The sequence below is a fragment of the Macaca thibetana genome, chromosome 20 (assembly GCF_024542745.1).
Source record: "Macaca thibetana thibetana isolate TM-01 chromosome 20, ASM2454274v1, whole genome shotgun sequence".
Lineage (NCBI taxonomy): Eukaryota > Metazoa > Chordata > Mammalia > Primates > Cercopithecidae > Macaca > Macaca thibetana.
In genome coordinates, this window is record NC_065597.1 from 23468198 (window position 1) to 23612376 (window position 144179).

The window sequence follows — 144179 nt, forward strand, 5'->3', positions numbered from 1 at the left end:
GCAGTGTCTCAGATAATATAGGACTGTATATACATGTACATATATATATTCAAATTATGAAAAAAATTATATAATTAGATATACTTTATATGAAATATATGTTTGAGCCAGGCTTGGTGGCTTATGCCTGTAATCCCAGCACTTTGGGAGGCCGAGGCAGGTGGATCACCTGAGGTCGAGAGTTCTAGACCAGCCTGAACAACATGTAGAAACCCTGTCTATACTAAAAATGTATAAAATTAGCCAGGTGTGGTGGCACATGCCTGTAATCCCAGCTACTCAGGAAGGCTGAGGCAGGAGAATCACTTGAACCTGGCAGACAGAGGTTGCAGTGAGCTGAGATCACACCATTGCACTCCAGCCTGGGCAAGAGCAAAACTCCATCTCCAAAAAAAAAAAAAACAGAAAAGAAATATATGCTTAGATATACAGATTATAATTAGACATATTTTATATAAATATACACACACAGCCATAGTGTCACTTATATTCAGATTACGGATTATATTCCCTTCCTGGAGCTTCAGTTGAGGTACATAAGATGGATTTACAGTCTAAAATTGATGCCCACTTCAGCATTAGGTTAGGAAAGGGGAGTTCTCAAATTAGCCAACCTTTCCCATTCAAGGGTGGGCATGCCTAGGAAGGATATCATGAAGCCTCCGGATATATAGACAAGATCCCTTCTCCTCTGAATGATGCCTTGGCATTCCTTGCCCTCTGAGACTCTGCTTCTGTGTTTCCTCTTTTCTATCCTCTCAAAGCTGACTAGCCCCATTCTAGAGACTCATTTTACCTTCGGGTATTAAAAATATTCTCACTCAGCTACAGATCTAACCTGTGGACTTGGGAGCCATTCCCAACCTGTAAAATTGATATAGTTACATCAACCTCACAGGGTCTTCTTAAGGATTTTCCAAAACAGTAAGTAGATAATAGATGATGGATGGATGGATAGATGGATGGATGGATGAATGAATGGACAGACGGATGGATGGAGAGACAAATGGATGGACAGACAAATGAATGGACAGACGGATGAATGAACAGATGGATGGATGAATAGATCGATGGACAGATAGATGGACAGATGGATAGATGGTCAGATAGATAGATGGATGGATAGATGAGTGGCTCAGCAAATGCTCAAAAACTTTAGCTATTGTTTTTACTGTGATTAAGACAACAGTAGAGGGAAGGTGGGTATGGTTAGTGGGTGCAAAAAGAAACAGAAATAATAAATAAGACCTAGTATATGATAGCACAACAGTGTGGCTCTAAAAACACTGAGATTTTGTGACTCACATGACAGAAAGCCCACTCCTCTGTGAGGCAGCCTTTATTCTTCCACAAAGATTTTCAGAGCTCAATTTTTTCCTTCCACTGGTTTTGAGTTCACATCTTGAGATCATGTCAATCCCACTTCTCAGTGGCAATCTTTTGGATATTTGAACAATGACCACAGCACTGAAAGCGAGTCTAGTGCATGGAAAATCTACATCGGTGAGATGAAGAGGCAGTAACCTGTTAAACACTCCCTCTAGGCTCAACACAGAACTTCTGGTCAATGTGTTCACATTGTAGAGTTAAGCTACCATCAGCAGAGACATCCCTTTCTTTGTGTTCTCCCAAATTTCTGCTTTCTTGATCTGAATCATGTGATATGAGATGTCTTCAGTTTCATTCTCCTGCTATCATCTAAATCAGGCCTTGGTTTTCTGTCCTGTGTCAGTACTTGCAAGTAGACAACACAGCACAGTGTCACCATATGTATCATAACAAATAGAAGACAAGGCAGGACCAAATAGAGGCGGGCAGACTGCAGACCAGACAAGTCTGTCTCTCAGGTCTCAGCTCTAAGCAAAAACTTCAAATCCATCTTTGGGAAAACTGACCTGCAAATGAAAGCTGAAGACTGCCGACCAATAGCCAAAACTGCAGATGTTAACTACCTGAAAGACAAAGAAACCTGTGTATTAAGTGAGGTGTACAACTCAGCGAGGTATAAATCAGAAGCATCTATGTTCTTCGCCAGTCACCACCCTGGACTATAGTCTGTTGATTTTCTACCTTTATTCTCTTACTAAACTTTTGGATAGATTCCAAAGCATCATGGTCACTTCTAGTTATGAAAGGATGTTTAAAAGCCCAGGCCACCTGAAAACTCCAAACCCATATTCCCTTTGAAACCTTCCCCTTCCTCATCACCAGCTGGGCTCACGGCTCAGAGAACTGGAGGGGAGTTGCTTTCATTTTCACTTCTCCTCCCTTTCTAGAACTTTCAAAGGACAGAATCCCAATGGCTGGCTCTAAGAAACCTCTTCCCTGGCACTGAAGATTACGAGGGAAAATAGTGACTTGCCTGGCAGTGGGGAAGCCACACAAGTCTCACTTTGTCACTATCTGAGGATTCTGTTGGCTGCCAACTGCCTTTTCCATTATGGCACGTGGTCTCTTCGCCAAGGATCCTTTCTGAGGCAGCAGACAACTTTCCCCAGATCCTGCTGATCATTGAGGACTCTGTAGATGGGGAAAGCTTTGTCCCTTCAGCCACACTAATGACCCATGCCCCTATCCGGCACACCCAAGCACAGGCAACATCAAAAGACTGCTTCTCCTCCAACTCCATGCTGTTCCACCTGGAGCTGAGGAGCTGAAGTCCCTTTCCTGTGCTTCCTGGGGGTCACAAAAACCTGGGGTGGGGTAGTCTTCTCAGTTCTGTTCCCAGGCACATCCTGACTTCAGAAATCTCTAAGGGAGAAGCATCAGCCCCTAGTCCCTAAGTTCAGATACACTCCCATGTTCCAGGGGACATATACCAATGTCTCCCAAGAATGTACCAGTACACCATCCCTCATTCAGTTCAAATGGCACCACCAGGCTGGACTGAAGGCTACCGACTCAGCTAGCATCCCATTAGGTATGACATGCCTATACCTATATTTTTTATTCTTTAAAGCATTCCTAGTCTTCAAAGGTGATGTCCCTGAAGTTATTCCCTTACATGGCTTAGAGGAAGAGAAAAATTTTAAACTCCACTGCACTTGAAGTCAATAATTCCCAACACTGATAAGTTCCCCCCACTACCATGCTTCCAATTGGGGTGAGAGTGGGGCTAGTGGTGCAAACCCTCAGCAAACTGGCATGGGGTTGGGATCCAGGAAAGCATCAAATCCAACTATTGACAGCTCTCTGAAATGGGTGGGATCCTTAGCACTGGTGTTTTTAACTCCAAGGCAACAGGGAAACTCTCCCTTATAGACTCCCTGCAATGTCCTATGACAGGAGTGTGTCCAGTGCTGCTTCTCATCAGCGTACATACGGATTACCTGGGCGCCGTGTTTAAATGTGAATGCACTTTCAGCAGGTCCAGGGTGGAGCCTGAGATTCTCACAAGCTTCTCGGTGGTGGTGCAGCTGCTGCAGGTCTGCAAACCACACGTTAGCAAGTACCTTTCATTTTTTTCTCCCACTGCTTTTAAGTCCCAGTAAATTTTTATTCTGAAACTAATAATTAACATTTATGAAGTGACTCACACAGGGCAAACCTTGTGCTAAGGGTGTCATATGCATTATATCATTTAATTCTCAACAACTTTTTGAAACAGTGAAAAGTTATTGTGTTCACTTGAAAGTCTAACCCGTCTTTAAAAGGGCTATGCAGCTAGACTCAGGCTTCAAGCTTAGCAAGTGGCATCACCGAGATTTGAGCCCAGGGTACATGTTCCTAACCACTTCAGTCAGAAGAATGCAGACCAAAAGTGAAGATTATAGCAAAAAAACTAAGACAAATGATTGAAGGGTACAAGAAAACTTCATTAAGTGGTGCTTAGATCAGATTCAGATGTCCCTGAGCTGGTTGTGTCTCATAGGAAAATTGCAATATTGAGCTCTCGAAATGGCCCCAGACACATTTAAGCACGGGTTTACATTGCGAACTCCATTACTTTTCCTTTTTTTTCATCTACATTTCATTTTTCAAGTAGCCTCTTCTATGTCAGGAGGACCACATGAATAATAGATATGTCATTTTTAACCGTCAACAACATACCTTGTAAATGGTGTATGCGAGCTTTTAAATAACCCAGCAAACCATTCCTCTGACATCATTTTTATACCACACTTTGCAATGAAACTAGAAACGATTTGAAAAAAAAAGTACATGGATTAAACTACACACAATTCACCCACACATTTTTGTCTGCATTTAATATTTCATTGGGTTCTGCATTCCCTCCTCCACTCTGATAACAACTGTCTGCCATTGAGGGAAGACAATTAAACTATTTCAGCATTTTCCTGCAGTTAAATAGGCTCATCTTTCCCTGTGACAGTTAGTTTATGGAGTCGAGAGGGGATCCCTGTTGCTCATGCCTTCTCGTAAGTGACATCAGGATGATTAAGAAAAACAAACTGTTTCCTTCTAACAAGATCCTGGCTAGTCATAGGTTTTAACTGCTCTGGGTTTGGACAAGGTGACATGAATTTCCCACCTGCCTGTGATGAAAGGGCATTTATCCTACGACAAAATCTTGTCACAGATGTGTGTGCCTACACACAAAGTAAATCTTTTGGCCTATTTGTCAGGTGATACAAGGGTGTCATACCCCTGAGGTGGCAGGGGTGGAAATCTGTGGCTACTCCACAATTTATTAACATGCAGCATTTGGCATTTCTGCAAATGCCAGGCACATCATGAGCACTTAACCAAAATAGAAATTGAATTAGTAAGTCATTCACCTAAGGAAATGACATATTCTCAATTATCTTCTTTTTGACATGTTTTTATTTTAGAAAATTTCAAACACATACAGAAGTAAAGAGGGTAGCATTATGACATTCATATTACCCATCAGTTTCAATAATTTGTTGACTCGGGGAAATCTTGTTTCATTTATATCTCCCCGCCCATGCCCTCCACACTTTTTTTTTGTGAAGCAAATATCACACATTTGTATCATTTTATGCATAAATCTCAATTATCATCTAAATATTGTTGGAATATATTCTCTCGTCTCCATCCTCACTATCCTTTCTTTAGACTCTTTTCGTTTGTAGAAATGGGGGTCTCACTATGTTGCCCAGGCTGGTCTCAAACTCCAGGCCTCAAGTGATCCTCCCACCCCGGCCTCCCAAAGTGCTATGGTTACAGGTGTGAGCCACCACACCTGGCCTCTTTAGACTCTCATCACCTGTTATAGTGAGTTAAATCGTCATGCCCAGAAAGATACATCCAAGTCCTAATGCCTGGAAATTGTGAATGTGGTATCCTTATATTTGGAAAAAACCCTTTACAGATGTAACTAATTAAGTTAAGGAACTCAAGATGAGATCATCTTGGATTTGGGGTTGTCCTTAAATCCAATGCCAAATGTCCTTATAAGAGAAAGGCAGAGTGGGATTCAAGACTTACAGCCACACAGGGAGAAGGCCCTGTGAAGACAGAGGCAGAAACTGGACAGATGTAACCCCAAGCCAACGAATGCCTGGAGCCACCAGAAGCTGGAAGAGGCAAAGAAGAATTCTGCTCTAGTGCCTCCAGAGAGACCACAGTCCTACTGACACCCTGATTTTGAACTTCTGGGCTCCAGAACCCTAAGAGAATAAATTCCTGTTGTTTACTAAGCTACCAAGTTTGTGGCAATTTCTTACAGCAGCCACGAGAAACAAATAGACCATCCTGGACAATGACCATCCCAATGTCTTCTACCAACATGGCTTCTCCTACCTCCTTCACCAGTCACCCCGAAGATGAATAACACAAACCCATCTGTGCCGCCCCGACACTTGAACTCTTCAGTGACTCCCCAGTGCTGTCAGGGCATCACCCAAGTGTCTTTGGATGACTTGATCTGCATCAACCTTTCAGCCATAATTCCTGACACCTCCCCACAACCCCGCACATTTGAAGCCTTCATGTTCCAATGGAGTCAGCAGTTACCTGCACTCACTCATGCTTTTCCTACCCCTGTCCGTTTTCATACTGTTTCATTTGCCTGGAACAGGGCTGTCCAAGAGAAACATAACTGAAATAAGCCACAAATAGAAGAGACACATGTAATTTTAAATGTTCTAATAGTCACATCAAAACAAAATCAACTTCAATAGTATATTTTTGTTAACCCAACATACCCAAAATATTGGCATTTTAACATGTAATCGATCAACATAAAAGCATTATTAAGGAAACACTTTGTATTCCTTTTTCTGGCACTAAGTCTTCGAAATCTAGTGTGTATCGTCTACTTACAGCACATCTCCATTCAGACTGCTAGCCACATTTGAGGTGGCTACTTCAGTAATCACAGGTGGCTAGTGCTACTGTATTGGACAGTGCAGAATATTCTCAATCCTTTCTTCAGCTTCATGAAATACTATTCATTCTTCAAAATCCAGCTGAAATACTATCTTCTGTGAAACTTTCTCTAACTATCTCCTACCAACAGGATCAATTACTCCCTCCTCCATCCTAGATATGGACCCTTGACATGGATCCAGTATAGCCACTGTTTACACTGTGTTGTATTTAATTGTTGCATGTGTCTCTTCTATTAGACAAAGAGCTCCTCAGAGACCAAGACTGACTTTATTCATCTGTGTATCCTCACACCACTGGAGTACCATGCACAATGAAAGTCAGAGTGATGCAAATAAATGTTCTCTGAACTAAATTCTGTCCCTTCCCATGGTGAGCACAGAAATCCTTTCCAATTATTTGTGTTCCTGCAAAGCTGGCAGTCAAATATAACCACACAACTCAAAAGTGCACAGGACTCTGTGTTTTACTTGCTGCTTTCACATTTGTTATCTACTTTTATCCTCGTAGAACAAATCTTTGTAGCCCCCTTTGTTGGATGAGGCAAGTAAAGTCCAGAGAAGTGATGGCACTTGAATAATGTCACAGAGCTATTTGAAGGTCGAGCCGGGACTTGAGCCTGGGACTCTGGATGACCAGCCCAGTGCTCTTCCACATCCTGGAACCATGCTCACCTCCTGGCCCCTCCACCCAAATCAGGAGAGTCAGTATCAGACCTCACATTCATTTGCACCCTCTGGACGGGAACTATCTTCCATCTCTTCTGTCTTTCCAGACCCTCACCATGCTTCAAGGCCTAACTTTATCCTTCTTTCTCTTTGAAGTTTTCATTTTCTACCAGTCTCTTGGCCCACAAGGATATATGGCCCATCTAGAAAACCCTGCCCTTAAATGAGACACCATCTTGTCTTGTTTCATATTGCTTTCCCTTATTTTTCTTATTAGATCATGAGCCCTTAGAGGTCAAGAATAATGGCTTATTTCCCTTTTGCTCCCCTACCATGATAGCAAGAGAAAAAACAATCTCTTATTAGTAAGTATCTACTATAAGCCAGGCACTCTATTAAATGCTTTCATATGGATGTTTTTCATTTACTCCTCAAAAATCCTACAAATCAAGTTCAACTGCTCATTTTTTAAAAGAATAAACAAAGCAACAGAGATAGTAAATAAATCACCTAAGATCATCCGGAGCTGCACACACAGAGGAACTCGCAAGGAAGATACATTTCTAGGTCAAATGGCCTGAGTCCAACCAACCTGCACATGGAGTAGAATCAGGGATAAGGAATCCCAACAAACCTAATCAAATGGCTGCACCCTTCACCCCTCTCGCCAGAAGGGGATGATGTTTCTGGTTCTTGTATCAAGGAAAAATGAGTGGCTCTGTTGAGACAGGGCTAAGACCAACATGACTTCTTTCTCTGAATATTCAAAATCTACCACCTTTTAACCATTATGGATATTCCTACATTGATCAGAAAGAGACCCAGTAGAAGAGGGTGCTCTGGTGGGGCTCCTCTTCATCACAGTATCTCCCTTGTCTTCCCTTCCTTTCCATCCCTTGAGAAGACATCATCAATGTCTTCTCAACACCAAGACAATTTTGACTGCCTTCCAGCTGATTGTCCTACCTCTAGTTTCACACCTTCATCACCCTGCCTGCCACACTGCTGCCACAATGATCTTTTCCAAATGGATAGATGAACATGGTACTCTGATGCTCAAAATATTCAAAGGATTCAGTCACTGGGAACATATTGAAATTCCCTTGTCCCTCTGCCATCTGGCCACTATCTCTCAATCTTATCTCTTAACCATTACTCAACATGCTCCAACGTTTAAACAACATTCAACTGCTGACTACTATGGAGTCCCTGGCTCTCCAAGGGCCCCAACCCTCATTTACTCTCCTCGCCCCAGCCAGCCCTTTTAAATATGGTTGGTGAGACTTTGGTTGTAGCATAGAGAGCATACTGGCTTCACCATGGAAACAGAAAAGATGCTCTGGTCCAGGAAGAGGAAATGACGGGTCCTCAGTGGTAGGGAGGGAAAGTAGTCAGAATAGAGGATGAATGAGCAGAGACAGTCTTAGATCCCTAGGAAGAGTGAATAATGCTAGGAAAAAAAGTACATGTGAATGAGCCAAGACAACTTTCTAACCTACTGAGAAAGAAAATAAAAGGCAAGGCCCATTATATGGGCACACCAGAGATTGTTATAATGTAAGGCCCCCATACAAATTAAAGGGATATCAATGAAAGAAATCAGTACGTATAGCCAGTGTTCTGTTCCTTTATATCGGGCCAAGCTAGCTTAGATGGGCTTTGTTCCCATGTCTTGATGAGCTGATGAACAGACCATTAAATGCAGTAAACTCTAAGTGAACTCTAATGATTACCTAATCCTTCAGCACATCACTATGACCTCGTTACTGGACTTACTGCTACCAATACAGACCCGGCTCATGGTATCGGGGCAATGAGTTGTATCCAACCCCCTTGCCCTTGGAAGAGAACATAGAAGTATGACTCATACTTCCTGGTGGCTTGGCTCATGCTTTTCACTTTCTTATAACATTCTAACTACACACATGGAAATCTCGCCTGTTCAACATCTGTTTCCTAAAACCATTCATTTTGTCCTTCTTTTTAAACCCCTCTCCCTCCTCTGAGCCTCTACAGTATTTTACTTCATCTCTCTTACAGTGCACAACACTTTCCCTATTCTATCAATATTATTTGTGCTTTAATTTCTTCCCTTCTTGCACGGAAGGCTCTGATCTATTCGTGTCTGGATCCAACTCAGCATCTGGCACTGAGTAGTCACTCCATAAACACTTATGGAACAAATGAATAAATGAAACATGATGTGTTACATAGTTAAAACACTCTTTATTTTTAAGACTTCTCCAATATCAACAGGATAGTTAATTTTAGGTCTATTCACTCAGCATAAGTGTTCAGGGATCTTAGGGTGCCCTTTCTAAGTGAGCACAGCCTGATAGGTCTTGACCCCAAAATAGCCACCCTAGCTCTTTCCTGGACACAGAAAATAATGATAGGTAATGTACGTTGAGTGTTTGAGTTTCAGTCATTGTTTCAAATACTTTATATGCATCATCTCACATCCTCACAACTATCCTGAGATAGACAAATTATTTATAATCTCCATCGTGCAGATGAAAAAGTCCAGATACAGGAAAGTTAGTTTCCTATAAATGACACATAGCTAAGAAGTGTTAAGAAAAAGATTCAAAGCCAGACAGTCTGACTTCAATGCTTCACTTTCTTTCCACAGAAAATGGACCTGCAATGTTTATAAGATAGAACTTGCCTTATAGTGCCACCCTTACCAACGGCCTGCCCTTGGGTATTATTACCTAATCTCCCCAAGTGTCAGATTTTCTCATGCCTAAATGAGGACATGAGAAGTGCCTACTTTACAAGGTTGTTGTGAGGGTAAATGGCCTAATGGATATACAGTTTCTAGCACATAGCAGACACTCAAAAGTGGAGCTATTTGTATTGATCAGGAATCACTGTGTTGCAAAATCTATTTAATCATCTATAGGGAGAAGAAGAATGTATTCGTTTGTTTAATGGAAAAGTCCAGAAAGTTGGGTGTTCAAACATAGCTGATTGGAGGCTCCAATAATTTCATTAGGACTGGAACGCCTCTTCTCTCCATTTCTTACCTCTACATGTCTCTCCCAGTTGGTTCATTCTCTAACTTGTTTCACACAGTGGTTACTAGAAATTCCACATTTACAGCCACAGCCAGCCACAGCTTGTTGATTGCAGGAAAAAAGGGTACCTCTTACCCAATAATTATGGCACAAGTCACAGTTTAGTGTCCTTGAGTCGCTTGGGTCACCTACCCTTCCCTGAACCAACTGCTGTGATATAGGGGATGGGGTTTATTGGCTGATCCCTGGAACCAGGAAGCCAGGGATGGTCCCGACAAAATGAGAAGAGAGATGGGGTGACTTGCTAAAGAAAAAACAAGGTACCATTACCAGGACAAGAATTGTTTCTGGAGAGGCAAAATATCCACTCACCATGAACACATTCAATGTTCTCATGTTCTAAACAAACAATGTTTCCTGGCCTTTGCCCACCAACAATGGGTTCCTCCAGCCTGTGTCCACTGCCAGCCTGTCTTACAGACTTCTCCAAGCCCTCAGCATGCATGGGCCCTGCACTTCCTCCCAGCTACTGCAAAACTCAAATTAGTCACACTGTGGGCCCCTTCAGAGGCATATCAGAGACCAGCTGTGCAAGGACCTGTCACCTTCTTGTCAGCGAAAGTTTTCTGTCCAAAGAACTTTTGTCATCACTCCTTTCTCAAGTAGCTAGATGTCACTTGAAGAGACAGCTGAAGTCACTCACAATGGCTGGTCTCAAATCAGCGCTCACTGGCCTTGTCAGTAAAAGCCTCACCCCGCAGCGAAAACTGTCACTGATCATGTTTAGATATGTACGCAGAAGTATTAGATTAGAAGAGAGAATGCACAAGATGGGAGTTTAAAAGAGGCCAAGTTGCAAGGGAAATCTTAATGGGAAGAAGGGAAGGCTTAAGGTTGGAAGTAGTGGGAGGGCGTTTTTTTCCCAAAACCCAGGTTATACTTCCCATCAAAACCAGCAAGAGCACACACATACGCACAAACACATGCACACACACGTGCACACACAGACAGCAACAGCCGGTATGTATACACAACCTACCACATGCTGAGGATACACAGACCTCTTGCCAACACACTTTATAAATAACTAAGCCTTGACAGGAGATCAGTAGATAGTTAATTTACCCAGATTATTACAAATAGCTAGTTTTCATATCAAAGCACTGCTAAATAAGATCAGAAAACATATATTCACTCAAAAAACTCAATGATCTTTTGGAGGAAAAAAGAATAAAGAGTCCACATATTAATCAAGTTGCATTTGTTGCCTTTCTCTCCATATACTCTTTATTTAGGGGAAGACTTCTTTACCTCAGTTTTACCAACACTCTGGGCTAGACAGTTTTTTTGTGTGGGGATCGGGGCTGTCTTGTGCATTGCATGTTTGACAGCATCTTTGATCTCCATCCACTAGGTGCCAGGAGTCCTCCAGTCATTGCCAAATGTTCTGTTGGGGCAAAATCTCCCCCAGTTGAGAACCACTGATCTCAAGACTGTAATAAATGCTATCTTCAGTATTATTATAGTGGAATAATTGACTAATCATTAATTTATATACATCAGCTAGGATTGTGAATTGTGCTTTAATTTTGGGTAGCTTTGGTTTCTATTTATGTCATTATTAATCAATATTTATTACTAAAATGCTGATTATTCCTATACTACTTAAGTGGCTGACAGTCATTTCTGTAACTGTTTTGTCCAAACCTTGGGAAAGAGCACAGCATAGGTAGAAGAAAATAGGGGTTTTCAAGGCATGCAGACTGGGTTTGAATCCAGATGTGCTATTAAGTGGCTGCACAATTTGGGTCCAGTTTCTTATCTTCTCTATATTTTAGTTGTTATTGCTGTAAAACAGAAAATAGTTCCATTTTTCCCCTGTAAAATGGAAAATAGTTATCATAGAGGGGAGAGGTGAGTATTTCATAAAAGACGATTATGTTCAAGAAGGCACTGACACACAATGGATGCTCAAAACATGTTGGTTTACCCTGAGAACACACTTTGCTCTAAAAGGATCTTGCTGTATGATCAAAAACAAGGCTTTCTCTGTGACAGTGATTAATCAAGCTAAGTAGAGCATAATAATAACATTGCTCTGCCTGTATAGCTTTTTGTTTTTCATGGAGTTTTTAATTGCCTTTCTATTCTCCTCCAACTATCTGTCTTTATAAAATCCTTAAGTATTTCTAGTGTCTCAAACATATATCAAAGCCTTTCTCCCCAGATTATCTCCCTATGGGAACTTTTCATCCTTCTGTTTCCATGTAAGCAAATGGTGTGGTAGTAACATAACCCAGCTCCATCTCAGGACTTCTCCTCATTACTCTTCTAGGTTGGATACATTATTTCCTGGATCCCTTGGCTTCTGCCCTCTTTTGTTGATGGGTATTCTATATGAGAGGCTAAAATTTTAATGCACATACGAATGTGAAAATTGTGAGGATAAGTGAAGCTATACTAAATGTAAGTATGGAGTCCTGAAACTGTATTTTTAACAAATGAATCCCAAAAATCACACATCCAAGGAGTACTGTCACTATAGGGAACCACACATTTATTATAAGGGTACTGCCATGGCCCATACCATGTTAATTCGTTCCTTGGAATATTCTTTCAGAATCTATGTTGTGTTAGAAATGTCATAAGGAAGAAAGATTTTATTTGAGAAACAATCAAAAGTTCTACAGTCAAGTGAGATGAAAAAAATGAAAAGTGTTAACCCAGGACTTTCTTCCGCTATGGGGAATGAATGAGTTCACATCCCTAATGTTCCACCTTAGTACTCCTAACCTACAAGCTTTGACCAACTTATAGAGGTTAGAGGAATCCTTAAAAAAAGCATAAATTTTCTTTAAAATATTGTCTTTTCCCTTTAAAAAAAAAATAGACTTGCATGCTACTCTGTAAGAATTAATTTTAAAATAAACATTTTTTTCTGAGTTTTTAAAATCACATACAAGCTTCAGAAAGATACAGAGCATGCAGCATCATATAATCTTCCCTGTAACTCTTGGCAGGAGTCAGAACCCAGATTAAACAGCACAGAGCCAGCAAGTCAAGGAACGGGTGAAAGAATTAGTAGTCTGCACGTAGAATCCAACTGATATCAGAGCACAGTCATTTGAGGAGAAGCTGGTCATTCTCTAGCTGCACTCACTCCCTTGGGATCTCATATACTCTGATGTCTTTAAATGCTATCTATCCTGGTGTCCTCCCAACTTTGTATTTCTAGCCCAGACCTTCCTCTTGAAACTCACCCGACACTGCTTACTCAACATCCATGCCTAAAACCCTAACTAGACATCTCACAAACAGTGTGTCCAAAAGCAACTCCCAAACTTTAACCCCAAAGCCTGCTACTCCCATAATCCTCTCCATCTCAGTTGGTGACAGCCTCATCCCACCAATTGTTCATGTCAAAAACCTTGGAATCATTCTTGATTTCTCCCTTTCTCTAAGAACTTATATCCAGTCTAGCAGCAGATCCAGTTGGCTATACCTTCAAAATGTATCTACGATCTGATCATATCTCCCCACCTTCACTCCTGAGCCACCACCCTGAACCAAGCTACCCTCAACTCCACACCAGTGCTTCAATAGTTGTACAACTTCTATCTGTGTGCCTCTACAGAATCTCCTCACTATAGCAGCCTGAGTGGTCCTTTTAAAACCTGAGTTAAATCAAGCCATTCCCCTATCCAAGATGCTGTGATCACTCTCATCCCTCCTGCTTCACACAGAGTAAAATTCACACTTTTTGGAATAACATTACATGGTCTAGATTCTTTCATAACCTCTTGGCCTTTATCTTCTATCATCTTTCCTCACTATTGCTGCACTCTAGCCACTGGCCTGCTGACCCTTGGACACACCAGATACAGCCCCCCTTAAGACCAGCATAGGGCCATTTTCTTCATCTGAAATGCTCTTCCTCTAGTTATCACACAACTATTCCCTTTATCAGCCTTAAGTCTTTGCTCAAATTTCACTTTTTCACTGAAAGTGAACCTGACTGGGCCACTGAATACTGCAAACACTGTTCCACTACCTTTTGCTCAATTTTTTCTTTGCTTTTTCTTTTTTTACAGCACTTACAATTAATGTACTGATTTATTATGTTTACTGATTACTGTGTCTCTCCATAGAATGCAAGCTCTATGAGAGCAGTGGTCTTTTTTATGGGTATAAACCAAACTCTTGGAATGGTGCCAGCCACATAGTAATGCTCAAAGAGTATGTGTCATATAAGTGCACTGAATGATTGCATTTTCAAGACTCTTTCTAGAAGTGTTCTGACACCTAAAACATTAGATGGGTTTGTTGGAGATTTGAGATTGACCAGAGAGAAGCAATGAAAGGTCAAGGCAGTAAGACTGTTAAGGTGATGTTGAAGTAGCTACACACAGAGTCATGGTTAAGCAATAACAACATCCATATACACAGTGCTTTGCAGTTTGCATAGGAACTTACTAGCCCAAGAGAGCAGCATTGAGATGAGGAAATCAGATCATTACAATGGCAAAATCACACTTATATGAGGGTGAATGAACTGGATGGGATGGAGTTGAGGGTTATGGTCAGAAAGGACAATTTCAACCCAATTTTAAAACATTAATAGGCAGAGCTCAGTGGCTCATGCCTGTAATCCCAGCACTTTGGGAGGCCGAGGCAGGCGGATCACCTGAGGTCAGGAGTTTGAAACCAGCCTGGCCAACACGGTGAAACCCTGTCTCTACAAAAAATACAAAAATTAATGAAGTGTGGTGGTGCAGGCCTGTAATCCCAGCTACTTGGGAGGCTGAGGCGGGAGAATCACCTGAACCCAGGAGGTAGAAGTTGCAATGAGGTGGGATCATGCCACTGCACTCCAGCCTGGGCAACAGAGCAAGACACCATCTAAAAAAATAAATAAATAACAAATGAAAATAGTAGAACTGATCAACAAAACTACTTAATAAGTAGATCAAGGGAAGTTCTAACAGTATTTTCAATTCTCAACAAAAGGGCACATAATTAGAATGGAGTCTTTTCAGAAAATAAAATGCAAATCATCTCATATGAAAAAAATTCACCTTGAAATGGTGATAAACACAGATTAAAACAAAAATAAAATATTTCATATTGTCATAGGAAAGACTTAAAATATAACAACATACTTCAGAGAGTATAGTAAGACAAATATCTTCCTTCTCAAGGCAGAATATAAATTAGACAATCCTTTTGAAAAGATATTTATAAAATAAATCAAGACCATTAAAGTATTCTATGCTTTGGCCAGGAATTCTACTTCTAGGAATCTATGCCAAGAAAAAAATATAGAAATGTAGACAGATTTATATATAAAGATTCAGTATAATGGAAAACAAAAATCTAAAAATATTATAATAATTATATAAATCATGGCATTTTTATAGAGCACAATGTTATGCAACCATCAGTAATTACATTTATGAAAAATGTTAATGACATGGGAAATGCTCATGATATAAGGACAAATGAACTGAAATAGGGACGATGCCATAAATGGCATATGGTCCCAACTAATATTAGTAGAATTCATTGCAAACCAATTCAGAAGTGGATTTTTAAAAAATTTTAATCTCTCTTAGGGTTATTGAAAAATAATATATTAACTTTGAGAAAAACACAAACACTTTCTTCATGCAGAAAGAAGTTAAAATTATATAATTTTTATCCATAGCTTTGCATGAAAGTGATTCTCTATTTTAATACATGTGCACTTCTCTGGGTCTCAGTTTCCTAATTTTTCAAATGAAGCATAGTCTAAATCAGGGGTCAGCAAACCTTTTCTGCAAAGGGTCAGATAGCAAATACCTTAGGTTTTGTGGGCCAGATAGTCTCTGCTGCAACTGTTCAACTCCTCTGTAGGAGCGCAAAAGCAGCCATAGACAACAGGGAAATGAATGGCTATGTGCCAATAAAACTTTATTCATAAATGCAGGCAGCAGACTGGATTTGGGCCACAGGCCATAGATTTCCAACCCTTGGACTAGATGATTGACAGTCTTTGATTAGCTGATAGCTGACAGCCTAATGCAGAGGTCTAAGCACCAGCACACACCTGAGAAGAGGAAAAAAGCAGTGTACCATCGTGAGAACCCTGTGAGGTTTTGAGTTCGAAGAATCTGAGCTTGAGACCTATATATATTTATATATTTAGATAATTACCTATATATAGAGAGAGAGACCTATATATATTTCTGTTGTTTAAACCACCTACTCCGTGGTATTTTGTTATAGCAGCCCAAGCCCACTAACACAAAGATGTAAAGCATACAGGCATTCTCACTGGATTTGATTTTCCAAATACAAACTCAGCTTGTTCAAAATGACATAACGTTCAAACACAGGTCTATGGAAATCCAAAGCTAAGGCTGGGTTGCTAAGACAAAGATGCAGCCTTTAAAATCAGAAGTAAAGAAAACATTCAAAATTCAGCTCTGCTATCCACGTGGCATTGAGCACATTGTGTAAGCTCGCTGAATCTCACTTTCCTCATCTATAAATCTCTCATGGGTTCTAAATGAGGTCACGTGTAGTGACATGGAGAACGGACGGACCACAGGTTTTGTTTTCTCTCCCTTCCCTCCCCTATCATAGTCTTTGGCATTGAAGCTCAAGGTCGAAAGAGAGAGAAAGTTCTCTGAACACAAGCACTTATGCCAAGTGTGCTAAGAGGAGGTTAATTGTGACACGCTCCTCCCACCTTGCCCACCCAACAGCCAAGTGCCTCACTGGCAACCCATGCCAAAGGCTGAGCTGAACTGGGAGCAGGTGGACATGAGCAAAGGGGTTAAAGCACACAGGGAAACCTAAGTCTTTCCAATCTCCAGCCGAGGGACGAGACAGCCAGTTGAGCAGCCACTCCTTTCATCTTCACTGTCCTGGACTTGGTTAGGGCTGGAATATATAATTTGAACCAAATTCAAGATCTGTTTTAACATTCTCATGGCCTCTCTTTGTGTACATGATTAGCCAAACATAAGAGCTATTAGAGAAAGATTTTACTACTCCTTCCTTCTCCTCTGAAGAACACCCCAGGGTTAATTACAAGATGATTCCAAAAGCATATGATCTAGCACACAGTAGATGCTCAATATATATCCCCTTTCCCCTTTTTCTGTCTTACTGTAACCACCCCATGGATTCTTGCCTGCCACACAGATAAAGCCAATTCACTGAGATAATAGTGTTGCAGTCAAGAAAGAGCTTCATTGTTGCAAGGCAGCTGAGCAACAGGATGAGAAATATTTCTCAGATCCACCTCTCCAAGAGCTCAGAGGCTATGGTTTTTTTAAGGATAATTTCATGGGCAGGGGAGTAGGGAATGGGTGCTTCTGGTTGGTTGAGGATGGAATCATAGGAGTGTCAGAGCTGTCTTTGTGTGCTGACTCAGTTCCTGGGTAGGGATCACTGGTCAGGATGACATTGCTTTTTTCTACCAGAAGGCAAGGTCTGAAAAATATCTCAAGCACCAGTCTTTGGTTTTACAATAGCAATGTTATCTACAGGGGCAATTAGGGAAGTTACAAATCTTGTGACCACCAGCCATGTGACACCTGAGCAGTCAACAAGTTGGAAGCATTAGTTATCATTTAACCATGCAGATGTCTTAGCTGAATTCAGGCCCCTCCCATAATTCTAATCTTGTGGCTTTCCATTGGTTTTACAAAAGTGGGTCCACAAACAAGAAGTAGGTAGTTCTGGGAAGAGCTATTATTATCCTTAAGGTTAAACTATAAACTAAATTTCTCCCATAGTTAAATCGGCCCACGCCTAGGAGTGGGCAAAAGCAGTTAGCTTGTGAGGTTAGAAGCAAGGCAGAGTCTACTATGTCAGATTTCTCTTGTTGCCATAATTTTTGCAAAGGCAGTTTCCTTATTACACTCCCAAGGTTTCAGAAATCTCAGAATTGGAAGAGAGGCAGCCAACATGTATGGAGCAAGCACAATGGTGCCAAGCATTTCCCAAATTCTCTAATTTATGCCTTACAACTCTCCCACCAGGAAGGTACACATGAGAAAACCAAGATGTCAGAAAGGGAAGTGACCTGACCTAGTCTCATCGTCCTTGTTGTTGCTCACGCCAAAGTCTTCCCTGGTCCAAACTCCAGACTCTTTTGCGCAGCCTCTTGTGATGTACCTGGAACTTGGAGTCTGGCTTGGGTTGTTTCATTCCATGCCCTGACACAAAAATTAGCCAGAAAAGGACAAAATTCCCCAGAATACTTGTACCCTGGAGTCCCAACTCACCAAGTCAGACAGACCTGAAGGGAAAATGTTTGCAAGAGTGATACAAGGACCCATGGAGAAAGGAAGGGGCCAGGAACAGACTTGGAAATAGAGGCCAAGCTTCTAATATAGAATAGACTAGCAATTTTCTGTGAGCTGCAGATTAAATACCTACATGCCTTGGAGCCTCAGTATCCCCATCTGTAACATGACAAGGTGGTTGATTAAAGTGGTTGCAAGCCTCTAGCCTGAACACTTTATTATTGGCTCCGTTTTCTAGACACACAGGGCTGAAAGCTTGGGAGCCTACATTTTTCAGATAATCAGTTCAATTCACAACTCTGCCCATACACACAGCCAAAACAACAGAAGCAATGGGCTTTCTTAAGGAAGTTGAATGGAGATCTGCAGAATACAGTCCCCAGTAAAGAGAAACACTCCAGCCAAATGCAGATTAGATTCTCAAATGAAAAACTACATTCCGCAGGTTCCTGGAGGAGGAGGATAGGGGAGGAAGCTGCTGCTTCCAATAAGAACTTCATTCCAGAAATCCCACATAATGGCCTCACAAGCGCCCTGGTGTGATAAAGAGATGACTATTCCGGTTGAGAGAATCAAGTCCTCAGGGAAAGGTGGGTGGAGGACCAGGGAGAGCTCTTCCAAGAGAGGTTGAGCTCAACTCTTTAAACTGGAATATTGACTCTTCTGTTTCCAGTGTGATGATTTGAACCTGGTGAATACCTCATCCCTGCCAAAAGCCTGTCGCAATTAAGTATGTTTTCAATTGGGAAATGGAAGCATATCAGCCCTGGCAGGAAAACCAGGGAGCAAATCTTTATTAGGGCCTTGGGGCTCACACCGATATCTTGGTCTGTCACCATCCCCACTGCCAACACAAGGGAACATTCTCCCGCCTCTGAAACTCAGAATTTGGAATCAGAAGACACCAAGACTATTTTTATTTCTCAGTAAACTTGCAGGTGAAAAAAAAAAATAACACAACACACTCTGCTTTTTCATTTTCAATTGGAAATTAAAAGTATAAGGAATTCCTCCATGTTTGTTTTACTCCTTCTCTGAAGGTTTTCCTGCTCTTTCCCATCTCTGAGCACTATGCCCCCGACTCACGGCCCTGCTGGGCAGAGCTGAACACTTCTCAATGTCACCAACACCGTCCCTAACACATCCTCCTAGCACAACACATGACCACATAAATTGGTGTGTCTTCACGTGCCTGGTTCCTCCTGAATTATTCTCCTTCAGCCTTCCTTATTCCTCCCTCCCTCTGTTAAGTACCAGAAACAAGTGTGACCTAATAAGAAGGCCATGAGCCTGGAAGTCAGGTAGAGATTGTTCTAACCTCAGCCGTACTGAGAATCACTCTGGACTAAATGGTTTTACATCACTATGACTTTCTCCATCAGTAAGACAGAGGAATAAATACTTCATCACAGGCTTCTTTGGTTAGTTCAATAGAAAAAAAAAAAGTATCACAAGTTGTTCTTTCTCTTTCTTCTTTCTCGTTCTCCCACCTCTTCCAGGCACACAGTTTCCATGGAAAGATTATCATTACAGCCCAGAACTGTGGTGGGGCATAGAGAGGAACCCATGAGAGCACATCATGGAGGGAAATCATGATTTCCATTTTCAGCTGTGCCTGACTCAGTGTTCATGCAGCAAAGAACAGAGTTTAAGGGTCCTTGTCTGGTCTCCAGGAAATTCCTGGGAGAAAGCAAACCTGGTCTGTACTTTCTGTAGCTGCTGACTTATGAATGAATGCATGCTCTTCAAAAAGTATTTTTTAAAGGTTTCATTTTTTTCCCGAAACTATTGACTTACAACTGGTATCTGGCTTTGACCCCAGAATAGGTGGCTTTAGGGACGATTCCTGGAAGACAAAGACGTGACACCCAAACCTAGAACTTGGTTTTGAATAATTAGAAATAAGGTCAGAGAAGGGATGGCATCCTCCAGTAGAGGAAAGGGCATTATTTGACAAAAGTGTAGAGGAACAGAATAAACCTGGGGACCCAAATGTGGGGTTAGGAAGTGGTCAGGGACAAAAAGGTCCCATCTATCACCAAAGCTGGCATAGAGAGGGTGCTCAGAATAAAGGGAATCTATTAGAAAACGAACTAATCAATATAAAAGGGCATCATTTGGGTTGCTTAAAACCTTCTACATCCACTACTCTGATCCTCTTCAACTCTTGCCAGAATGCAGAGAGAGAAAGAGAGAGAGCAAGAGAGAGAGGACACCCTAGCTCTGATTCCTGCCAGTATGTCTGTTAAACCAGGGCCTCTGCCAGGTGCAGTCTCCCTGCTGTGGAATGATGTACTGGGATGGAGAATCGCCAGCGTGTACCTATTCGTTTGCACCAAGAGAGAGGCACACCTCATCTCAGGACCCTCACAGACCGAAATGGTTTAGGGAAGCAGATTCTGAACCAAACCAAGCTCCTCTGTACAACCAGCCACCACCATTTGATCATACCTGTAGCCGTGGAGTCAGGACTCCCTTTGGGGTCCTATAAAGGTTAAGGAGTATGAGCAGTGATAGGGTTTGTAAGTGTCTCCACCCAAATCTCACCTCAAATTGTAATCCCCACTTACCAAGGGAGGGACTTGGTGGGAGGTGATTGGCTCATGGTGGGGGCAGTTTCCCCCAGGCTGTTCTTATGATACAGAGTGAGTGTTCTCTTGAGATCTGATGGTTTAAAAGTGAGACCCTTCTTCATTCTCTCTCCTACCACCATGTGAATAAGGTGTTTGCTTCCCCTTCCCCTTCCACCATGATTGTAAGTTTCCTGAGGCCTCCCCAGCCACGGAGAACTGTGAGTCAAACCTCTTTCCTGTATAAATTACCCCGTCTCAAGTAGTTCTTTAGAGCAGTGTGAAAACAGACTAATACAAGCAGTATTCTTGCCCACCCCTAAGTGTGCACGTGTCCCAGGGCAGCACTCAGGCACCTGTTTTAAGAACCACCTGACCCATCTCTGCACCCAGCGAGGCTGACTTGGGAGACAGGAACAAGCCCAAACCCTGGCTGGTCCTCATGACCTTGATCCTTCAAAGCTTGCATTTAAGAAAAAAAGAAAGAAAACATGGAAAGGCACTTAAGTTTCCATTTTCAGTTGTGCCTGATGTAGTGTTCACGCAGCAAGGAACAGACGGTTTAAGGCCCCTTGTCTGGTTTCCACAGAATTCCCAGGTGCAAATCTCCCAGGAACAAGTAAACCTGGTCTTTACTTTTTTTTTTTTAATTTATTTTTTATTATTATTATACTTTAAGTTCTAGGGTACATGTGCATAACGTGCAGGTTTGTTACATATGTATACTTGTGCCATGTTGCTGTGGTGCACCCATCAACTCGTCAGCACCCATCAACTCATCATTTACATCAGGTATAACTCCCCATGCAATCCCTCCCCCCTCCCCCCTCCCCATGATAGGCCCCGGTGTGTGATGTTCCCCTTCCCGAGTCATCAGTGACAGACTGGATTAAGAAAATGTGGCACATATACACCATGGAATACTATGCAGCTATAAAAAAGGATGAGTTTGTGTCCTTTGTAGGGACATGGATGCAGCTGGAAACCATCATTCTTAGCAAACTATCACAAGAACAGAAAACCAAACACCGCATGTTCTCACTCATAGGTGGGAACTGAACAATGAGATCACCTGGTCTTTACTTTCTGTAACTGCTAACTTATGAACGAACGCATGCTCTTTAAAAAATATTTTATAAAGGTTTTCTTATTTTTTTCCAAAGCCATTGACTTCCAAGTGGCATCTGTAGGCTACCAAAAGTAATTATAATAAATGAAGAGAAACTAGAGAAATGGTGCACCGGAAAGGGGAAATAAAAAGGAAATTTTATATATACGTACAAATGCATGTAGATGCGTGTATGTACATATATAAATTCATTTTGTTTTCAAATTTAATGTCAAAAAACTAATTGCATATTCTCCTTGTGTCAGGGGAACAGGGATCATGTGCTCAGATGTCACCAAATGCTTCTTCTCAATTACGAAGGACATTTTCCCTGCTCAATTTTGCTATGAGAAATAACTTCACTGTCACCAACCACACAGGGAAAATCAGGTAACACAAGAAGGAAGGATTGTGTCATTGCTGTTGCTGCTCCTGTATACAAAATATACCATAATTGCAGAAAAACTCGAAAATATACACTCATGAGAAGGATAACACAGAACCCTGCCACCCAGATGGCTGCTGTTCACATGCTTGGTGTACACCCCTCAAGATATCCCCCCTGCACCCAGGCACACACCTATAAATCACAAACATGTAAACACATATATGGGCATGTAGACATTCACATGGGCGTAGGTACTATTGTCCATGACACTTTCTTCTTCAGAATTGTGGCACAGATTAGAGGACCCCTGGGACAGAGACAGGGCACCACCACCTACTGATAATTGGGAAATGCCTAGAACAGGGGCCCACATAAGTTATCCATAAAAGGGCAGAAGATAACTATTTTAGGCTTTGCAGGCCAGAGGGTCATGACTACTCAACTCTGCTATTATAGCTGGAAAAGCAACCACTGATAATAAGTGAGCAAGTAGCTGTGGTTCTGTTCTGATAAAGCTTTATTTACAGAGCAGGAGGCAGGCTGGTGGCCCAAGAATAGTTTGCCACTCCCTGGTTCAGAACATACCATAAACCACAAAGAGTCAAGAGGACGGGAGAAAGACTGAGCGCCTCCCTCACTGAAGAGCAGATTTCTTTTCCATGGTCTGTGCTTGTCTGTTGCAGCAAACGTTTCTGCTTTAATGAGCATCCTCTGATAAAATAATGACTATAGATAATTAGATTAAGTGAAGTTCCCCTTTGTCCCAAAACAAGCTTTTTGAGACAGCCAATTTCACCCCCTTTTTCTAGCTCCAGTTTCAGGGAGGGAGCCAGAACAGAAGTCACGCTGACATGTCACAGGAATGCAGCAAGGTGAGGCCAGGGTGGCGTTTACTCATGTAAAACACCCTGGATCACACACCATCAGCAAATGATTTATTAAAAGCTACAAGATAAACACCGATAAAGTCTTCAAATAGAGAGGCCCATGACATCTGCACAGGATGAGCGAATCAGAATGATTAATAGGGAAGGAGACAGGCTGGAAATGCAGAAGGCCTGCTCCACCTGTGGGGAAGATCCTGGAGAACACATTTCCCATCTGCAAACAGCCTTCCAAACTCAGGCAATAAAATACACCTCTAATAACAAAAGCCGTTCTGCGCTATTTTGCCCCCTAGGTTTTGAGACATAGCTCTTAAGTCCTTCATAGCATCCAGATCTGTAGTGACACAGCCTATTCTCAACAGGCCCCTGCCAGGCAGGGAGACCCTGCTTCTCCCCTTGCATCTTAACGAGCAAGCAAATCTTAACACGCAGCTCCAGCTGGGAGGTTTTGCAGATGCACATCCTGCACCCTCTGACTCGCCCTCTCTCCCTGGATGAGCCAGGTCTTTCAAGGATCAGTGCCTGCACTTAACTTAATGTTCTGCTCAGCTGCTCGCTCCAACCTTGCCCTTTCTTGTAGCTTCTGGAGAGATCCAAGATGTCTTCTGGGAATTTCAGCCAACAAGGTGAAGTGACACTCCGATTAAACCTTCCTCTGTGATTTTCTGTTTCTTCCCACCTCAAACCCATGTGCGCACACTCAACCACACTTGTTTTCTAGGCAGCTACCTATGGAAACACACTCTTTTTGTGCCTGTCTAGGTGTTGGTTCGTGGAGATAAAAAGATTAATAAAATGCAGTCGGTGACCTTTAATAGCTTGTAGCCTACAGGGTAAAACAGATATGGACATAGAACACTCAACGTCATGCAATCACGTTGTTGTCAGGGTATGTAAAGAGTACTAGAGATCCAAGGATAAACAGACACATGCACACATCAAAATGCAATAGCAAAAAGTCTGCAAGGATGGATTGGAAATAGATAATGGTAAATGCCCCCTTCCCATTCCAAAAAAGGGGTAGGAATGTGGATCAGATGAAGAAAGAGGTGGAAAAGAAAAGAACTGAGCCTATGCATGTTTGGGTGTTTTGGTTTTTGCTTTGTATTAAAAATGCATTATACACAGTGGTATTATTTCTACTACCATGTAATTCTAAAATCCTCTAACTGCAGTTGAGCCAGGAGAAGGTTAACAGCACCTAGGGGACAAAATTCAAGGATGCATTTGCTGCTGGAGGCACGGAGGTGTAGGGCTGGCTAAAGGACCACAGAGAAGAGAGCAAGGAACCGTGGGAGCTTGGGAAAGACCTCAGGACAGGGCCATGTTGGAGCTGGGCCTTGCAAATTGGGATAAAGAGAGAGATGATCCTGGGAGAGAAGACAGATGATTTGGCAGAGAGAGCAGCATGGGGGAAAGCAGGGAAGTACCATGGAGGATGATGAGTAATTATGAATGCCAAGGACAGAGAATGTGGGGTGAGAAAGAAAAACACACATATGAATACTTGCACACACACACTCATACATACACGTGCCTTAAAGCTGGTATTTTCATTACAGGGTCAACTTGTATGCTCACCAGCAGTATCTAAAATGAGAATGAGTGGCTGGCTGCCCCATCCTCATGGTTCCAGTCCAGATGCCCTCATGAAGCTCAACATTATTGCTTTATTCTAAATAGTGTCTACTATCTTGATGGGTCTTGAGATCCATTCCAAGGGTACCACTTAGACCTCTTGTCTGTTCTTCCTCCATCTCTTCCTTGAGTTGCTCTCTTCTGGGGACCATATGACAAAGCTAAGTCAGATAATAAAATTTTCTATGAAGTATGCCAGACATCGCTCCTAGTGCCTCGCCTATATTATCTCATTTATGTTTCACAACAATCTAACATGAACACAGTTATTATTACCATTTTATAGACAGGGCAACTTGGGGTCAGAGTGATTAAGTCGCTTAACCAGAACACAGAGGAAAGAAATGAGGAGGCCAGGCCTCAAACCCACACCAGCTGAGGATGAATGGGGTTTTTTTTTTTGTTTTTTGTTTTTGGTTTTTGGTTTTTTGAGATGGAGTCTCTATCACGCAGGCTGGACTGCAGTTGCACAATCACAGCTGACAGGAGCCTCGACCTCCTGGGCTGAAGCAATCCTCCTAGCTCAGCCTCCCGAGTAACTGAGACTACAGCTGCAGACCACCACGCCTGGCTAATTTTTCTATTTTTTTCTAGAGATGGGGTTTCACCATGTTGCCCAGGCTGGTCTTGAACTCCTGGCCTCAAGTGATCCTCCTACCTCAACCTCCCAAAGTGCTGGCATTCCTGGCGTGAGCCACGATGCCCAGCCCAACGCCTAACATCATTCTAACTATTGTGCTACCCTCTGGAGTGAATTACAGAAGACACCTGCACAAAAATGCATGGCAGTCAATGCAACAGAGAAGAAGTAAAGACCCAGCTTGGGGGGTTCTGAACAAATAGTCCCGGTCCATATACCACAAGCAAAGGTGGACACAAACAGCGCTGAGAAGTGAGCGGCTCTAAAGGCGTGCACCCTGCAGCTGTCAGCATCAGGTGAGTTGTGGGGAATTACCTCTGAGGTGGCTAGGGTTGAATCCTGGTATCCTGTCTCTGTAAGGAATCAGGGGATGTTGCCTGCAGCCTGTTTCTGCTCTCGGGCCACTCTCTTTGCGCTTCAAATATCGTGGGGAAGGGGTTTTGCATTCATGTTATGGACGGTAATTGTGAGTTCATCTATCAAAAAGCCACTAATGGGTGCATTTAGATAAGAAAGAGAGACATGAAAGTCTACCAAAGCCCAAGTCTAGGTTGTATGACTTCTGTGCGCCACAGGGCACAGTTGTCCAAAAACAGACCGAACTGTGGGCAAAGGACAGCTTAGCTGTTTGGAAGTAAAGAAAGCCTTTCCTTGGGTCACCGCTGATTATGCTCTACAGGCGCATTAGGTTACCACTGAGAAACTGTACTGTCCTACCCTCATCCCACAGATGGGGACTCAGCGATCTGACAGAGCCCTCTGCCTGTCGGGGAGACCTGGCCTTGAGAGCAGCGCGCCCGGGCCCTGAAACCGCAGGGAGGTGGGCGCACGCCGGGCCATGACAAAGGAAACAGCGCCATCTTGTGGCTCCAGGAGAGATGAGCTACACTTCCTGTCCACTGTCTCAGGAGGGCACGAAGTTAACTTACCCAAGAAGAAATTTCGAATTTGGAAAACAGAAGTCAACTGTGCCTTTATGGACAGCATGGAAGGCAAAACCTGGCCCAGTCCCATTTTGTCTTATCTGTAGCTAAAGGAGAGAAATGGCAGTGTGTTAAAAGTCATCACCACCAAATGTAGGCACGCCTGGGGACAGCAAAGCATTCCTCACTTGGCATTAGGAGGGACCGGTCCTTGACCCAAGCACAGGTCCTTTCGGGTGCAAAAAGAGGACCAAGATAGAGGTCATGGATTATGTTCTGGATGTTGGTGACAATGGCTGCAAATAAAAAGCACTTAAGATTTGCCAGGCACTTTGCATGCATTAATGAATAATTAATAATTAATGAACTAATACTTAATAATGAATAATTAAACAGTTGCTTAAAATTAACCCTCATAGCAACCCCAGAGGAGTTAAGGTGCTAGCAGTATCTCCATTTTTCAGATGAACAAACTAAGTCCCTCGGAGACAATGCAGGGTACCCTAGGCTAGGTCACCCAAGTAGCTAGGATGACAGCCAAAATTAAAACACAAGCCTGTCTAACTTGAGTCTCATACCCTTAAGTCACTTCTGCAGTTTCTTACATGATGCTCCAGAAACCAGCTACACTGGATACACACAGCATGTATATTGAAATACAAAAGTCTCTCACCCTACCCTAGACGTACCAAGTCAGAATCTCTGGGTGGGTGTGAGAACTGGCACTTTAGCAAGTTCCCCAGGTGATGAGATACCGAGTCCACAGGTGCTCTGGCTAAACTGTGTCTCCCAAAGTTGGCATGTTGAAGCCCTAATCCCCAATATGATGGTATTTGGAGATGGGGCCTTTGGGAACTACTTCTTTTGGATGAGGTTACGGTGGTGGTGCCCACGTGATGGGAGTAGCACCCTCATAAGAAGAAATGACCGGTCAGATGCGGTGGCTCACTCCTGTAACCCCAGCACTTTGGGAGGCCAAGGCAGGTGGATCACAAGGTCAGGAGATCGAGACCATCCTGGCTAACATGGTGAAACCCCATCTCTACTAAAAATACCAAAAAAAAAAAAAAAATCAGCCAGGCGTAATGGCGGGCATCTGTAGTCCCAGCTACTCAGGATGCTGAGGCAGGAGAATGACATGAACCGGGGAGGCGGAGCTTGCAGTGAGCCTAGATCACACCACTGCACTCCAGTCTGGGCAACAGAGCGAGAATCCATCAAAAAAAAAAAAAAGGAGAAGAAGAAATGACCAGAACTCTTTCTCTTTCTACCGTGTGAAGACATATCAAGAAGACAGCTGTCTGCCACCCAAGAAGAGGACCTTCTCTGAAGAGGCCATGCTGGACCTCGATCTTGGACTTCTAGAACTGTGAGAAATAAATTTTTGTTGTTTAAGCCACCCAGTCTATGGTATTTTGTCATGGCAGCCCGAGTGGATTAACGTACCAGGCTACATATCCCTGGGCCAGGTCATGTGAGCTTGTCAGTAAATATGCCTGTTAAATTAATGAATAACGAAGACATTTCACCACTCCGGCCCTTGGAAGAACTGTGCAAAGGACACATGTACTATTTCCAGGATTTAGCCTTTTTTCCAACCTACCTCAAGGTAACAGTGCCTTGGAATCTGTCTTTCAAATGTAAGAAGGGATGTCCTTCCTACATCACTAAAGATTCACAGGAGAGGGATTCCAAAAGCAGATGTACCTGGTGTAAATGTGCGGCAATTGGAAGAGTAATAGGAGTTTTGCTCTGTGTGGTGCCTTACAGTTTACAAAGCTCTCTGACACACGTGATTTCTTTAGATAGCTGGACTTTTCCCTGTGAGGTAGAGAGGCCATATAATTATGACCTTGGTTTACCAGATTATAAAGCAAAGGCATATGGAGTCGCAGAGCCCTGCCCGTGGTCACCCACTAATGACATGGAGAACTCAGCCTAGTTGGAAGCACAAGTAAGATAATAGAAAAACACGGGGGGGATCAGGAAATAAAATTAGAGGAGTCACCATAGCTTAGAAGAGGGGTTTGTCTATCAGGATACTTGCAGCAAGAAAATTCAACCCAGATGCTCAGATAACAAAAAAGGGGCCTAAATAACAAGATGACATACAAGGCATGGGCAGGGATCAGGGAACAAATACACAATAGGGTGCCCCTTGGGATCAGCAACAGGGGAAAACTGTTCCCACTCCTAAGACTAAAATAGCAAGAAGAGGAAGAGATGATGTTATGAACTAAGAAGATGGGCAGGGAGTAAAATAAATAAGCCAAAACAAGTACACCAAAAGACAGGCTCTGCTTTTAGAGAACCATTTCTCCAAAGACCAGTCACCAAATATTCACTTGAGCGAGGAGCCCTATTTTCTAAGAAACAAGTCAATGGCCTTTGAATGAGTCTTCCCGAGGAAGCCTGTTTCTCAACCTCAGTCACGCTGGGAGTGGGTACGGGGTGGTCACTCTCCACTAAGATGCAGGACAGATCTCCTGGACCACTGAGTCCCTGGTCTTCCTTCAGCCCAGCACACCTGTGTGAAGTGGGAAATTCAATATCTGAGAAGCAGAAATAACACAATAGTTCTTTATAGACTCCCCAGACTCTTATTTCAACAGAAAAATAAAAATAAAAAGAATATCCCAATTGCTCATAGATTGTTTACTACTCTGTCAAACTTTTCTTGATATATTCTTTCCAGTTATGCAAAATTTTTAAATACAAGGATGCAATATTTTTTAAATATGTGTAAGGCAGGGTTTCTCAACCTTGGCCAGATGATTCTTTGCTGTGGGAGGCTGTATGGTTCATTTTGGGGTGTTAGTAGCATGCTTGGCCTCGACCCAGTAGATGCCAATAGCATATCCCTCCCTCTCAGTTATGATACCCCAAAATGTTTCCACATATGGCCAACTGTCCCCTTAAGGGCAGAGTCACTCTCCCTCCCCTAGTGAAGTCCTATTCTAAGTGACCCCAATTTGATGAGCTGAATTCTTCCATTAACAATGAGAGGGCCAGGGTAAGGTGAGGTGAGTAGTGATCTTAAGACCCTGTCTTTACTTAAATGTTGATGTTTTCTTGAACATGGATATTTTGCCATTAAATTTTTAAAATATTGCATTAAAATATTATCTTCATTACTGAGTGTTTTTAGTGACCCCTTAAATTTTGCATTTGGAGCAAGTGTTTCCCTTACCTCCCTTAGTCCCAGTCCTAGGCAAGGTACACCTGGAGCCATGAATACCAGGAAAGAGAAAGTTGTTCTTTTGCTTCCCTCTCATTCATTCATTTATTCATTCACTCAATTTTCCCCGAATTCCCCCTGGTATATAACTAGCTCATTGTTTGCAATACCTGTATAATAACTCAAAGTATGGGTCACCCTGATTTCCATGATATTTCCTACATAATAATAATGAGGTATAGGCCGGGCGTAGTGGCTCACGCCTGTAATCCTAGCACTTTGGGAGGCTGAGGTGGGCGGATCACCTGAGGTCATGAGTTCGAGACCAGCCTGGCCAACATGGTGAAACTCTGTCTCTACTAAAAATACAAAAAAAATTAGCTGGGTGTGGTGGCAGGCGCCCGTAATCCCAGTTATTTGGGAGCCTGAGGGAGGAGAATCGCTTAAACTCAGGAGGGGGAGGTTGAAGTGAGCCGAGATCATGCCATTGCACACCAGCCTGGGCAATAAGAGCAAAACTCCGTCTCAAAAAAAAAAAAAAAAATAGGTATAAATAGAACTGCATTAGATGCCTCATAGAAAGTATCTTAGAAGGAAAATACTAAGAACCAAGGGACCAGTTACAAGGTAAAGCAACAGTCCAGGGTGGAGGCGACTGTGACTTGGACTAGGTATTGGCTGTGGGACATGGAAAGAAATGAGAAGATGAAAAAGACAGAGTCAACAGATACTGGTGGTGAACTGAATGGAGGGAACGAAGATGAGAAGTTTGTCAAACGTAACTCCCAGCTTTCTAACACGAGTAACTGGGTGCAGGTCATTACAGCTGATGAAACAGAGAAGCCTCGAGAAGGAGGGGCATGGGAGGAGGAACCCCGCAGAGGAACGGGGTGCGGGGTGGGAGGAACCATGCGTCAGGGATCACAAGATGAGTCTGGCAGTGAGGGGGAGATGGGGTGCCTGGGGCGCATCCACATGGAGTTCTCAAACATGGAGACTGTGCTGGAGATGCAGCTGCACCTGTCAGCAGCATTTAGATCATACCTGAAGCTGTGGAGTGCATGAACTTTCCTATGGAGGAAGGAGAATGACAAGAAGGTCTGGGACTAAGCCCTAAGGGACTCTCATATTTAAAAGGCAGGTAGAGAATCAACAGCAGATGCTGAAATTAGTGGGCAAAAGTATGATTCAAAACAGGATATTTGCATAATCTCAAAGAATCTTCCCCTGAGGTAATTATTAATTACAAAGGGGAAACAGTAGTTTTAAAGTCGATGCTACCTTAGCCAAATAATCAAAATTAATCTCACAACGAGACATAGTAACATCATGTGTCTCCTGATTTGATGCACTGAGAAGGACACAGCATCACTTCTGTGATTTTCTTGCCAAAAGTACATAACCTCAGTCTAAACAAAAGCAAACATCAGCAAAACCCAAAATAAAGGACACACTACAAAATAACAAGTGGGTACTCTTCAAGTCTGTCAAAGTCACGAAATACAAAGAAAGATGGAAGAATTGTCCCAGATGGGAGAATATTAAGACGACATGATGACTAAATGCAATGTGGAATCCTGAAACGAATGCTGAACCAGGCAAAAGACACGAGTGAACCAACTGGAGAAATCTGAATAAGATCTGCCAATCAGTGACGAGTGTTAATACTAATTTCCTGGTTTTAAAAATCACACTACGGTTATGTAGAATACTAACATTCCAGGAAGATAGATGAAGGACAGAGAGGAATTCCCTTGTAAAACTTTTGCAACTTTCTTGTAAGTCAAAATAAAGAGTTTTTAAAATATAGGTGGAGGAGGAGGACCCAGCAAGAGACAAAAATAGTGATCAGAGAGGAAGATGGGGATGGCATTGGGGAAGCCAAGTGAAGAGCCACATTGAGAGGAAAAAAAAAAATGGGTATTCAATAAAGTTAAATGTCGCTGAAAGTCAAAAATTTAAATGAGTCTCTTGAATTTTATCCCCTTTTTTGTAAACTTTTTATTGAGGTTTAACATAAAAACAGAAAAGTACACAAATCACAAGGGAACACCTATGTATAAAAACACCCAATTCAAGATACATAACATTAACAACACCAAGAAGCCACCTCTGTACTATCTATGTGTTATTGTCCTTCCTTTCCACAAAAGTTCTACAAAAGTCTACGGCTGTTGTGACTTCTACCACCATGGGTTAGTTTTGCCTCTTTTTAAAAAATGGATATAGGGCCGGGCGCAGTGGCTCGTGCCTATAATCCCAGCACTTTGGGAGGCTGAGGTGGGAGGCTCGCCCGAAGTCAGGAGTTCAAGACCCAGCCTGGCCAACATGGTGAAACCCCGTCTCTACTAAAAAATACAAAAGCTAGCTGGGCATGGTGGTATGCGCCTGTAATCCTAGCTACTCCTGGGGGCTGAGGCAAGAGAATCGCTTGAACCCGGGAGGCAGAGGTTGCAGTGTGCAGACTTGGTGCCACTGCCCTACAGCCCAGGCGATAGAGCAAGACTGCGACCAAAAAAAAAAAAAAAAAAAAATTGATCTAAATGGGCCAGGCACAGTGACTCACACCTGTAATCCCAGCACTTTGGGAGGCTGAAATGGACAGATCACCTGAGGTCAGGAGTTCAAGACCAGCCTAGCCAACATGGTGAAACCCCATCTCTACTTAAAAAAAAAAAAAAAAAAAGCCGGGCGTGGTGGCGCATGCGTGTAATCCTAGCTACTCGGGAGGCTTAGGCAGGAGAATCACTTGAACCCAGGAGGCAGAGGTTGCGGTGAGCTGAGATGGCGCCATTGCACACCAGCCTAAGCAACAAAAGTGAAACTCCATCTAAAAAAATAAATAAGTAAATAAACAACTGGTATGAATGGAATCTTACTGGTCTGGTTTGATCATTCAATACTATGTGAGATTTTTCCATGTTGTTTCATATCGTGGTAGTTCATTTTCATTCCTGCATTGTATTCCATTGTATGAATATCACATGACTTGTTTATCCATTCTATTGCTGATGGCATTTGTGTGTTTCCACTTCCGGGTTATTACCATTGGTGCTGCTGTGAATATTTTGTGTATACCTTTTGACACATATATGGATGTGTATCTGCTAGGTATCTATCTATAAGTAGAATTTCAATTGAATTTTACACTATTGATATGACAGGGGATAGCTGTTTCAAAATATTGATTGATGAGTTAATGGGAGGTGTCAGCAAGTATGAATAATGCTCACGTTCCCCCAAAGCAGCTGCAAATGCCATTTGGTACTTCATTCTCAATACTCATCTGTTTATTCATGAAGGTGAGAAAAGGCCAAAGGCTTCATTCCATGAAAAAAAAAAAATTACATTGTGGGGCAAAGAAATGATCAAGGAGTCAAAAATACTTGGGTTCAAACCCAGCTGAGCCATGTTATTTGCTCTGCCAGCCTAGGCAACTTGTTTTATTTCTCTGAATTTTGGTTTCTTCAGTTTTAAAATTGAAATAGTATCTCCAATTCCAAATATATTGCATTTGGAATAATGCCTGATTCAGGTAACAAACACGGTAAATGTTCCTGAAAATATTCTCCTGGGAAATCTTGATCTAGCTTCTCCCAACCTCCCACCAGAATATTTATGGAGAAAACATGAAAATTTTAAATCCTGCAAAATGAAGTCAGCCAAGTGATAATAACTCTGATAAATTTCCCCTATCTACAAGGCTAAAGGAATAGAAAAGGGAAAGCACATTTGATAGGTATCCCATACTGTAGGAAACAGTGCAAAGTTTCTCTTCTGAACGTGGATAGAAAATTCTTGTCTCACTATGGGCTCCCATCGTTCAGAAAAGCAAAGTCTATACCAAAAAGCAACCAAAAATAACATCTTTCTGTTGTGTCCACACTGCTGTTTAAGACATCCAAGGAGGCTCTCCTGGACCAGACTCACCTCTCACTACTGACTGGATATTTCGAGACCCAGAAAACAACATCACAAGACGTAAGTGCTAGGAGGTCTAGAGGTGACTCATGGTTTCCTACAGGTGTAGTCTCCACAAACTAGAAATGATGACTGTCCCTGAAAGCAGGGACTGTTCATGTCAATTATTTCACTTCCATCTAAAAAGTCAGAACTGGAACTAGATGACAATTTCAAGACAACAACCAGGAATCCAACCCAGGAATTAGGGTTTCCTGAAAAAGCAACAAGAACAACTGGAGTAAAAGACATTATCTAAGTCAGAGTTTACTTGGCTGGTGGGGATGGGGAGATGGATACTGATAATGCCAATAAGATCAGTCTGAACTCCAAGTAATATCCATGAAAAAAATCTTCAATCAGACTGATCTTAGCAAATGTTTCAATAACAAAAATTATAAAATGAGTTATATAAAAATCCAAGCAAAGGGAAAAAAGCAACTATGATGAAACCAAAATTAAGGCAGGTATCAGACTTTTCCTCTGCAGTATACGAAATACCAAAAAACAACGAAGAAATATCTATAGCTTTGACAGGGTAATGGTTAAAACTCGATTATTTTATTGGGTAAGCCATAAGAAGAAATTCTCAGAAGCCATATCATCTCAGAAACAGTATCATCCATGCATTCTCCTTCAAAACTACTTCAAAACAACCAATTGAAAATTCATCTGGCCAACAGAAATGTAATTCAAAACTTGATGAGACTATTAGTATAAAAATCATTTTTACTTATAAAAGGAACTGCATTGGTCACTGCAATAATCACGGATGCTCCCTGAGTGCTGACAAGGCATATTACTTTTCTAATTATGATAGCTAAAAACAACACACACTTATTATCTTACAGTTCTACAGGTCAGAAATTGAAAATGAATCTCACCAGGATAAAATCAAGGTATGGGAAGGGCTGCAATCCCTCTGAAGACTCTAAGGGAGAATCAATGCCTTTCCTTTCCAATTCTAGAAGTTAGCTGCATTCCTTCTCGTGACCTTCTATCCATCGTTAAAGACGGTAACTTTGAAGACTTCACACAGTGAGATCTCTCAGGCTCTCTCTTTCCCTTCCCTCTTCCACTTATAGAGACCCTTATTACATTGGGCCCCCCTGGATAGTCCATAATACTCTCCTGTCTCTTACACCGAGCCCACCAGGATAATCTCTTATCTCTTACATTGGGCCCACCTGGATGGTTCAGGATACTCTATCTCAAAGTCAGCTGATCAGCAACCTTAATTCCACCTGAAACCTTTATTCCCCTTTGTTATGTAAGCTAACATTTTCATAGGTTCTGGAGATTAAGATGGGAACATCTTTGGGGGACCATTATTCTGTTTGTCCTAATAGTGCAATAATCCTTATTTAATTAACTAGCTCATTTCATCTCCATTTAATTTTCATGAGTTAGAAATACAATAATCCACTTTATAGAAGAGGAAGCTCAGGTTTAAAGCAGCAGCCTCAGAGTCCTTCCTTTCAACTCAAACATTTTCTTGGTGGGCTGTGCTGGCTCACACTCGTGATCCCAGCACTTTGGGAGGCCACGGCGTGAGGCTGGCTTGAGGCCAGGAACTCAAGACCAGCCTGGACAACATGGTAAGACCTTGACTCTACAAACAATTTTTTTTAAGTTAGCAGGATGTGGTGATGCATGCCTGTAGTCCCAGCTACTGGGGAGGCTGAGGCAGGAGGATCACCTGAGTCCAGGAGTTTGAGGCTGAAGTGAGCTGTGACTTCACCACTGCACTCCAGCTGGGTGATGGAGCAAGACCCTGTCTCAAAAAAAAAAAAAAAAAAAAAAACAGAAAAAGAAATTATCGGCATTGTGCAGTGGCTCAAGCCTGTAATCCTAGCACTTTTGGAGGCCAAGAAAGGTGGATCACTTGAGGTCAGGAGTTTGAGAGCAGCCTGGCCAAATGGTGAAATCTCATCTTTACTAAATGTACAAAAATTAGCCAGGCATGGTGGAGCATGCCTGTAATCCCAGCTGTTTAAGAGGCTGAGGCATGAGAATCACTTGAACCCAGGCAACAGAGGTTGCAGTGAGCCAAGATCGCACCACTGCACTCCAGCCTGGGTGACAGAGTGAGACTCTGTCTCAAAAAAAAAAAAAAAAAAAAAAAAAAAAGAATGTATAGAGAGTTTTCCATACACATAGTTCAGACTTGGAGTCCAGTCTTGCTGAGGGAAAGATCATTGTTCTCATTATGCAGAGGAGGAAACTGAATCCTCTAGGAGGTGAGTGACTTGGCCAAGGTTATTCAGGAAGCTAGTAGCAGAGGAAAGACCTGGACTCTGAAGCCAGTGGTGTTCTAGTTCATTTTGGAGTCTTTCAGGAATCCTGTTCTCACTTGAAATCCAAGTTTCTTGTTTCCAGAAGGGGAAAAAAAAATCAATGCTCGTTTTCTGTGTTTTGTCATAGCACCCATCCTAAAGCTTAGTTCAACCTACAATCCCCAGGACCTTACAGCCACCATAAAATGTGCTTTTATCACTCACAACACAGAGAACCAATAAAACAACTAGTGAGAAAGAAGCCACATCTTTTAATTCCATCATCTTCAGAACCAAAAGGTTTCAATGTCATAGGAAAAGGAGGACTTGAGCTATGGTCTTCAGAAGAACAAATTGCATTTTCATTCTGATAAAGAAAAGAGCCTGTCTTTTCAGAAGTTGACCACATGATTCCAGAAAAAGCATAGAACCCTACCCAGCCAATGGGAGCAGTTAGTGGAGCCATGTGTCACATTCACCTTACTTAGCAAAGATCACTAGGTGGCCTTTGAAAGGTAACACAAAAATGCTGTAGAATCTTTCCAGGCGTGAGTTTATCAGATTGCCAGTTGAGAAGTACAAAATATGGCTAGCTGTTTCTTTCATTTTTGAGAAAAACAAATGACAGCTGGATTTTAACTACCTGTTATATTTTTACTCTCCGAAAACAGCTCAAAAAGTAATTTTCTTGTGCAGAGAGATACTTGCAATGAGGCTAACATGAAAGAATGGCCACGTCCCAATTACCCATCCATTCCTTCATTCTGGAGGCTCAGACGGTGGCGAAGGAATGGCGTGACTAAGGATATAGTCCATATATTATACCCTCTCACACAGGCTGGAAAATTCTGATCCATGCATTCCTTGGTTTATTCCATGAGGCCTTTATTTTGAAAAATATTGTCTTAAATTTACTTTTGTGGAAAACCCCTAGAATATCTTAAAACTGAGTAAATTGTAGATCCATAGCATTTTGATTGCCTAGTTCCAAATATACTTGATACTTTTTTTTCAAACGTTGCCCACCTCACCTATGCTGTTAATTCCTATTCTCCTAGTTTATTTTTAGACATCGTCTAAATGTTAATCCCCTTCAATGTTAATCAAAATGCAATATGGAATACATCAGTCAGCTATTGCCAAAACATTTCTACATAACAAACCAACCGAGCACTCAGTGGCTTAAAACAGCAATCGTATATTCTGGGGTGTTTTTTTTTGTTTTTTTCTTTTTTTTGAGACAGAGTCTCACTCTGTTGCCCAGGCTGGAATGCAGTGGTACAATCTCAGCTCACGGCAACCTCTGCCTCCCAGGTTCAAGCTATTCTCCTGCCTCAGCCTCCCAAGTAGCTGGGATTACAGGTGCATGCCACCATGCCCAGCTAATTTTTATATTTTTAGTAGACACAAGGTTTTACCATGTTGGCCAGGCTGGTCTCGAACTTCTGGCTTCAGGTGATCGACCCACTTTGGCTTCCCAAAGCGCTGGGATTACAGGCATAAGTCACCACACCAGCCTATTCTTATTTTCGTAGATACACAAATCAGCGTCAACTCATCTGAGCTGGGCTACAATCCAGGATGTGGGACCTGGGCTGCAGAGGCAGTCCAAGTCTAATCCACAGGTTTTTTATTCCAGGGAGTGGCTGTATTCCACAGCCTCATTCTCAGGCTCAGGGATGAAGGCCTAGCAACTGCCCTTGGCATGTTCTTTTCCTGCTGGGTCACTGGGTCACAAAAGAGCATGCCCAAGTGTGCAAGCATTTTCCAAAGCTCTGCTCACAGCACTTATGCCAGCAACCCTTCAGCCAAAGCAAATCACATTGCCAAACCCAAATTCAAGGCGCCAGAAAGTAAATTTCACCCATCATGAGGCCTTGGTAAGGATGTGAATATAACACTAGTGCAGAGTATTGAACAATCAAGGCCAATCATGTCAGCTAAGACATTAAGGTAGAATAGTAGATGGCACTGTGCATAAAATTAAAAAAAAAAACTGACTATTGAGCAATACTAGAATCCAATTAACACAATAACTCAAAAGCATGCTTTCTATTTGGGGGCAGGAAACGGGGTATATATGGACCAACCCAAACAGTGGCATTTGAATATATGGTTTCTCCTACTTGAGTGAGGTCAGGTTGAATCTTGGAGGTTTTAAGGTCTACGTCATGAGAAATGTTCAAAGGGAAAGAGTAATCTTAGGTAAATAAATTTCCAAATTCCACTTAGATAGAAAAAGAGGTCTAAACTAGAAGGTTCTCTGGAGTTCCTTCCAACTCTGTCTCCACATGGTTCCTAGCGTGTATCAGACATAGAGGAAGACATCAGGCTGCCTCTAGATGGTAACAGTCACAACATGCTGATGGTTGCACTGTCCCATAGCTGGTGCCCTCAGCAGCCAGCATGACCTTGTGCAAAGAGCCAGGGCTTTGGAGACAGGCAAGAGGAGGTCATGGTTCAGCTGGTCCACCAGGTGAGTCCTTTGCTTCTCTGGGTCTCAATTGTACCATCTCTGAAATGAGTCAGACAGACCAGGCAATGCCTATGACCCATCTGGTTCTGCAAGCTTATGGTGTTATGCCAACCTGGATGCATGGAGGAGTCAGCAATGCTCAGGTATGAGAGGTGGTCTAGGTAAGAAGTGCAGTTACCGAGAGGCAGAGAAAACTCTATTGATGGGCACAAGCAAAAATTGAGTTAACAGTGACATATGGCTGAGTTGTAGGTCATTACAGGCCTCCAAGTGATTCCCTTATCAACCATCCAGAGTCCTAAGTTTTTTTCTAGATTCCATCTTTGGGGTTAAGACATGGCCTCTGGAGTGAGACCTAGGAGAGCTTCCAACTCCAAACCCCACTCTTTGTCGAGTCTCACAGTACCCCAAAGGCTTGGTTGTCTACAGTTCTCTCTCCCCACAAATGAGACCACAAGGGCTGTTTCTCTTACAGCCCAGGAGATAGGAAAAAAATAATAATACAAGCAATAAAGGAATTTTTATACAGAAATGTATTTTGGGGCTACGATGTAAAGTCCCTTTAGCAGGAGCCACAATTTTCTTAAATAATTGTTCCCATAATTGGCTACTTGTGGGAACAACTAATTGCGCATGTAATCATTTGCCTGTACAACTCAGCATCAACCGGTAATTAAAGGCAGAGCCGTCCTTGCTAAATTTGGCTCCAGAAATAATAGTAATATTTGCAAGAGTTCAATGTCTTCCTGCCAAGGAACTCTAAGCCCCATTCAAATGGGTATTATTATTTTTCAAAACATCTTGGAAAAGGGAGACCTGCAACCTTGCCCCAAAGCAAACACAGTCAGAGAAGAACTCTGCTGAATAATTCCCTTGCTTATGTTTATTCTACCAGCTATGTTGAGCATATATCGAGCATCTTCCATGTGCTGGGTCTAATCCTTCCGTAAGCTAGTGTCTCCTTGATCTTCTGAGCCCTTCTCTTTGCATACCCTTTCAAAGGAGGTAGGGGGATAGAAAAAAATCACCCCCAAGTCTGCAAAAGACCCACCTTGGTTAATTTCTCCCAGGCCATAGATATATCCCAACTAAGCAGTGACTCCTACCTGCCCCAACCCCTGCCTGCCACACAGCCACTGTGTTGAAGTAGGATTTGTCATTTTGCATCTGGAGGGTTGCCGCAGCCTCTCAGCGGACTCCCCTGGTTCCATACTTGTGCCTTTCTGGTCCAATCCTTTACCCGAAGAAAGCATGCATTGGTCTTAAGTGAAAAAGCAGGTCATGTATCCTGTTTGGTGGAGGGTTGAATTATGCCCCCCAAAAATATATGTCCATATCCTAACCCTCCACTGCCTATGAATGGGATCTTATTTGAAAATAAGGGTCTCTGCAGATATAATTAAGGATCTCAATATGAAACCATTCTGGATTTAGGATGTGCCCTCAATCCAGTCACTAGTGTTCTTCAAAGAAAAAGAAGAGGGAGATCGTACACAGACAGAGGAGAAGCCATGTGAAGACAGAGGCAGAGACAGGAGGGATCCCTGCAAACTCTACCAGCTCCCCCATCTCCACGTTCCTCTTTCCCATCACCCTCCAACCTCCAAATCTCCCTCCCCTTCCCCAAACAAGCTTGCTGTGGCTCCCAGCTAAGGCTATGGGATTTTATCTTAGAGAGATGTGAAGTTCTTGAAGGGTTGTAAATTGAGGAAAGGAGACGTAGTTGGATTTATGCAGTGAAACTAATATAATGGGCTTTAGGGTACTAGACTGCTGAACCTCTGGCCTCTGCACCCAGCCTGTCCCTCTCACTCTGCTTGCTAAGCTACTGGAACCTTCCATCTACCCCTTTAATGAGCTGCATGCCCTTCTGCCACAGGGCCTTTGCATGTTCCAGTTTTCCCCACTCCACCACCATCCAAATCAGTCTTCCCTTGCTTTTTGCCCAGATAGATGGGGCACACAAGAATACCAGGAACCTGATTAGGAGGCTATTACAGCCCCAGAACCTCATATTTTAAGTACTTAGCTCATAGTCTTACAATAAACACTGTCTACATAAAACCTCATATTTTAAGTACTTAGCTCATAGTCTTACAATAAACACTGTCTACATAGTGCTATATTGAATTTAGATTTTACCAAACTCCTCAATGTTTTAGAGCAGGGACTGACAAACATTTTCAGGAAAAGGGTCAGAGAGTATTTATTTGAGCCTCTGTGAATCACATAGTCTCTCTGGATACTTATTTGACTCTGCCTGTGAAATATGAAATGATGATGGACAACACAGGAAAAAAAATGGGTGTGACTGTGTTCCAATAAAACTTTATTTACAGAAACAGGCAATGAGCCAGATTTGGCAAGCAGATCAAAGTTTACGAAGTCCTGTTTTAGACGAAAATACTTGAAACATCTACTGGCGGTCAACTTCGGTTTTGCTTTTTCTCTAATTCTGTCTAGCTACCCAATCAGTACATTGGCAAGCAGTTTCAGGAGGGTATGAATATACATTGGCAGCTCTAATCTGAGTTGAGATCTCTAACAAGAAAGTTTCAAAAGCAAAAACTTGCAAGAAGAAGGTTTTCTCTCCCATTAAAAGTTAATATTTTACATGACTTCCCCTAAAACAAATAGATCATCTTTTGAGCCAGCTAATCCTTAATAAATGAGAATCTTTACCCCAAACTCAACTGAGCATCTCTATTCCCACAGCTATGTCCCCTCACCCAGGCCCTCTTTAAAGATCCATTGATTACTGCCAAGTCTCCATTGGTGGGATTAATTAATTTATGAACTTGTCATTACATTTCATTGATTAAAACATCCCTTCTTAAAGATTTAATTATACCCAAAGATAAAAGATCTGCTAATTATTGTCCTTTATCTAATTGAAGTTTTGTATTACAAATAAAGTTCAAAGGTTTAAGACAGTTGCCCTTTGAAACAGCTGGGCAAAGATGAGAATTTAATTAGAGATGAGACACCATTCTGTCTGATCTATTCCAATGAGAGAAAGAGAGCAAGCTGGACAAGATGGCTGGTCAGAAAAGGAAAACCTAGAAAATCTGTTAACCTTGTTGATCACTTAGTAGTTTTTAGCAAATGGCTCCAGTTATACGCATTGTCAAAACGGTTTGGGTTGCTGGCACAGTTACACATTGTGTGGAGAGCAGGAATTCTGCCAAGCAAAGATATACTAAGTATTTAAATTGTCTTACAAGTCCTGATGTGTGAAAAAGTCTCCAAAGAAGACTTTTTTTGTGTAATTTCATTTCTAAGATATTCTGTAGAGGAAATCAAAGTCATTCAGTAAACAAACCATTGAGAAACAGAGAAGCCTTTCGAAAACTACAAGCACCCTGAAGTCAGACCCTGAAGTCAGAAGGGTCTGGGTTCAAGTCTACATGGAGGATGGGTGGACGACCCTCCTTCCCCTGGAATTGTGTCCCCCTGGCAAAGAATCTTCCGTGGATGAGGGTCTTAGCCTCTTGTGCTGCCCATAAAGGAGTGAGCTTGGAATGTGGGGGCTCATTGGTCCATGTTTGGTGATTAGGTAAAGCCTCTCTATTTAGGTAAAGCCAATCTACTTAATGGAAATAAGCTCATAATGGAATAAGATGATCTATTTATTTAAGGGGTCATGATGTAAAATATTAACTTTTATCGGAAATATGAATAATAATTCCTATCCTTCTGTCTGCACAGCTGACCCCTCTCTTTCCTACTCCCCATATCCCACCCCTTACCCAAATCAATGTGGGGCAGTCAACTGCTCTTCAATCTCTAACTTTCTTTTGTACCTTGCTTGTCCTCTCATAAAATCTCAACTCATGAGAAGGAAAGAAGAAGCCCCACTTCTTCATCAACAAGCCCCGCTGGCCATAAATCTATGACCATATTTTCCAGCCAGCTTTAAAATACTAAAGGCAATATTTTAGTCTTTATCTCTTTGACTCCTATATCTATCTGTCAATTAATTTTGAATTTGTGATAATAGGAAAATATCCTTATCTATTGGCCTGCTAAAATCCCAAATCTTAACAACTGTGTGACTTTGGATATTTCGCCTAATCTCTCTGAGTTCCAAGTTTCCCCAGCAGTTCAAGTGGTAGTGGTAAAACAACTTCCTTCATGGGGTTGTTGGAAGATTTAAAGTGCATTTAAGGTACTTTGTATGCCAGCTGGCACCTAGTAAGAGCTTGATACACAGTAAATACAATAGTGCCTTCCATGAGCTAGAGAGGCAAAAAAAAAAAAAAAAAAAAAAAGAGCAAGGTACAGTCTCTGCCCTCAAGAAGTTCAGTGGGTAATTTCCACTTTCAGAATGTTCTTATACTGATAATTCCATCAAAATCTGTCCTTAAGTGGGAAGCAGGAAGCAAGTGATAATGAACATCAAAACACCTTATGTTTCACATTTGCTTCTTTTTAAACAGAATTCATCTGCACAGAAATGTTCCTCCACCTGTGTCTCCTGAGGCTGAAATGGAATCGAGGCTCTAGGAAGGGAAGACCCCTGTATACACAATGGGGAACCCACTGGGCATCATGTCACTAAAGTAGGTCTTTGGGGAACTACAGAGGGGATGAAGAAGATGAAGAGAAGATCTTAAGACCATTCAAAATGGGTAAAAATAGAGGGAAGAGAGTTGGGTTGGGGGAAGGACATGAACTGCTATCCTCTGAAAAACAAGGGAATTAGGGTTAACAAGAGAAGACTGAGATAGAGGCCATGACTCAGGCAGCACGTTTATGTGCCACGGGGCTGTCACATAGCAGGGGTCAAATATGTGCCGTGTTGTGATAACATACAGCCATTATTGTGATCATGGCTGAGTTTTACTGAGCTCTGTCACATGCTCCACATGCTTTATCTTGTTTATTATTCCCAGCAACAGTCTGAGGCACATTCTTTTATCATACCTATTTTACAGATGTGGAAAACAGAGAGACTAAAAGGTTAGGACTTTTGTCCAGGACTGCAGACTCAGTCTATCAGACTCCAGATCTCATGTTCTAAAGCAGATTCTGGATCATTGCATAGAAAAATATTTTACGATGGTGTATTAGTCTGTTCTCATGCTGCTAATAAAGACATACCCAAGACTGGGTAATTTACAAAGGGAAGAAGTTTAATTGAGTCAGTTCAGCATGGCTGGGGAGGCCTCACAACCATGGTGAAAAGCAAAGGAAGGGCAAAGTCACGTCTTACATGGCAGCAGGCAAGACAGCATGCGCAGAGGAACTACCCCTTTTTTTTTTTTTTTTTTTTTTTTTTTTTTTTTTTGAGACGGAGTGCAGTGGCGCGATCTCGGCTCACTGCAAGCTCCGCCCCCCGGGTTCACGCCATTCTCCTGCCTCAGCCTCCCAAGTAGCTGGGACTACAGGCGCCCGCCACCACGCCTGGCTAGTTTTTTGTATTTTTTTAGTAGAGACGGGGTTTCACAGTGTTAGCCAGGATGGTCTCGATCTCCTGACCTTGTGATACGCCCACCTCGGCCTCCCAAAGTGCTGGGATTACAGGCTTGAGCCACCGCGCCCAGCCAGGAACTACTCTTAATAAAACCATCAGATCTTGTGAGACTCACTCACTATCACAAGAACAGCAGCATGGGGGTGACCACTCCCACGATTCAATTACCTCCCACCTGGTCCCTCCCATGAAGCATTGGGATTATGGGAGCTGCAATTCAAGAGGAAATTTGGGTGGGGACACAGTCAAACCATATCAGATGGGTATTTCACAAGCTCATCAGTGGCTTTCAGACACAGAAGATTCCTAGCCACTGTCACATAGTGGCTGGACCACCCAAGGGTGAGGTCGTTATAAATGACACAAAATGAAACTAGATCAAAATTTTGCAAAACTTCAACCATGTTTCCTTCCCACTCCAAGAGTCTATGTCTCTGGAAGCCTTCCTCATTTCTACCCCAGTAGACCTCAGAGGCTCACTATTAGAGGTACAGCTCAGGGAATATAATCCCCAAATGTCCTGCTGTCCTGAGCAAAAGAAAATATTAGAGCATCATGTCAATTGTTCGACAATGAAGACTGAATACACTAATACAGTGAATACTATTCAGCTATCAAAAATAATGTGCAGATACATAAAAAGGTGTCTTCAACATTAAGAAGGAAAAGTCTGATACAAAATGAAATGTAGTATATGTTTATATTATATATACACACACACACACACACACACATGCCCAATGAGAGAAGATAAAAGAGGGAAGGAAGAAAGAAGGAGGGAGAGAAAGAACCTATATCAAGTTACAATAGTGATTTATCTATATATACTACAAATTTGAGGGGGATTTTGTTTATATTTTCTTTATTTTTATCATGAAAGTTTCTGGTTTTCTATCATTACCATGTATTTATGTACTAAGAAGAAAAAAATATATAGTTCAAACTAGGCAATTTCTTATTCAAGAACACAAAACAAGTTAGATTTGGAGTCCATTTTCCATCATTTGATCACTTAGCAGCCACATCTTACACCTGCTTCAGGATTGACTTACTCTTCCCACCTTACAACCAAGCTGTGGACACATTTGCTTCCATGGTAATCAGTGTCCAGGACCCCCTCGGGCTGCCAACCTGAGAATTACCAGCTCCTGTCCCTTTCCTTGGGCTGCCAGAGTCAGCCCCATGCTGGCCTCTTAGAGGTTTACCTGTCGCCTCCCTAAGGCTTTCTGTCCCCAGCATCTCAGTTGGGAACCCCCATCCACCAGGGCAGGTGCTCCAATCCCCACTCTCCAAAAATGGAGTGGTCTGTGTTCAGATACGCTCTCTGCAGGTCCAGTCTTCCTGATGTCAGATCCTTTCCCTAAACTCCTTCAGTCTCCATGCCTGAGTCTCCTGAGAAGCCTGCAAAACTTGACAATCTTTCTGTTGCATCCAACCCAAATCTTTTGCTGTTATGCTCCCTGGTGCTAGCCTAAAGCCCTTGCCTTCTCTATGTTTTTGTTGTTGACTTGTTTTTGGTTTTCATTTCCTTGTCAATTTTGGTTTTGTACTAACTCTCAACACACTTGTACCCCACCTAGAAGAGGTGGGGAGCTTTCCTTCATTTACCTACAATGGGATGTCTGAAAGGAAAAAATATAATTAAATGATGGATCGAGAGAAGCCAATGGCTCCATGCAACATTGAGGATTAAGGACAACATTGTGGGAAGAGAAAGAGACAAAGCGTCATCCCAAGGCATCACAGAGCTGGCCATGCAGGCTGACTCTGTGAGTTAGCACCAGTTGCCTGGGTTGGTGCTCAGAGTGGGAATGTGGTTCATGCTGTTTTGGCATTGTATGTTCCTTCCCTCCCTGTGCTGCTCTGCTGGGACACCAGGGCAGGGGATGTCTCTCAAAATGTTCTGATCAAAGAGGATCCCAGGACCTGATTATGAAAGGCTGTGGATGCACAGGAGGAGGCCAGCCTGTGGCTTTGTTCACAAAGCACTCCTTCCTTCACACCACATGGCGAGACCTCAGATGCATCCCCACACTTTCCAGGCAGAAGTCCTTTTGAGCAGAACAGGACCTTTCCCTCACCCCTTGTCAATAGCTAAAGACAACCTGGGAGAGCAGTGGCTGGAGAGCTCTTTGTCCTGCCCTATAGGATGTGCTTCTAGAACCTTCTTGACCTCAAACAGAGATCAGTGCCCATATGATCTCTATCAGCAGCCTACAAATTCCGAAAGCATAACAGACATGCCCTGGGCAATGTCACATCTCAAAACTGTCAAGTGTTGAATCTATTTTCTTAACCCACTAAGAAAACAACTTGATATTTGTTATGAGCTTAAGAAACAACCTTATTAATGACATCAAGCTATTGAGCAGTATTAACTGACTGTCAATTTACATTATGTAACAGAACGGGAAGCTCAATTTCCTTGTGTCACATTTATAATGATTAAATTATCAACAGATGTAAAGTCGTTCTGAGCCATAACAAGGTCCTATAAGGTGCTAATTAACTTCGCACTTTTCTAAAAAAAGAAATTCTGCCACGTTTTGATAGGAAATGTTGCCACTTGGGTATACTTACTGGTCCTCAGTAGCACACTTAGGACATATTTTGAAGAGCTTCCTTTTTACCTTGTTGCTAGTTCCTGGAGGAATAATAATATCATAAACATACCAGTTCTCCCATTTGAGTCTAAAATCCATACTGCAGCAACCCTATTGATTCTAAAATAGAAGGAATCACCTTCTGTCAATGATACAGTGATTACTAACATTGGCGACAGGGTCAAAAGTTGCAGCTCAGGCTGGGTGCGGTGGCTCACACCTGTAGTCCCAGCACTCTGTGAGGCCAAGGCAAGAGGATTGCTTGAGCCCAGGAGTTCAAGGCCAGCCTGGGCAACATAGTGAGACCCCCATCTCTATAAAAAATAAATAAAATTAGCCAGGTGTGATAGTGCTTGCCTGTGGTCCCAGCAACTCAGGAGGCTGAGACAGGAGGATTGCTTGAGTCAGGAATGTCAAGGCTTCAGTGAGCTGTGATCATGCCACTGCACCTCAGCCTGAGCAACAGAGCAAGACCCCATTTAAAAAAATAATTGCAGCTCAAGGGAACCCAGCAAGTATGTCTATAAGTCTCCAGAAATGTTCAGCTCCCTGTAACCTTTGCTGGGGGCAGAGGGGTGCAAACCACATCCCCCATGCACAGGCTTGGAAATACTACATGGTCCCTCCATAGACTTCTTTTCTTTTCATGATTTAGAATTTTCCAGATTCTTCTAATCTGCAGATGGGGTGAAGATCAAGATCATACATTGTTCAAGGCTTTTGGGTCATTATTTTATCAGTCCAAAGAGTCTCAGTAATGAACCTCAACTCCTACATACTTTTTTGTCTTTTTCCTCCATTCAAAATGGTTCACATATTACAAAATTCCTTTTAACCTTTAGTTGTGATACTTGCATTGTGGGTATATATTTATAGGATGCCTTTATCATTTAGAAATGTACATATTAAAATAGTCATAGATGAAATGACGAGATGTTTCAGCTTTGTCCCCAAATAATTTAATGGTGAGGAAGAAGTAGAAGATCTAAATGAAATAAGATTGCTTACAAATCGGTCATTGTTGAGGCTGGGTGCTGGGTACGTAAGACTTCATTATATTATCTCTATTTTGTATGTTTGAATTTTTCCATAATGAAAAGCTATAATAAATTTCTCAAAACAAAAAAAAATGGATCATATTAGGAATTGGTTTGTGACACTTTGGATAAAGACTAAGAAAATACATTTCAATTGTTTTTTTTTTTTCTTTTTTGTAGTTAAGGCTGTTCCAACATGAATCTTAGAAAAGAATACATGACCCAGCTTCAGACAGTGTTAACTCACTTCAACAAAGTAATACAAGATTTTATCTCAGGCCACGACCGACCTGAGAGATTCTAAAATATCTATATGATATCTACAGCTTGTGGACATCATGTGTACAGAAAAACTGGTAATAAAAGAGGTCTGTGTACTGAATTGAACAGAGAGGACACACCGGTATGGAAAACAGTAGTTTCATCTGCAGAAGGAAGCACAATTTCAAACAATGTGGGGAATAGGTGGACTCAGGGTAATAACTTGGCACTGGGTCATTGTATTAGTTCGTTTTCACATTGCTTTATAGAACTACCTAAGATTGGGTAATTTATAAAGAAAATAGGTTTAATTGACTTACAGTTTCACATGACTGAGGGGGCCTCAGGAAACTTACAATCATGGCAGAAGGCAAAGGAAGAACAAGGCACATCTTACATGGTGGCAGGAGAGAGAGAAAAAAAATGGGGAACTGCCACACACTTTTAAACCATCAGATCTCATGAGAACTCACTCACTCTCATGAGAACAGCATGGGGTAAACCACCCCCATGTGTCCAATTACCTCTCACCAGGTCCCTCCCCAAACACGTGGGGATTACAATTCAACCTGAGATTTGGGTGGGGACATAGAGCCAAACCATATCAATCATCACGTTATTTCAGCTTGCAAAGATGAGAGCACAGGAAGACCACAACTTTATGATGAGGTGGGTGGGTGCTGTGAAAAATGATTATGCAAAATGGAGCCATTTTGGTCACTCCTAAAATAGAGTCTAGGAGCCATAGGGAAAAACACTCAGGTCACAAACACCTACTCCAGGAATTATCTCGCCCGCCCAATCCAAAACCACAACAGCCAGCTACAACTTCATGATTTTAAGTTTTACCTAGTAACTGCTACCACTCACCAGTCAGAACCCGCCAGCTCCTGTAAGTACCAATGAATTTCCTTTCAAAATAATTTACATAACCTTCTTCCTTTCCTCCAATACAACCCTGGCCTTTCCCTTTGTTCTTCAGACACATCTAGGGGCTGTCCTGGTTTATGTATCTCAAATTGCAATTCTACTTCTCATATATTATTCCAAAATAAATCCTTTGCTTGGAGATCCATCTCTATTTTTTATGTTGACAGTACTAATGTTCTAATCTTGTAGATGAAGAGAATGAGATTCAGAAAGGTAAAAGACTATCCCAAACCCATGAGGTTATTAAGAAACAGAGCAGGTATTCAAATTCAAGTTGGGTTTGCTCCAAAGCTCAAAGCCTTTCTACATCATGACTCCCAGAGCTTCCAGTTCTAAGGATGAAAGAGGATATGAACAGTCTTTCCAGGCATCTTGAAATACAGGGACAGAAATCACTTTTCATGAATCACCTTAAAATGAGCACAACTCTAAGCATACATAGAAATAGGGGTAGGCGTGGTGAATTACATATTTAAAAACTATTCTTATATTCAAATATGACTGGGAGTATTTAGCAGGCAAAAACAGTTGGCCTCCTTTTGGACTAAGATTTGAGGAGGAAAAAAGGACCTTTCTAGTAGATGAGGTTGTAACATACAGCACTTAGTGAAATAAATTCCTTCAATGTTAATTGCTGACACATCTTTTTTTTTTTTTTTTTTTTTTTTTTTTTTTTTTTTTTTTTTTGAGATGGAGTCTCGCTCTGTCGCCCAGGCTGGAGTGCAGTGGCCGGATCTCAGCTCACTGCAAGCTCCGCCTCCCGGGTTTACACCATTCTCCTGCCTCAGCCTCCCAAGTAGCTGGGACTACAGGCGCCCGCCACCTCGCCCGGCTAGTTTTTTGTATTTTTTAGTAGAGACGGGGTTTCACCCGGTTAGCCAGGATGGTCTCGATCTCCTGACCTCGTGATCCGCCCGACTCGGCCTCCCAAAGTGCTGAGATTACAGGCTTGAGCCACCGCGCCCGGCCGCTGACACATCTTAAAGAAAGAGCGAGAACTGGAAAGTCACAGCAGACCTGCATGGTCTCTTGGGTCAAGATCATTTCTTATTGTAAAATTAGATGCCTGAGACACTCTGCCCCCCAAGTGAAATGGGTATCTGCAATGGAAAGACATTTCTAGAAGTCACTTAGTGAGCAAAGACAGAAAAAAAAAAAGAAAAAAAAAAACACAGTTTTCCCCAGAAAACCAAGGAATTTAGTATTCCTATGGGAAATGGGCCAGTAGATAATATGTGAAGTGCTTTGTACCATATCCCCCTTTTGGAAAGAAACAAAGGTATATTAAAGGCTCTGATAAGTCCTGCATTATGGAGATCTATTGAATGTAAAATTTCCCACAAACATATTTGTATTTCATCACAAAGCCATTTTTGCATATTAGTTATTAACATCTCAAGAAACTACAATGCCTGGAGACACCTTTCATAAAGGGCTGAAGTATATTGATGGGATTCCTAGGGAGTTATAAGCAGAATCTGATCTGCAATCAAAAGATAAGACATGGGGATTAAACTCCCCAAGCTCCACACATTGCATCCAAGTACACCTGGAACCCAACTTAAGTTGTAATTCAAGTTAATTTCATAAAGAGCCAACAGGTAGTACCAAGGGTGTTGGGTAAACTTAAGCATGTATTCAGAAGAGAATACATTCTGGGGCTTGATTCCATTGCAGTATTCAGAAGCAACTATTTGGAGAAAATAGAAGTGGAAATGAGCATTAAAGGGTGGGTAAATCTACTCAGTAGGAGAGAAGAGGAAAAAAGGATTCACTTGAAGGAAGGAGAATTATGTATTCAAATTGCTTATGCTTTAGTCATCACTGATCAACCAGGTAAATGAGTCATTTTAATTTCAGGTGCATTAAATTTAGTATCAGTATTGGTTAAAAAATCGATTAGTATTTGAGGGTTTTTTTGTTTGTTTTGTTTTGTTTTGTTTTTGTAAAATGGCAGGGATCCACTGAAAATAGTTCCATTATTCATAAGCAATTAGACAGAAAAACTTATCAGCCAATCTGAACAAATAAGAGCATAGAGTAAACATGATTGATTTCCTAACTTCTGTGAGTGTACCCCAATAGATTACACTGAAATTCTTGTTAAAGGTAGTATTTCTGTTGCTGCTCCTGTGACTACCACACTTAGAACTTCATAGAAGCAGAAAGCAACTGAATCTACATAATGAGCTAGTGTTTTCCCAATTCATTATTGCTTCACAGATTTCACTTAGAAAGACACAGGCTTGTGAGTACTGTTTACAAATGAATGATGGCCACTCTATAGTTGCACAGTCATCCCTCAGTATCCATAGGGGATTGGTTCCAGGACCCTGCCATGGACACCAGAATCCACAGATGCTCAAGTCTCTGATATAAAATAGCATGGTATTATGCAGCCATAAAAAAGGATGAGTTCATGTCCTTTACACGGAGATGGATGGAGCTGGAAACCATCATTCTCAACAAACTAACACAAGAACAGAAAACCAAACACTGCACGTTCTCACTCACAAGTGGGAGTTGAATAATGAGAATACATGGACACAGGAAGGGGAACATCACACACCGGGGCCTGTCGGGGGGTGGGGGACTAGAGGCGGGGGAGCATTAGGAGAAATACCAATGTAGATGATGGGTTGATGGGTGCAGCAAACCACCATGGCATGTGTATACCTATGTAATAAACCTGCACGTTCTGCACATGTACCCCAGAATTTAAAGCATAATTTAAAAAGCATAGATTTGCATATAACCTGTGCACATTCTCCTGTATACTTTAAGTCATCTCTAGATTACTTATACCCAATGCAGTGTCAATGCTATGTAAATAGTTGCTATACTGTATTGTTTGGGGACAATGACAAGGACAAAAATTCCACAAGTATTCAGTACCTACACAACCATCCTTTTTCCCCCCAATATTTTGATCCTCAGTTGTTTGAATCCACAGATGTAGAACCCATAGCTATAGAGAGTCAAGAGTATTTTTCTAAGTGAGAAGCCCGAGCCAATGGAAATGCCCATTGTATAGTTATTTTATATAAATATTTTCCTTAGAGTATTTCTCCCTAAGCTGTTTATATGTTCCTTCTGCCTGAAAAGTCTTACTCACCTCAGTTCCATCCCTGTTTCACCTGAGAATTTCCTATTCATCCTTCAAGATGCAGCTGAAGTGCTATCTACTCCAGAAATCTTTCTGTACTTGCAGACGATGGAAATCTACCTCAAAATACCTTAAGCAAAAAATGGAGGAAATGTATAGGGAGAGGAGGGCATGAATTGCCATTCACTGGATCATGTAACAAGAAGTACCAGGAGTAATGTCCAGCAGCAGACATGCTTGGATCCAGAAACTTGAATGCTATTATTGGGATGTTGTCTTTCCCTCCTTCTCCTAGGTCTGCTTTCCTCTGTTCTTTGGTTTCATTCTTAGGCAGATTCAAGGCAGTGTTCTCACTGTAACAGAAGAGCAACACTAGTCTGTTACACTATTACACCACCACGCTATTAAAATCCATCCTAAAATATAAGAGTATATTTTTTTATTTTGACATAAATCTTTGCAACAAAACTTTAATGACCTTAGATTGATGTGGTGGAGTGTCTCTCCATCTTTTCTAGTATATGTTCCATTCATAGGCAGACTTTCTCCAAATGATAAGAAAGATGGCCAGTGGCCACCCCAAATTTACACTCCATCCCATTAGCAACCCTGGCTAAATGAGTCTCTGCCAATGGCTATGTCATAAAATTCCCAAGGACACACTTATTGGTGTGGGTCACAAGCCTACTGTTGTTCCCAGGGTTTTCTGAGTCAGCCCCACTCAGAACATGCAGGATTTATTCACAAGAAAGAGATTCATTATCAGCAGAGAAAAGAAAGGGGTGCTGGAGAGACAGAAACAACAGTTGTCCTTGAACCCTGCCCAGAGCCTCCTAGTCTGAATGAAGATCCTCTTTCCCAAGCTCTCACATAATCCTGGAAAAACGTCTGTTGGTGCAGTTAAGCCTCTCTTGGTGCATTATTATCACCTGTGTGCATGCAGCATTCGACAGTTGCACAGTAAATATTCATGGATAAGGGCATGAAGAAATGAGAATACCATTTCATTAAGCTCCAAGCAGAGGTATCAGTGACCACAGTCAATCAGAGTGGCTGTCATGTTAGAAAAGGAATGTGGGTTTGAAAAAGATGGAGAGAGGGTGATGTCTGCTGGACGTGTGAGTGTGAGAGTGAGGGAGAAGCCTCACACTGATGGGAACATTGTCTTCTACATAGAAATAGCAACTTGGCAGCCACTTGCCTTATCTTTTCCAAGTCACATTTTAAATACACTTTCCTATTGCCCCGTACCTGAACTTGTCCATATCAGGCCACAGATACAAATTTGAAGTTTAGAAAATACCAATCCCAGAGCTCTAAACCCCTCAGCTTCATCAACAGAAAATGGACTCTTACTTCATTCTATGCAACCTTCTTGGGGTTCTCTCATCAGTTCCTTGGATGGAGTGGGTAAGACCTTCAATTTCCTTCAATAGAATTGTCCATTTTACATGTGAGGACGCTGACTCAGGAAGTTCAATTTGGCCATAGCAACACAGCTGCTTTCTTTCTGAAGCCTGTTCTTGGTTGTCACCATAAGTCACCATAATCCCTACAATCAAAGATTATTCACATAAAAAAGTGGGGTGGGGCTGTGCAGAAACGTGATAAGGAAACACACATTTGACTGATGTATGTTGAGTTCTATAGATGTAGAAAGGCCCTGGATTCCATGATTTCTGGATTTTACTTATCTGTTTATTTTAAATGTACATAGAATAATAAAATTTAACTGGAAAGTAAATTTCAAGACGGCGAGGGAATCACTGTTGCCCATTTTTTTTGACACAAACCTCTAGAGCCTAGAACAGTACCTGGCACACAGTAGGCCCTCAAAAAAAATAAAACCTATTGATTAAATATTTGTTGAATACTATTCTAAGAACTTTACAGTATTTAATGTGTTTAGTCCTCACAACTATCTTATAAGGTAAATCTCAGTATCCTAATTTTTTAGAGGAAGAAACTGAGACAGAGAATTTAAGTAATCTGGCTGAGGTCACATGGATTCTAAGTCATGGAGATGAGATTCAAAACCAAGCAGTCTGGTTCCAGAGCTTGCCCTCATAACCAGGTAGGAACCATACAGGACAGTTGTACTAGTTACCAATTGCTGTGTAACAAAGCACCCCAGCAGGTCCCAGCTTAAACTATCATTTTATTTTGCTCAGTTTTGTTGGCTAGGAATTCAAAAACAGCATAGCCAGGCAGTTTGTCTCTAATCCTCTGGACTTAGGTAGGGCAAGTGGGATGTCTCCATCTACTCCATTTCCATCTACTTCCAAGATGATTTCTTCCCAGGCACATCTGGTGCCTTGGTGGGAATGACTGGAAAGCTGGTCATAGCCAAACCCCTCTGTCTCCACATACTCTTGAGCCTGTCAATGTGAAGGCTTAAAGTTCCTGGAACAAGTATTTTGAAAGACAGGAAGTGGAGGTTACCTAAGCCTGGGCCTGGAAACTGGCACAGTGTCACCTCTACCTTATTTTGTTGGTCAAAGAAGCCATGGGGCCTGTCAATTGAACCCCACCTCTCAATGGGAAATGTGTCAAAGAATCTGCAACCATTTTTAATCTACCAAAACAGAAGTCCAACCCAGTTTGGAGATAGTGCCTACCTACTTCACATAATTTTATGGATACCTCCTAGTTCACAATCACAGTTCTAAAAGAATGCTCTTCCACAATGAAGTATCAATGGCATTTCCATGTTAGGAGACCCTTTTGTCATTACGACAAGGCTTCACTATTACAGAACTTAAGCATTTCCTTATCTTCACACAAATCCTTGCAACCAAACTTTAATTATTTTGACTGGGGGGAGGGGGTCTCTTCAGTCATTTTAATGTGTGTTTTATGTTTCCAGATGCTCAATCCTAGTTTTAGGAGGAAATGTTTCTCATTATCATAAAATTTACATGCTCATACATTTCATTGAAAGACTTATTCTTTCTAGGTGATAATAAACAATTCAGTAATTTGGAGGAAAAACATCACAGAAATAAATGTGAAATGGTCATACAGAAATCTCCAGGAGAGGAGAAAGAGGTAGGGTGGTTAATAAAAAGAGCAAAAAGAGCAAGATTCAGTTCTGCTCCTAAAATTCATCCCACATCTTGAAAAGCTTGCTCTGTCTCTGGGAACCTAAGTTTCACCACATGTAAACTGAAAGGCTTTTACAGATAGGATCCTCAACTGTGGCTCAAACCTCTCATCTTGCTTCTAGTCCTAATTCCACCAATAACAGTAGGCCTAAACAAAAGTTACTATAAACCTAAACAAAGGTACTCATCTTGAATCTGATAATAATGGTGGTGATTCTGCAAAGAGAGCTAGTGTTCACCAAATAGTCTATGTACAGTCCCATGTTTTCCAAATGGACCTGCAGTTAGGATAGGGTCATGTGATCAGTTCTGACCAGTAGGCTCTGAGCAGAAGGAATGGTGTCACCTCCAGGCCAAAGCAGATGAGAAACCAGGTCTACCTAAATTTAAAACCTAATTTTGTTTTGTTTTGTTTTTTGTTTTTTTGTTTTTTTTTAATTGAGACATCGAGTCTCACTCTGTTACCCAGGCTGGGGTGCAATGTTGCAATCTCAGCTCACTGCAACCTCTGCCTCCCGGGTTCAAGCGATTCTCCTGCCTCAGCCTCCCAAGTAGCTGGGATTACAGGCATCTGCCACCATGCCCAGCTAATTTTTGTCTTTTTTTTTTTAGTAGAGATGGGGTTTCACCATGTTGGTCAGGCTGGTCTCAAACTCTTGACCTCAGGTGATCCACCTGCCTCAGCCTCCCAAAGTGCTGGGATTACAGGCATGAGCCACTGAGCCCAGCCTAAAGCCCAAATTTTTAACCTGTTCGCAATATGATTTCCTTCATTTCCCTTTCTGTACAATTAGGAGTGTGTTCCAATTAATCTATAAGGCCCTATCAAGATCTAAATTTTTTTTACTATCATAGCTTTTGTGAACACAATAGTGGAATTCAGAAATTGGTGTTCAATGCTCCACAGATCTACATTGACAATAAGAATAAGAATAATTTTATTTGTATTGATTAAAAAGAAATTACATCGTCTTCTGGTTGTGTCCATGTTCATTGTGTTTGGGATTTTTTTTGTAATTTTGATTGTTTTTTGATTCTTATTAAGTAATCTCAGGTTCCATAGATTCCAAGAATATGGGTTTGAATTGAAGGACTCAGGTAGAAACAATTCAGATTTGTGTCAGCTTTGATCAAAGCTCACTCTTCTTTACAGACACAGATTCAAGCCTGAAATTCATCTGAATGATGTGGCAGTGTCCCAAGTCTTGGTCACTACTGAAGTATCCAGGTTTGTTTTCCTAGTATTTGTTGTTTGTTAACATTCAACTTCTTTTAATTTTAGTAAGTACATGTGTCACTCTCTTGAAAATTCTGAGTTTTGACCATTCAATCTCAAAAAAGGAAAACTCCAGTGAGGCTTGGAACTCCTAAACACCAGGATGGAAATGAGAACAGGAAGGAGGAAAATGGGGTTAACTGAGTTCTGCCTGCGAGGGAGTCAGCTTCCCTCCCTGCATGTTCAGAATGTCCTAAAAGCAGGTGTTTGCCTGCAATAAAGCCACAAGAAAAAAAAAAAAAAAGAGCAACATAGAGTCTTCTTACACAGAAATTGAATAAATGAAGAAAGTCGGGGCAGCTAGGGTGAGTGTAAATGTGGACATCCCTGAGGAAAGCACTCTGCATGCTGGCAGTAGGGGACCCAAAGCAAAATGTCCAGATTCCAGCCCATTGTACCTACAGAGAAACTCATTTGTCAACCATCCCTAAGCTTCCTATTGCCTTGTTCTTACATAGGAATGAGTGACAATCAACAGGCATTTGAGAAATGGCTGCAGCTTGCCCGAGAAAGATCAAGATAAGCAAGAAATGTGCTAACAGAGAAAACCAGAGATAGTACCCCCCAAAAAAGGGGGAAAAAACTAAACACTATTTTAAAGACGTTGGGAAAGTATTTATATCCATAAAATAAGAATGGGATGTTACGTCAAAGGAATAACCCAAGACTATCAAAAGACAAAGTAGAAGAAATCCCTCAGAAGTCAGAACAAAATGAGGGAAAATCTACTAGGGAAGCATCTATGCTTATAAACAAAGAGGGAAAGATCCAGACGAATAACATACCAGATACTGCTGCCTCTGGGAAGGGGGATTAAATGGACTAAGTGTAACTCATTTTTTACATTACACATTTCTGTATTATTTTTAAGTATTTATTCATGTGTGATTAAAATATAGTTCCTGCTTTCATCTTACTCTCATCAAATAATTTTTAAGAGACTGTCCTCATATGGACCTCCCAACAAAGTATAGAATATGGTGACCCTCTGAGAAGGTACTCCTATTCCTGTTTCTCTGCTGATTTTTTTGAGGATTCCACTAGACTGAATGAATGCTTCAGACTAGAGTTTTGCAAAAAGAAGTTTTGCCCATGCACTTACTGTGAATATATGAAATATATATTTGGTCTCTGCCCCTGGTTCCTGGCACAGAGCTACTAAAGCCCTGTAATTTCCTGAGCAATCAGGGTGCTAGGAGAATCTTTTGTTCGATATTTGGTCTTTGATCTGGTTTCTAACACAGACCTCCTAAATCCCTTGGAAATTCCTGGGTGATAGGTGAGTCTTTTGTTCTAATGAGGTGACTATTGGTGAGTGTCTAGGTGGAGGCTGGTCACCAGAAAGACCAACCCATGATTAGAGACTCAGAGCTTCCAGTTCCATCCTCCATCCTCCTGGAGGAGGAGACAGGCTAGAGATTGAGTTAATAAGTAATCATGCCTAGGTGATGAAACCTCCTTAAAAATCCCCGAGCTACAAGCTTCAGAGATCCTAGACTGCTGAATACATTGCAGTGATAGGAGGGTGGCATGCCAGGCAGGGCATTAAAGCTCTGCACCCCTTGCCACATACCTTCCCCTGTGGCATCTCTATCGTCTTACTGTTCATCCAGATGCTTTGTCATAATCAGTAAATGTAAGCAAAGCACTTTACTGAGTTCTGTGAGTCACTCTAACAAATGATCAAACCTGACAAGAGAATCAAGGGAACCCCAAATTGACAGCCAGTTGGTCAGAAGATGAAGAGGCCCCTGAAGTGGGGGACAGTTTTGTGGGGGCTCAGCCCTTAACCTGTGGTATCTGACTCAAACTCCAGGTAGAGAGTGCCCAAATTAAATTGAATTGTAGGACATCCTGTTGATGTCTGCTGGAGAATTGATGTATAGGGGGAAAAAAAAAAACTACACATCTAGAATCAGAACTTTTCTGTGTTGAGAGCGAAAGTAGAGTAGGAAAAAGCAGTTAATTTGTCTTTTTCGTACCTTCCACTTACTAAACCAGAATTTCTCAAAATGAGGCCCCAGAGATTCTTTTTAACAAGCCCCTCTCTCAGGTGATGCTGCACATACCAAAGTGATGAGAACCATTGTTTCAGATTCTAATTTTGCCTGGAACTGATAAAAATGGAGCCACCAAGACACTGCCCTCCCAGGAAGCCAGCAGCTTCCCTCGCAAACATTTTCTGGGACTACCACGCAGCTCTTCAGATTTCCAGATCAAATTAGTAGTTGCTTGACTGTCTCCAAATCTAGATATGTGTTGGACTATTCTAGTTTGAGAAGCTATAACAAGAAATACTAGGTGGCATAGACAACAGAAATTTATTTTTCACAAAATTATTTATTTATTTAAGAATTTATTTCAGAACAGAAATTTAGTTCTGAAGACTGGGAATTGCAGGATCAACGTGCACCCAATTGGGTTCCTGGTGTAGGCCCTCTTCCTGGCTTGCACATGGATGCTTTGCTGTATCCTCTCATGGCAGACAGCTAGCTCTAGTCTCTTTCTCTTCTTAGAAAGATGCTAAACCCATTATGGGGACTCTGCCTCATGACTTCATCTAAACCCAATCACCTCCTAAAGGCCCTTCCTCCTAATATCATCCCACTGGGAGGCAGGGTTCCAATATTCCACTGGGAGTTAGGGTTGCAACAACCCATTGGGAGGTAGGGTTCCAACATATGAATTTGGAGAGAACAAAATTATTCAATGCATTACATGGATCTTGAAATCCAGAGGTATTTGGGTAGTGGGGGATGTTAAACATGCAACAAATTCAGATTTTCCAGACAAAGATCACAGCAAAAGCATAATTACAATGTTTGGGGATGGCTCAGCCGTGAGGTAGCCCAAGGTCTGAGCCTGTGGCTAGATGGCTAAACCATAAACCTCCTGTTTCAAGATCAGCATCATCACCTGATGTTCTAACAGAGACAAAACACGCTTCCAAAGCCAACCTATCCTGGAATACAAGCTCTTTAGATGCTGAGCTTTTGTTTACTCCTGAATAAATTCAATAAAGTGCCGTAACCATTATAATAAATGTAGATGTCACTAATTACAACACTAGATTTTAAGTGCAACGCTAGTGTCTCAAGTGGCCTTTAAAACTGAGTAAAATCACAGCCAATTCAAATTTAATTAAAACTATCAGTTTAATTTAGTTTGCTTTTACAATAAAAACTATACTAACCCATTAACTGCCTTGCGAATCTCCCATTACTGGGAGCAACTAGCAGCTTGTAGGCCTCCACTTTGGTGAATAGTAGGATACATTCATTTACCTTGTTATCCAGTGAAGTTTCAGTTGTTCTAGATCAAGTAAATGGCTAGTTTTTGTCTTTGAAAATGAAACTTTTTCAGGTAATTCGCCACGTAGATAGAATAGGCTTTAGTCCAATTTCTTGTGCTTTTGAAAATTCATCCCAAAGGGGCCTTCTGAGGGCTTGATCATGGTATCCATTCTTGAGTTGAACTCACAGTTGCCAAGAAGAGATCTTTGAAAACTGAATAAAAGAACACTGGGAATCTGGGCAGTGATGATATAACTGTAGTCCTACTTGTGTAGAGCTGATGTCTTGGAAAAACTTTTTCCATGTCCAGAGGCTCAGTTTCCCCATGTGTCACACTGAGGATATTGGAGCAGATCTATACTTCTACAAACTCTATTTTCATGACAGCTCTCACATCCAGGTATTACCTGACAACACTTCAAATTCATATGTACTGAGTACAATCAGTTTCCAAGGCACCATCTGCTTCAGCCTCATCCTAGACAATAATATTTATGAACTCATGCAGTTTAATATACCCATTATATATTTTTACTAGTAAGATTTAAGTAAATATAAAACAACTAGAATTATTTAAAATGCTTAGCTAACAGCATCTTCCATACTCCCAGGGGTCTATATACCACATTTGGAGACTATTAGCCTCCCTGACCTCAGAGATCCCTTTCTGTTCCAGGGATCTGCAAGTCTATGAAAAAGAATTGCATCACTTTACTCAGGTGAGCAAATGCACACACACAAAAAACGAACTGCCTGCAGGGCATATTTGCTTCACAGGCAAGAAGGTAGTGTCCATTGAGAGAGAAGCCCTGATAGAAATAAAATTCAGAGGGTTGTATATTTTATTTGAGAAGAAAAGAAAGGCATCCAGTAATTTGGCAAATTTATGACAAACTGGACAATCCAGCTACATGTTGAGGAAAGAAAGATAAACATTGTAGAAAAGAAGAACTGAAGCAAGAAAACAGACAGACCTGTGAAAAGGTTTGCAATCTTTTAATCACTCATGAGAGAAAAATTTGGAACACAGAAGGAACCTGCCTATGTCTGTTTCAGCCTGGGTAGTATCCTTGTGTTCATCAGGTGCACTCTACCATGGGGCATTCTGGCTTCAGGTACCCCTTTTGATGATAAAACTGTAACGAGAAAAATCATAAGCTAAGAGAATAAACTGAAACCAGAGAAGAACCCACATGTGATCTGGGTGGGTACACCTCACAGGGTGACCTGGAAAGGATGTGAAAGGAGATTAAAGGATGCTAAGGATGAAGTCATTGTATTAGTCCATTTTCACGCTGCTGATAAAGACATACCTGGAGACTGGGCAATTTACAAAAGAAAGAAGTTTAATGGACTTACAGTTCCATGTGGCTGGGGAGGCCTCACAATCATGGAAGAAGGTAAAAGGCACATCTCACATGGAGGCACATAACAGAAGAGTGACAGCCAAGTGAAAGGGGTTTTCCTTTGTAAAAACATCAAGTCTCATGAGACTTATTCACTACCACAAAAACAGTATGGGGGAAACTGCCACCATGATTCAATTATCTGCCACCAGTCTCTCCCACAACAATGGGAATTATGGGAGATATTCAAGATGAGATTTGGGTGAGAACACAGCCAAATCAGTCATTAAGGGAATAATTTGAGATTTATATAAAAGGCTGGGTTTTAGAGAGAATCGGGCCATAGCTTCTCTGGGGGACATTGAGTGTTGTGATATTCAGGTAGCTACAGATTCATTTTGAGTCACCTGCTCTCCTCACTGGCACGGCTGCATGCATGGAAGCCCGGACTAGGAAAGGTCACCATGGCCTGTGTAAATTGATGCAGACCGAAAGATGCTCTTCCTGTTTTAACATCAACCAGGAGGTGGCAGAGCCAGGAAAGCATTAGCAGTAACCCATATAATGTGAGAGAATGAACATACAAACAGACAATGACCAAACCATATATGACAATAGAACTCTGATCCACAACCTCTGCAGCAATCAACCCAAAACAAAAGCTTGGTCAGTAACACAAAGCTTCCTTAACTTTTGGCTCTACTTCCAACTTAGAACAAATCAAAGAAAGCTAAATATGTTCCCCAAATCGATCATATAGTATGCCTTGCTTCTAGTTAGCCGCCTCCAGCTTCCCCATGCCACAGCCTCCAATCAGGCTACAACCAAAGCTTTCACTTTTTTTTTTTTTTTCACTATAAAGCTTTCCCACTTCCCTGCCTGCCTTTGAATCTCTGCCAACCGTAAGTGATAGCAGCTGACTCCTTTCTATAGCAAGCTCTGAATATATGGCCTCTGTTTGTCTTCATTCAGGCAGGCTTTATTTCCACAAACAAGACAGCCGCTTATCCTGCTCCTATCTGAAATTGTCTAAAGTTTTGACCAGGGCTCGCATGCACTTCAAAGTCTGGTGGCTTAAGTGTGAGATAGAGAGATAGATTGCATGCCTTCAGGCTGTGCCCATATGGTCCACACATAATTTTCATATTGCCCTTTCACTCAAGACAAACAACACAACACACACACTTGTGCACGTGCACATGTACCACTGGGATTGGCTTGAATCATTTATGTACAACACTGAATTATTTATTTTCTCATTTCAAGTGTGTTAAAGGCCTCCACCAAAGTTTACCCTGGTGTATGCTAACCCTGAATTGGGACATTTGCTTCAACTTATGTCACACCTAGGAGAGAAATCAAGTGGAGGCAGATCCTCACCAAAAAGATTTAATGAAGACACCACTGCTTATGGTGGTGTCTATAGCCAGAAGACTATGCTTATGATGGACTCAACACACAAATCATTTTCTGACGGTTTTGAGACTTTTTTCCAGGGGTCAGCAAACTATGACCTATGGATTTGGCCCACAGCCTATTTTGTAAATAAAGTTTTATTGGCACACAGAAACACTCATTCATTTACATTTTGTCTATGGTTGCTTTTACTCTGCAAAGGCAGAGTTGAGAGGTTGCAATGAAGATGGTATGGCCTGCAAAGACTAAACTATTTGCTACCTAGTTTTCTACAGAAAAAGTTTGCTGAGCCTGCTTAGCTTCTCCATGAACTCTAATGAATGGATGCCCCAAGTTATCCTGTCATTTGATTAACATCCTGACATATTCCTTAGGTGCCAGCCAGGCTGAGCATCCAAGTAGAAATAAGATAGCATTCTTACCTTCAAAAAGCTCTCAGGCCATCAGGAAAGAGAAAGAAAAACATCATACACACAGGGTGATACAAGCAAAGAACAAAGAAGTAAAATTGTAGGCAAGGCTTCAGGGAGGAAGTCAGTGAGCAAATTATGTAGTCCTTGTTCTTCCCCGACCTGGATCCATCCTCAACCTTTTCTGCTCTGTTCTGTGCCCTGGACGCCCCAGAAGACTACATCTCCCATGTTCCCTTGTGCATTAGTCCATTCTTAATGCTGCTATAAAGAATTGCCCAAGACTGGGTAATTTATAAAGAAAAAAAGTTTAATTGACTCACAGTTCCACAGGGCTGGGGAGACCTCAGGAAACGTACAACCATGGTGGCAGGGAGAGCAAACACGTGCTTCTTCACATAGCAGCAGGAAGGAAAAGAATGAGTGTCCAGTGAAGGGGGAAGCCCCTTATAAAACCATCGAATCTCGTGAGAACTCACTCACTATCACAGGAACAGGATGGGAGAACCCCCCCCCCCCATGATTCACTTATCTCCACCTGGTCCCTCCCATGACCTAAATCTCAAGATGAGATTTAGGTGGAGACACAGCCAAACCATATCACCTTGCCAGCTGGCAGACAGTTGGGTTTGAACAATGAGAGGTACCTGTAGGAGATCAGAAAGTGGGAGAGAGGCCAGAGTGTTTCTTCCCTGCTTCACCATATCTCTGAGAGTATCTGTGTCTCTGCATGATCACAGGTCCTTTCAGATGCTCCTCTCCCACATTTCCAGTTATCTCTGCGTTTCCATAATGCTATGTACACCGAGGCATTGAAATGGCTTCTTATCATTGCCCATCTCTAGGGTCTTCACTCATCATCCGTTGTTCATTTTTGTAAGGCTGTCCATATCTCAGTCAATAAACTACCTGCCCTTGAACCATCTGAACCTCCATTTGGACCATCAGTTCCTTGCTGGGACTTTGACCAATACAGCCCTTGTCTCTGTCTTTCTGTAACTCACTTAGTTAATCAACTGGCCTAACCCACTCACTCTGGACATAAGGTCAAAACACATCCACTCAACACTTGCATGAACACACAGCATTATATCAGAGGACAGATATTTAAAAGCTGGTATTTATATTCAGAAAAATGTTTATTATCAGCCTTGCCCAGGACCATTTTGAAAGCATACTTTAAGGATAAGAAGCTCTTTCCATGAGCAATCAGAGTTCATGTCAGGCCTTCCATCCATATGAGTAGATGAGCATCATTATAAGCCTGCTCTGGGGATTGCAATGTTCCCAAACATTATTGTTACACAGTCAACAGTTATAATGAGTAAGGCACTCATTGCTCACCAGTAAGTGGCATTGGCCTTTTTGTTCTCTTCTGAGTCAATCTCTTTATTGTTTTCACTCCTTTGGTAGAGATTGTTTTAATATGTCCCATTTCTGAGCAGATTCTCTCAGCTCATCTTCAAAATTCTGAAATTCCACTTGTGTTCCCGCTGGACCATGTTTGTTTATAAGGTCACAAAAGGTTTCTTTAAACTAAATCAAGCTGGGTAGCATTTCTGTGCCTGAAGTTTTCTATAAGCAATATCTGCAACAAGACAGAGGGGATTTTAAATCATTTGTAAGAGACTTAGATCCATGTCCAGGCTGACCCTAAGGATATTTCTCGCCTGTTTTATTTTTTTATGTTGAATGACATAATGGATGTGAAAGTTCTTTGTGAACCATAAAGACCTTTCTAATGTAAGGGATTATGACGATGATCTCAGAGTTTGGGAACATCCTGTCTTCTCAGGTTTATTTTATTCTCCATTTTCCAGGGGTCAACAGATTCTAAAGGAGAATAGGACTTTTTTTCAAGACCTCCTATTTCATTTTGGATAGAAGAGAATATAATTAATAATACAGTTATTCATTCAATTATTTATAAAATATTTATTGGATACTTTCTATGTGTCAAGCATTGAACCAGGGTGCTCAGGGAAAAAAAATGACATAAAAACACAGTTCTTGTCCTTAAGGAGATGAACATTAATTTGGTTCTTATTCTGTGACAGGCACAGAGCTGAATACTTCACACACATTATCTCTATTAGTCTTCAGAACGATACTAAGTTAATTACATTATCCATATTTTACAAATAACATGTAAAAACAAAAACAACCATGTCAATGATGAACATTTATTGAGTAGTGCTGACTGTGGGTCAGGTAGTGACCTAAATGCTTTATAAGCATCTCAACGAATCCTCAAAATATCCTTAAGAGGATTACATTATCCCTATTTCCCAACTAATAACTAACATTTATTGACCACTTAATGTTGGTAAGGCATGGCCCTAAGCACTTTACATGCATTATCTCATTTAATTTTTTAAGAACATCATGAAGGAGATACCACTATTATCCAAGTGCTTAGGCTCTAAGTGCTTAAGGAATATGCCCAAGCTCATCTAGCTGGAATTAGTAGAGTTGACACTCAAACTCAGTTCATTATAAAGCCCACAGTCTAAAGCATGCCACTAGACTGCCTCTCATGAACATATTTTATTCCCAGGATAACTGACTCTCAGAGGGAAAACAAACAAACAGATGTCAAGGCACACATCACAGCCAACATTAAAGAGGGATTGTTGGGAAATAAATCTGAAAGCAGATACTGCCTTTATTCACTTTACAGTCTTTTTGGATAGTTGGTGGCTTCGAGTTTTCAAATATAGACTGCAATTTATCTTAATTTACTATGGGATTTGTACCGTTAATAAATATAGTCTAATAAATCACTACAAAGAAAAACAAGGTTTTAACCCTTGAATTTTCTTTAGCTCATTACTGATACCAGTGTTTTCTAAGTAAACTGCCAAGTACTTTACATATAACCATACACCTTCCAGGAAGTGACCTCTTGCCAACTAGAAGATTCTGAAGAGTCTCACTGATCCTCTCCCCAAATTTTATTTAAAGGTGGGATCTCAATAAATTTAAATCACTTTTCCCCTATAGAAAAATGTATTGCTTCTAAAATGCAGCAATATGAGAAATTTTTTCACCATGATTATATTCTATACCTAATGCTTAATAAATGCATTAAGTTAATGCTTAGTTGAGGTTGACATTAGATCTTTAAACACACATATCAAGTCTGAAAGCTCAATCAAAAGCTATTGGCATAGTGATGTGCTATAAATCCAAGACAATTAGAACTATTCTGCATATAATATTCCAGTGTGGGGCCAGGAGGAAAAATGTTACCTTAAATTCCAGAACCTTCTAGAACCTTCCACCTCTCCACATTTGGTCTTTTAGGCTGCTAATGATCCTGGTGTGGTATGTTGGAATGGGAAATGAACTTGGACTCAGAAAGTTTGGCTTCTACCCCCAACCACTAGTTGAGTTACATTGCAGGAACCACCCTCCCACTCTGTACCCTACTTTCTCATCTGTGAAATGAGAGTAAACATTGTGTCCATATCACACAGTTGCTTGGAGCATCAAATTAGACAAATGTTAATTATTACTGTTATAACATTTATTGATTGTTTCCAATTTACCACATATGAGGATTATGTGCTTTGGGTAGTAATCCCATTAAATCATTAAAATAACTTCATGAGGCTGGGTGCAGTGGCTCACGCCTGTAATCCCAGCATTTTGGGGAGTGGAGGCGGGTGGATCACCTGAGGTCAGGAGCTCGAGACCAGCCTGGTCAACATGGTGAAACCCCATCTCTACTAGAAGAAAATAAAAAACAAAATAACTCCATGAGGTAGGAACTATTTTTCTCCTTACAGTACCCATAAGGGAAAGTGAAGTCAGGAAGTACACAGTAGTCACAATGGGACAGAGATGGGATTGTTAGAAAGATGCCAACAGATACAATTAGAAAAGGTGATGACTAAGGTTAAAGAAATTTTCAGAGACTTCAACAAGGAAAGATCTAACACAGAATGCTCCAACAAGAGGTATGTCACCCAGATAATAATGCTCTCCATAGGACACACACCAATGGGTATTATCACCCACCCCTGGGAGAATCTACATTCTGTTAAGTGCAACAAACATAACTAGGACAAGGATGCAAAACTTAAGGAGACACCAAAAAGCTTAATAACCAAGATAAACAACATTTAATCTTTTTTTTTTTTTTTTTTTTTTTTTTTTTTTTTTTTTTTTTTTTTTTGGAGACAGGGTCTCATTCTGTCACCCAGGCTGGAGTGCAGTGGTAATCACCACTCACATTGCAACCTCTGCCTCCTGGGCTCAAGCAATCCTCCCAGCTCAGCCTGCTAAGTAGCTGGGAATATAGGCGTGCACCATTACACCCAGCTATTTTTTATATTTGGTTTTTTTAAGAGACAGGGTTTCGCATGCTTCCCAGGATGTTATTGCAATATTTTTAAAGTAAAAATTAGTGCAAAACATCCATGATGAACAAAATATCAAAAATTTAAATAAAGACAGGTTCTGAGCCTACACAGCTAATTTCAACACTGTTGATTAGTGGGTTTGATTTTTTTTTTCCTCAATAATTTTGCCTTCAGTCAAATCAGTTTTAAGACCTCCTTGTACCTCCTCTATCTCACCATCTCCTATTTGACTCTTCATAGTACTCTAGTTTTAGGCTTGGCTGCCTGTCAGGTGCACGTAACATGTGAAAAACAATTCGGGCACATTGGAGTGTTTACTGAGAGTTTGCATAAGGCTAAGGTCAGCTTCTTAATCCTGGAAATACTACACATACTGCAGGTCCAGAATTAAGGCTCTTCTAGGTACAGTTGTCAGAAATCATATAGGATGCCCAGTTAAATTTGAATTTCAGATGAACAACAATTTTTTTGGTATGGGTATATCCCATGCCAAATTTTGGCATATTTATGCTAAAAAAAAAATTAGCAAAAATAAATAAATTTTCATGGCTGCAAAATGGAATGGAATAGGCAAGAACAATATAGAATGAAAGGTCAGAAGTTCAAATGGAATGGGATGGCATAGAATAGAATGGCTAGTAATAAAATATAATTGACAGAATGGCATGGAATGGGATGGAGGAGAAGAAAATGGAAAAGAGGAGAATGAAATAGAACAGATGCCTGACATCTAATTTGTTTCAGTGCATTGTCATTTCTTTATACTTGTGAAATTCACAGAGTAAGGGTTTGAATAACTGCTCCCTGAGAGTCATAGTAGCTCAGGCTGAGTTTTGCAGATCAAAATAGAGGAAGAGGTCCCTCAATCCTGAAGACCCTCTGTTCAGAATGTCCAGCACTAGGAATCTTCTCCTTTTATTTCCAGGTGGGAGAGGAGCTGGGAAATTCTACACTATATATGGTTCCCTTTTACATTCTCTCTTCCCTGGATAACTCCTGCACATGCTTCTTCCTAATGCTTGACATGAGACATCTACAGGACAAAGTGATTTTGAAGTAAAATCACACGCAGAGTTTTGACTTTGGTTAATCTGTCTACAAACTGCAGAAACACTATGTTGAAAGACTTGGATGTTGCAAAGGAAGCATGTAAATTTGACTCATAGTTGTCTAGTATCTTCAGAGGAGGCACAAACCATTCCAAAGAACACGCTTCCAAGAGCTCCCCCAGGGTCAGCTTTAGAGCCAGGATTGTCATCCTCCCATGAGGGACTTTATCCTGCATCACCACGACATCCTTGGAGACCATGTCCTTAAATGGTAGTCTGTGAGCCTGGAAACCAAAAAGGGACATGGAGCCCAAGGAGACCAGTCTATTTAAAGGTACTGGTGGGAATAGGAAGGTCCCTAGTGGATTGAGAGAGTCAAAGAGTCTCCATGACAGGACCACAGACATCTCACCAGCTCCCCCAGCCTTGAGTTTACCCTTCTCAAGACCCACGGAAAGTCCAAATTTATCAAAGGAGTATGCTAAGGACCAGATAAAACCCAGAGGCCAGAATTTCAGCTGACAGAATTTTGTTAATATGATTATTACAGCACATGTGTATTTTGTGTGTTCTGAAGCATGTTGGCATTCATTACTATGTGATACTCACAGTAAGTCTGTGAAAGAGACTGGGAGGATCTGATTATTCCCATTTTTCAGATGAGGTTTTTGTTTTGTTTTGTTTTGTGTTTTGTTTTGTTTTGTTTTTTTGAGACAGGGTTTCACTCTGATACCCAGGCTGGAGTGCAGTGGCATGATCTCAGCTCACTGCAGCCTTGACATCCTGGGCTCAAGCAATCCTCCCACCTTAGCCTCCCAAGCAGCTGGGACTATAGGTGTGTGCCGCCACACCTGGCGAATTTTTTGTATTTTTTGCAGATACAGGGTTTCACCATGTCGCCCAGGCTAATCTTGAATTCTTGAACTGAGCTCAAGTGATCCACCCACCTCAGTCTTCCAAAGTGCTGGGATAAAAGGCGTAAGCCACCACACTTGGCCTTTCAGATGAAGTTTCTAATGTCCAGAGGTGTTTCATGTCTTGCCCATATCTATGCAGCTGGTAATTAGCAGGGCTGGGACCGTGTCTTGGGTCTTCCAGCTGGATTGCTTGGTGACAATGGGGTACCTCCTGCTACTTGTCTTGGACATCCTGGAAAATAGGCTTCTTCATGAAGAAGAGCTTCAGAGTGAGTTCAATCACCATTTGACCACCCAAGACCCCTCCTTCTCCTTGCTACAATGGCCAGAATTCCTCTCACACCAGTTGTTCTCAGCACAATGCCTCCCCTAAACATCCTTCTCCATGATATTAACGCACAGTGGTTTAAGGTGACCGGTCCAGGAGTCAGATTGCCTCTGTGTGAATCTTGGCCCTGCCAATTATTATCTGTATTAGATTCCATGAGTTACCTACCCTGTCTTATCTGTGTAACAGGGATGGCAGTACCTACCTCATAGAGTTGGTGTAAGGATTACATCTCTAGGAATGGGACCAGACACCAACGAAATGCTTAATATTATCCCAGTCCTGAAGTACTACGGACTTCAATTCATCATGGATGATTTTGGAAAACTACTGGCATATCAAAAAAGATTAACAATGTCTGTGAAGGAAGAGAAGGAAATGCAGATGTAAGAAAATTCCTTAAGAGATATGTCCTCATTTTTTTGTGTATATTTACTTCATTTTCCAATAAGCCAGCAATGTTTCATAGTCATGCATTCAACCTTTTAAAGACAGAGGGCAATGACCAAAAGCAAGATGTTCAGAATATCTTTGTAAGACATTAAACTCCAGGACTCTGCTAGTTATTCTATTATTGAGCCCAGTCTTCCAGCAGAACTCACACCGGTAACCGTGATTCATACTAATAAGTTGCTTTTAGTGAGCATTTTATATAAGCCAAGCTTGCTGCTAAGCGTTTTACATGAATTGTATGATTCAGATCACAACTCCATGCAACAGGGAGTTTTTGCCCCATTTTACAGATGGGAAAATTGAGACTCACAGAAGAGTCACATAATAATATGTGGCAAGACAGAGTCCAAACCTACCTCTGTCTAATGCCAAAAGCCCAGTGGTTAAGCACCACACCATGCATGTTACACCATCTCTTCTCAAGAAAAAGCTCAGCTAATTACTAAATCAATTATTTAATAAGCAAAAAGAATCCCATTTTAACGCAATATATGAAACAGATAATAATATAAAAAGGAACTTCTGTGGATAAACCAGGGGTTGGGTGCCACATTAGTTTACTGTTGTCTATAAACAGTTGACACTAACTTAGCTGCTTAAACCAACACCCATTTACTAGCTCAAAGTTCTGTAAGTCAGAATCCCAGGAAGACTTGAATAGAGTCTCTGCTTTGGGTCTCAAAAGCCAAAATCAAGTTGTTGGCCAGGCTGGGCACTTATCTGGAGACTCTGGAGAAGGGTCCCCTTCCACACTTGTTCAGACTGTAGGGAGAATTCAGTACCTTGTGATTATAAGACTGGGGTCTCTGTTTCCTTGCTGGCTGTCAGCATGTGGTCGCTGACTGCTCCTAGAAACCACCCACCTTCCTTCTCACGTGGCTTCCTCAAACTCCAAAGCAGCAATGGTGTGTCAAATCCTTCTCACGTTCCTAACGTCTCTGACTTCCTCTTCCTCTACCAGCCAAAGAAAACTCTCTGCTTTCAAAGTGTTCCCCTGAGTGGAGCAGGACCATGTGCATAATGTTGGTATCTTAAGGTCACCTGACTTGGGATTTCAATTGCATCTGCAAATTCCCTTCACGGCACTAGCTAGATCAGTGTTCGATCGAATAGCCAGGGGATGAGAATCTTGGGTGGCTATCTTAGCATTTCTCTCTACCAAAGGACCCAAACTCCACATGCCTGCCTGCCTGTAGCAGCTCCCAAAGTGCCCTAGAACCCTCTAGAATACAGTTTAATAAACCTGCTTTTTGTACTCTAGATCAGGGTTTCGCAACCTCAATCAACACTACTGACGTTTGGGGTCAGATAGCTTTAAAAAAAAAAAAAAACATGAATATGTACAATTTTTATTTCTCAATTATACCTCAGTAAAGCTGAAAAAAATTAACAGGATTGAAAGGACAAGCCCACAGTTCTATAACAATAGTTCTTTCATTATTAAGAATAATTCTTCTCAATAATTTCTGTCCTGTGCATTGTAGGATGTTTTGCAGCATCCTTGGCCTCGACCCACTAGACAATGAGCACTTCCAGTGCTAACGATCAAAACCGTCTCCAGATATTGCCAAATGTCCTGGGGAGGCAACATCACCACCAGTTGAAGACCACTGGTCTAGATTAAAATGCAGAGAAGCAGAGCATTTGGTTTCCAGAGACCTAGTGAACTAATTTGGGAGAAAAAGGCATAAATTTGTAAAAGTTTAAGCAACACTTCAGAATTTAAACCAAAAGCAAAGGTACAGAAATAGTGGTCACAGAAGCTGTGTGCTTGGCTGCTAAGCAAGTGCCATTTACAGATAATAGAAGAACTTCAGGAAATGGGAAGGTTGGGTGTGTACTCCCATTATCAGTCCAGGCAAGTCTCATGAAGGAGGAAAAGTCCAGAATTGTATTTTAAAATGAATAATGCCACTTCCAGGTTCATCCCAGAGGGCAAGAGGAGAGATGTGCAAAAATGTTGTTGGTATTATTAGAAATATTGAAAGCTTGGACACAACCTAGATGTACATGAACAGGGGAAAAGGGTAAAGCAGTGGTGTATTAATCAGAGTTCATCAGAGAAACAGAACCAATAGAACCAATATATTGTATGTGTATATATGTATGCACAAAATATATATGTGTGTGTATATATAGATACACATATATACATATATAGTATATATGTATATTTGTATATATACAATATGCATATATATATATTGTGTGTGTGTGTGTGTGCATATAGAGTGGGAAGTATTTATTATAAGGAATTGGTTCGTGCAATTATAGAGGCTGACGAGTCCCAAGATCTGCAGTTATCACACCAGAGAACCAGGAGAGCCAATGGTTTAGTTCCAGTCCCAGTCCTAAGGCCTAAGAACCAGGAGCAGATAGTATATTTCCAGTCCGAACACCAGCAGGCTCAAAACCCAATGTTTCAGTTCAATAGCCCAGGCTTCTGTACAAGTCAAAGGCAGGAAAACACTGATGTCCCAGCTTCATGCAGTCAGACAGGAGGACATTTTCTCAGCTGTTTTGTTCTATTCAGGCCTTCAACTGATTGGATGAGGCCCACCCACATAGGAGCAACCTGCTTTACTCAGTCTATCAGTTTAAATGTTAAAACTCACCCAAAAACACCCTCCTGGAAGCATCCAGAATAATGTTGACCAAATGTCAAACCCCGTGGCCCAATTAAGTTGACACACACAATTAACCACTTCAAATGGATTCATTCATGCAGAGGAAGACCATGCAGCCATTTTTTAATGCAATAAATGCATGTATTCTGATCCAGGAGAATGTCCACAATGTGTTATTTGTTTAAAACAAACGTCGACTTGCATAAGAGTATGTATACTATGGTCCCACATGCATAAAAGAGAAAGTAAACTATATGAAACAACATACACATATGCATTTTTAAAGAATGTTTGTATAAACACAGAAAAATCCTAGAAGGATACGCAGCAGACTCAGTGGTTTTCTACCCCCTCCTCCTCCACAGAGAGTATGGGGGTATGTGTACCTTACTGGAGACTTTTGGTTTTTTATGTAAATCACTGAAATGCGCTAAGTGCTTGCTAAATGCTCAGCACCAGGCTAGCATGCTATATGCATGCTGTCAATTAATATGCATCACTATCTTACAAGGGACATAGAACTAAGGCCTAGGGAGGGTGAATAACTGTCCCAAGTTCACAGAGCCACTCCTCCATCCCAGGTCTGTCTGACCCACAACAGAGTCCTGCCCATAATGTACTGTCTCTACAAAGAGACAACTTTCACGTAAAATATAAATATTTTCATTATATATTTTATTCTTTAACATAGAATATATATGTATGTATATATGTTTATAGTTGATGTACCTATATTACTCCTATTTATTTTTAAAGATACATTTTCTTTTCTTTTCTTTTTTTGAGACGGAGTCTCGCCCTGTCACCTAGGCTGGAGCGCAGTGGCGTGATCTCAGCTCACTGAAACCTCCACCTCCTGAGTTCAAGCGATTCTCTGGCCTCAGCCACCCAAGTAGCTTGGATTACAGGCATGCACCACCACGCCTGGCTAATATTTGTATTTTTAGTAGAGATGGGGTTTCACCACGTTGGCCAAGCTGGTCTCGAACTCCCGACCACAGGTGATCCACCCGCCTCAGTCTCCCAAAGAGCCGGGATTACAGGCATGAGCCACTGCGCCCAGTCAAAAGAATACATTTTCTTACTTACTCCAAAACAATAGAAATAGATGAGATCTGGGAAAGGAGAAAGCAAAAGCAACTTAAGTAGGGAGAATTTTTTTTTTTTTTTTTTTTTTACTGTTTTATTTTGCATCTCCCCAGAAGCAGAGCCTAAGTACAAGGACTTAGATGCATGTTTTGCTTGTTGGGGAGATGATCCAGGGAAGTAGGAAAAGCCGAGATAAGGAAATATACACGCTCACTGCTGCAGACACCAGGGTTTGATTCTTCTGGGATCTCTGATCAGTAGGTAAAGGAGGAAAAGCTAGGTAGCTTTCCACTGGCTTCCATGCCCGCTTTGTGGAGGTTTAGCTCTAGGGGCGTTAACTCCCCAGTAGAGAAAGTTTGAGGTGGGATTCTGAGGTCATTTGAGGTGTGTCTCACCTGAAGCTGAAACAGAAGTAGATCAAGGAGATGCAAGACAGGAAGCCAAAGAAATCTGTTGAAAAATCACCTGAAGGATCGCCTCAGCCCAGGAGTTCGAGACTGCAGTAAGCTGCGATTGTGCCGCTACACTCCAACCTGGGCAACAGACTGAGACCCTGTCTCAAAAGGAAAAGAAAAGAAAAAAAAGGCAAAAGAAAATCACCTGAAAGGGGATTTATAGTTCACTTTTGTTTTTCTAAGCAGTCTTTTTTCTAAGAAAAAAAATACAGAAAGTAGCACAGACTATTCACGTGAGTCAACCCTGACTGGTAACCCACTGAAATACATTTCTGAATGAACGCTGCTGGGAGAGAGGGGCACACAGCCCGCAGATAAGGTTGCAGAGGGATGAAGCCATAACACAGAGCACAGCTTTTTCCTTGTGGGGAGGCCTTTCAGACACTCGTGATGAACACACAAGCTCTACTGCTCTGAAGTCAGGCTCAGAGAAAGGAACAAACGGCAGGGAGAGGTTAACATCAAATTGCATCTGAACTTTCAACTACATTCCTCCTAACAGCTGCCTTGCGTAAGGATCCTGGCAAGTGCTTTTAAATTTTTATTCATGTACAGACAGGAGAGGAGGTGAGGAAACAATTCTGAGATGAAGAACTCCAAATTATGAGAAGAATGCCAACTGTCAATAATCAAAATAATTCTTCACTGCATAATCAACACCACATCGGCACAGCTGCTGACGAAGAAACAATAAACACCAAATAAAAATAAAAATTTCTCTTTTTTTTCATGCTACCTTACAAGGAAAATCTGTACTGGAGCAAGGCTTTGTGGAATAGTTTCTAAAACATGCAATCAACATTTTCTTGAAATTACAGCTGGCATCCTCTATCTAGCAAACTTCTTTCTTTCCACGTTCTTATTTATACCTTGTAGAAACAGCTTAACACTCAATTGTTAGTGCCATGTGTTTGACAATTGATTGTGTACTGCCCAATGGCACACCTGACTTTACAGTATTGAGATTATATATGTATATGTGTGTCTCTGTTGTACGTGATTAGGATCATGTGACACTGATCAGTTCCACAGTGTCATTAGGCAGGAGTCCCAAACTTGCTCTTTGTTTCATAGGATGACATCAATCACAGTTTGAGGAGCAGGACAATCTCAGATTTCTGAATTTAACGTCACAGGGTCCGGAGTCATTAGAGTGTAACATACTGGCTCTGGACTCAGACAACTGGGTTGGAATTACACCACCATCATTCACTATCATGTGACTTCAGAATGTCACTTGACTTCTGGAGGTCTCAATGTATTCATCTGCAGGATGGGAATAAGAATACTCCCTCATATGTCTGTTGTAAAGTAATTTGTGGAATATATTCACACAAGGCATGGCTCACAGTGAGCACATGGCCAGTGTTAGCTATTATAACTGCTCTGGGGTTGAGGAATAGCTTATCCCTCTGTCCTGAATTTCCTTCTACAACATAGTATTGGCCTACACTCCCTTTGACTTAGAACGATTTCTACTTTTTCCGTATTTACTATAACTTGGCTATTCATTTGGTTGTGAATTGCCCAAAGAACAATTAATGTCTGGATTCCGTAGGGGTTACAGGTAGTGGTGCAAGAGGTTAAGGGTGCCCTAGGGAAATGAACACAAGTCTCCCAGGTCAAAGGGTGAAGATGTACCAGCTAGTTGATTTAGCTCCTTTTCGGAACATATTCCCTTCATGTGGGTGGCTATAGTGTTCTGTGGGTGGTGCTGAAACTTGGAGATGATAGAGAACTATTCCTTCAAGGAAGGGATTATCTTCAATTCTATTGGCCTTGATCAAAAATGAACCCTTGTGAGACTGGCCGCCAAGGGTCACATGGCAGAGGTGGTGCTATGTGTTTCTTCTTTCAGAGTACACAAAAAACTACATTTCTGAGATTCCCTTGGAGTTAGATTAGAACCATGTGGCCAATAGGATGTAAGTAAGAGAGACACTTCTGAGGCTTGCCTTAAAAATATTTAAAAATATTTCATCATGTCTTTTATTACCTTTCTTGTTATTCAGCATTCTAGACAGAGGGAAGAGAAAATGAAAAGGTCTTGAGACAGAAACAAGGAGATGTGTTAGAAGCCTACCCAGAACTAAGTGTAAGGCCTCAAATATATATATCAAAAAGGAGTGAGTTGAGAGAGGTGGGCAAGGGGTAACCCATTTCAAGAATTAATATGTAAATACTTTATTCATAGGACACCACCTCAGCCTCTCATTCACAGCCCATTTGTTATTCTAACAAGTTTCATTATCTGGCTTCCAGATCCAGAACAAATTAGAGACAGCTAATCTACTATTTTTTTTTTTTTTTTTTGAGACAGAGTCTTGCTCTGTCACCCAGGCTGGAGTGAAGTGGTGCCATGTCAGCTGACTGCAACCTCCACCTCCCAAGTTCAGCAATTCTCCTGCCTCAGCCTCCTGAGTAACTGGAGTTACAGGCGCTCGCCACCACTCCCAGCTAATTTTGGTATTTTTAGTAGAGAGGGGTTTCACCATGTTGGCCAGACTGGTCTCGAACTCCTGACCTCAAATGATTTGCCTGCCTGGGCCTCCCAAAGCGCTGGGATTACAGGCATGAGCCACCACGCCCGGCTGAAGCAGTTAATTTGATGGGAGCATAGAACTGCTACAAGTAGACATACCCTCATCGCTAAGATGAGGATATTCTATCCCACCCACAAGCCCTCCACTTCTCATAGGTTTACAGAGCCATTCCCTTCAACATTCCTCATACAACATGACGTCAATTCCCTTTTCACTTTAGCTGTCTCCTTTAAACCTCCTCTCATTCTCTTATATCCTCTCACATCAAAATTAAATGCAATGTTGCATGTGTGCCTCTGTCAACAATGACTGGAGCCTGTGTGTAAGAGGCAGCCACAAACTCAAACACTTCCAGGGACAGAAAGGTAGAGTAACTGGGTAAAGAAAGCAAGTATAAGACAACAAGAAATAGTGCGCCTCAGGATGAGTAAATGAAGAGAAAATGCCCAGCCAAAGCCATTCTTGCATCAATCATGAGAAAGGATGCAATATTCTGACCCAGATGATTTGCGTAAGTCAGTCAAGACATGGCATTTTCGCCCAATATGACTGAAAGAATGGATAGTTCATATTTTAGGGAAAGATGTCTTCATCCCTCCTATTGGACACAAACCAGGACGCATGAGCCGCCATCTTGCCACTGGCCACCACCTTACAACCCTGAGAGGAGCAGGCCCCACGTTGAGAAAATCAGGAGGGAAACACGGAAGGCACTTGCGTCCTTGACGATGCCACGAATCACTGAACCAACCAGTCCTAGAGCGTACCCTAACTTTAATTTATGTATGAGAACAAATGTTTTCCTTGTTTAAGACAGTTTCAGTTGGGACTTCTCATCTCACCCTCAGCAGCATCCCAGAGAGCACAGAATTCAGTTTTTAAGTGCTGTGATAATCAAATAAGACGTGCCCAGGTGCAAGACAGAACCCTTGCGCATTGGCTATGTGAGCTATACTGTAAGTGCAAAATACTCCCAGATTTTGAAAGACTTAGTGAAGAAGAAAAAAAAAAAAAGGATCTGATTAATACACTTTCTATATTGATTACATCTCTAAAGAATGATATTTTCTGTATGTTGTTTTAAATAAAATATATTCAAGTCAGTCTGCCTATTTCTTATTTTTTAATTTGCTTATAGAATATTAATATTACATATGTGTTCACATTGTATTTCTATTAGACAGCTCTGATCCAGTTATTGTACTTCTTCCAATCAGAATGAAGACATTAGGTCTCTCAAAATTATCTACTAATACTTCATTTACTGTCCACAAGAGTCTCTGATCTCTTCTTAGCCTTTTTAGAGCTTAATCATTTAATCATTCTCTCCATATTGTTTTCTGCAGTTATTTTCTTAAGTGAAGAAATTTATGTTGATCCTAATTGTAGCTTATAAGTCCATTGCTACAGGCCAATGGTTCGCCAGAGGACATGCTGGAAATTTGTGGGGGCAATTTGGGTTATCACATAAGCGGGGGTGGGGGGCACTATGGCATTTAGTGAGCAGGGGCTTGGATATTGCATACTTGATAAGACAACTATCTCACTTCCCACGCCCACATGCCAATCCCTATACCTATATATAAAACTGACCAGAATCTGATTTCATTTTACTTATAAATATAGGTATTTTTGGCATGGGGCTAATGTAAATGAATTCTCCAGGAAAAGCGACTGCTGTGTAAATCAAGGGAAAGGTATACTTTGTTTTGCTCAGAACTTCAGAAGTTATTCATCATTTAGGAAAGTCACACATTTACAACAGTGGCACTGGTGGTATATGAGTCACTAAAGTAGCTCAACTGCTTTGATCCACATTTGAGCTGCTCCACTAAGATAATTCTACGCACAGGTACTATTAGGTTGGTGCAAAAGTAATTGCAGTTTTTGCAATTAATAATATACCTGTTAAATTTGTATTTCAAAATGTCAAATATAAAGAAAACGTGTCAACAGTATTCAGTTGAATATTGTCTTCTCTTAAACCGAAACTAATTCATTACATCAGAGGCAAGCATCTAACTACAATCAGTTCTGATATAATATAATATATGCATTCCTACAAATCACTTCACTATGCAAAATCACGCGATAAAAAACAGTGTTTATGGGGAAATGAAATTAGAGGCATAACACTCAAACACTTCAATATTGATGCATTTAGAGAAAAGAAACAAATAAATATGGTTGCACAGTTTTACAGATGTTAAACGGTTAAGAAATAAGTACCACAATGCACACGGTACTTTACCTTGAAAAAGACCAAAAGTTTGCTAGTGTATCTATGGGCAATGGAAAGGTACAGCTTGTGAGTTACTGTGGAGAGTCACTCAGAAGCTGCACCTTTCTGTGGAAAGGAGAGTTGTATGAATGAGAAGAAAGGGTGTAACACCAGTTGTAGGTGGGTACAGCTCACCACATGCAAAGAACTGAAGTTGCTAGAAGATGTTTGAGCCGTATGCAAGTGGACTCAGGGGGATGCAGTTTCCTGTGTTCACCTCGTGCTTCTCATGGAAGAAATCATGCACAAGCAAACGGAAATGTTTATTTGTTCCTTCCTCTATCAGTCGTGCTGTAATTAATTTGCATTTCCAAAACAAGTATTATGGCAGAACCGGTCGTGTGTCATTATATTTCCTAGTGTGATATTATTTTTTAATGCCTTTTATTTCTCCTTTATACTACATTTAGGGCTTTACATTAAAAGTTGAAAATTACATGTCTACGTGGCTGAGACATTCAGTTCACAATAATGAAAGTGGCACTTCAAAATATTTCATATAAAGAGGGTGTTGGGTCTAAAAGGAGTGAGAACCTCTGATCTAGCCTACTGAGTAGTTGCTAAAGAATTGCATTTCTATGCATTTGTTACTCCTCTTTGGTATGTGCAATCCATAGACTTAACAAATGTGTCTCCCACAGAGCCATTCAAATAACTAAAATGAATTTTTTTTTTCCAGGACAGGACTAAAGAAAGAATTCATGTCTTGCCAGTAGAAACCACCCTCTCATGCATCCATTAACCAGCCCCTAGACATTCATTCAATCACAAAATGACTTCACCTTTCATATCTGTCCATTTTGCCCAGAAGGTTAGCAAAAGAAACCCTACCCAGGGGCTTCCTGGGTTTAAGCCAGACCATGAAGCCAGACCATGAAAGCAGACCATGCTGCTTGCCACGTTCACATAATCCTCTGGCCTAAAATTCTCAGCAAATAGAGAAGCTCATGTCATTGAGCTTTTCTGGAAAAGCCTGAGCCTGCTGATGTTCCTTTAGAAAATGGTGTCCTGAATGGAAACCGGTGTTTTGTGGTCTGACCAGCACAGGAAATACCACCACATGAATATAACACCTATTTTGATTTTGCTTTTGGTTTTTATAAATGAAGACATTTTCAAAAGAAAAGAAAAAAAAGTTATTGGGCTAGAGCAACAGTTTCCAAATCCCATCACCTGGGTAGTGTTTAAAAATACATAGAACCACTCCCTACTGCAGATCCACTGAGGCAGAATTTCTGGAGTTAGATCCCAGCAAGTGACATTAAAAACAATTTCTTCAGGAATTTCTGGTGTGCGGCAATCATGCTTGGGAGCAAACATCTCAATCATTATCTCCTTCAAGTAGATATTAATAACTACTTGATAACTGGAAAGATAATTTCAGTTAGCTTTCCTACAATTGGAGAAGTTTAGGATTTTTTTTTTTTTTTTTTTTTTTTTTTTTTTTTTTTTTTTTTTTTTTTTTTTTTTTGAGAGGGAGTCTCGCTCTGTCACCCAGGCTGGAGTGCGGTGGCGCCATCTCGGCTCACTGCAAACTCTGCCTCCTGGGTTCACACCATTCTCCTGCCTCAGCCTCCCGAGTAGCTGGGACTATGGGTGCCCGCCACCATGCCCGGCTAATTTTTTGTATTTTTAGTAAAGAAGCCCCAGCCTCTAGCACAGTAGTTGGCATGTGTATTAGCATTCACTAGTTAAAAAATCCTAAACTGGCCGGGCGCGGTGGCTCACGCCTGTAATCCCAGCACTTTGGGAGGCCGAGGTAGGCGGATCACGAGCTCAAGAGATCGAGACCATCCCGGCTAACACGGTAAAACCCCATCTCTACTAAAAATACAAAAAGTTAGCTGGTCGTGGTGATGGGCGCCTGTAGTCCCAGCTACTCGGGAGGCTGAGGCAGGCAAATGGCGTGAACTTGGGAGGTGGAACTCGCAGTGAGCCAAGATGGCACCACTGCACTCCAGCCGGGGTGACAGAGTGAGACTGTCTCAAAAAAAAAACTGACTGACTCTTATGAGGCATCAAATCCTGGAATCCTTTGCAGGTGGGGTGAGTACACAGGGAGTGGAAACTGGAAAAACATTGAGTTAGTAAAGACAGGTACTTGGTGCCTTTAATTTCAGCCTACGTCTCAGATGGAAAGGCTCCTGAGTAATAAATAATAGAGCACACTTTGGGCATAGTTCATTCACTATTCTTCCAGACACATTTCGAATACCATTCAAAGCAAGCCGTGAAAGCTCTGATTAATATACAACACAGAGCTCTCTCTATATACTCTCAAGGGTAAAAATACTGCTGAAAAGTCAGTTCTTTTTAAAGCTGAGCATCTAACACCACCTTGTGAATGATAATAAATGGCAGGCTAAGCTGCAAGGTAGCCCAGCCCTCTGTCTGGGTCTGCAAGTTTTATTTACACAAAAATGCATACTCGTTCTTTGGCCAAGGGACCATGATTGTCTTCCGGTGAGATAAGATTTCCTATGGGACTCCTGGTATTTCACAATTTCAACTTGGTCAGAAATAGCAACCCAAACTCTCATGGGTTTGTTTTTCTTTTTTTTCTTTTTCTTCTTCTTCTTCTTCATAATTCCCATTCAAGCAACATTAGGAATGTACATGTATTTGCTCTTAAAATAATATTCAAGTTATCATTCCTACAATTGGATAAGTCTAGGATTTTTTTACAACTTCAAATCTTGCTGAATATTTAGGGAAAAGATGTATAGATAAGGGACAAAAAAATGTTGTAAGAGAGAAAATCCATACACCACCATCTTCGTCCCACTAAGTATGGACATAGAAACTTAATATGAAAATGGAAACTCTTGAACTAAACATCTTCAGAAGAGTGGCATTTGGACATTCTAGAATGGAACATGGCAATACCAGTTTTAATCCAAGAAGACATTCTTCCACGGGTGGTTCCTCTGAAACACAAGCAAGCTGATTGCTTCTTGATGGTGGTATATTTTTCCTATTCACAGAAGCCTATAGCATGATGAAGTAGAAGTTGCTGGCAACTGGGGCATTTGTCTTACCATACTTTTAAAAAACCACCAAAAAACAGCCATCTGGGTACTCTGAGAATCAAATCAGGTGCTGTATGTGAATGCAATTCACAAAGGGTTTTGGACACTGGTCACTCTCTCTTCTAGGCCCTTCAACACCTAAGCAAATACCTTGTGTAAAGAGTCCTTCTCATGGTCTTTATCTGCTGTCACATCTTTTTCCCACTTTTTTATGGGCTTCTTGAAGACAGAATCTGTGTCATCATCATCATATCTCCAGCAGTTACAAGAATGAGGCACCTTATGAGCATATCTTGAGAAAGTAGACGAATGAATGAATACATGAAGAATGAACTAGAGGAAGTCAGGATGTTGCCATAATACTATGAGAAGACTTGTCAATCAATAAGGCTATCTCCCCACCATGACAAGTAGCTAGAAGGAGAGCCCCTCATACTAAATGCTAAAACCACCAACAAAACCAGGAGAAAGGCAACCCTCCAGCACATCCTACTCAAAATAAAATTCCCTATCTACAAAAGGATTGTGTTGTCAACTTTCCATACTAAGAGTGGTCCCCCACATAGAGGGGAACAACACACGCTGGGGCCTGTCAGAGGGTGGAGGTTGGGAGGAGGGAGAGAAGCAGGAAAAATAACTAATGGATATAAGGCTTATAACCTGGGTGATGAAATAATCTGCACAACCAACCCCCATAACACACATTTACCTACATAACAAACCTGCACATCCTGCACACGTACCCCTGAGCCTAAAATGGAAGTTAAGAAAAAAAGATGGCCCCTATATTTCAGCAGTTACTCTGAATTAAGAAGTTAGATGCCTGGCTTTCAAAATATTATGTGCAACGATGCTTAATTGTGAGGATAGGTTAGATGCCAGCATCTCTGTCACCAGAAATGCAGGAACAAATGTGAAAGAAAAAAAACGTAAAGAACACAAAGCCATCCTAAGCTCCGCAATAACCTTAGTCAATGAGTAATGCCCAGTGAGTATAAGGTGAGAGCTAACTTTTTTCTACTTGTAATGTACATTTTATCCATTTAGTTGCTCAATACCTATATTAGCCTTTTGGAGTATTTAGTAGTATATTAGTCTGCTAGCGCTGCTATAGCAGAATACCACAGATTGGGTAGCTTAAATAACAGAAATTGATTTTCTCATAGTTCTGGAGGCTAGAAGTTCAACATCAAGATGCTCGCAAGTTGGTTTCTGGCGAGGCCTCTCTTCTCAGCCTGTAGATAGCCACCTACTCACTGTGTCCTCATATGGTGGAGAGAGACAGATCTCTGTATCTCTTCCCCTTTTTATAAGGACACCAGTCCTGTTGGATTAAAGCCCCACCCATATGATCTCATTTAACCTTTATTATTTCCTTAAAGCCCCTCTCTCAAAATCCAGTCATATTGGGGGTTTGAGCTTCAAAGTATAGGTACGGCGGTGAGGAGATAAATTTAGTCCATAACAAGCAAACAAACTAAATTTAATGCATACGTTTTTCATTCCTTCATCTATGAATATTTATTGAAGAACTACGGTGTATCAGATGCTCACTAGGCGATAGAGACACAGCAGTGCCCAAGACAGCTATAGTCCCTTTTCAGCCTCATGGAGCTTTTCATCCACTACTAGAATAGGAATTAAGCACCAAACTATACAACTAATTTCTAAAGTGATAATGGGGAGGAAGAATTAATAGTATAAGACAAATGTAACAAACATAACTCAGAGCCTATAACTTCATGTGCAAATTGAGATGTTTGGTCATGTGCAGGGCACCACAAAAAATACAAATTTATATCATGGGTGAAAAAAAAAAATGAAGAGAAAACCAGTACTTATGAATGAAATACGATTGTGTCTGCCCTCTCCAATTCTAATAATTAGAATTCCATCTATTTCAGTGAGTACCGTTCAGCACTAGATGTATTTATTTCTTAATGGTCATTATGGACTCAAAGATAATTATAGAAGGATATTGCAGCATTGTTTGTAGAAGAAAGAGTAATAACCAAGTGTCCATCAAAGGGGAATTGGTTACATGCATAGAATACCTCTATACAGTATTCAAAAGAAGAGACTAGGGCTGTATATACTAATATGAAACCATATACTAAAAAAATATATTGCATTTAAAAAAATGAAGTGCAGCATGACTTGTAGAGTGTGCTTCCATGTGTGTGAAATTTCAGGAGAGTCGTATAGATTCAAGTAGACTTGTACATACACAAACTATCTCTGGAAGAATATATGAAACAGGATGACAGCCAATGGTTGTTGCCTCAAGAAGGGTAAGGGGGTGTATGAAGGTCAGGAGTAGTAAAGAGACATACTTTATTACAGCTGAAAATGTATATCTTACAGAGAAAACATGATCTCAAACAGCATATATGAAGAAAAGTTGTGTTAACCAACAATAGAAGCTCATTTTGTAATCTGCTCCCATCTCCAATGTGTTTGCTTAACAGGATTCTCTAAACATTTAGACATAAGGTAAATGGAATTAGATGGGTAGAAGGCAAGGTTTAAATACCACTGGGGGAAGTTGGAAGTTGGAGAGTTAAAAAGGTGAGGGGTGAGAGATTCCTATGACCAGTAAACAAAGACATATGTTTGGAGGATGAAGCTTTGATTAGAAAACATAATTTTAGGTGGTATATAGCTACTTTGTTGGATAAAAAGTGATTCACATAATGAGACAATTATTCCCCTTTCAAGTCTTTTTTTATGGCTCAGTTATGATCAAAGAAGAAGTCTCAGTGTGGTGAAAATATGTCTTTAAGACCTCTGGACACTTTCCTGAAGTTAAAATTCAATAACACTGTTTTGATTTCACTGTTTCTATTCACAAATACCCTTCTTAGGGCAAGTGACTCTAGTTTCCCACTGACGTATTTTTTCTAAAATAAAGGTACTTAATTTTAATTTTTTAATGAGCCATTTTTAATGAAAATTTTAAGTAATATAAGAGGTGCAGAGAGATAGCAAAAATTATAAACATGAAACATGAATGACTAAAGTTTCGGAAGCAGTGGCTTGAGAAATTCTTCTTAGCCTGGAGTGTAGGAAAGCTGCACAGTTGTGTGGTTGTGATTGTTGTTGATTTCTAATTTCCATCGAACCAAAGAAGCAGTGAATAAAAATGAGGGAGATTTGTTTTTTCTTTTTTTTTCTTTTTTTTTTTTTAGGAAGCTGCAGTTTCATTCTCATTGCCAGTGGTATTTATCAAGAATATCGTTACTTTCCTAGAGTTGATTCTTTGGGTAACTAAGACTCCTTAGAACCAAGAATGCAAGCACAAACTCCGAAGGCCTAATTAAAAGTATGATTCTTGCCCTGGTGCATTAACACTAACTCTTTTGTTAGCATCCCATGAGAAGAAACACCTCAACTCAAATCACATTTTCCTACCTCCTCCCTTGCCAGTTCCGCCACTTTTTCATTAGCTAATCCCAATTAAAACACTTTGTTACTAAAACCATAAATCTCTGCCACTCTCAATAAGCATAAATTATACGGCGAATAACTATATTCTATGTCTATCCAGAAAAATAACAGCTCCCACCCCCCTCCTGTTTTTTGCCATCTTGGGACTCAGAGCTTCTAAGTCAACACTCACAGTTTTTAATCTGGGTTCCCCGCTCCCTCTAATTACTTACCTATGAAGTTAAACTTTTTTAAGGAAGAAAATTACCACCAAGGCCCTTCTCTAAACTTAATCATAAACTGAGCTTTTTCTTCCTGTTTGTGAACAATTTGAGGTAGTAGGAAAGGCTTGGACATTATATTTACAGCTAACTCTGCCATTTATCAATGGAATGACCTGGAACAGCCATCCTGGCTCACACCTGGGCCTGAATCATAAACGGAGGAGACCAACCTCATGGGATTTTGTTTCAAAATTAATTAAGACACATGTAGACTGTGTTTAGCACAGTGCCTGGCACAAAATGTGGGTTCATATTGTATAAGGCGAAGCAGTGATTTTGTTTGTTTCTCTCATGGTCAGCAATTGCTTAACCCAACATTTCATATACTAAACTAACAAAAAGGAACATACCTCATCCTGTGATTGATTTTCAAGCTCATTTATTCCTCATTTCTCTGTGGTTTAATTTAATTAAATTGAGCAGCCTATCAAATATTGATTTTAATAAAATCTTGATTAAGATTTGAGCAATTATCAAACACACTTATTCACACTATTCTTGCATTTCAATAGAACCAACCTCAAAAACCAATTTGCTTTTAAAATAAAGAAGTGATTTTATATATATTCTTCAGTACATTTTCAGAAATAGAGAAAAAATGGCCTCCCATTGTTGTCATTAGCCAAGATAAGCAGCAATGTCTGACTAGGGTTTTGAAAAACTTAATCCAGTGGTTATCTCATCTTCAATGAATGGTAGAAAGGGAAACTCAATAAAAAATTAACTCCTTTCATAAACATTGATTTGGCTCCTACTGCGTACGAAGTACTATTTTACCCAATGCAAGTAGACGTAAGGAAAAGCTAATTATGCAGTAAGTTTTAATGTATGTGGAAAAATTCAGCCACACTTAAAAGTTTTTGACTTTATTAAATACTAACCAGAGAACTATATTTATTCCAACCCGTAAAACTACTCTGTTGTGTAATTTATGAATATAGTCTCATTATTAGGAGAATCTAATGTAAATGTGATGGTATAAATTATCAATAGTATTATATTAGCAATTAACCATAAGTATAAGACATTTAATAAGTTAAATATTTGGTTTGAAAGTTAAGTGCTAAAAAACTGTTTAGCCGATAGCTGTCACAGCAGCACCACCTAGAGGCCTTTGAGGAGTAACACAGATCATTTCCCCAAACTTGCCTTCTTACTTAGAGACAAAGAGCAGTAGCTACTCCATTTCAGCATCTTGTGTCACTGAAAGCATTTTAATTCTATTGAGCACATTATTAAATCTTGAAATATTTATAAAACAGCTAAATGAAATTGAATAACCTTAAAATCACAATGCATTTTGGCAAAAGATGCCAATATTCCCCCCCGCATAGGAGATGAAACTGGGCAAATATGGGAGCAGCCCAGGTCCTGGGACATTACGTGAGACACAGGCATCCTCTCTCTAACACGCACCTCCTTATTCTGTCTTGATCGCAAACACATGAGCGCCCAGGCCGACTGCACATTTGGTAGCACTTCAAAGTTATGTTCCTGAGCTACTGCCAAAGTGTAGTTAGAAATGTTGAGAAGAAATTAACTTTCCATTGTTAATATCGTTTATATCAACAGATTCACTTACGAATTCCCTTCCACTAGCCAAAGCTGAACTAACGTTCTGGAGGTGGAATTCAAAGAAAAATGACAAAATAATTTTCTTTTTTATTGTTTCTCATCCTCTCTTCTGTCATCTTTTATAATTTTTCTCAGAAACTACCTTGGATTAAAATTTAGATGATAAAACAAGTCAGTTCATCATAGAAATGAGAACACTCCTTACATTATTTGGTTTCAGAATTTCAGCAGACTGTGCTGACCATCAGCTGACTGCAGCTTCACAAGCCAATGGCAAAAACAAAAACAAAACAAAACAAAACCACATTTACTGCATATACAAGTGGGGGCTAGTGAGGCACAAAAGTACCGCTCATCTTCAATTCCACTTGAGGGCATTGTCTGCCTCAGTGAGGCGGAGGTGCTGAGTCATATTTTGCCAGTCAGTGCATCAAATGCAGAAGTCTGCAATAACCTGTACTTTCTTACCTTCATATATGAAGCCAGGGTTCCTACCTGAGCACACTAGTAAAGGAAGGCAGTAGGTCCATTCATGCACATGCTCTGAATTTCAGGTAATGCACTTGAGTACAGTTAACCAAAATAATACTAAGTTTTGCCTAGAGAAGTTTTTTCCCCATCCTGTATGCTAAAGTCATAACTGAAATCACCTCAAACTGCAGTACCTTTAGTTCTTTGAAACATCAAACTTTTCTTGCACCTGTTTTTCCCTCTGTCTCACCCCTACACCTACTCACCTAACTAGTATCCAAGTCTCCTTTGGATCTCAGCTTAGATAGCACTAGTCCAGGATTCCTTCTAGGATCCCCTCACAATGGGTTAGGATGACTTTCTATGTGCACCAATTGCAACCTATACTTCTCCTATTGGGAAACTTGGTGTGCAGCTTTGCAACTGTTTGTTTTTTAACCGTATCCCCCACAAGGCTGTAGGCACTGTGCAAGCAGCGGATATTTTTATCTTATTTATAGTTGTATTCCCTTCATCCCCATGATTCTGCCTCAAATATTCCATCAATATTGCTGAAGGAATGACTGTCCCACATAAGTCTGCTTTATCTTGGGAGGGACTCTAATGTTCTATTCATAGTCTCCATTTATTTGCCTTCCAAGCATGTGCCTCAGCATCCACTATTTTGCTCCCACTCTTACCTTGTTCTTTTAATATCCAAAGTGGTCAGAAGAAGTGATCAAGATTCAATAAGGTAAGCTGTCTCCTGATGGTCAAGGCATTCTCTTCACCATGTCCAGGCTCCTTATAGGATCCACAGAGAAATCATCCCAATTTCTGAGTCAGCTGCAAGAGAAGAAGTCAACCAAATAGATTTACAAAAGAGATCATGCTGGAATGTCTGGTGTGACATTACAAGGCAGCATCCTCCCTGGGAAGGAGATGCAAGTCCTTCCTTTTGCCAATCAGGTAACAATGTCCTCTTCTCTCTTGTATGCAGTTGGCAGAACAAAACAGAAGGAGGACAAGGGAGCTCAGCCTTGTTTCTTGTTCGACCACATATTGTGTCCACGACAGGCTATATTTTGGAACAAGAACAGCATAGAGCCATCTAGATAACTTGGAGGATATACAATAAGCACTCCAAGACAGAAGCAGAACTATCCTGGGGAAAGTTCCAGAATGGAGTGAAATAACATTCACCACTCTGGATCCTTATTCCATCATTTGGTTTCTTTGCCTCAGACACAACATCTGCAAAACAGAGCCAAGCTCTACAAATTCAAAGGGATATTATAAGGGCAACTGAGACAGAGCGCATGGAAGTGCTTGGAAAACTATGCTCAGGAAACAAAAAATAAGAGATCAATGTTTATAGAAGAGCAGCAGACTGCCATACTATCCACTATCCAATATCCTTAGATTATAAAGGTCGGAGGACAACGTTTCACTGCCTTCACCCTGAGCAATGTTTACTTCAATTAGGAAATAAAACTTAGAGCAAAACTGGCCCAGCATATATTAAATGATAATCCGTGGATCCTGAGCATAAGAACCAGGTAGTGATCATTTTGTGTCAAATACAGAAGAAACGGCGTATACAATTATTCTGTATTGTTTTCATACTTACAATTCTGTAGATGAAAATATACATGCAGAACATGGTAAGTAAACATATCTCAGCTGACTCTCTTAGAAAAGACTCATAGCCTTTATTCATTCATAAAAGCATGTTTTTAATTACTGGAACCTGGCAACACACAGCATGAGAATTTTCCCAGAAAAAAGACATCAAGTCACATTTTTTCAAGAGACACAGAAAACCCCAAACAAGTTAAATGCAAAGAAAACCACACATAATAAAACTGCAATGTATGCACGAAAAGATAGAGTTGCAAAATATTTAAAGCAAAAAGTGACAGAACTGAAAGAAGAAATGGACACATCCTCGATGATAGATGAAGAATTCAACATCCCTCTCTCAACAATTGATAGAAAAAACAGACAGAAATATCACCAAAGATAGAGAACTTAACAATATCATCAACCAACAGAATTTAATTGACATTTATAGAACACTCCCACCATTTTAATTGGCATTTCCCCAATGGCTAACGATGCTGAGTATCTTTTGGAGTGTTTATTTACCATCTGTATATCTTCTCCAATGGAAAGTTTCTATCTGTCTTTTGCCCATTTTGAACTGGATCACGTTGTTGTTGTAGTTGCTGTTTTTGTTGATTTTACTGTTGAGTTTTGAGAGTTCCTTAATTATCACAGATAGTAGTCCTTAGTCAGACACATGATGTGCAAATATTTGCTCCCAGTCTGCAACTTGTCTATTATTCTCTTAATATGGTCTCTTGAAGAGCAAAAGTTTTAACTTTGATAAAGTCTAATGTATTAATTTTTCCTTTTATGAATTGTATTTTTGGTGCCAAGTCTAAGAACTCTCAAACTCTCACCATCATACTTTTCTTTTTCTTTCTTTTTCAGTGCATGTACTGTCTTTATCTGATTTGAAGACCAGGGTAATGCTAACTTTATAAGATCATGAAATGAGTTGGGAAGTTATCCCCCTTCTTCTATTCTCGGAAAGAGATTGTGTAGAAACAATGGTAATTCTTCTTCAAATATTTGGTGGAATTATTTAGTGAGTCCCTAGTGGAGATTTCTTTTGGGGAATGTTTTAGTCTGTTAGTCACCAATACCAGCTATGACCATGTGACCAGTTGTGGAAATGAGGACCGTAATTGTCATGAGTATTTTCTCCTTATTTTGTTAAGAACATGTTTGTGCATGTATATACTTGTACTAAGAAAGATATTTTCTTAGTACTCATTTTATTTCCTTTCTTTGTCCTTTATCATGTGACATAAGATTTATTGACTTCGCATCAGCATTTAAGTATTGTTAACTTTATGTAATAGCATTTGGGTTGGGGATTGATGCATTTCCCATCAAAGGATAGCTGCATTGTGTTAGGCATAATTATGACCTTATTACTGTCTTTATTTGAAGATTATGTATGATTTTAGGAGACGTGTATGGGTTGAAGTTGACAAGGGGTGGACTTGAGATGGTTAATATTGAGTGTCAACTTGATTGGATTGAAGGGTGCAAAGTATTGCTCCTGGGTATGTCTGTGAGGGTGTTGCCAAAGGATATTAACATTTGAGTCAGTGGACTGGGAGAGGCAGACCCACCCTCAATCTGGGTGGGCACCATCTAATCAGCTGCCAACATGGCCAGAATAAAAGCAAGCAGAAGAGCGTGGAAAGACAAGACTGGTTTAGTCTTCTGGCCTACATCTTTCTCCCACACTGGATGCTTCTTGCCCTCGAACTTCAGACTCCAATTCTTCAGCTTTGGGACTTGGATTGGCTTCCCTGCTCCTCAGCTTGCAAACAGCCTATTGTGGGATCTCAACTTGGGATGATGTGACCCCATACTTCTTAACTCCCCTTTATATATATGTCTAACCTATTAGTTTTGTCCCTCTAGAGAACCCAAATACAGGGAACTTTTAAATATGAAATCAATTTATTTTGCTCTTCTTTTCCAAGTTTCTTGAAGTGAGAGTTCAGATTAAGACTTTCCATTTTTTCTAATGAGAGCATGTAGTGCTATAATTTTCCCTCTCATAACTGCTTTGAGTTCCACAGATTTAATACATCTTATGTCATTGTCTTTCAGTTCATTGTATTTACAAAATTTCTCTTGAGACCTCCTCTTTAAACTAGAATTATTTGGAAATGTGTTGGTTAGTTTTCAGGTGTTTGCAGATATTCCCATTATCTTTCTGTTATTGATTTCTATCTTGAATCCACTGTAGTCTGAGAAAACACTCTGTATAATTTCTATTCTTTTAAATTTGTTAAGGTTTGTCTTACAGTCCAGGATGCAGCCTATCTTGTATGTGTTCTCTGGGCACTTGAAAAGGATATGTCAGAGGATGGAGGGAATTATGGCAATATGAGAGTGGAAATCTATATTCTCCTCTTGAGCACTGATGGTTTTTTGGTATGGTGTTTGGATGGAGTAGAGTGGTTGTTTTCTGAGAGTTTCCATCTTTTTAGGCTGGACGTATGTTGATCCTTTGGCTAGAAAAGATAGGCTTTTGTTGGGACTTTTTAAAAATTTCTGTGCCTGTTGACATTTCTGGGCTTCCAGTTCCTTGTGCAAGATATCCTAGTCTAGGATATATGACAAAAAGAAAACTCAAGTAACTTATAAGCATGTCATTCCTTCGATCCCAATGTCCCTGGCCAATCTGTCTGGCTATCTCAATCTCTTCTGTTTGTATATATAATCTCCAGAGTTATTAGGTATAATCAGGGGAAAGAATAGGGAGAAGCATGTCTACCTCATCTTTACAGAAACAGAAATCACTGATCATTTTTGGTTTCTTAATTCATTCTGACAACCTCTTTTAATGAGTCTGCTTATGTGATGTATATATAATGTAATTATTGATATATCAGGATTTGATTGTTCCATCTATTTACCATTCCACTGTTTGCCCTTTTCCCTTTTGGGTTGCCCAAACAATTTTTCATATGATAATTTATCTACTTTGCCTTTTTACTATATCAGTTTGTAATTTTTCTTATTGGTTGCCCAAGAGATTATATAGTTCATTTTCCACAATATACTTATAACCAATACCTGACCACTTCAATTGAAATGTAGGAAACTTACTCTCAGATTGGTCTCTTTAACCTCCCTTTACTATGTAGTTACCTAACATATTACATTTACATACTTTCAAAACCCTAAACAATGCTATAATCTTTGGCAACCATCAACCACATTTTAAAGAATTCAAGCAAGTAACAGTCTATTACAGGATTCAGCAAACTTTTTCTGCTGAGGGCCAGATAGTAAATATTTTAGGCTTTGCAGACCATACAGTGTCAGCCACAACTATTCAACTCTGTGCTTATAGAGTGAAAACAGCCAAAGACAACACATAGCCAAATGAGCACAACTGTGTTTCAATGAAATTATATTAATCAAAATAGATGGTGAGCTGAATTTGGCACGTGGGCTATAGTTTGCTGACCCCTAGTCTATTATAGTTACCCAGATATTTTTAGTTTCTTCTTCCTTCACTTCTGATGTTGCATGTTTCCCTCTCCCATCATTTCACTTCTGTCTTAAGAACTTCATTCAACCTTTTTTTAGTGCATGTTTGCTGGCACTAAATTTTCCTTCATCTAAGAATGTCTTGGCCGGGCATGGTGGCGCACATCTGTAATCCCAGCACTTTGGGAGGCTGAGGCGGGTGGATCATGAGCTCAGGAGATTGAGACCATCCTGGCTAACACGGTGACACCCCGTCTCTACTAAAAATACCCAAAAAATTAGCCGGGCATGGTGGCAGGCGCCTGTAGTCCCAGCTACTTGGGAGGCTGAGGCAGGAGAATGGTGTGAACACGGGAGGCGGAGCCTGCAGTGAGCCAAGATCGCGCCACTGCACTCCCGCCTGGGCGACAGCGAGACTCCGACAAAAAAAAAAAAAAAAAAAAAAAAAGTCTTTATTTCTCCCTTTATTACTGAAGGGTATTTTTGCTGTATATAGAAAATTGGGTCGACAATATTTTCTCTCAGCTCTTTAAACAGATAGTTCCCCTCCAAGGTTTATGACCAGGAATCATTCCTGTATAAATCAAAATCTTTTCTCTATAAATATACTTCATTTTTCTCTGACTGCTTTCAAACTTTTTCTTTGTCTTCAGATTTTAGCATTTTGATTATGATGTATTTGGATATAAATTCATTTTTGTTTTGTTCCCCTCTTTTGGATTCATTGAGCTCCTTGAATCTATAGATTTGTATCTTTTAAGATATACTTTTAAAATTTAACTATTACTTATTCAAATTTTTTTCTGCACTGCCCTGTTTCTCTTCTCCCTCTGAGACACTGATGACAAATCTTAGATTTTGGAGATTTTTCACAGTTCCTTAAGGGTTTGCTTTTCCTCTCTTTTGCTTATATTGGATAGTTTCTTTTGATCTATTTGCAAGTTCATTGACTCTTTCCTCTAATATCTCCACTCTGCTCTTTAGCTCACCCAGTGAGGTTTTCGTTTGTTATTTTGTCAGTTCTAAAACCTCCATTTGCTCCTTCTTTACATCATATATTTACGCCATACATTTCCCACCTGAGATTTTCTAACTTTCCATTTGTTTCAAGAATGTTTGTCCTTACTTCCTGGACTACTTCGATTATAGTTAAAGTCTTTGCCAGATAATTCTAAAATCTGTGTTACCTCACATCACAGGAGAGTCTATTGATTCTCTTTTCTTAAAAAAGTTTTTTTCTGGACTTTTGTATGTCAAGTGATTTGGGGTTGTACACTGAACACTTTGAATATTAGGTAATGAAATGCTGAGTTTTATTTAAATCCCATAAAGAATGTTGGTATTTTTGTTTGTGCCAGAAATCAATCCAATTTGGTTCTGGCTCCAAGCTCTGACCAGCCTTCTGTGGCTTATGGTTTCAATGTAGGTTCCACTTTCCAAGAATTTGAAGAAATATTTGGATCTGATCCATGTTTATTCTACCCAGTCAGCAGTCTCGGACTTGTGCAGTGGTCTATACCACAGTTCTATTCTCAAAGTCTTTGATATACTGTCTGGGATCAGAAACACATATACTCAGTCAGGGATAAGTCCGGAAGTCCAAAAACAATTTCATGGGGTTGCCTTCCTGAGCAATTCCCTCACTGTGAACCCCGTGATACTTTCAAATTCTCTGGGGCTTTCCTTGTTAGTCCTCAGGCCAGAATGCTGAGACTTTACCCAACTCTGCCACACTCTGTAATTGAATCTGTGTTGAGGTCCAGTGGTAAGAGAACACAGAAAAAAACAGTGAAGTTTGCCACACACTCTTGAAACCAAAGCCCCTCTGGTCAGAGAATAAGGTCCCTGTATTAGTCTGGTTTGTATTGCTATAAAGGAATACCTAAGATTGGGTAACTTTTAGGGCATAATTAGAGGATGCCAGTGATATCAATAAGTATTTCCCATAACTGACCCAATGTCATAGAATTGCAGTGTTATGAAGTTTCAGAAAATCAACCATTTTCTTCTTATTAGGACAAACGCACCTCTAATTTCTTAATTGTTATGTATTCTAGTAATCAATATTTTTTATGGGATTAGTACTTTACTGTCTCGCTTAAGAAAGTTTCCCTAGCCCAAGGTAATGAAGATGTTTCATTTATTTTCTCACGGATATAAAACTGGTACAGTGTCACATATTGAAAAAAAAACACGCTTCCCCCACTGGTCTGCAGCTCCACTTATGCTACACACCAAGTGTCCATATACATATGCACAACTGAGAGACATAATTAAGAGAATAAAATGAGAGCCACAGAGTAGAACAGATTTGTAATAGATAGATATAGATGTAGCTGTAGGTATTTATGTAAAGACAGACATATACATATAACCATCAAAAATCTTGCACCACAGGGAACACACATGTGCATGCGCGCGCACACACACACACACACAAAATCAAAAAAAAAAAAAAAAAAAAAGTCAATAATTATGTGGGGGAAAAAGTGACCAATCTCATCAGTAATCAACGAGATGCAAATTAAAACCACATGAGACACTAGTTTCCACATACCAGAATGGCTAAAACTAAAAGCATGACAATATTAATTATTGGCAAGGCTGTAGACCAAAATAAATTATCTTGCACTACACTGTTAGGTACATTGGTACACTGGCACAACCACAGTGGAAAACAGTTTGACAATGCATGATAATGGATCATACTCTATGACCCAGCAATTCCACTCCTGTATATATATATATATATATATACCTGAAACAAACGCATGCTTATGTGCACCAAGTGACATGTGACAGAATGCTTTGGCAGCATTATTCAGATTAGTCGGAACCTAGAAACAACCAAAATATCTTTCAACAGTAAAAGTATAAATAAACTGTAGTGTTTTCTTACAGGTGAGTACTACAGAGCAATAAAAACGAAGAAACCACAACTGCACACAACATAGATGACTATCATACACATAATACTGAGGAAAATTGTGCCCAAAACAAAAGGTTACATACCAGGTAGTTCCACTTGAATAATTTTAAATGAGGCAAACTAAATCATGCTGTTAGAAGTCAGATAACTAACTTGCAGGGAGAGTGGGCATAATGATTCGGACTGGCCAAGTAGAAGTTTCTTGGGTGTGAACAGTGTTCTATTTATTTTAATCTGGTTTGGGGGTTTAGCTGTTCACTTCATGGTAACTCACCCACTGTACATTTGCTTGGTGCACCTTACTTTTTTATGTGTTATACTTACCAAAGTAATTTTGAAACTAAATGGATCAGAGACCTCAGGACTGGATTATCTGAGAAAAGGAGAGGTACTCCTCCCCTCGGCCCTTCCTTTCTTCTTCTTTGAACAAAGTTAATCGACCAGGAAATGTTTACAGTTTACCCTCAACCATAAGATACTGAGAATACCTATTATGTGCAGTACACTAAGATGGGAACTGCTTGCTGGAGCTAGAAGTATAAAAACGGGAATTATGTTAAAATGGGATTAGAGGTAGATGAAACAGATGAAGGTTCTAAATTAATAATAAGTTGTATACAAAGAGAAAGGGAAAGTTGTTCATTAGTGAGAATGTCAACAATACGAATTACGGAGATTTTTCCCAGGGAGGGGAAGAAGGAAGAAAGGTTGAGAAGAGGATAGTGAAGAAGGGAGACAGGAAGGAAATAGGGGAAGGAAATGGGGAAGAAAGGTTAAAGATGAGAAGGAGGAAAGGAATGGAGGGAAGAAGGAAAGATGAACCAAAGAAAGGAAAAGACAGAAGAAAGAAACATGGTTAAATGATCCACACTGGTCACCTGGTATGAGCCAGATATTCACCCACATAATATTTAAACCTCACATCTCAACCTTCTAAGGTAGATACTACCTTTCTTACTTTATAAATGAAGAAGCTGATGCTCTGTTTATTTGATTCAAGGAAACATGCCTAGAAATGTCAACCCCACCTGCACCCAACTCCAAATCCTGTGCTCTAGGAAAACACTTAATTCTCACAAGGAGGATTCCCTTATGGAAAGCAAATACTTCTATTACAATTAGGTCTTGAAGGGAGTCACCCCAGAGGGTGTCTTAGCCTAATAAGAAGAAAATGATTGATTTTCTGAAACTTTAAATCTATAATACTGCAATTCTATGACACTGGGTCAGTTTTAGGAAATACTTATTGATATTACTGGCATCTTCTAATTATGCCCTAGTATTAAGGAGTATTTTATTATTTTATTGTACTTTCTTTATTTGAGACAAGTCTCACTCTGTCACCCAGGCTGGAGAGAGTGGTGTGATTGTGGCTTACTGCAACCTCAAACTCCCAGGCTCAAGCAATCCTCTTGTCTCAGCCTCCCAAGTAGCTGGGACTACAGGCATGCAACACCAAGTCCAGCCTTTTTTTTTTTTTTTTTTTTTTTTTTTTTTTTTAATTTTTAGTATAAATGATGTCTTGCTTTGTTGCCCAGGCTGCTCTCAAACTCCCGGCCTTAAGCAATCCTCCTGCCTCAGCTCCCAAAATGCTGGGGTTACAGATGTAAGCTACCACGCCTGGCCTGTGGACATGTTAGAAGAATGTAGTGTCTATTTTCTGGAGGGAAACCAGTAGAATACCAGGAGAAGTTCTGTTAAATGACAAACAATGCTTTATCTTATGGGAGAATGGGCACAAAATTTACTCCATGGCCCAGTTCCTAATATTTGCCAACTGCCAGGAATGCCAAAGATAGCTATATGGGGTGGTATAGAAAATGCCAAGAAAAAACTCAAGATCATTAAGTTATCTGTATTTCTTCAAGCTAACCAGAGAGCAGTAGCAAAGTATCAAAGAGCAAGAGAGACTCTCAGAAGAAAATCATCTCCGTCTAACAAAATTATATGTGAAAAATTGTGGACTTGGTCTCTGCATGTATCACTTTTGGGGTTAAGTCAGAGTACTTGCAAAAAGTATTATTCATTAATATTTTTTTTAATATTCATTAATATTTTTACTTAAGTTCAAAGTTATTTAGCACTTATTGTGAGTCAAAAGAAAAGCTGAGGGGATGGGAGAAGGAGATGGTAAAAGAAGAATTCACACATATTGAGGATGGGGTAGGAAACATGTCAGGCATTGCAAAGACACTTTATATAGCATAGCTCTGGACATTCATTATAGGTCCAAAAAAGGCATAAAAATTAAACCAAGCTACCTCCAAGAAATAATTAGAAGTGAAAAATTGATATGGGGAAAATGGCTCAAGTTCTCCTCATTGATTTCCTGTGCACAGAGTCAAACCTGACCGTTGGTTGGAAGTCAGTTTGGCTACTTCTTATTTCTCTTTGAGCAGTTGGGTTCTCCTGTCAGTGCCTTTCATGGTAGAATCGTTTTTTGCTCTAATTACAGCTGTCAGCGATTGAATGAGCTTGACACCCTGACTCCAGAAAGGAGGAAATCCACACTCCATGCATATGCAGTGGGTTCCTTCATTAAAGCTGACTGACATATCAGACATGGTGCACTGTCACTGATTTTTGTAAGAAAAACAAATGGCTACACAATCAAGTAGGAATCTCCTTGATCAGAAACACCCAGAGAGCCCAAGAATCAGTCTTCAACTCGGCCAGTACTTCTCTAAAGACCTATATTTGTATTACTGCAAAATGGTAGCTATAGTCAATCAGGTAAGAGCCAGAACTGTACACACATGCATGCATACACACACAAGCACACACATGCACATGCACATACCAGACTCAGACTCCTTCTCCAAGGCTCTAGCAGCCCTTTCCAAATCAACTTTGTTGGAGTACCAAGTGTTGAGAATCAAGTGGGATTCTTTGGCTATTAATAGTGAACTGGCTTTCCGAGATATACAAATTTCTTGGAGAGAAAAAAAGGAGAGAATTACAGTAATCAGAATCACCGACACCTCAACAAAAATTAGAGCAGAACTACAGCTTCTCAGAGTATTTCTGTAGTTAATATAATAAAATGACAGATTTGGAGTTGAAATGGATCATCGAGTCCAAGCCTGCCAATGAATTCAAAACTGTCCCAGAGCATGCCTAACATGGCCCATTCAGAATCCAGTTGACATTCCTAGTACGATGCATGCCTTGTTTAGTGTGAGACTACTTTCTGGAAATGGATGCACAGAATCGGTATTACAGGAAGTTGTTATGGCATGATCCCTATGAAGATGCATTCCCAACTTACAGCTTGTATTTTGTCATCAGTATTTGTCCTCCTCTAACCCCAGCAAGTCATAACACCACTGCAGCCATAAAATCTTCCTGCTGTGCTGCTTCGTACAATAGTGGCTCTTTTCCTCCTAGGCTATAAGGATATTATCAACGTCCCTCAAAAAGTCAAGCGACTTCTGACCATCCCTAACTGATCTTTAATGTGTTTCCTCAATGTGTTTCCTCCAACAGTTCCTTAAATACCCAATGGAATGCTCTTCTATGGCAATGTATAGAACCTCCGGAACTACCACTTGCAATTTTTTAGTAACTCAGAACTGTTGATATTTACAATGGCAAAAATACAGATCCTAATGGATACTGACAACTAACAGAAATACTGACAAGTAGCAACTCTTCAAGGGAGTTGAGAACAGAAAGAGGGTGCTATAACTAGGTGAGAACATAAAATGTGAAACTGTGTTTACTCTACTGATCTTGGAGTAGACAGATATACATTAACTTTTTTTAAGTACATAAGATTGTATTATTTGATTCTCTGATATATTTTTCTTCAATATAAAAACTACTGGGAAGGGAGTGAACATTATCGGCCCTGCACAGGGCAGTACTAATGGACGGTCATAGGCAGCTAAGAATATCACCAAACCCCTAGAGCAGCCCAACCCCGGAGTCAGATGGCCCTGTTCCCTGTTTACTTGCTCCAAGGCAAGTATCACACGTGGACATTACTGCTTCCGGCACTTTTTGGTGCATTTTGTCCTTCTCCCTGGCACCTGGTAGGTGGTGAATCAGCAGTTCTTGAACGAATGAGTGGCTATTACATTAATTCGTGCCTCAACGAATGAATGAATGGATGAACACAGACCGGGAGCCTGACCCACTTCCCTCTTCCCTCCCGGGCCCCACCGCCCCAGGCTTGGGCGAACCTCAGGTAAGCGCCTGCTCGCCGCTTCCGCGAACCTTCGCCTACGGCGGCCGGGAGGCATCAGGAGCACGGTCAGGGCGGAAAAGCCGATCCGCGAGCACGCAGGCGCGGCCCCGAAGCTTCCGGGGGCCACTTCCTCCTTTGTCTCCTAGCTACGGCTGGTAGCGTTGTTGACATCCCGGGAGTCTGTGCCGCCGGCCTGAGCCCAGAGTTTCGCGGCCTCCGCGATGGTAAATCTAGCGTCTCCGTCTACGCCCCGGCGCTCGAAGGACGCCTACCGGCAAGGACCTTCGCTGCCCGGCTCCTGGGGCCCCCCAAGGCACGGACGGTCCAGGGGCCGCGGCGGAGACTGGTGGCTCCAGGATTTTCTTGGAGGGGCGAGAGGGAGACCTTGGAAAGGGGGAAGAAGATGTCTAGATGAGTGGAAGCTGTCTTGGGAATTGATTTCGCGGGGGTGGTACATAGGGAGGGTTGATGTTGAGAAAGGAAAGAGAGAGATCGAGAGGGTGAAGAATGCTCAAGGGAGTGAGAAATCCGGGGAGCCAGGAAAGTTTCCAAAGACGGGGCGGGAGGCCGAGATGGAAAGGAAAAAAATCAGACCCTTAGAGAGAAGGAAGAGGTGGGACAGGGAAAGCAAGGGAATGCAAGGGTGAGAAGGGAAGATACTGAAAAAGAAGAAAGGGAAATAAAGAAAAAGGAAGTAAGTGATGGGAGACTCGCTCCCCTCCTCCCCCCCCCCCAAAAAAAGGAGTAAGAAAAAAAAAGTAGAAACTGTGGAAAGCAAAGGTCATTAAGAGAGGAATGAAACGGGGATTGGAGATGGGGATTAAGAAATTGTACTAGGAGCACTCAGAAGTCATGAGACGAGAAACAACTGGGTGGAGAAATGGAAAGGCCAGGGAAAGAAAAGAAAGGAGTTTGGGAGATAAGTAACAGGGAGGAAGATAAATGAGGACACAGTGGCTTCAAGAAGCTGTGGACATCGTCTTAAAAGATTGCCCAAAATGCAGTAAATTATTGATCCCCTGTTCAGCGTTTACGGTTTAGTGCAGTGTTTCTCAAAGTGAGATGCAAACATTCGTTGCTACATAAGATGGCCCAGAAATGCTAAATAAGAATGAATCACATCGTGACAAAGTTATTCCTCTTCCTTTTTGTTCAACCTTCAGACTACATACAGGAGAAAATTTCTGTTACTATTAGGTCCTTAATACCACTGTCATTTGGAAGTTTCCATTTTTCATCTAAAGAGCAGGCCTCAGGCTCAGAGCTTTCATTGCAGTAGAATTTAATGATATGCTGTCTCTTCATTTTGTTCATTTTGTTTGTTTTACAGTTATTTCTATTTATGAGGAATAACATCAGGTTTCCATCTGTGGTAGTGATACATGGTTTCCTTTTAAAATGCATTTATTTAAACTTTTAGCAGTGAGATAATTTAAAGAATACTTAGATAAATAATATACATGGCATTCATAATGGTAAGAATAATGAATCTAGTATAAAAATGCCTAAAGTTAAGAAAACATTGGCTATGATGCTGAAATAGAGAAAGTAAGTGCTCATGCTCATACCAAGTGCAAAGGAAAACTATCTTGAAGTATAGCAAACCCTCATCAAGAGAATTTGCAGAATACTGTTTGAACTCAGAATATCCAGAGATTGCTCAGTCATGAACAATTTGCAGGTTTGGAAAAGATACTTCTTGACTTTGACTTTTCTAGAGAGGAAGAAAACGTACAATACAGTCTACACATAAGATTCCAAATGAGTTTAAAACACAATAATAGATTCCAGAATAATCATTCATAGTTGAACATTCAGCTTGCACTGATATGGAAGCTATAGTTATCAAGAAAATCCTAGAATCCTGGAATACTTTGTTTTTTATAGAATATCCTTTAAATTTAATCATCTGAACTGATTAGGTCACAGTAATGAAAATAAGATTTCTCAATAAGGACTACTTTTAGACATAGGGAGGCCATGATATAGCTCTATAAATATCTAAAGCACTATAATGTAGAAAAGGAATTTTCATTTGAATACAGCAGGGTCAATGAATGAAAGATAATCTGGGACAAATTTCCATGCAATGTAAAGAATAATTTTCTAGTAAATGGAAACAGATAAATATGGAGTGAACTCCTGTGAGGCAGTAAGCTGTCTTACTGAGATTTATCAGGATTGTAACCACGAGGTCTTATATAGGTATATTTATGTGGGACTTGACAATTTCAAAGCTGTCTTTTAAAAATCTGAGATTATCACACTCGGCACCTTAGGTTATGGAGATAGGGGAGTAGGTATCTTTCCAAACGTTATTCTCCTTAGGGTGGGAGTTACCACAGGGCCCTTTTGGTTAATTATCTTCCTGTTCTCTTTCAGGCAGAGGTGGAAGAAACCTTAAAGAGGATCCAGAGCCATAAAGGGGTTATTGGAACTATGGTTGTAAATGCAGAAGGTAAATATATCACAGGCTATCTTCTTGACATGCAGAAGCCAACCAGGAACCTGTTTGCTGTGTTAGTCCATATATATATATAAAAAACACTCTGCTAAGATCTGGGGACATAAATATGAAGAAGACATGTCTAAAAATGTCTATATACTCCTAAGAAGCACTATACATTGTTTACTTTTTAAAGCTTTGGTAATTCTCTGCCAATATTTCAGAAGTGCCCAAAAAAACTGTCATATAGAAGATAGGGAGAGTATCATTGATGGTAGTTTGTTTTTGTTTCAACATTATTAACCATACAGAATTTCAGTCTTTATTTTAAGTGGAACGTGTTCCTTGAACATATTTTATTTAAAAATCTTTGAGAATTAATGATATCATTTATAATGTACTCTTTGTGGATGTAGTATAAGAAGAGCCTATACATTTCCAACTATGAAATCTGTAGACTTACCAAAAACTTGCTCTTGCTGCACAATCCTTGTTAAGAATCCACATCGCATTTACTTTGGCATGTTACTTTGGCACATTACTTTGGCACATTGCTCCATGCTCAGCTATGGTGGCAACCTCTTAAGAGTTCCTGCTGGTTTCATTGCTAATTCAGACACTTGTAAGGACAAGGGGTGCCAGAAATTCCAGAGCATTAGTTAAAATAAGAGTAGCTACTTTACATAATTTGTGGTGCAACCATGGATTTGGTCCATTACCAACTCAGTGCCTTGGAAAAATCCATCAGTAAATACTTATTGAGCAACTACCAACTGAAAGTCTGCTTAAATTCTGAACTACAACTCCTTACCACTAAGAATGCACAATAACCTATTTTACTGGTGGTTTTGATCATTAAATGAGACAATAATTGTTGAGTGCTTGGCATAATACCCAACACTTAATAGTAATTAAATAGTTATGAAAATGTCGGGATTTTTAATTCATTTATACAGATAAAGCATTTGATTTGTTTTATAACCAGTAACTCAAGGCCAAATGAATGAGAGAGATAATAGAACATAATAAATTTTCGAGCTTGAATAATCAGGGGAAGAGAAGATTTAAGATCTGCCTTACAGGTAAGTCAAGAACTATGCAGAATATTTCCAGGAAGCATTTCAGCCCTAGTACATGGATCTGGTTGCATTGATTTTATTTCCAGGTATTTGCATACACTCTGCCATGGCTCCGAAGATGAGCCGTCCATGTGATTTCATAGAGGTCATTCATTAGTTTCCTTTGGCTGCAGTAACAAACTACAACACGCCTGGTAACTTAAAACAACAGAAACGTATTCTATTCCAGTTCTGGAGGTTAGAAGTTGAAATCAAGATATCCGCAGGCTCATGCTTCCTCTGAAGACACTATGGAAGGATCATTCCTTACCTCTTCCTAGCCTCTGGTAGTTGTCAATCTTTAGTGTTCCTTGGCCTATAGACACATCACTCCAATCTCCACCTCCATCATGATGTGGCATTCTCATCTTTGTGTCTCTTGTCTGTTTCATTATAAGAACCCCAGTTATTGGATTAGGGCCTACGCGAATCCAGTGTGACCTCATCTTAACTAATTACATCTGCAAAGACCCTGTTTCCAAATAAGGCCACCTTCTGAGGTTTATATTGGACTTGAATTTGGGGATCTGGGGGGTCTAGGGAGACAGTCTTCAACCCTGTACAGGTACATTCACCTGTGACACCCAGAACCACTCATCTAATGTTATTCTTTGGAAGATCTTGGTCTAAAGTAGGTAATCCTGGTGATATGCGCCAAACGTCTGAAAAATATTCACCCCCTTTGATCTACAATTTTACTCCTAGCAATTTATCCTAAAGAGTGATGATGAAAATATTTAGGTATGAGGATACTCACTGAGGCATCATATGTAATAGCAATAAATAAATAAATAGAACAAATAAGTAAATAAATGTATCCTAACAGTACAGGAATTTTTAAAGTAACTATATAATATTTACTTGATGAACATTACTCTATTTAAAAGGTTGAAGACTATTTAGGGTCTTGGGAAAACTCACAGTATTAGATGAAAAAAGCAGAGAACAAAGCGGTCACCAGCGCGTTCTAATCCTATCTATGGTCAGGTGCACACATACACTTCAAATAAATAGAGAAGGAAGAGTAGGGATATGTTACAGTGATCACCCTGAGTAGTGAGACGAAAAGTGATTTTCACTTTATTTTCCTGAGGTTCCTCAATTAACACTTCTCTTATCCGAAGGCAACAAAATATTATTTTCAATACCCACTAACTTCTAATTAACCTCTACTAGGATAAGTTTATATTAGAATTCAGGACACTTTTCAAGGCTTCTGGGTACTTAAGAGTTTTTACCTGAAAGCCAAATTAACCTGTTTTCCCTAAAATATAAATAAGGGGCTTATTTTTATGGTTGGATTATTAATAACCAGAGTATATGACAAGGATGTTTATTAATGGCATATGGTGTAAACTATGTGACCAGAATGTAATAAAATACTCAGTTTCAACAACCTACTCAATTTTAGATGAAAGCGTCATTTATTACAGTGTAGCTTTGTAGCTTTTCAGCTTTGGGAAGTCCCATGAAATTTAATACCAAAATATTTAGCTAAGATGATGTTTTATGTATTACTGTTTTCTACTAGCAGTTGTGGTCTACTAATTCTAGGCAAATCATTTTAGCATTTTCAGATTATATTTGTGGTTAGGTCAGACTTCTACCATGCTTATTCATTTGGATATCATCATATGCCATGTTAAATATAGTCCTTCGGTTTCACTGTTACTGAAACGTAGACTTCCTATTGAAGACAGTAGTCTTCCCAGTTTAGCCCAATGCTACATATTTTAATTAGAGTAGATTTTTGTTAGCATTGGATTCTCATTTATAAAACCATTCGTTGTTTACAATATTGCAACACTGATCATTGAATTAGATACTGGCAAATATGTATGTTTGTCCCCCAGGCAGTCAGATCTGTCATATTTTCTTATATACATAAGTCTGATTTCTACAGGCTCTTAATTTTAAATATTCCTGACATTTCTAACAATCTATCATTTGAGTTTCATTAGATTGTAACAGCCATCCAGCCAATTCCTTTTATTTTGAAATACAATCTATCAACCAGAGCACAAATGTACAGTTGAAGATGACAAATTGAAATAACGGGTGCTGGCTTACTAGGATCATAGAGAGTAGTAAAGTAGTGCCATCAAATTTTAGAATACATATGCTCTTTGTTCTAGGAGCTTCATTTTAGGAAATTATCCTACACATATATACAAATGTGAAATGAGATGACCAAGGACATATTAAGTAGCCTTGTTTACAAAAGTCAAAGATTGAGAACAGCCTAAATGCTCATCAGTAGGACATATTAAGTATATTACAAAACATCTATTCAACAAGACTATTATTCAGTCACTAATATGTGTGACTTACGTGTACAGAATCAGACAATTTCCAAAGAGTATTAAATTTAAAAATCAAGGTACGAAATAGAGAATGGTATCATTAAAATGAAAATTACAAACACAAACACATACATTCTTGAATAGACCTAGAATGTCTCTAGAAGGCTCTAAGAAACCAGTAGTTGTTTCTCAGAAGGGAAGTGGGTAAATTTTATACCATATGCTAAAATTACTTCTCAATAAATTATTTTTTAATTACCTCACATGGTGCCAAGCAAGAGTTCAATAAATATTTGTTGATTGATTTTTTCCAAGTGTGTATGGCAGATACGAAAAACTCCACGTGTTTCCACTGTGCACACTTATTATTCAAAAAGGCTAGCTGTTTTATTTATTGACTTGGATCATGAACAGACTAACTAAATAGACCTGAGCATCTGATTCATAATCCTGTCACCTACATTTTAAATAATTTATTCTGGTTGTATTTCTTGTTTTGCTACTGAGCATTGCACCCTTAGTAGGTAGTCACTACTTAGGATGCAAAATAAAACTGCTCGTCAAAAAGTTCCCATCAAAGGTTGCGTGTTGCCACATTTCCATTTCCTGCTTGTTAAAGATCCATGTTTTGTGACCTTCAGGTATGCAAGACAGCTGACTGCCTTCCAGGGAAAAAGTGGCCAGCAAATCATACTAAAAGATTAGCAAGGTTTTTATGATGCTTTATTTATTGAATAGGTTTTCCTGTAAATATTATCCTCATACTGTTTAGCAAAACATCCTGGACACAGCAGTTATCTTAAAAGAAAGAGAAATCAGTCTTTTCAAAGTCAAAATTGATGGTCTTCAAGATTTTTATGAAAACCTGGTAAAATCCTAAGTTTGTAACACTCTTCTACTCTTCAAAGTGCTCTTCTTGTTTAATAGTTTCTGGAGCTACATTCTCTGAAGGAAACCAGGAGCCATGTTAGGCTCATTCTTGAGTGCCCTTAATACAGATACCTAAGGAATTTGATAGCGATCCCAAATTCACCTTCATATCTCCTCCTAAAATAAAAGCACATTGCAAATCAAATCCCTGGAATTCTCTGGCTATCTAGTTCTTCTCAAAATAATATGAAGGCGGCCGGGCGCAGTGGCTCAAGCCTGTAATCCCAGCACTTTGGGAGGCCGAGACGGGCAGATCATGAGGTCAGGAGATCGAGACCATCCTGGCGAACACAGTGAAACCCCGTCTCTACTAAAAAAATACAAAAAACTAGCCGGGCATGGTGGCGGGCGCCTGTAGTCCCAGCTACTCAGGAGGCTGAGGCAGGAGAATGGCGTAAACCCGGGAGGCGGAGCTTGCAGTGAGCTGAGACCCGGCCACTGCACTCCAGCCTGGGCGAAAAGGCGAGACTCCATCTCAAAAAAATAATAATAATAATATGAAGGCAATCTCTCATTAGATACGATATATGTAAAATACCTACCACAGTGCCTGGTACATAATAGGCATTAATGCTGGGTGTTCCAAGTTGAGTTAGATTGATTTCAACTGAATTGAATTACACTTGCATATTCTTCTGGCTAGAATTTTCCAGTTAATAGTTTCTGTTTTAAACTTGTGTAACAGAACAATAGAGCATGCTGGGCATGGTGGCTCACGCCTGTAATCCCAGCACTTTGGGAGACATGAGGCGGGTGGATCACCTGAGGTCAGGAGTTCAGCCTAGCCAACATGGTGAAACCCTGTCTCTACGAAAAATACAGCAATTAGCCAGGCGTGGTGGTGGGTGCCCGCAGTCTCAGCTACTCCAGCTACTTGGGAAGCTGAGGGAGGAGAATTGCTGGAACCCAGGAGGCGGAGGTTGCAGTGAGCCGAGATCCTGCCGTTGCACTCCAGCCTGGGCCTAGGACAGCGAGACTCCGTCTCAAAACAAACAAACAAACAATGGAGCACACAAGTAGCCAAATTTAATAGTGTTTACACCAAAAATGAGTGCAAACCAGGGAATGCACAGCAAAACTACAATATCCTTATTACCACATTTTCTTTTTTTTCAATCAATGTTGACCAGGTTGGCCTCGAACATGTAGCCTCGCCTCCCCGAGTGCCAGAGCAACCGGCCTGAGCCACCGCGGCTCCTATTACCACATTTTCTAACATAAAATTTAAGGTTTGCAAAATACTGTGTGAGGAGTCCCTTTTGATGTACCGTCTAGCATGTGTGGTGATATCCCTTTATGTTTCTGGCCTCAGGGAAGAAGACTAACACCATGTCACAGATCAAGCACTTCAAAGCAGACTCACTATAGACAAGATATTCGGGGGAGTGCATTTCATCTAAAAATATGTTAACTTAGTACTCAAGTAGTCAGTTAACAGCTTCTGAAAGATTTATGCACAAAAACGTTCATCACCACCCCATTAGCTATATAAAAAATATAAGATACAAAATGACCAAACAATAGGAGATGGACTGTATTATATGTCCATAAAATAGTAAGTATGCAGTTATTAAAAATAATGTTGATGACACTGTCAACAAGGACAACTCGTATGTTATAATTTTAATGAAGAAAAAAGCAACAGTCAAATTTGTAAATATAGTGTCACACAACTATACTTAAAAATCTACAGAGACAAAAAGATTGGAGGGAAATAAACTAAAATTGTTACCAGAGAGTGATAAGCCATGACTTTTTCCTCCACTTTACAATTATCAGTGTTTTCCAGTACTTTCACAATGTACATATTACTTTTCTAGTCAGAAAATTATTAACCAAAATTAAATTTCATAATAGGTATTCCCATCCGAACAACCTTGGACAACTCAACAACTGTTCAATATGCAGGCCTTCTTCATCACCTAACAATGAAAGCCAAAAGCACAGTTCGTGATATTGATCCTCAGAACGACCTGACTTTTCTTAGGATCAGATCAAAGAAACATGAAATCATGGTAGCTCCAGGTAATTTGGCATTTCATTTCCTAGTTAAATCATCTTTCTACTTTGCAAGATAAAAAGCCTTGTTTCTATGAATGGGAAGTATAGATTTTAGTATGCAATATAAAACATAATATTCTTCTATTACAAAATGATATTTGAATGTAAAAATCCCAACCTAAAAATTCTATGAAATTAGCAATTAATATGACCCCATGACTTTAGAACAGGTTGAATTTTGCCCACTTGCATTTATTATTAGTAATGGAAAAATTTAGAAAATGTAGGTCTCATTTTCAGCAAACTTAGCATACAGACTCTGCAGAATGGGAGAAATGTTCCCTGTCCTGCAGATAAAGTAGGCAGTGAACCCAAGGCCTATAGGTTCTTAAACCCTCCCTATGAGGAAAGTACATCTCCCAGGTCTACCAGAAGAGCAGCCACAGAAACACTCCTTTCCCTGAAGGAATTAGGTTCACAATGTTACAAAATGACTGTACCATGGGACCTATGCCACTAAACTAATCTAGAACAAACCTCTATAGTAAATCCATCAAATCAGAATTGCCAATAAACTAAATGAAGTTTTTTCTACACCAGTGTCCTCACCCTGGCTACACATTAAATCACTTGGAGGACTTTTAAAAAATTTTTCCATTCCTGCAACTCCACCCCAAACCAATGAAATCAGAATCTCTGAGGCCCTAGGAAATGGGTATTTTCTAAAGGCTCAACAGGTAATTCTGATGTGCAGCCAGGGTGGGAAACCATCTGTCTACATAAGGTCCATGTGATGTTTTGAAGAGAACAGCAGTCTAGTTGAAATATTCCTTGATTAAATTTAAATTAAGGGTGAATTGATTTTGTCCATCTCTCCATAGATAAGGAATATCTTCTGATCGTCATTCAGAATCCATGTGAATAGACCTGCGATGGCCAAGGCTGTCTAAGCGACACTGGGTTAGAAACACTTGGCTCTCTCGTGATTATTAAAATTCTATTTCAATCTAACTGACCCTTCAAACATTCTTTTCTATTTCTACATCTAAACTGTTCTGCATGTCTCATTTAGTCCCTTTTGATTATATTGTGAAGTTGTACTTTAGTGATACAATAAATGAATTCTGGTATATACGTCTCTATTGTCTTATAATACACAAAACCAAGGATTCTAATAAGACAGCGCTCCTTGTGACAATTCTTTTAGTCTAGAAGTAGCTGTCACCAAGTACAGAAGTAGAATTTCACCCATTTCTGTGGTAGACCAAGGAGATTCAGTAGAGCATTGTGGGAGCTATACGGAGAATAGAAAGTCCCAATACTCAAAGAGTATTCAATGGTTTCCCAGGTTAAATAAGGACAGCAGGGAGTCAGAAGCATGGTTGCCACTGGGGCCAGTGCCAACCTAAGAAGCTCCTCCATCCCTCGTACTTGTGCTTCTAGCACACCAGTCTGAGGGGGCCAGGAATGAGTCTTAGGCAAGGTTTCATACATATAAGGCTGAGTATATAACTCCAGAGGGTTTGATTTTTACTGGATGTTGCAAACATTCAGAAAATCATGAAAATAATAACAACAAATCTAACAGATTTCTATGCACCCCAAACCCACAAAGAAGAGATGTTAACATTTTACCACATTTGCTTTATATCCTCTTTTTTTCCAACTAAACTTTGCATTTTGAGATAACTGAAGTTTCATGTGAAATTTTTAGAAATAATATAGTGATTCTGTGTGCCCTTTATACAGTTTCCCCCTGTAGAAACATCCTCCAAAACCCTAGGACAGTATCACAACCAGGAAATTGATAGTGACTCAGTCAAGACACAGAATATTTGCATCCCTGGCAGGATTCCTCAGATGCCCTTTGGTAGCACCTCCCTCCAACCCTTGACCCCTGACAGCCACTAAGCTGTCCTCCATTGATATAATTTTTTAATATCAAAAATGTTATGTAGGCCAGGCACGGTGGCTCCCACCTGTAATCTCAGCATTTTGGGAGGCCGAGGCAAGCAGATCACCTGAGGTCAGGAGTTTGAGACCAGCCTGGCCAACATGGTGAAACCCCATCTCTACTAAAAAGTACAAAAACTAGCCAGGCATGGTGGCACATGCCTGTAATCCCAGCTACTCGGGAGGCTGAGGCAGGAGAATCATTTGAACCAGGGAGGTGGAGGTTGCAGTGAGCCAAGATTGCACCACTTCACTCCAGCCTGAGCTACAACAGAGTTAGACTCTGTCTAAAGAAAAAAAAAAAAAGTAAGAGGAATAAATACAATATGTAACCTTTAGGGATTGACTTTTTCCCTGTGCATCATTCTCTTGAGATTCATCCAAAAAATAAGAAATGAAACATTACAGCTACAGCTGAAGCCTGCTCCTCCTCCTTGGGCCTCTGTCCTCCTTCCCCAGAAGATTCTTGTCAGGAGGCACAGGTTACCCAACGCAAGCGTCCGCAGGTACTTTCACCTAAGTTCCTGCCACAGCTCCACATGAAGCCAAGTGTGAGAATGATGCCTGGTAAGTTTATTAGTGCAGCCACACCACTGGCCCCAATTTGCACCCTGTGAGACTATCATAGCCAACCCTGACAGACGGTGGTATCAGCAGAAGGAAGAGCCACACCAAATCCCTAAGGTTAAAGGGATTTACTCTCCCAAGTGGTGATGGGAGAGGAGACAGGTCATGGATGAAACTCACCCAAGGCTGAGGGAGACAAGGGGGACTGAAGCCAAACAGCCAAATCTTTGCATGCAACAGATGTCGGAGCCCCACTGCATAACTCAGTACTCCTGGGAGCAGGGCCTGCACATGTCAGTTTTGCAAATGTTCTCCAGGTTGTTGCAATGCAGCTGCAGGCTGAGACATGCTGAGTCGTGGTCAGGAATGAAGGTTTTAGAGTCATTGGCCCTAGATTCTTCAAATTCTGGCTCTGCTGCTTGTCAACATTAGGAGCCTCATCGCCTCATTTATAAAACAGGGTGATAAGAAAACCTAACCAAGGCTTGTTTATGAGAATCAGGTGAGCTGATACAGATACAATGCCTAGCACACAGTGAATATTCAACAAATACTTGCTTTTGCCAACATTGTTGCCACCACTCAAAAATGGCTCTTATTTGGGTAGTGAGGAGGAGTAGCCCCAGACACATACAAATGAGTTTTAGGGACAACTCCGCACATCATCAAGCCACACAATTATAAGGAGGTTGCTGACTCTGTCTGCAGAGAGAACAGAGCAAATAAGGAAATGAGCCCAAAGTATAACAGGAGTGTGTCCGCCTTAACCTGTGGGATGAATAAACCCAGAAGGATTGTAGGATAGGGAAGCTACGCTATGGCACATAGCTGACTTTGGGGCCACTTTCCCACACTTTTTATTTTAAAAGACTTCAGACTTATGGAAGATTAGAAAGAATAGCACAAGGAACAGCATACAAGCTTCACCTACATTCAACAACTGTTAATATTTTATGATATTTGTTTCATCTCTATAAAGTACATATTATAGATATAGATATATATGCACACACACATAGCATATAAAAGCTGCATATATTATAATAGCAGGTATTTCACAACCAGTTCACCCTAGAGACCCCAGTGCCACCTGCCCCCCATTCCCCACAGGCCCCTCTGATTGGGCCCAGACACAGTCTGTAATGACAGGAAATGAAGCTGCAGAGCAGGTCTTCAACACAGGTGAGTGACTGCCTTCATCTCAACCTCTTCCTTCAGCCTAGTGAAGCCTGAGTAACATGGTACTCACTCAGCCCTGGACAGCTTCAGCATCTGCTAACAGTTTGCAACACAAACAAGGTCTTGCTAGAATCTAAATGACAAGAAAATACACTAGTGAAGGGGAATCCATTCTTTTTAGAGTCTCAAATTTTCACACTTGGAAAGAACCATAGAGATCATCTATCCGACCCTTTGGCTTTACAGGTGGGGATTTCACCTGAGCCTGGTGTCAGGTGTCTTTAAGACATCAGGTATGTGAACTTGTATTGGTCTGGCTGTGCCTATCGAACTGGCACTTATGACATTATCAGGGGCTCATGCCCTTGTGAGATCCCTCCATACCATCGTGCTCCCTCTTAGTCTAACTTGCTATAAATTTTACCTGAACAATAGAAGAGCTATTTGCAGAGTCTCTGGAGGAACATATTCCAACCACAAATATTAATGATAATGAACCTGAAAAGACCAGCTTAATAAAATAGCTGAAAATGAATTTACACATCATTAGCATTATGAGCTCCCAAATCTTCATCTCTGAACGGCTGGACTATCCGAGTAGAGGATGGATGGGAACCCGCCTAGGTCTCCAGAGCAGTGCCTCCAGGAGACCCTCTGACTGGGTATGTTCTGGCTTTTGAAATACATTACCTATTCTCTCCTAAAGCCAGAATTACTACAGACTAAGGGTGGACATTTTGTCTCCCCTCTTGGTCTTTGAAAAATTAGAATTATCTCCAATTTGTGTTTGATATGGGGCAAAATATTTCCACTCTTTTAATGTTAGAAAACAATGTAATGTCCTTGAAATGGAAACTATCACATGTGTAGGTGAATTGCGTATAGATATTCATTCAACCAATATTTTGTCTTATATTCTTTGTTGAAGAAAAAGACAAGAAAGGCCGGACGCAGTGTCTCACGCCTGTAATCCCAGCACTTTGGGAGGCTGAGGCAGATGGATCACCTGAGGTCAGGAGTTACCAGCCCTGCCAACATGGTGAAACCCCGTCTCTACTAAAAATACAAAAATTAGCTGGGTGTGGTGGCGGGCACCTATAATCCCAGCTACTCGGGAGGCTGAGGCACGAGAATCGCTTGAACCCAGGAGGCAGAGGTTGCAGTGAACCATTGCACTCCAGCCTGGGCAACAAGAGCGAAACTCTGTCTCAAAACAAAACAAACAAACAAAAAGACAGGAAAACATGGATCATATGTGGGGGCATAACAGCTTTCAGAGAGGTATAACATCTTCAACGAGGGACTTGCAAAGATAAGTTGGTCTCTCAAATTCTGAGAATCATGGGGCTAGATGACTCCTGTAATACAAAAACATCTCTAATAATGGAAACTCAGGCATTCCCTGACAGTTTGGACTACATAAGGTTCATAAATCTTTTCTGGTACATTTCTTATGCAAGATTTGACATAGAGGGTTAGCCATGCACCCAGCCATTCCTTGAACCCATAGAAGATAACACTGAATCTTCTTACTTCCTCCTGGCTTCTTACCCCAGGGAACCTCCATTCTGTATTTCCCTTCAGCACATATGGTTTCGGGGCTCCCTCTATAGATTTCACCAGCCTGGAACACTCCCACCACATGCAGAATTAATTTTAAAATCCTCTCTCTTTGGTCAACTTTACAACTTGAGAAACAATACGATACAGTTGAGAGAACATGAGATCTGAGGTCTGACTCTTTGACTTATTAGCAGGGTCAACAACTTTGAACCTCAGTTTTCCTGTCTACAAATGTGAAGAATGTCCACCCACAGCGGCCTTGAATTCTGAACTATACAGGACAGCATAGATGCCAATTACTGTTATTAATAACAGCAATGGCAGCAAAATAAAAGTTTACCACAATGCAAGCCATTTAATGCATCTCACTGTGGCCTCCTCTCATCTTTAATTGTAAATATTAATAGGTTTATAGAATGGTGATCCTGTGGTGAACAATTTTGTGTAAATCCCTTTCCTTGTCATTTGGTTAGCATTTCCACATTCCCAACTAGAATTCCTGTTGATGTTTAATATCCAAATGCAATTTCATCTGGTTGGTCCGTGGTAAAGACGTGGTCCAGGTGAGGCCAATCAGAGATGTTTCCTTAGTATTTAGATATGGAAGACAGTCAGAGGAAAATTTCCATGTGGCTCAACCTATGCATGAAAACACAGGTGTTGGGGGTAGCCATGTGTTCCACACGGGAGCAGCAGAGAAAGCCAGTTCTAAGAAGAAAAGAATGCTGCAGTTGTGCATCGTGACATGGAACGAGAGGTACAGTGTTCATTCCAGGGGCTCCCTGCAGTTTTCTGGGTCCTCAGCTGCATTTTGGCACTTGGATTCTATGTGACAGCCCTGAGGTCTTACAATAAGTTCTGTATTTTGTATACACCACCAGAGTAGGTTTCTGTTGCCTGAAACCAAAAAGATTTTAACCAACAATTTTGGGCTATATTTGGGTCGCCCCTGGCTGTTTTAATCAGACACAGTAGAGGAAGTGGAGCCAGCTCAGGAAGTGAGCACTAATCAGAGGCCCTGAGCAATGGGGTCATGGTCACTCCCTCCCTCGCTTCCAATATGGCCAGCCAGGAAGACAGGGCACTGATGGGCCTGTCAGGAGGTGGAGCTCTGGGGGACAGAGAGACACTGAGGTGTCACTCTCACTGGGAAGCAGGGACTTTAGTTTATTTCCACCTGGTGACTAGCCTCTGCCTCTGTCATTGGCTAGAAAAAGAATGGGCCACCTGAACTCTGGGCAGATGCATTTCCGAAGCAGCACTCCAGGTGTCCGAGAGCGTCTGGAGCGGTGGAGCTACACATGCTAGAAAAAAGGGATAAAGTACAGTATGGAATAACCTGACTTCCTACTCACCCTTTTTGCCAGAAGGCAGTGAGGTACAGAAGAAAGGATACTGCTTTGTAGCCAGACAGGTCTGTCTTTGGCTCACAGCCTGGCCATCAATAATAAAAATAACAAGAAGAACATAGACAGCAACAGCTAACATTTGTTGATCATTTACTATGTGACAGGCACATTAAATCCTCACAACATTCTCATTTTACAGATAAGAACACTAAGGCACAGAGAAGTTTCACAGATTGCCCAAGGTCAATCAAGTTCTTAAATGTCAAAAGAGGCACCCAAACCTCAATACTTGATTCCAGCACACACTGGTAGCCAGTCCCTTGCATCGTGTATTCACCAGATATTTGGCAAGGAAATTAACATCTCTGATCTCAGAATCCTCACCTGTAAAATACTGGCAGTAAATCTTGCATTGTAGATTGTTAGGAGACTAAAAAAAATCGTAGAAAGCATCTGACATTTTGTAGATGTTCAACAATTATTGCTATTATCATCATCACCATCATCAATACTATCTGGAGAACCAATAAGTGCTGAGAGATGACCATCATGGCAGTTATGTTATCACTATAAATACAATCAGTATCATAATTTTGACAATTAACAATATCTGATGAGGTTCACCTGATAGATAAGTTACTCCTAATATTTTCATCAAAGCCTCTCAGATCTCCAGCAATCAACCATCCATCTGAATCAACAGGATTTCACATCACCATTCCGTTCATGGAATATCCTCACATCTGGAATTGCCAAAAGGATTAACTTTCCCATCAAGACTACATCTACTGTTTTGTGTGTTCACCAAGCCTACACTTTATCCCATTATGTCTACACATAAAACTAGTTTGTTATATGCTTTATCCTCCTCCCACTGTCTATACTTATAACCAGTTTGAACCATTCCTTCTTCCCCTGTCTCCATACTGCCTACACATACAGCCAGCTTTTCTATTTTGTCTAGACTGGTTGGCCAATTCAATCCATCAGACTGATTTTCTGGTCTGCATTGACTAACTACATTGACTCAACAATCAAGAGAAGTTGAATTGGTCATGCTTTTGAAAGACCATTAAGCTTCTTCGTTGCCTTATTCTTACCCCAGTACCTGGCAGAAAAATCTAGCACATGGCGGGTGCCCAGTGTCTGAGGGTTAAACGATTGATGTTTGTCCACATCCTATTTTCCTACCTTAGAAACACTGCTCCCTGGATCACAAGATTGGTTGCAAAAAGGTCCACCAAGGTAATGAGTGCCTTTGAAGTACACAGAGTTAGCTAAATCCCCTGAAAATACTCAAGACAGGATCCTGACCAATTAATTAGCAGATTGAAAACGTGAAGTTCTCAATTCACATTGCAAAATGAATCAAGGCAGGTCACTGACTCTCACAGGTCTCCTTGTGTACCTGCTCCTGCACAACTTTCTGCTTCTTGAATAGCCTCAAGGAAATATCTGGAGCCTCCTGATCAATGTCAGGAGAGCAGAAGGCCGAGCTTCTCAGAATAGGCTCCAGCTGTCTCAGCTGTACCCTTTGTGGAGCATAAATGGGAGGCCTGTATCAGCAAGTCCCACATCTCTGGGGAAAGAATCATCAGACTGCAATGTCCCAAATGGTGTCAGCAGCCAGATCTTTTATTCAATATGAGCTTTTAGTTGTTCACCAACTCTGAACCTTTGCGTTGGGTATTTGATCATATCTCAGGGGAAGTGGAGGTAAGCAAATGTCTAGTCTCTCCAAGAAAAAAATTTAAAACACAACACCAACAGTGAGGGCAGGAGGACAGGAAAGGGGATATTATCGGACGTGTTTACTTGTTCTTGCCAAACCTAGCAATTTCCAGAAGAGGCAAAGAGAGATTATTAACCATTTATGAAATCTTGAATTAATAAAAACGCTGGCTCCATCTAAGGCTCTAACAGAAAGAAGGTGTGCTTCTTAATCAGGGAACCATTAACCAGGTGGCATCCCATTCTGCAAGCATTTAACCATAATCACTTTAAGCCAGGCACACTTTATGCCCATGAACAGAGATGGGTGAGGTCATGTCTGCCTAAAGGAGCTCCTACTGTAATAATGGAAATAGGCATGCAGAGATGTACATGTTCAATACAATAAGTTAATAGCAGCACATGAAGTATGGGTGAGGGACAGTGGAAATGCAGAAAAAGGACTACTGGTGTGCATGGTGTTTACAGACAGTTGAATTAGGACAGACATACCTGAGCTGGACTATCAAGGCATAATAGGAGGTTATCATGGAAAGAAGAGGGAAAGCACTGTCTGGACAGAAGGAACCCCAAAGGAGGGTACACTCTAGGCAAGTGGTTTTTCAAATCTTGCTTTAGGAAATAGTAGCCTTTGCTCACACAGAACCTTGATCAAAGGCTAGCAAAGCTACTCTGCATGAAGCAGGACGGGGCTCCTTTTCCATGCCATTCTCTCATCCTGCCCTTGGCCACTCCACACTTAACACACAGTGATCCTCACCAGATTCTCATGGAACCCGAGGGCTATACAAGCAGACTTAGGAAACCACTGAACGAAGCAATACAAATTCTGCATTTGCAATGGTTCAAGCCAGAACTGGGATGGCCTTTTGAAAGTTTTGATACTGTCAGGCCACCCTAGATCCTTCCAGCTTTACTCCCCTAGTCAAGTCTGACGACTTCATTCTTTCTTTGGAGCTGTCTGAAATTACCACCACGGCCACCTCCTGCAAAATCAGTTAGGTGTGTGGGTTTCCATCTCTCTTCACATCTGCAAGTGACTTACAAACAAGGATCTCTCTTCTCCCTGCATTTTCTCCCACCAAAACTCACAAATTTTATTTACTGAATAGTCTCAATATACCTGGACAGTGTTCCAAGCCCCTCCCAGATCTAACCAGCACCAAGTAGATACTTCATAAAAACTTGAATTAAAAACACCCTTTCAAATCTCAGCTTAATTTATTGTTCAAGATGATCTATTCCAGGGTTTTCTACACTTGCCTGATCATAACAGCAAGTTATGATACTTAAAAATCCTGGTACTTAAAAATCCAGATTCCCAGGATTCTGATTACCACTTCATGTGTCTTTCTTTTCCAAGTGTGGTCAGGGACCAGCAGCACCAGCACCACCTGGGAGCTTGTCAGAAATGCAGAATCCTAGGCCCTACCCCAGACCTACTGAGTCAGAATCTGCATTTAACCAGATCCCCAGGAGTTTCTCGTTCCCATTAAAGTTTGAGGAGCACTACTCCAAGTCAAGGAACTTTATCCCGCCCACCCCCACCCCCAGCAAATGCCCTGGAGGAAAGGGGCTATAATTCGGAATGTGGGTGAACACAGCGGCTCCATCCCTCTTCTCTGAATGAATGTCCCTCCACTGCCAAGTCCAGGCCACCCACAGCCAGTCAGGAACCCTGAGAGAAGAAAAAGACTATTGTATATAAGTCAAGGTATGCCCCCATCCTGACAAAAAGAAAGAGAAAGCAGCAGACTCCTGTAAAATCCACCCAAAGTAGGGAATCCTGATTCCCCAGCCAGGTTTCATGCCCCAAGCATTTGTGAGTTCTCAGGGGAGCCTCAGGCTGCCAGTGAGCCAGTCCAGCCATTTCCCATGTGGCATCTCCATAACTTTCCCCTTCACCTCCTCCAACCCTCTTCTCTTGGCACTCACATGTCCACAGGACAATGCCATTCCTCCCAGAACTACTGAGTTCTGAACATCACAGACACTTCCTACAGGAACCACTGAGCTAGAGGGTACGACCCCACTCACCTGCCACTACCGTGATCCTCCCACGCATGATTGGCACCTACAAGGTCCATCTGAAATTAGATGAAGAGAGTCCCACTTAGACACGTTGGGAAATCTACTCTTTTGAGTTTTCACATTCCAAAACCTCCACTAATGAGGTATAGACCTCATTCTCTAGTCAGAATGGTTCTTCTACTCAGAAAAGTTGGTCTCACTGGGTTAAGCCTACTTGCCTTGACTTCCTCTTCACTTAGGGTGAGTTCTTTCTTGAACATCCATGCGAATATATTTCTGATAGAGCCAGCTTATCCATCAGCTAGATATGCCTGGATCCCAGTGTGAACACAACCTGGGCTCAAACCAGGTCCTACAGCATGTGTGCACTGCGGTGTAGAGTAATGGAGTCCATGCTTTGTTCTAGTTATTCATGAATTCACCTCATTTGATTTCAAAATTACCTAGCCTGGCAGGCCTTATTAATCCCATTTTTCTGATAAGGAAAAGGAGGTTTCTGTGAGGGCAATACTTGCTCAGAGCCACACTGTTTGACTCAAAGCCTCTTGAGGTCAGAAACTAAGTCTTATGTCTCATTATCCGTCTCCCCAGATCCTGTGCATTGTTCAGTATCTGCACTTCGTCTGTGCTCAGCTAATGTCTGTTGAATAAAACAGCAAATGAACTGTGAATGTGGCCACAATCCACACCGGCAGTGGTGGGGATGCAAATAGGGACACATGTTTTAAATGAAAGCACTCATCACTGGAAGCTCCACCTTGCAGATACTTGGGACATCTGGAGTCTCTCGGACCTATCCCTTCCCAGCTCTTCCAAGACCACTGACCCTGGTTTACTTCCTATTCCTGTTAGTACAGAAGACAAGATGGTCCACCCTCCAGGTTAGGATAATCACCCCCAACACAGCCAGAAACTCCATCACATATGTTTGCGGATGTGTATGCACGTGTGTGCACATGTGGGAACATTTTACAAGATATACATCAAGACAACATTAATGATAGTGATTTCTCTCTTTTTTTGTGGGTTGGGGGGATGGGTGGGCAGAATCTCACTCTGTCACCCAGGCTGAAGTGAGTCCAATGGCACAATCTCGGCTCACTGCAACCTCCACCTCCCAGGTTCAAGCCATTCTCCCGCCTCAGCCTCCCAAGTAGCTGGGATTACAGGCACCCACCATCATGCCTGGCTAATCACAGTGATTTCTGAGTGAGTGGGATTATACCCAATTTTATTTTCTCCCTTTCTACCTTTTCACTTTTTTCTTCAATTTATGCTTGTTTTGAGGCAAGACCTGCATATGGAAAGCACACATCCCTTAAATTCATAGCTTGAGTAATTTTAACAAACTGAATCTATTCGTGTACCCAACACTCAAAAAATACCCTAAACATGACCAGCTCCCAAGAGATACATTTGGGGCTCCCTTTCGGTTCCTAATGCTCACCGCAAGAGTCACCAAGAGACTGACTTTTATCACAAGAGATGAATTTTTTCTCTGTGTGTGTGTGACTTTGTATAAAGAGAATCTCACTCTTTTGTGTCAGGCTTCTTTCAATCATCAGAGCTCTAGTGAGATTTGTCCACATTATGTATGAGCAGTAAATCACTTGTTCTCATTGCTATTTGTTGCTTTTTTAGGCATGAAAACTGTAACATAAATATTTTTAACAGAAAAAAGAAACAACAGAAGTCAATGCTTTCAGCCACCGGACCCCAGACACCAGCAATCTAGCAATCTCAGTGGAAAGAACAAACACTCTGGAATTACAGGTTCAAATCCAGACCTGGTCACTCACCTTTCCAGAGAGTGTTATTTCACACTGTGAGCCTCAGTTTCTTAATCTGAAAAATGGTGATCTTCACAGTTCCATGTGCAGGCACTGGTGACTTCCACCCAGATGTCCTTATATTCTGTTTGTTCCTGCTCCATGTTCGTCTGCTGGCCTTGGGTACTTTTGCATCCACCTGCCCTTGGGTTACTAAAGCCTTTTATAGGCACAGATGGGAACCACAGGTGCCTGGGAGTTTATTTGTGCTGAGCCTCAAGGCACAGAGCCAGTGACTGGTGGGAGCAGGGGTATGGAAGTCCAGCTTTCTGGCATCCAGGACAGGTGCACGGTATGCTCCAGGGTTCCCCTGCAGGAGCAAACTCAAGCTCCCCTGCACAGGTCTCAGCCTGAAATCACACTCGTCCTGGGCTTCTTTCTCTTTTCACCCCTCTCCCCATCTCCTCTGCCAGTTTCCACTGGGAGTTCCTCCTTAATAAGTCACGTGCACAGGATTTTTTTGTTTTGTTTTTTGTTTTTTTGAGACAGCGTCTGTCTCTGTTGCCCAGGCTGGAATGCAGCGGCGTGATCTCGGCTTACTGCAACCTCTGCCTCCCAGGTTCAAGCGATTCTCCTGTCTCAGCCTCCCAAATAGCTAGGATTACAGACGCCCGCAACCATGCCTGGCTACTTTTTGTATTTTTAGTAGAGACAGGGTTTCACCATGTTGGCCAGGCTGGTCTCCAACTCCTGACTTCAGGTGATCCGCCTGCCTCGGCCTCCCAAAGTGCTGGGATTACAGGCATGAGCCACCGTGTCTGGCCACAGGAATCTTTATACAGGGTCCACTTCTGGGGAACCTGGCCTGATGTTCCCTAAATGTTGTTGCGAGGTAAACGTGGACAGTTGTATATAAATCACCTGGCACCGACAGGCGCTCACACCTGTTAAATCTGTTCCCCATATCAACAGCAGGCTGGCTTTGCTCTGTGGCCGTAGGCCTCAAATCATAAAATTCCCCAGGGTTAGAAGGAACCATAAATGTCCTGGACTCCTGGAGTCCTGAATTACTTAAATCATTCTTATCTCTCCCGGAAGAGTATTACGATGGCTTCTAAATGAAATAACCAGGGACAGCATTCTCCCCGCAAAACTCCAGCTTTATTGCATTACAATCAGCACAGCCATCTCGAGTGGAGATGAAGCTGTGAAGAGCGGATATTAAAGCCACCGGTTGCTTTGACTATCCCCAGATCAGCAGCTAGATTACTGGCCTGGGCAGCACCTGCACCCTCTCCATTCTACCCTGGCTGGCTGGAGGCTCTGTCCTTGGGCAACAGTAGGCACCCCATGTGAAGGAGGTAGCACCCCATGTGAAGGAGGTAGCACCCACTTTTCTGGGTAAAGAGGGCTTCCTGCACCATAAACCAAAAGTGCAGAAAGATGTTAAAAAATAGGAAGGAAAAATATAGCAAACACAGAATTATCTCTTTTCTTAAAAAAAGAAGATTCATTGTATCTGAATAATCCACGGCACCAATCTGTATTCTAAGAGCAGGCTTTAGACTTGTTTCCCTCAACAGGAAGCGACCATTGGGGCCAGATACTGACAGGAAGCAGTTCTTTCATATTAATAGTTGCCATTTATGTGCCGTGCGCTCCTCTAAATGTTTAACAGTCTTTGAAGGAGCTATGTTCATCTTTGATTTGCAGATGAGGAAATGGAGATGCCAAGGAGGTAAACAGCTTACCTCCGAACCCATGCAGCGGGTAATAACAGAGCTGAGACTCAAACCCCATTCTGTCTGCTTCCAAGGCTGTCCTGTTAAGCAGAGGTATGGCCAGGAATTTTACCTCTAACTGAGTGGCTTAAAACAACATAAATGCTCCTCATAGTTCCTGACGCTAAAATCCCTCCTTGTATCTTTCTAGCTCTTGTGGTGACCGGCAATCACAGGCTTGTAGCGGCACCACTCCAACCTCCGCTCTTATGGTCACATGGCATTCTCCCTGTGTGTCTGTCTTTGTGTCATCCTCCTTCTTCATTAGGACACCAGCCCTCCCGGATTAAGGGCCCACCCTACTCCAGTGTGACCTCATCCTAACTAATTACATCTGCACCAACCCTATTTCCAAAGAAGATCACATTTTTAGATACTGAGGGTGTGACTTCAGCAGGTGTTTTGTGGGGACATGATTCAAACCATAACAAGCAGCCAGAAACTCAATTTCTTTTTTTTTTTTTTTTTTTTTGAGACGGAGTCTCGCTCTGTCGCCCGGGCTGGAGTGCAGTGGCCGGATCTCAGCTCACTGCAAGTTCCGCCTCCCGGGTTCACGCCATTCTCCTGCCTCAGCCTCTCTAGTAGCTGGGACTACAGGCGCCCGCCACCTCGCCCAGCTAGTTTTTTTTGTATTTTTTAGTAGAGACGGGGTTTCACCGTGTTAGCCAGGATGGTCTTGATCTCCTGACCTCGTGATCCGCCCGTCTCGGCCTCCCAAAGTGCTGGGATGACAGGCTTGAGCCACCGCGCCCGGCCCTCAATTGCTTTCTTTCTTTCTTTCTTTCTCCTTCCTTCCTTCCTTCCTTCCTTCCTTCCTTCCTTCCTTCCTTCCTTCCCTCCCTCCCTCCTTCCTTTCTTTCTTTCTTCCTTCCTTCCTTCCTTCCTTCCTTCCTTCCTTTCTTTCTTTCTTTTTTGATGGAGTTTTGTTCTTGTTGCCCAGACTGCAGTGAAATGGCGCAATCTCAGCTCCTCAGCTCAATGCAAGCTCTGCCTCCCAAGTTCAAGTGATTCTCCTGCCTCAGCCTCCTGAGTAGCTGGGATTACAGACGCACACCACCATGCCTGGCTGCTTTTTGTATTTTTAGTAAAGACGAGGTTTTGCCATGTTGGCCAGGCTGGTCTCAAACACCTGACCTCAGGTGATCCACCCACCTCAGCTTCCCAAAGTGCTAGGGTTACAGGTGTGAGCCACCACACCTGGCCCAGAAATTCAGTTTCTAAATAAGGAAATTCAGAGAAACAGAGGAGGGGCTTGCTCTCCTCCCTCATGGAAGGACCCCTGGTCAGACACTCAGTGCCTTTGATCTTAAGTCTCCGTCTCTATCTTTGTCCACCTGCTGCTAAGGCACTGCTCCCAGAAGAAGAGGCCAGCTCAGCACTGCAACAGGAATAAGGAAGAGCATGGGGAAGCGAGTTCAAGCTTCAAAATATGGTGTCCTCTCAATTGCGGTATTCTGGGGCAAAACCCTATGGCCCATTCTGGTTAAGACTCTACTCATAAAATACTTCTTCCAGATGGGGACTGCAGGCGTGGAAACCACCTCTGGATGATTTTAATTGAAAGGAAATCTATTTTAAAGATAGGATCTAGCTCACTCAACAGCCAAGAAGGCTGGAGGACCAGCTTAAACAGTGGCCAGGAACAAGGGAGTCTAGGAGATGACCAAAATCAGAAACAGCCAGCCCAGTGCAGACATTAGTGCCACTGAGCATGGTCCTACTGCCATGGGCCCACAGCCCGGCTGCCGGTAGGCCTTTGACATTACTACTGCTACCACCACACTACCAGCAAAGATTCTTCACTGCCCCTGACTTTTCAGGCCACTGGCTCCAGATTCATGGTCATTGGTTGAGCTTGAGCCTAGCACACCCATCTTAGGACTCGTTGCAAGGAAGTCTGGGAAAGCATGAATCTATCTTTTGGAGCCTTAATAGAGAAAGATAGCCACTGACTCCTCCTACAATGAGTCATACACTGAGCAGTTATGCAAATATAGGAAGGAGGTTCAAATGTTGGGCAAACAATGCAAAGTTGGTTTTTAGGGAAGATTCAATCTGGGTGTCCAGAAGCAAAGGTAAGATAGCAGGTGTCAGGGTCAGATCTGCTAAAAAGGGAGTTCACAGCTCATAGACTGGAGAGATTGGTGCCAGAAGTCTCTGAGAGGCCACAGAGACAGAACACAAATTAGGGATTGCCCTGGGCTACAGATGGGGGAATGGGGGGTGGCTGCTTTTTAAAGACATAAAAATGTTTGGGAATTAGATTGTGGTGATGGTGGCACGACATTGTAAATATACTAAAAACCACTGAATTGTACACATTAATAGGGTGAATTTTATGTCATATGATTTTATCTCAAAAAAGACATTTCAGAGGGGTAGCCAGACCCCTCAAGTTCAAGTTCACAAAGAGCCTTCCATCATCAAAAACTAATGCAATGGGCACCAGAGTTCCGTTGAATTCCCCATAAGAGTGATTCAATTTGACGAACATGTGTTGGTCTAGGGGAATGGAATCAGTGGGCCAAATATGTCAGTGGTCCCAAACCTCCCACTTTCTTCTTGGAAAAGACTCCATCTCTTTGCTCACTGAGTCACATGAAGACATACGTTCCCTGTTGTTTCTGCTCAGAATCGCTGGAAGACAACACCCAGTGATGATTGATGGGTTTTCTACCTGAGATAGAAGCTTTTTCTGTTTTAAATGAAATTGTCTTGGGTCAATAGGGGACACAGAATACAGAACTAGAATATGAATGATACTCAGTGTCATAGAGCCTGTGGCCCCTATGCCAGGGACTGCCCACTGAATCCTCACCCCATTCTGTGAGGTGGGTTTGTTGGGGTTGGGGCTGGTGGTAATTAGCTCCCTTTTCACAGATAAGAAAAGTGAGCCACAGAGAAATTGTGTGATTGGCGTCTGGGACGTCTACCTTCAGAATTCTCAACCAATCTTCATTACCACATCTGCCTTGGGCATATTTATTCAAGGATGTAGCATGCCATGGGATTAAGTGAGGTGGTGGGAGTGTGGGGAGAACGGAGATAAAGGCAAGACCCTGTAGGAGAGACCAAATAACTTTGAAGGACAGAAGTGTTCAATTTTCCATTTTTTAATTTTGGGGGTATGCATGCCCAAACCTTTAGCCAAGTCTGCTGTAGAAACAAAGGTCTTGTGTACGCCGAGTTTTGTTTTATTTTGTTTTTGTTTTTTGTGTTGTTGTTCTTGTTGTTGTTTTGGCAGGAGGTGGTTGATTGGTTAATAAAAGAAGATAAGTTTCACATTTGGATCCAGGCTGGCAGAAATAAAGGAACAGAGATGAGATTTAGAGATGGGAACTTCCTAAAAGAAGCCAGAAGTCAGATCTAAATGTGAACTTGAGGTGGTAAAACCACCTTGGAATTCACAGAAATTGCAGCTACTCATAACTAGATCTTAAGGGGCGGGGAGACCCCGTCGTTATATGGATTCTACATTTCTTACTTCCCATATTAGACTTTGAGCCTTTTCAGGCCGGGATCCAAATTTGGATTCATCTTCAAAGTTCCACTAGCACATTGTAAGGACTCCATAACTGTTTGCTGAATTATTACATTCAAGGAGAGGCTTCTTGTGAGTATGTCATTATGTAAGTCAGAAATTGTATTTGCCTACAAGTAAAAGACCAGATTTCAGTGTTTAAATAGGTAAGAAATCAAAAGGTGGGCATAAAGTCTGCTGTATGTCACAATGTCACAAATGTGCTTCTATCATTCTGTTCTTCATGTCTTTCAAATATCCACATGGTCCAAAAGTGGCTGCTGTATCTCCAGGCCACACCCCACCACTCCCACCCTCCCCACTCAACCACACCCCCACCTCTCCCATTCTCTCCACTCAACCACACCCCTACCTCTCCCACCCTCCCTACTCAACCACACCCCCACTTCTCCCACCCTCCCCATTCAACCACACCCCACCACTCCCACCCTCCCCACTCAACCACATCCCCACCTCTCCCACCCTGCCCACTCAACCACACCCCCACCTCTCCCATTCTCTCCACTCAACCACACCCCTACCTCTCCCACCCTCCCTACTCAACCACACCCCCCCCACTCTCCCACACTCCCCATTCAACCACACCCCCACCTCTCCCACCCTCCCCGTTCAACCACACCCCACCACTCCCACCCTCCCCACTCAACCACATCCCCACCTCTCCCACCCTGCCCACTCAACCACACCCCCACCTCTCCCATTCTCTCCACTCAACCACACCCCTACCTCTCCCACCCTCCCTACTCAACCACACCCCCACCTCTCCCACACTCCCCATTCAACCACACCCCCACCTCTCCCACCCTCCCCGTTCAACCACACCCCACCACTCCCACCCTCCCCACTCAACCACATCCCCACCTCTCCCACCCTGCCCACTCAACCACACCCCCACCTCTCCCACACTCCTCACCTCCTCCACGACCAGTTCTTATGGCTCCAGCCACACCACTTCCTTCTGAGAGTCTTGTTCTTGTCTTCTCCATGCTCCTTCCTGCTCCATGTTCATGTCTAGAGGAAGAAAAGGAAAGAGACCAGTGGTTTTCTCTGAGCCAGGCTTTACTTGAGAAGGAAAGCCTATCCAGGAACCTCTGGCTACATTTCACCAGTTAGAACTGGCTCCAAGTGGAGGGAGGCAAGGTAGAAGGGAGTTGATACATATGTGATAAGAAAGGGAGGGTCTTGACGTTCCTTTCAACCTGGCTGGGAATCTATCTGAAATGTAAGCATTGATATCATTGCAAGAGTGACAGTGGCTATGAAGGAGAAAGACAGGTACTGGCAAATGAGAACACTGAGGCTATGAGAGATGAACTCGCCTTAAATTACACAGCTGGGACTCTAGGGCACTTAGAAGCCCATTGTCTTTATACCTGCTGCTGGGAGGGCAGACAGCAGCAGCCTCTCCTCTCCCGTTCTCCAGGTTCCTTCCAGTGAGGACTGTGTTTGTTCTTTCTCAGAGGCCAGGCCAAGCCAGACCTCATAGGCAAAGCACTTTGGCGGCAAAGTCTTATATCAAACAAATTAAAGGCCTCTCAGGTCTGCAACTTTGCTCCTGCCTCACAGCCAGGGATGGAGGGATGATGCTGGGGCCACAGGGACTCTGAGTCATCGCTGGGAGCGGCAGCTCTGGATAAGGCAGCAGTAGACCTCGGGCAGCCCCGCACTCCTGGGGACCAGGGGCCTGGCCTGGAAAGGACCTGCATTACTGGAGATTCACACCACCTTCCTCTGGCCCTGGACCCTGCCATGGTAGCTCAGGTCACAGATTGGACTGGGCCCCTCTGCCAGCCTTCCCCCGATTTCACAATGCTGTATTATCAGAAACCATGAGGTATACAGCAGAGTCCGGGTTGGAGGCGGGGGTAGTGGTAATGACTGTCTATGACTCATTTTGAAGGGCCCAGAGTCAGCGTGAGAGGGGGTGGAGGGCAAACCCAATAGCAGCTCAGAGGAGCCACAACCAGTCATAAAAATAGGTTTCATATCACAGCCTGGTACATGCATCTGCAGATAAGCATACAGCACAGAAACACATATGCACACAGCAGCCCTTCCCTTCACTCCGTGCAATAAACTGTGATTTTATTCTATTCTATTTTTCTTTCCTTCCTTCCTTCCTCCCTCCCTCCCTCCCTCCCTCCCTCCCTCCCTCCCTCCCTCCCTCCCTCCCTCCCTCCCTCCCTTCCTCCCTCCCTTCCTCCCTTCCTCCCTTCCTCCCTTCCTCCCTTCCTTCCTTCTTTTCCTTCGCTCTCTCTCCATCTCTCTTTGACAAATGCTGGTTGGTTGAGACCCAAAACAAAAATGTCATGATACCTTGAGGGGAAACCTGTTGTTAAATTATGGTGACTTAGCATATTGGCTTTGCAACACAACTGAACTGGGTTTGAACTTGCTGGTGTGTGAACCAAGCCAAGTGACTTAGCCTCTGGCATCGGACCACTTTTCTAAACCACTAACACCATGATTCCAGTTCCTGAGCTTTCTTCTGGACCACACCATGACCTCCAGCCTGTCCTCTCTAAAATGCACCCTGGACCCGGCGGCTGCACTTTCCCACTGCATGCACTTTCCACCTGCAGCCCGCCAGCCCTTGTCCACGCCCCTCATGCATTCCCTTTGATCTCAATAAAAAGCCAAAGTTCCTACCTTGGCTGGAAAAAACAACAAAGTCTAAGTGGTTTCCCGCTCTCCCCACTCAAGCCCACCCTCACCATTCCACCCTCCCCACTCAACACCACCCCAACACTCCATCCTCCACACTCAACCTCACCCCACCACTCCCCCACCCTCCACACTCAACCCCACCCCACCATTCCACCCTCCCCACTCAACCCCACCCCACCACTCCACCCTCCCCACTCAACTCCACCCCACCACAACACCCTCCACACTCAACCCCACCCCACCACTCCACGCTCCACATTCAACCCCACCCCACCACTCCCACCCTCCCCACACTCAATCTCACCCCCACCACTCCATCCTCCCCACTCAACCCCACCCCCACCACTCCATCCTCCCCACTCAACCCTACGCCACCATTCCACCCTCCACACTAAACCCCACCCCCCCACCACCACCCTCCACACTCATCCCCACCCCCACCACTCCACCCTCCCCACTCAACCCCACCCCACCACTCCCACTCTCCACACTCAACCCCACCCCCACCACTCCACCCTCCCCACTCAACCCCACCCTCACCACTTCCACCCTCCACACTCAACACCATCCTCACCACTCCCACTCTCCCCATTCAACCCCACCCCACCTCTCCCTCCACACTCAACCCCACCCCCACCTCTCCTACCCTCCACACTCAACCTAATTCCATCATTCCCACCCTTCCCCCAAAATAGGGAAAGAGGAAGAGAAGAAAGGGGGTCTGAAATGTAATAATGTATGTAAGGAATTTAGCACTATTTTTAGCATAGAGTGAGTACCCACTCATGGTGAGAACCCTCTCTATTCCCAAGTGCTGATGTTGAAACTAATTGCTAAGAGGAGAGAAGTGTCTAGGCCTTGGGTGATGAGGTCAGATCTCTGTTTTAGGAGTAGTGTATGCTTTTGCTGGCTTCTCCTCTTTGGTTCCATCTTTAAAAGTCCATGACCTTCAGCTCTTCCTGACATCATGGATGCTCTCATCCTGTCCTGTGGCTACATCTTACCTCTGGATCTGGAGACCCCCACACTCACATGACTAGCCCAGCTTCTGTCCTTGACTCCAGGCTCATTCATCCAGCTGCCTGCTGGACATGTCCCCTCAACTCTCCAGTGGGCAACTCGAAATAATCATGGCCACAAAACTCCTTGATTGGCCTCTCTTCCCCACTCAAGCCTGCCCTCTCTCCCCATCTCAGTAAAGGGCACCCTCTTGATTCTAGTCTTTCCCTCACAGCCCCACATCCTCCATCAGCAAGTCTTTGTGGTTCTGCCTCAAAATAAATCCCCAATGTACTTACCACTCTCCAGTCCCACTGGCACCATCCAAGCCTCCATCATGGCTCATTTCCCGGGATCAGCAGAATAATAGGCCCCAAAGGTGCCCACTACCCAAATCTCCAAGACCTGTGACTGGGTGACTTCACATGGCAACAGGGGCTTTTGAGATGTGATTAAGCTAAGGACCTTAAGATAGTGAGATTATCCTGGTTGTCTAGATGAGCCCGGTGGTAGTCCATTCGTGCACTGCTATAAAGAAACACCTAAGACTGGGTCATTTATAAGAAAAGAAGTTTAATCGGCTCACAGTTCTGCAGGCCGTACAGGAAGCATGGCAACATCTCTTTCTGGGGAGGCTTCTGGAAGCTTCTCTTCATGGTGGAAGGAAAATCCAGAGCAGGCACCCCACATGGCGAAAGCAGGAGCAAGAGAGCCAGGGGGAGATGCTCCCTATTTTTAAATGACCTGATCTCATAAGAATTCACTCGCTATCGAGAGGACAGTACCAAAGGGGATGGTACTGTCCCCATTCATGAGAAATCCACCCCTATGATCCAGTCACCTCCCATCAGGCCCCACCTCCAACACTGGGGACTACATTTCAATATGAGATTTGGGTAGGGACACAAATCCAAACTGTATCAAGTCCAATGTAATCAGAGGGGTCCTTAGGAAAGGGAGGCCAGAGAGTCAGAGTTAGTGGAGAGGTGATGCTGTAGGAGAGAGAGAGGGAGACAGGAGGAGGGAGATTTGAAAATGCTATATTTCTGTTTTTCAAGATGGGCGAGAAGCCACAGCCTACATCTGCAGGCAGCTTCTAGAAGCTGGGAAAGGCAAGGAATGGATTCTCCTCTGGAGCTTCCAGAAGGAACACAGCTGTGTCGACACCTTGATTTTAACCCAGTGACACCCATGTCAGATTTCTGACCTACAAAACATTGGGATAATAAATGTGTGTGTTTTTTTAAGCCACATGAGATTTGTGGTAAGCTTGTTACAGCAGCAATGGGAAACTCACCCACCTCCTCACTGCCTCTGTCTCTTAACTGGTCTCCCTAGGGTTCCTCTTGGCCTGTTAGTTACTCCATTCTCTGCACAGTAGACACTGTGGGCTTCATAAAAGCTTCTTTCAGATCACATCGCTTTGGCACAGAAAACCTTCCAATGGCTTCCATTGTCCTTAGAACAAAATTCCAACTCTTCATCATGGCTGAAGAAGTCCAGTTACTGGTCTCTGAGTACACCCTCCCTCCGATGTCCCCCTCTTGGCCCTACTCTAGGCTCTAGACACCCTGGATGCTTTTCTGTTCCTTGAGCAATTCACCCATGTTGCCACCTCCAGGCATTTTTCTGGGCTGCTTCTCTTCCAGGAATTTTCTTGTTATTTGTCCTTAAGAGCTTGGTCTGAGGTCTTCTTTGATGACACTGCATGTTTAAAAAAAAAAAAAAAAAAAAAAAAAAAGCCCCTCTTGGCAAATCTCTATACATTCCCCTGCTTTATTTCATCTCTACCATTTATCAGTAACTGAAATTATCTTATTCATTTATGTATTTCTTTGCTGAATCCTCATAACAGCATCAGGAGGCTCAATTACCACCTTCGTTTCACAGATAATGAATGAAACTGAAATGCAAAGGAGCTTCTAGAAGATGTTAAGCAACTTCTTCAAGATCCCACTGTTAGTCCACACATAGCCAGCCTTTGAAGCTGAATTGTCCCCAAAGCCTGGCTTTTGGCCCCAAGCACGACCAGTGCTCACAGTTATAAAGCCCTTGTGTGGTGGATGGCGGGAGTGGGGCCATTGTTTCTCACTCCCCCAGCACTCGAATGATGGCTGGGCTATGGCAGCACTCAATATTTATCAGTTTGGATGAACGAATGCATGCATGCATGAATGGATGAAAGGAGGAACGCAGCCCTGTATAGCGGCTGGCACAGTCAGTGTTGAATAAAGATGACTTATTTAATATCCTGATCATGATGATGACCGATGAGAAAGCGGCTTGTTCACCATGAAGTGCTACACACGTGTGGCTTCCTCATTAACTGTATTAGCTGCCCTGCTGGGGGAGAGGCAGCGGGGACTGCCTTGGGTCTCAGCACCCCCAGAATCAAGTTGAAAGACACAGGGGCCTGGCGTGGGGTGCAGGAAGTCTGAGCTGGCACAGACCCAGTCTGGTGGCCAGACAAGAAGAAAGAAACTTCCTTGAAGGAGGCGCTTGTGTTATTACAAGTACAAACTTAGAGAGGCAACAAACGCCCATTTCTCAGTGTGTACAAACACACACACATGCACATGCACACACACACACACACACCCCCACCTCAGATCCCCCAGGGCCCTGCCAGACAGATCCAGCGGAGGAGAAACCTCTGGTGGATGAATCTGCAGACGCCTCCCCAGGCGCTGTCTGGAGCGACCCTCCCGTCATTAACACTCTGTGCAGCTGAGCATGTGCTTTTTATTGGGATGAGTATAAATAAACAACAACAGGAGACTTGAAAAAAAAATGACCCCCAGAGGAAACCCGATCCTCAGGCAATTAGAGCACTTCTGTTCAGATAATTGCCAGCTGAAATGGTGAGCTGAGTGCCAATCCTCCAAAGGCAACAACACTGGCCACCACAGGCTGATTACAGTCCCCCAAGCCACGAGAGCCTCCCTGCCTTTGTCTGCCGCTCAGTGAAGGGACACCCAGCGTGTGAACAGTGCGTGCACCATGTTCAGTGAATCTGGCAGTGAGTGTGGCCAAGGCAGGGGTTCTCACAGGGGTGGGTGATTTTAGCCCTCAGGGTAAGTTTGGCAATGTCTGGAAACAATTTTGGTTGCTCCAACCGGCATTTAATGGGTGGAGGCCAAAGATGCTGCTAAACACCCTGCAACGCCCAGGATAAGCTCCCACAATAGAGAATTGTACAGCCCAAAGTATCTGCAGTGCTGCAGTTGAGAAGCCCTGGTTTAGAGACAGGAGCTCCCTAAACATCTACAAAGGCAGAAGTTGCTAATGGACTCCGAACACCCACCATGGGCCAAACACTTTGTCAAACATAAGGCTTCATCGCTGAATCCTCACAATAGCATCAGGAGGCTCAATTACCACCTTCGTTTCACAGATAATGAACGAAACTGAAATGCAAAGGAGCTTCTAGAAGATGTTAAGCAACTTGTTCAAGATCCCACTGTTAGTCCACACATAGCCAGCCTTTGAAGCCGAATTGACCCCAAAGCCTGGCTTTTGGCCCCAAGCACGACCAGTGCTCACAGTTATAAAGCCCTTACTTTGTGCCTGTCACTCTCACATATACCACCTTATAGAGACTCCATGGGAAATGTGGAATGGTCAGGAAAACACAGCCTTTGGCTTCCTATGGACCTGAATTCTATGACCTGCTGTGCCATTTTTATTTGTCATGACATCTTGGGCATAGTAGTGAAACTCTCTCGTTTCTTTATCTGTGAAATGGGCCCACAATTACATGGTATTCCATGTAAATGCTTTCCAACAGTGCCTAGCACACCAACCTCAGTGAACAGTAGCTATGACTGTGATTGCTACTACTGAGTTTGAAATTCACAGCCACAGAGGTGCCGATTTTTACCAGGGAAATGGGGCCATATAGAGCAAGCAAGAGAGACTGACAGTGGGGGGCAAGAAGGGGAGAGGGACAGGAGGGAGTGGAGGGAGTCCATTCCTATAGCTGCCAGAACTGTTGCACCCAATGTCTCTTTGTCCTCCCTCCTTTGGGGAAAGTGCTGTGTTTGGTTTGCTGGTGAAGGCCTATGATCCTCTGTCTCACAGAAATAACCAAACCTGTAAACATGAAAGAGTAGGCTGCAGGGAGGGCAGGGGGATTCCACTGCAGCTCATAGGGCCACTCTGGCTTTAAGCCTGTTGGAGGTGGGGCAGGGGCTAGGATCACCCCCCACACACAGATTCCCAGGCTTCTTCCCATATGAAGGGAGGAGAATTAACACCTCTTCACCACCTGTTCTGTGAAGTTACTGTTGATACAGCTCATTCAATTTTCCCAGAAGTCCCTGCGAAGTCATATTACACCCATCTCACAACTGGGAAAACCGAGGCCCAGGGAGGTTTGTTAACGTGGTCAGAGTTGTACAGCTGGGAAATGGCAGCTCTGAGCCCTGATTCTGTGCTGATGCCTTTAACCACTTCACCTCAGGCCCAGTTTGCCTGTGCAAGATGGTGCTAAGACTGGTGGGCCCACTGGGGGCTTCTCTCTGCCTCCTTTCTCTATCCCACTAGGGACTGTTGGCCACAGTGAGCATATGTCCCAAGCCCCAGACCAGCCTCTTGGTCTGAAAAGATTGAGTGCACTCAGCAGGCACAATGGGACTAAAATCAGGACCTCCTAGAACAGCACTGTCCCGTAGAACTTTTGGACAATGCAAATGTTCTATATTCACGCTATCCAATGTAGTGGCCTGCTAGCCACAGGTAGTAAAATTTCAGAAGAGAATGTTCAATTTTATTTAATTTTAATCAGTCTATTAGTTTTAATCAATTGAATTATGTATTTAAAGTCACATGTAACTAGCGGCTTCCACATTGGACAGTGCAGGGAAAACGTAGGACTCAGTCTGTGGGCTTTTTGCTAACCATGTCCTTCGCAATGATTCCTTCAGGTCAACCAGCCTTCCATTTCTCTGGGCTAAGGGGTGAGGAAGCCTTTTGGATGAGCTGAGTTCACAGAGGATCCCCCTTTCATGTTTCCAGTCAGTCATAGGTCAGTCAGCCCACCCACAGACATATGCTGAGACCCTATTTTGAGCCAAGCCCAAGCCAGGTGTGGGCACCATCCTTACCCTGGAGGAGGTCCTGGGCTAATAGGACAAGTTAAAGAACAGCAATAATCATAAAATGATAGCAAAGATAATGATGATAGTGATGGTGGTGGTGGCAGTGATGATGAAGACAGTGATAATGACAATAATGACAGTAGTGATGGTGGTGGTGATGATAGTGATAAAGATGGTGGTAGTAATGATGAAGATGGTGATGATGGTGATGATGATGATGATGGTGATGACGATGGTGGTGGTGATGAAGATAGTGGTGACTATAGTGATGATGGTGATAAGATGGTGATGACTATCATGATGGTGATGATGGTGATGAAGATGGTGATGACTATAGTGATAGTGATAATGATTATGGTGATGATGTTGATGGTGATAATGGTGATGAAGATGGTGATGATTATAGTGGTGATGATGATGGTGATGAAGATGGTGATGACTGTAATGATGGTGATGATGATGATGGTGATGATGTTGATGGTGATGATAATGGTGATGAAGATGGTGATGACTATAGTGATGGTGATGATGTTGATGAAGGTAACAGTAGTGATGTTGATGGTGATAATGACAATGGTTACGGTGATGATGATGGTGATGGTGATGATGACAGACAATGATGAAGCTAATGATGAACAATGATAGTATTGATGATAAAGGCACTATCGATGAGATAAGAACAGGGACTTGGAATCACCCTCTGGATTCAAATCCACATTCCACCACTTACTAGGTATGAAGCCATGGGCAAGTCACTTACCCTCTTTGACCCTCGGATTTCTCTTTTGAAAAATAAAATTAGTAAAAGCATGTCTGCCTAAGATGGCTAAGATCATTAAATAAAATATGTAAAGCATAGCCTAACACATGAAGGAATGAATAAATATTAGCTTTATTATTATTATTCACTACCATTTATTCAGGGCATACTATTTCTCAAGTTAATGTCTTAATCTCAATTAGTCTTCACATTGACTCTACCTCATTTCCATTTGACAAATAAGAAAACTGAGACTCAGATAAGTTTAGAGAATTTGCCCAGGTTCTTAGAAACAAGTGGCAGTGCTGTGATTTGAATGCCCATCTACATGACTTCACAACTTTTCAAGTTGCCTAGTTGCCCAGTGTGCTGCAAGTTAGGCACAGTAAGTACTCTCAACATGGCATGGTAGAGAGAAAATGTTGATGCCTGCATGCACCAGCTAAACGGTTGGGACAACTCCACTTCTTGTGGCTTTAGTGCCTCACCCATAAAATAGAACCATTTCTGTCCCTGGATCAGTGTAGGGAATCTATGGAAGCATATGAGTTCATCAGTACAGTAGTCCATGGAAAAACCTCACGTGGAGCTGGCACCCAGCCACAGTTAATATTAACTCACGTTATCAGCGAGTATTGAATCATTTTTCACAGGCGCAACACACAGCACCCCATGAGCACTCCCTCGATGACCTTTTCGCTCCCCTTTAATGACATACAGTGCTAACCTCCAAAGCCCTTTACCTGAGTGGGACAAAGGAGTGTGTTACTTCCCTCACACGGTTTTGCACTGCTCGTCAAGGCCACAGCGAGGGGGTATGAGCTCTTCAGGGTCATGGCACACCCCTGCCCCAGGCCCTCCCAGGGTTATCACCCTGGTGCATCAGAGTATAGAGAGTCCACAAGGAATCCTGAAATCACCAACAATCTGCTGGGGTGAGAGCTGCCAGGGAAGGGAGAGGGTATTTATAAACCTGGCGCTGGTGGCTGAGCCCTTAGGAACCTGAGAGAGAGCAGCTTTCCTGCCCCACAGGGAAACCAAAGAGGAAAAACACCAACAGGCTTCAACTTTGGGCTCCAGTCAAAAGCCACTGAGGGTACATCCAAGTCCCCTTCTAAATTTAGAACATTCAGCCAAACCAGTTCTCCAGCTCACCGAGCATCTTTCCCCTTGGCTGGACTGGGACATTCTTCTGAAAGCCAGGGACACAGATGGGAGGTCAGATCCAAACCCACTTTGCCCCCATTTTTGTTCCCATCCCACTGGGGGCCAGGACACTCCAGGCCCTTTTCATGCCTGAGACAGGACTGTGGGGTATAAAGTGATATGAAGTCAGAGAGAAGGTTCAAATGTTGACACTGGCTGCTGGTTCTAACCAGCCTAAGATCTCAGACTAGCATCTTAAGCTTCCTGTATCTCAGTTCCTTCAACTATAAGGTAAGCAAAACCTTGAGCAAGTGACTTTACCCAGGTGAGTCTTCATTTCATCATCTCTTACAACAGGAGAGAAGGGCTTACCAGGTATCTTCCAGTCCCCGACCCTCAGTTTCCCTATATTTCTTTTTATTTATTTATTTATTTTTTTGTGATGGAGTTTTGCTCTTGTTGCCCAAGCTGGAGTACAATGGCATGATCTCGGCTCACTGCAACCTCCGCCTCCCGGGTTCAAGCGATTCTCCTACCTCAGCCTCCCAAGTAGCTAGGATTACAGGCATGCACCACCATGCCTGGCTAATTTTGTATTTTTAATAGAGACGGGGTTTCTCCATGTGGTCAGGGTGGTCTCGAACTCCCGACCTCAGGTGATCCACCCACCCCAGCTTCCCAAAGTGCTAGGATTACAGGCTTGAGCTACCGTGCCCGGCCAGTTTCCCTATATTTCACAGGAGAGCAAGACTTACTAGTCACCTTCCAGTCCTCAAGCCTCAGTTTCCCTATCTTTCACAGGGAAAAAGTGTGCCTTAGAAAAATTCCATGAGGATTAAGTACAAGGGCAAGTCGAGAGTTCATAGCCCAGGGGCATGTGGTGACACTCAATCCATGTGGGTAGAACTAAGATGGAAACTAGAATCTGAAAGTCTATTCTGAGTCTCTCTCTCTCTCTCTTTTATAATAATTTCAACACGTGTATTTAAACATTACCCATGTGATCCCTGGCCCTATTATTAGTCCAGAGATAAAAACAGGGGTCAGAGCAATTGTAATCAAAAGGCATTTCTCTATCTCTGACCCTGATGCTATGGTCTGAATTTTTGTGTTCCCCTAAAATTCCTGTGTTGAAACCTAACTGCCAAGGTGATGGTATTAGGAGGTAGGGCCTTTAGGAGATTATTAGGTTATAAGGGCAAATGCCCCAGGAATGGAATCAGTACCCTTATAAAACTGGCCTGAGAGGGTTCCCTGCTTCTTCCACCATGTGAGGACGTAGTGAGAAGGTACCATCTGAGAAAGTAGGCTCTCACCAGACATAAAATCTACTGGTGCCTTGATCTTGGACTTCCCAGCCTCTAGAACTATGAGAAATGGATTTCAGTTGCTTATAGGCTACCCAGTTTATGGTATTTTGTTATAGCAGCCTGGATGAACTAGTACCATCTCCTTCATTAACAATAATGATAATAGTTAAAAGCAATTGAGCACTTACTATGTATAGACATTGGGTTAAGACTTTACATAAATTATATAATTAAATCAATTATCAATGGTTAAGATACATGTCAGAACCAAAGGTCATTTGACACAACAATAAAAATATAAAATAGCAATACCAATACCAAAGCTTTCCTTCTCTGACTTAATCTTCCCATTATCCTTATGATATGCTACCGGGGGCATTGTACATCAGCTCAAGAACAAGCCCCTTTTGGGTATTCCATGGAGCCTGCCATATATTCCTGCTTGCCAGCTCCAGCGCCATCTCTCTGTGGGAGCATCCATTGCTGTTCCCAAAGCCCCACTACACGGCACTATGTCCTCTATCTTGATGCCATCCTGGGCTCCAACAACCACCCCAGGTGGGAAAGTACCTATCCCCACTCAGGCTACATCCTGTTTCCCTGGTTAAAAAACACCATGGTTCTGTGCTTGCGGTGCCTCGCCAAGTTTTGATATGAAGCAGCTCTTTGGTTCTGTGCTCAGGTTTTACCATAGCTGCCTTGCTCTAGGGGGAGTTCAGTGGGGATGTACATTCCTCAGATATGGACCTCTGTTCTTGGAGCAAGCTTTTGGCCTGGACTCAATCTTCCTTGAGAATGTTTACTTCCCAGAAGGCCCTGAGCAAAGAACCTCCATGAGCCTACCCCATCATCTTCTAGACAGGTCCAGACATTTCTGACTCCTGGAGTGAACACAATAGTTTGTGCTTCCCAGCTGGGACTCACACTCAGAAGATCAAGCTTCTGGCCAGCCACGCAGCAGCTCAAAGCTTGCGGTTGTCTTCTTAGTACCGGGTTGGTTTTGAAATGACTCATCCACAGCATCTGGCTGCTTTTTGTGAGAAACTTTGTGCATTGTTGAGGCAAATGGTTAGCATGAGGGGTGCATCTCTGCTCAATGATTGTTCAATACATGCTCAATGATTTAGACTAAATTTCATTCATGCATTCGTCAAATATGTATTGAGCTTCTGCTCTGTACACCCTACAATGACCCTAGGATGGCAATTGGAGACACTGTGATGTGTAAAACAGTCACATAGCTGAAAGGGTCAGATATTCATTTATTCAAAAAATGGGCACAAAAATGTACAAAATGCAAAAAATCTCTTCTCTTATGGAACTTATATTTGAGCATCAATAAGCACATGCAATGAAGCACCAAGTGGAGCTGCTATCAGAGAACTCTGGAAAAATACAACAGGGTGAAGAAGTGGAATGATCAATTCTATGTGGAGAGGGGAGGAGGATCAGAGGAGGCTCCTGGCGGTGGGGGAGGGGGTTGATCCATGAGTGAAGTCTGATAGTAGAATAGGTATTAATAGGTTTTGAAGACAAGGACACAGTGTGGACAAAGGAATGAGACTGCTGGCTGGTAGGGGAAACCAAGAGTAGATTGTAGAAGTTGGAACATTGGGTACAGGGAGAAGAAGGAGTGACATCATGAGAAGAGATGAAGTCTATGAAGACCTCAAAATGAGAACCTCTTTTAGTCCGTGGTTCCCTAGGAAACTGAGCCCGAGGCTAAAGCTTATCAGGGAGCGCAATCCCTGGGAAGTAGAAGTGAGGGAAAGAGGGAGTAAGTACGGGAAGCACTGGGAGCAAATAGAAGGAAGTCATTACCCAACTGGTCATGACTGGTGACAAGGTGATCTCTTTGGCTTTACCAGGCATCTTTGCAGAGAATGTGAGAAAGACTGCATCTCTGAAACATCCATCTAAGGGAGGGAAGACAGGGGACTTTATACAAGGCTTCCGTAAGGCATTGGTCAACATTTGCCCCATAGGTGGTTAACTCCTGCACTTCTGATGTTAAGCACTAGGCATGTGGGAACACCAGGTGGATCATGCAGTGTCTCGCACCTGGAGACATGGAAGCCCCTGGGCAGGAGAAAAGTGGGCCATGCAGGCTCAAGACGGGAGGAGACCCTAACAGTAACTGTGATTTGGAGCAACAGGAGAGGCATGCTCCTCCCTTTGGAATTCAGGCCCAGCTGACCAGCATTAACATCAACACAGACCTTAAGACAGACAGAAAAGACTCTTTAAGTCTGATAAGAAACGTACATCTATTCTCTCTGAAGCCTACTACCTGGCTCCCCCACCTGCTGCCTCAACAACCTGGCTACAAAACTAGGGAACAGTACAAGACGCTGCTAGTGCTGCCCCAGCTAGAAAGCAAGGCAAGTACTCAGATACAGGATGGTGTTTAAACTGAATTTGGTACAAAGCCTTTGACGGATTTTAATCCATAGAGTAATGTATTCAAATTTGCATTTTTAAAAGACCACTACTGGATTTCTCAAAGAACTAAAAGTAGATCTGCTGTTTGATCCAGCAATCCCACTACAGGGTATCTACTCAAAGGAAAAGAAACCATTATATAAAAAAGATACCTGCACTCATATGTTTATCACAGCACTGTGCACAGTAGCAAAGATAGGGAATCAAACTTAATGTCCATCAACCAATGAGTGGATAAAGAAAATATGGCATAGATATACATATGTATGTATATACCATATAAAAGTGGTGTACACACACACACACACCATGGAAAAGTACTCAGCCATTAAAAAAAAAGAGTGAAATAATGTCTTTTGCAGCAACTTGGATGGGACTGGAGGCCATTATCCTAAGTGAAGTAACACAGGAATGGGAAACCAAATACCACATATTCTCACTTATAAGTGGGAAGTAAGTTATGGGTACACAAAAGCATGTAGAGTGGTATAATCACATTAAAGATTCAGAAGGAGGAAGGGTGGGAGGGAGGTGAGGGATAAAACAAAATCACCTTTTGGGCACAATGTAGTAGTGTGATGCGTACCCACGTATTCATCACACTACTCAGGAGATGAGTACACTAAAAGCCAGACTTTACTACTGTATAATTCATCCATGTAACAAAAAACCACTTGTATCCCTAAAGCTATTGAAATAAAAACATTTAATAGTAAAAAAATTTAAAATAAATAAAAAGACCACCCCAGATGCAGAGTAAAGAAAGGGTTTCGAGTTTCCCAAATGGAGATATTTCACAGTATTTTATGTCTTTATGTTGTGCACAGGTTTATTTTACTAGCTAAGTTTTTAGAAAATTTATGTGTATATGTTTTACAGGTATTTATATACACAGTACAATGTTAGACTTTATATAATGAAGTCAATGTAAACAAACATATGTGCAAGGTTGAATACTATAGACGGGAGAGAGATATGGACTAAATCAAAAAGGTAAAGTTTAGGGAATGCTGGATTAGACTGGAGGGTAGGTGACCAGCTAGGAGAGAGAATCAGGAGATAAAATGAAAGAACCTACCATGATAGGAATGAGAGGAGGGGATAGATACGAACAATGCTAAGGAGAAAGGTTTCAAAGGACTTGGTCATTAACTGGATGTAGGAACCAGAGAGAAAGATTAAAATTCAATGATGCTTTAGCAATAGGAAGATAAAGGATTCATGGAAGGTCAATGCAGAACTTCACCCCTTCAACTCTGTGTCCCAACCCCATGGGTTCATTGGACAGAGGATGAGATGCTGATTTGTCATCCAAGATCTCCAAAGCCAGATATGCACGCCCTATGTGTGCTTCAAATGAAAAAGTGTGGACCTCAGTGTGGACCTTCAGAAACGGCGAGGACCATCTGGCCCAGAGAAGAGCCAACACAGCAGTGGCACAATGGCAACCAGCTGATGAACCATTCTTGTGGTAAACAACCCCAACCACTTGGATCCCAGCCTGGTGAGTCATCACCCCGGCTACTGCTTGTCACCCACCAAGAAATGCACGTTTGGAAATTCGATGACATCTGGAGTTTCAGTCTTAATCAGGCTGGTTTTGGCATTTCCTTTCCGGGCGTGGAGCTGTTTCTGGGTATTTTTCAAAATTATCTATAGGGAATGCCATAGAAAAACCCCTAAACTGAATCTTGCTAGAGCCACAGCTTGCAATTCCATGACTTTCGTACATTTATCTCATGATTTGCTGAGTATTCACACCAACAAAGACTGGAGCAGAGACTGGAAAGGGATGGAGCCAAGCTGTGCCTAGGCAGAAAAGTTTCCCCACCTGCTGCCTCATGCCCGTCTCTGCTGTGTACCAGGTGCAAATGAAAAATACAATTCTAAGCCCCTCAACCATCTGAACGGACCCCTCCTCTTGGCCAAGGGCATTCTAAAGTTAGCCTGAAAAACGAATGCAGGCCATGATGGGAAGTGGGAGTTGGACATGCTCCTCCCTTTGGAATTCAGGCCCAGCTGACCAGTATTAACATCAACACAAACCTTAAGACTGATAGAAAAGACTCTTTAAGTCTGATAAGAAACATGCACATCTATTCTCTCTGAAGCCTACTACCTGGAGGCTTCAACTAAGTGATAAGAGCCTGATCTTCACAATCCCTTATTTAACTCAGACATTCCTTTCTATTGATTCTAGGTCTTTAGACAGTAACTCAACTCTTTCCGTCAACTGCCAATCAGAAAATCTTTGATCTACCTATGACATGGAACTACCCACCCCCAACCACCACCATCCTACCCCATCCCCTCACCCCCTCATTTTCACTTCTAGTTGTTCCACCATTCTGGACCAAACCAATGTATAGATTACATGCATTTATTGATGTCTTATGTCTTCCTGAAATGTATAAAACCAAGTTATAGCCCGACCACCTTGGGCACATGTTCTCAGGATCTCCTGAGGGCTGTGTCATGGGCCATGGGTCACTCATACTCGGCTCAGAATAAATCTCTCCAAATATTTCACGGAGCTTGACTCTTTTCATCAACACAGGTATGACAGTGGCAAATCACTTATTTGGGGTTCTCCTACTTCATCTAAAACTTTGGGGAAATACGATCACTAAAGTACTCTGCAGTTGCTCAATATCTTGGAGTCATGATGATGATTTTGAGACGTCTTATACTTTGTCTTTTATCATCAGCATTCCTCCAGCTCACAGATTCTCTTAATCCTTGTGAATGAATCTTGGACCAGGAATAGCCATATCTGTGAGTTTCTTTTGAGTCAAAAGCCTGATCTACACACCATTACTACCTAACTGCCAGTCTACCAGTCTAAGATCATAGCACTAACCAGTGCAACCCAAAAAGTGGTGTGTCCAACACCACCCTCTTGGTTGATGCATGGTGTGGAGCAGAAGTTCTCAAAGTGTTTTCTGGGAACTTCTAGGGGTCCCTAAGACCCCTCCAGGGAGTTTGTGAAGTCAAGCTATTTTCATATTAATAATACTAAGGTGTTGTTTGCTTTTTTCATTCTTACTGTCATGAGTGTCTGGTTGAATATTCCAGAAGCTACACGATATGTGATATCACAATAGATTGAACACAGAAGCAGATATAAAATCCACCTGTCATCTATTACATCAGACATTTACAAGATTTTTAAAAATACAAAAGAATGCCACTCTTCTCACTACTTTTTTTATTTTGGAAAGTGCAGTTGTTTTTCATAAAAATGTTACTCATGGGAGGCGGAGATTGCAGTGAGCTGAGATCCGGCCACCGCACTCCAGCCTGGGCGACAGAGCGAGACTCCGTCTCAAAAAAAAAAAAAAAAATGTTACTCATATCAATATGTAACAGGCCTATTATTGTTATATTTATGTGAGTTAATATGTTTTTTAAATTTCTTCGTTAAACTTCTAATATCTTAGATATCAGTAGATACTACTCATATAAAGAAAATCTCTTTGGGTTCTTCAATCATTTTTTTTCATGAATCCTTAATTATATTTATTTTTTAAATATAAGAATATTTTTTAAAGTAAACCCACAGTATCATTAACCACCTAAAAATTAACAATAATTCCTTAATATCATGAAATATTCATTGTTTCGTATTTCAGATTGTCTCACACACACACACACAGTTTTTTATTTAAATTGGGATCCAAAGTAGTCCTTATAAGGCAATTGGTAGATATGCCTCCTAGGTACTCTCGCCCCACTAGTAATTTTTTCTTTGAAATTCATTTGGTAATAAAACCAAATGCTGAAATATTTTGTGTGGTTTTTCACATTCTGGAT

The 144179-nt window shown here is 41.8% G+C and overlaps 1 protein-coding gene and 2 long non-coding RNA genes across 6 annotated transcripts; 1 reads left to right on the forward strand and 2 right to left on the reverse strand.

Moving 5' to 3' along the window:
• Window positions 1-43668: 43668 nt before the first annotated feature.
• LOC126943999 (uncharacterized) lies at window positions 43669-99751 on the reverse strand. 3 transcript variants are annotated; one of them, XR_007721928.1, is made up of 6 exons: window positions 99677-99730; window positions 98293-98424; window positions 88177-88321; window positions 59422-64190; window positions 53114-53309; window positions 43669-52110 (listed from the first exon to the last, which is right to left on the reverse strand). It is a non-coding gene; the product is annotated as an uncharacterized LOC126943999 (long non-coding RNA). The 3 variants fall into 3 exon arrangements; XR_007721929.1 differs by lacking the exon at window positions 59422-64190; XR_007721930.1 differs by lacking the exons at window positions 59422-64190; window positions 98293-98424 and having other exon boundaries at window positions 99677-99751.
• DYNLRB2 (dynein light chain roadblock-type 2) lies at window positions 99592-109490 on the forward strand. Of its 2 annotated transcripts, none has more exons than XM_050773230.1 (4): window positions 99592-99681; window positions 102064-102139; window positions 108336-108503; window positions 109361-109490. In XM_050773230.1, the coding sequence occupies exons 1-4, from the start codon at window positions 99592-99594 to the stop codon at window positions 109402-109404; spliced, it is 378 nt and encodes a 125-aa protein (XP_050629187.1). In that variant the 3' UTR covers window positions 109405-109490. The 2 variants fall into 2 exon arrangements, with proteins under 2 accessions (XP_050629187.1, XP_050629186.1); XM_050773229.1 differs by lacking the exon at window positions 99592-99681 and adding an exon at window positions 99726-99905.
• A 15250-nt stretch (window positions 109491-124740) lies between these two features.
• On the reverse strand, window positions 124741-127719 carry LOC126944006 (uncharacterized). The gene is made up of 3 exons (XR_007721937.1): window positions 126857-127719; window positions 125887-126053; window positions 124741-125039 (listed from the first exon to the last, which is right to left on the reverse strand). It is a non-coding gene; the product is annotated as an uncharacterized LOC126944006 (long non-coding RNA).
• Between the last annotated feature and the right edge of the window lie 16460 nt (window positions 127720-144179).

Excerpts from the sequence above, each read along its gene's own strand:
- DYNLRB2 (XM_050773230.1), top strand. The coding sequence starts at position 99,592 with ATGAATGAATGGATGAACACAGACCGGGAGCCTGACCCACTTCCCTCT. Across the intron at positions 99,682-102,063 it reads CAGGCTTGGGCGAACCTCAG|GCAGAGGTGGAAGAAACCTT; the intron begins GTAAGCGCCTGC and ends GTTCTCTTTCAG. Across the intron at positions 108,504-109,360 it reads TGAAATCATGGTAGCTCCAG|ATAAGGAATATCTTCTGATC; the intron begins GTAATTTGGCAT and ends ATCTCTCCATAG.